Source organism: Seriola aureovittata, chromosome 7 (assembly GCF_021018895.1).
Source record: "Seriola aureovittata isolate HTS-2021-v1 ecotype China chromosome 7, ASM2101889v1, whole genome shotgun sequence".
Lineage (NCBI taxonomy): Eukaryota > Metazoa > Chordata > Actinopteri > Carangiformes > Carangidae > Seriola > Seriola aureovittata.
The window spans coordinates 10,281,382-10,420,753 of record NC_079370.1 but is presented as its reverse complement, the minus strand read 5'-3'; the positions used below and the strand labels follow the sequence as shown (position 1 = coordinate 10,420,753).

Below are 139,372 nucleotides of genomic sequence, written 5' to 3'. Positions count from 1 at the left end.
GTTATAATAGGGAGTGAATGCACTGAATGAAAGAGTGTTCACACGCATAATCAAGACATTTTGGTGATACACTTATCCACTTTCATGCTAATAGTTACATGGGAAGATTGATACCACTATTATGTCTGTACAGTAAATGTGACTTTACAGCTAGGTCATCACCTTAGCTTAGCATAACAACTGTAAACAGAGGGAAACAGCTAGCCTGGCTCTCTCCAAAGCTAAAAAGAAAATCTGCCTATACCACAGGGATTTTGTCCTTTTTACAGTTTAGTTTTTTATGGATTTAACAAACAAAATATTATGTGTGTAAATGAACTTAAGAGATGCTGGTAGACAGATTACCTTTGGACTGAGCCACGATAAAATAAGCTAACCGTCTCTTGGCTCGAACTTCATACTTACCATACAGACAGGGGAGTGGTATCAGTCTTCTCATCTCAACTCTCTCTTCAAGAGAGCCAATAAGCATATTTAAGATGAACAATTTCTTGAAGGAGTCTCCCATTTTCTCCTTTTTTATCTTCTTCAACCACACTTTTTGTGTCTACGTTATTACCACTTCTAAATCTGAGCCCTATTCTTATTTCTCTCCTTTCATCCCTTTCAGAGAAATTCTTATGCAACATAAGAGTGTGGCATGCTTTCAATTTAATCTGGACGGGATGACGTCTGCGTGTCTGTCACAGACGGAGAAAGAGACAGAGGTGGAGTGAGGCAGAACTACGCAGCTGAACTTTAAATCCTCTTAGTGTCCTCAACTATCTATCTCTCATTCATCTGTCTACATCGACCTATCTATCTATTGATTTATTGCATCCATGTCTCTTTCATGTAGTAGTAAATTACCTCTATGGTACAGATTAATAAATTTTTGCATCTTTCTTAGTGCGAATTTTCTCTCTTCCCCCTGATTTCCTCCATCATCCCAGCACTTTCTATACCAACCCCTCTTGTCCTCCCTTCATCTATCCCCTCTGTGTGCTCTTCCCTGTCTACCCTCTCCATCCGTCGGCCCCCCTGCAAGGTCGTTCCCAAGGACAGCCTGCTCCCAGCATCCCCTGCCTGATTGGCTGATAGGTATTAAAGGGCCAGTTCTCCCACCGAGCACATGGCTCGACTAAAGCTCCGCTACGACACTGTCATCGTTCCCATCACTCTTGAGGCTGCTCACTGTACTTGCGATACACACATACAAACATTTACTGGCTCACATGTACATGCAGCAGCGAAACCAAAGACACACTCAGCTAACATAAGATGCTGACAAAATATCTGACATGCATTCACAGACTATCCTTTCCCTTAAATCAGGTTGGGGCTGCTTGCTTTACTCCAAATGAAAGATCACTTATCAGACAAAAGATGCTTGCTTGCAAATACGCAAACATACATATGCGATGGAAAAACACTTGACCCATGCTTACAGACAGTCAGCGCCGTTTGAACCAAGCAGATCTCCTCCCTTATGATAAGTGAGCGTGACATACAACAAGCTCAGCAGACCTGAAAAACACAAAGCAGCCAGCTTCAAAGCAGCTAGAGCAGATAGATAGTCAGCAAAATGGCCACCACTGTGAACAAATTTAGCCAAATGTGCTGCCTGGAACTAAAAGAGGATTACAGGGTGGTTGTTAAAACATAAGAGTAAAATTCTGAAATATTCCTGCACCCCTTAATAGGTTTTACAGAGTCCATCAGTCCCCATCTTAGGCGAAAAGCTTATCTGCTAATCTGCTGAATAATCATAGCACCCAAACGCCATTTTCCCTCATCCTAGTGACCTCCTTTATATCTGTCTATCCAACCTAATCCTGAGCACAGGTCTAATCAGCCATGATTACAAAAAACACATACCTTTAATAAAATAATCAAAGCATATTACTGTGAGACATAAGGTGTTGAAAAGGCAGAGAATGAACAAACATTTTAGAGTATTACATTTGTGCTACTTGGAACACAATGAACAACTAAATATTTTGCTAAATAACCTGGAGGAATTTGTCAAATGCTCTTTCTCCGACTGAGAGGCTTCAGTGAGGCCTTGTCATTTCTTTATTTTTGTCAGAATGAGTCATTTGAACTACTGTAAGAATAACCCACGATATCATAGAAAATAACTGCTTACAAGGTAGGAAGCTTCTGTTATATATAAACTTTATGTAATCCTGTAACCTCAACAGGTTGGTATCCATATTTCGAGAGACCATAATAAAACAACCACACAACCAGATTTAAAAAAAAAAAAAAAAAAACACAAGGGCGTAAGACAACCACAATCGACAATGAACGAGTAAAAGATGTTAAAAGAATCCTACTACTTAGTTCCGCCAAAATTAGTGCACACATATGGAATATCTATGGTTACGTAGGTATTGAATTGTGTAGTATAACTACAAGTTTGAAATGAGAGAGGAGCTATAATTGTAGAGCTTTACAGATAAATATCATAAGATGATTATTTCTTCATGTCAGTAAGGAAGTGCATCCAGGTTTGTGGCTGAGCAGTGATGAGCATGAATGAAATGTGTCAGGGTTTAGCTGCTGAAGTAATGATCAGGACAGAATATCTGTGTGATCAAGAGCAGACATCAAAGTTGACTGTGCAATAGTTTAATGGTTAAGAAAAAAACAGATGAGTGAACCTAGTTTGACTTTTAATTCAGTCAAACACTGAATATGAATCTTGACAGTTTGCTATCAAGTCAGTTTCCTAAATTTTTGAATGAGAACGAGTGATATGGGTACCATTTCAAGTTTTAATGATATCAGCATATTAGTGTTTATGAAGTCTTAATGGGAGTTTAAGTGTGCCTTTAAGTGCATACTAAGAATAAATACCAACTAAAAGGCAGTTACATGAAATGGAAAACAAGTGGATGGATGTTTGCTCTCTAATGGCCTTGCTGACTTTCATTAAATGTGCTTTAGTTTCACTCATAAGTCTTTCAGTTTTTCCTCTGTGTTTATAAAAAGATGTCATATTGAAACCACTGACTGGAGCACAAGACATTCGCATCTGATGATCTTTCGGGGGAAATGCATTAGTAAAACCCACCTTAGACAATGAATATTTCAACAATCGAATGCACTTAAATCAGAAAACATAGCACAGACCAACTGCATCTTCACATTAGAAGCATGGTGTTCCCAGTCCTTTGTTTGCTATTTGCAGAGATTACCGAAGCTGCATGTAAGTGGTATTCTGTAGCTAAGATGTAGGTGTAGTAAAAAAAAAAAAAAAAACATGGCGTTAAAGGTAGAGTGGAGCAGAGTTTTGCTGCAGTGGTTTTGGTGCTGAAAGGACAGCTACGAGAGGAGGAGGGGTCAGAGAGGACGGAGGAGAGAGAGGAAATGCTATATAACCAGATGGGATGAGAAAGGAGGTGACTGAAAATTAATTATAATAATGGCAGGTTGAAGTCATGTGTACGTTTCACATGAGCTGGTGAAAGATTTAATATACTGTTTGTGAACAGTATGTACATCTATCTGTGCATTTAGGTGTATGAGTCCTAAGGAAGTTCTGTATGTATCAAGAGCACTATTTGCATTTTGTGAGACTTAAGAATGAAATCATGTTTTTCATGTCACAGCAGGAAAAGCACAGGTTTAACTAATACCATGGTCAATGGCTGCATTATGTGCCCCAGGTCCAGAGCCTGTGAGTTATAGATGCTGGCATGTATTACTGGGCCATTGTAAATGGAATTACTGTGTAAGACCTGTCCTGGCCTTTCCTGTCATGACAAGTTCAAATGTCTGCTGAAAGAATTTGTCTGTTAAAATTCAGGGCGTTACCGGGATTTTAAAATACTGACGTCATGAGTTCAAGTCTTTTAATGTATCCCACAAAGACACCAAAAATCCATTCTGTAAGTGTATTTCCGTTAGATTTTATCCCCTGACATAAAGGTCTAATTGCCAAGCCAGTTTCCAAGCCATCGCTACACTGCCAAAAATAAAATTCTGTGGGAGACACAGAGTCCTCAGAGGCCCTGTATACCCATGCTATACCCACACAGGTGATTTACATTATTTTGGTTGATTTGATGTCCTCTCTCAGCACTGTGTGTGGGCGTGTACAGACTGTATTTGATTGAAATCTCCCCTCTCTCTCTCTGTTTTCTTATTTTTTGTTGGACTGAAGCAAGTCAAATTTGAACAGACTCCAAAATACTGGAATCGTAAAAGCATATAAAATACTCACCATGTGTTTATTTCTAATTGCAGATTAACTCCCTTAGGTTTATACAACCCACAAATTCCCAGAAGAAACACACTTCAGACAAAACCGCAGTCTCCTCAGTGGTTAGCTACAGCCCTGTTGGAATTTTGCTACATTGGAATAACCACAAATAGGAGGAAAAAAAAGCACACTGCAATACAGTATCATACTGTCTATACTACAGTATATTGTATCATACTGTAGTGTAGTCAAAGAAAAAGGGAATATGTATGTTATCATGAAATAATCAGTAGTTTCATAACTGAGTGTAATGGTAATGTTGAAACCAAATAAAAATGAAAGAGGAGGCAGATGTTGAACGAGCTCTGTACACATTCATGTGTTGTTCCTCTTGTTTTTCCTCAGGCTGTGACATGTTCCTGACACGTTTGACATAGTTGTCTGCCTTTTCTCCAAGCAAACACTGATAGAACAAATCAATATAAGTCTCCTTTTCTCTTTCTCTGTTTCTAGCCAGTCATGTGCCTGTGTTTTCACTTACACGTGCACACACGAGTGGATTTTGAATCCACACAAACCTACAGTCCATTAAATTGGCACATTCCTGTTTTCTCCTCTGCCTTTTCTGCATTCTTTATCAGATTTCTGATTACAGACTCTGGCCTACCCCACCTCTCCTTTCTTCTCCTTTGTCCTTTACCACACTTCTGCCATTTCATGATAACTGAATCTTCATTGATAGTCCTGTGTCACTCTTTCCAGACTAAATCCGAGAGGAATTTTCCACCACCCACCTGCCTCTTTCCTCCTTCATCTCTCTTACTCATTTCTTGTCCTCTTCTTCCCCTCCGTCCCTCCCTCGTCCTCCCAACTCTAACCTATGTGTCTTTCCATGATCCATCCCCTGTGATCTCAGCCCTCTTTTTGTTCCTGTCGCTCTCTTTCCCTCTTTCCTCTCCTCTCCAGTCCTGTCTGTCTGTCTCTGCCTCTTTTGCTCCCTTCTCCCTGTTCTGGACACTGTGAGTGGAACACAGATTATGTCATTTATAAAACCGGATTAGCTCGGATCACCTTCACACACGCACATACACATGCGCACAACTACAAACGACTACCCACACGAAGCCTTATTTTAACTGTCCAAAAATAGACAACATGACCAAAAGTATGTGAACACCCTTTTTTTACACACTTTCGGGACTGTTTTTCATAGTTTAAATGTTAAGAGAAATTTAACTCAGTGTCCCTGTGCTCATAAAGAAATGTTTTCTTTGGAGTTTGTTGGAATAATTTGACTTGCCTGCAAAGAGCCGTGACTCTAAACTCATCCGACAACTTTGAGAGGACCTAAAATGTCGACTGCAAGCCTGGCCTTGTCGCTCATCATCAGCGCCCACAACCTCACAAGAGGTTTTGAGGCTGAATGGGAACAAATCCCTGCAGCCAGGTTCTAAAACCTTCCCAGAGGACTGTTATATCAGCATATTAATGACCATGGGTTTGGAATTAGATATCCAGCAATCACATATAAATGAAATGTTTTGGTTGCCACATACTTTCGGCCATGATGTCTACGTATACATGGATACACTAACACATACCGCACTCATACACGTGCTATTTTAGTCTGACTCACACATATTTTCCTAAATCCTACACAGATGACCTATGACACTAAAACCTCATGACATACGATATTCATCTGCAGCTCTGACTCACACAGAGCATCTCAACGTCTTTTCAAAATCTCTCTCTTGGCTGAGTCCCGTGTGTTCGGCTTCTCTCCAAGACACACAAATCAGCTTCATGTAAATTAGCAGAACACAGCACTGTCTTCATGAGCAGCAACCACAGAGACAGAATCAGTTAGAATGAACAGTAAGAATAACAACGTTCTCTCTGTGTCATCTCTCTCTCCGTCTCTTGTCTTTCTCCCTCCTGTTCTTTCCTCCCTGCATCCCCCTCACCCATCCCTCAATTTCTGACTCAGCAGAACAAGTCAGAGACAAGGTCATCTGACTGCTGTTGCTGTGGAGACGGAGAATTCGGGGATTTTTCCCTCCCCCCCTCCTTTCTTGTGCTGCAAGGCATGGAGTTGTGGGGTGGTGGGGGGCAGGAAGGAGCGAGAGAACATGAAGGTATGACAGAGGTTAAGAAAGGATAGCCTACTAGTGGCAGCCATTTTGGTTGAAATGAGATTGAATAGAGCTTTATTAACAGCAGCACAGTGACAAAGTCACCCTCATGGACAGCACGGTGGGCTTCAGGATCAAATGCTTTTAGTGCTTACTGTCCATTGCCTACATTGTATACATGTCTCAACATGTCTGATGTGCAGAAATCTTTTTAAGAGATTCAGTGGGATTTATGATTATATCGCAGGCTTAAGACTGACTAAACCAAGACCCTTTATGGTCTCAAAGGCTACAGACTTTCATTAGTGTTTCTGATTTTTAGTGTATAGCTTTAATCCCAACATCTACCCCGATATTTTGGGGATTTTGGATTATTTTGTATTATTAGAACCTTGAAAGAGAAAAGAAAAAGGTTTAATTATCTTCTTGTCCTGCTTAAGTTTGTACTGCATGACACAGCCAAAATATAGGAAGCCACTTTTTTTGCTTCAGCTTTTTGCTATGCTTTTAAAACAAGATGTTCATTATTCTTTTAGAAAATGGCCTCAAAGACTAAAAGACAAAAGTCTGATCTCTCAATACATATACTGTATTACATGTGTATGCATATTCATGTCTGTGTTAGCAGTAATATTTCTTCATAGTGCTAGCCTGCCACAGACAAATGAGTGTTTAGTAAAAGATTAACAACCAATATTCATTTGAATTCCCTTGCAGTAGCTTGCCAATATACAAATGGTGCAAACAGTTTTTTGAAACCAGACCCCGGTCAAACAGTAATATAAGTGTCAACATTTAACATCCTGCGAGTGCTGTATGAGTGGGATTTGCAACAGAATGTGTACTTGAAGCTTTACCCTGTCCATCTGGTGATTCAAGAAGGTTACAGAAACTACAAAATTACTACAAACAAAATAATTACTCACTGCAAAATGAAATTCTTGCCATTAGTTAGTCATCTGCTCTATTTCAGATAGTGTCAATAATAAAACCAACTGCACCATATCAGCATGTTTGAAGAGTGTTGTAGTTGACTATCCTCTAACCCTGAGCTGACCCTATTCTGATGCTCTGGGGCTTTATGGTGCTGTGTGGTCATCGTCTGGGCCCACAGCGAGGAAGGCAGTGAGGCATGGCCACAATCTGCTGCAGGGACAGCACGCATGACTCTCAGCTTTCCCTTGCAAAATAGGCAGGGCTTTATATGCATGCATTTGTGCGTGAGTGCGTGCGTGTGTGTGTGTGTGTGTGTGTGTGTGTGTTTGCAAGTTAGTGACTCCGTGTGTGTAGTCTAGCTGCTGCATCGTCTCTTCAGTGAAAAGTACAGAGGAAAAACGTGACCAAAGGCCTGCAATGGCATCTCACTGCTGCATATGGGCCAGCTTCCTCTTGCTCTCTCATGTCCTCTGTCTATTACTCTTTCAGGCTCTCTGTCTTTGAATCTCATTGGCGCTGTTTCTGAAACATAGTCTGTCCACCTATCCCTTTTCTTCCATGTCCTCATATTTTGTTCTCTGTAACTACACTGTTCTTGCCCTTGGCATGCCTCCCTTCCTGTCTCTTCTCTGTCATTTTTGTGCCACTCTCTTTCTGTCTGTCCAGGGTTTAAAGGATGCAGCCTGATCTGTTCAACTACTTAATTCCCCTCTTAGTATGGATAGTAACAGCTGTCAACAGCAGATTACATTCCTTTTTACAACTGTCCACATAAATGTCAGGCAAAGTTACAGCTCCAGAGACTGTTGAGCGTTAACTGAGAAAATATGGTGCTGTAACAAGCCAGGTTTGATTCCTTATTTTACTTCCACTTGGGTACACCCAATTTCACCTTTGTTGCGGAGTGCAAGTCTCTCCACCTCAGCTAAATTCGCTGACCCTGCATTGTCAAAACTGTGCACCTGCTCATATAGGCAGTCAGGTTGCAGGCTGTTTTCTGCAGCTGGTGCCCCTGATGTGCAATGACACTGTGATGACTGAAATGTGAAAGGATAGGATCACATATGAGTCTGGCTTCACCATACTCCTTTTCTATCTGCATTTTTCTCTCACATAGACACACACTATTTTCACCACACCCACACACACTCACACACTATGACTTTATTGCTGTCACCTCTGTCTGCTGCACCCAGGCCCGCTTGTGAAGTGACATATTGAGGTGCACAACATGCTCATGACAGGACCAACACGACTGATGAGACATCCAGGTGTGCTTATAACATGCGATAATGCACACAAATCCACTAGTTTATGTTACATTAATACATTACATAATGAACAAACACAATCACGACAACTAGAATCTAACCTTGTGCGTCCATTTATACAAAATTTCAGCCTAGAGACTCGCGACGTTGCTGGCTGCAAGCCTCGGAAATCTGCAGTAATGCAGGAGGGGCAGAAATGGCTTTCTATTGGCTCGCTTCAAGAGTGAGCTTAAACCGATTGGCCAGCGATCCCATCAGCGATGAGACGCTCCGAATTATGATTGGCCGTCTGTCTGAGGGGTAGGCGGGTATAGTTGGCCCCTCGGTTCAGTCATTTGCTCGAGGCGGCGCTTCTTCCACTGGCGGAGTGGTGCAGCAAGAGGAACGGAGTACTGCGGCAGCAGGCAGAGCCGCGGATGGACACCAAGTGCTGAAAAGGTAGCAGTGCGGCACGTTAGTTTCGCCGGTCTTTCACCGCAAGTATCAGAGAGCAAAGGAAGGAAGCGCATCCCCGCGTGATGCTCCGCTTGAGACCGCAACATTTCATTTGAAAGACGTCTCACGGAGGAGAACGACTGTAGCCTAACCTTTTTGAAGGTTTGAGAGACCATTTATTTAATCCCAAGAACACTATTTTGTCAGACACATAGACATCTTCCCTGACGTCTTTTTCCTGCTCATTTTTCATTTAGGCTAAGCAACCCCGAAAAAACTGAGCATATCCTCTTTTGTTTTCAAAGGCAAGGCATTTTGATATCTAATTCAACGTGAGGGGCTGACACCTCTCAAGCTGTGCATCACCTGAGAGGAGAAGAGTGACTGCGCCAACATGGGGGTAAGACTGACGATTCCAACTTTTTTTTACTGCATTGTAGCCCACCTGAAATGGCCTGAGAAGTGAGAGGTAGCCTGATATCTCGCTCTTGACGCGGAAAGGCTTCAAAACGAGCCGTGATGTCATTTTTTTTCCTTTATGGAAATCTGGTTTCTCTGAGTGACATTGACTCTAATGCGGAACTGTGTTTTACCCTGCTCCCCTAGACTGCGACAAATTGATGTAGCCAGTAGCTTCTGTCTAATGCAGCCATAGACAGCAACGGCATTTAACAGCTCATCTGATTTGGCTTTAGCCTGGTTTCGACAGGAATAGAATATTATTGGCTAATGTCTTTTGCTCTGATTTGCTCGTTCAACTTAAATAGGTCCCGAGATGAAATATGAACGAAAGTCTCAAAAGTAGAGAAAGTCTGCTGTGGTTTAAAGGTTGTCAGTGTCTCTCTGATAGGCCTTATTTTGACTAGATAACCTTGCCAGCCGTGGTAGGCCTAATCGGTTTATTCCTACAGAGAGCTCTCGTGTGGGAGAGAGGGACAGAGGGGGGAGGGGGGGGGGGGGTACATTTTAGAAACCTATGCTGTTCACCCATCATTAACCTGTGGTTTAAAATATGAGTTTTTATTATATTTGAAGGTATTAAAGTACATAGTTGGGAATTATGACTTTCCCAGTGATTAATGAACACAGTGTACTGTGACCTCCTTCATGCCCTCGCTGCCCCCTGCTCCCCCCCCTCCTATCCTGTCCGGCTTTAAACCCCCGCTGGCACTGCCCCTCTCTCCGGTCTGGTGCAACACAGGAGCAGCATCTGGCGGAGTCCATCGCGTCCTTAAAGCGGACGCTACCAGCGGAGGAGTCTCATCCTCGGCACCCTCGATGACCCATGCGTCATAATGCGGTTACCGGGAGTAAGCGCCTCACCAGCTTATTTCCCCTTTAATTTGTGACATAACAGGCACTCGATAATCGCCAACAGTGAACACATTCATACACACTACAGATTAAAGAAACGATGCGTTCAGTGCACCAGCAGCACGACGATGTGCTTGTTAGAGTTAAGTTTGACTTTAGAGAGTGCCGAACCGTTAAACCATTAAAAGCATCTGATCTGTCCCCAGTTATCTAGATCAACTTATTAGCTGTGCAAATGAATCAGTGGAGGATGCTGGAATAACACAGCGCCACTGTAAAATGCCAAGGTGATGATGCGACTGCCGGTTTGGGCTATTGCGCAATTTTTTATTCGATCACCATCTTGCGAAAGGAGTCGCAATTTTTAATCTCTCCCTCGGTCTGTCTGCTTAACGATGCGGTGGCATGACGCTGCAGAGAGGACCATGCGGTGCAGAGAGACAGCGGCCGCCCTCTAAGCAACGCAAACCGGTGTCAACGCAGTGACACGAGCTGATGTTGCCACTGCAGCATCTGACATCTCTCAAGATGTAGGTTTCGAGGGTGAAGAGAGCCTCTACTCCTTGTCAGGGTATTCATTAAGATGTGAAAGCCAACACAGGAACATTAGTGGGCACTGCGTCAAAAGGGATGGGATGGCAAAAAAAAGTGCTTACACATGTCGGCGCTGCAGCTGTGTGGAAATTTTGGTTAAACAGTATGAGGTTGAGATTCTGAAGCAAAGTGGTGTCATTTCGGAAGATGCCACGGCTGCCCAGACATGACATTATAAAAAAAGAATATGAGCATCCCTGGCGACCTGTCAAAGGGTGTTTCCTTGCTTTTCACTCTGTGCGCTCTGAGGTGACCCTGAAGGGGAAAAGGGGGATGGATAAAAGGATGGAGAGGTGGATGGATGAGTGTACGGGGTATCATGTTATCATGCGTCGCCGGTCGACTACACTACCGAAAATTTCTTTCTTTCTCCCTCCAGCCACCCCCTCCCCCTCCCCCTCCCCCTGTGTCTGTCTGTCTTCCGCAAATTTCGCACTGGCGCACTGTGCGATGGCACTGCCAGCTGTCCTTTCCCAAGGCCGCAGTGGGCACCGCTTGCGACGTGCCTTCTGCGTCAAACCGGGGGCGGGGCCTCTGGTGTGGAAATTCCCTGTAAAGAGCTCTGATAGGTGGCCAGGAGGAGCCACGCAGAAAGTACCGGGTTATAGAGACAGCAGTGATGCTATAGAGCAAAGCTGCATCGTCAGGGATATTAGAGAGACAACAGGGCACAGAGACGAATGGAGCATCTCTAAAGAAATAGACTACACCCCTTCACCTTCTCTTGTTCTGCTCTCTGCATTGATGCAGCTCTACGTAGTAGTGGCTGATGCTGATGAGACTGTAGGATGCTGGTGCTGATGAGACTATGTGATGAAGGGCTGCACACCAGGCATGGACTGCTGGTTTTCACCTTCAGACACGTGACACTGATGGGGGGAAGGGTGCCACTGCTGAGAGAGCAAGAGGGACAGAGAGAGAGAGAGGAAGGGCAGATAAGTACTGACTGGTCTGCAGGTGTAGAGAGAGAGAGAGAGAGAGGGATTTAAAGTGAGGGAGGAGGCATGTGGAGGGGGAGGGCAGCCTGGCTGTATATCCTGTTACAGGATAATGACCTGAGGCTCATATTACCATGGCTCCTGTTTCCTCTTGCTGCGCTTTGTGGGATTGGTTATCAGGACGACAGGAGACAGATGGAATAGGGAGAGGCGGGAAGGGGTTGGGTGGATGATCTTCACAGGACATTGACTGAAGGGTGAACGTAGTGGTGGTGGAGAGGTTGGCGAGGTGTAGTGTAGGTGGGCTAATACACCAGGAGAGATGGGGGATTAAAGAAAGATGAAGGTGCCGTAGCAGCACTGAGTTTTTGTCAGAAGGTCATGGCGAGGGGTGTGGTTATGCTGATCTGAATGCAGCAAGACTGAGGAGAAGCTCCTGTCAGTGTTGAGTTCCCTCTAAGACTTTGATTAGACTTACTAATTACCTCATATCCTGATATAAAGGTTTCTAGAACAGCGTGTGCTTTCATATTGGCACTAGTGAGGCGTGTGCAGTGAAAGAGAAGAAGAAGGTGCTTGTGGAAGGTAGTTCAGGAGTTGGATGTGTGTGGCCTCTGCAGAGGCCCAGCCCTCAGTTTGGTGCAGAGTGCTGCACATCCCTCCCCACTGCACCTGCTGCCTGCTGCTGATAGGCTGCACTGTACCACAACTGATCTGTCCCACACGTTGCAGGAACCAATAGAAAAGCGTGTCCACACAGTGTCTGATCATCCGCATGGTGTTTTTGACTGCACAGCCAGCTGGGATGTTGTGGCCCTGTGGCCTAGGGGTCAATTAAGGTCAATATGGTGACTGTTTGAAATGCTCCTCTATTGTCTCCTTCAAACCTCTTGAGGGTCTTTGATCAATAGATATCCCCATTGTAATGAGGACAATGTCCTTAGTGAGAGTATTGCTGAAGGGCAGAGTCCAGACTTCTCTAGTGCCTCAGCAAAAAAGCTGCAGTCTCCTCACTAGTGTGAGACTAACAGGAGAAGGCCAGAGCTGTGAGCTCAGAAGCAGCTTGTGTAATGCTAATAAAATGTAAAGGTCAGTGCTGTCTCCTTCATACATTACTTTAAAACAAGATTACAGTAGGGACTGTGACTGATAAGGCTAACAGTTTTCCAACAATAACGGGCTGATGGGCTCCCATAATGAGAACGATTCAGAAGGGTTAGGTTGCCTGACTACAACAACATGACTAATTCAGGGTGTTGTCCTGGAGATGTGTGTATGTTTGTGAAGCGTGTGTGACTGTAAATGTGTGCGTGTGTGTTCCTGCATGAATACACCAAAGCACAAAGTGTAACTCTGGGCAGCCACAATGGGCAAAGGCTGGTTAAAATCAAAAGCCTTGCGGCATTAAATTTTTAAAAAATTTTTTTACCATGTAATTCTTCAAGTAGTTTTATAATTAACAGTAATTATATTCCTGATGAGTGGATGGTGAATGATTTCCCAGCTCCACTGGACACAACAGATCCTGGTTTGAAATCACAAATGTGATATGTTAATGGGTTTTTGGGTCGCTGGTTTTTGGGTGCAGCAATCAGCAGCTGTGTATATGGATGTGCATGCACGCGCATCTGCACATCCCTGCGTGACCAGCTGCTTGCTGAAGAGTCCTAAGGTGCCCTTTCTCTACCATGGCGAGATGCCATGTTAGCTACGAACGCCAACGAACCAAGATTTACAATGCTAAACTAGACCAGGCTACATTCACACACACCCCAAGACACACAAACCGCAGTATAAGTATATCATTTAGACCTCCGGGGGTGGGTGGGGGGGTGGGGGGGGTTGGGGTGGGGCAGCGCATTGTGTAGAACCAAAGTTACACAGTTACACAATTATCTCTGTGGGATGAACAGATGATGATGATGACAGACAGATGGGCAGAAGGGAACAGAATGGGGGGGGCGGGGTTTAAAACTGCAATTGGGGTTTTCAGTTTGGGTTGTGTTTGGTTTTGTTTCTTGCTTTTGTTTATTTTTAGTTTTTGGAGAGAGCACAGCTCAGATGATTTGAGATTTAATCTATTTGTGTTTATGTGGTTTAGAGATTAAGATTTTCTTAGTGCTATTAAGAAGCCACAATCTTTTTATTGTACATTTACCTATTCACAGATACCATTCCATCAGATCAACTCGTTTCATGTGTCAGTACATGTCCCCTTCAACTGTTCTCTTCACTGTCTGTTTCTTCCCAAAACTTTTTTAGCTGTCTTTCTTCTTCATGTCTTATACCTTGAATCTCCTCCTTTTGATGTCTTCTCACTTGAATATAAAGATAAGACGCCTTCACATTACTCTCAAGGATAATATAGATAAGTGAAACAAATATCTTGACAGTCTCTTTTACAAGGCGTTCAAATCATTACCATCTGTTAAAAATAATCATCTAATCATTCCCCTGCCCAGTACTTTAAGAAGCCCAAATTATAGGGAACCAGAACCTAATGATAAACGTGACGATCAAATTTATGTATTTGCTTTTACTGAAAGAGAACGGCACAGAAAGTAGAGTGATATAGAGACAAAGAGAGAGACGAGCAGAGTTGGCTAATCCAGTAGAGTAATCAGACTAGCTAATCCCAACAGCCATGTCTCTTGGTCCCTAGCCTGAGCCCCCTACTGTGGCCCAGAGCCCTGCCACCCAGCAGATGGCCCAATGACCTTGCAAGGTCACACACACACACACACACACACACACACACACACACACACACACACACCACACACCACACACCACACACCACACACATTGCTGCATCTCTACAGATGCAAGTACAGATTTCAAAATACAGTTTTACAAATATTAATTTAAAAAAAATGTTCACGAAGGGCATGTTGCCCCACTTAAAAGGAAATATACTTCTAACCAACCTGCTACCTGGCACCAATTTGGCCATCTTTTCCCCTAAATGAGCAGGCCTGAGACGGATGACCTTCAGCCCCAATATTAAGAGGTACTATGTTACCTTTAAATACGATTCAGAAGAAGCAGGATGCAGCAAGATACATCTACGTTCTCTCTAGTTTAGCACATCTGGCCTTGCTTTGAATGCTTTTGTATTTTGCACGCAAAATAAATCCCATGTGCCTAGAGCACAATTGAAACCTGTTTAAAATGAAAAACACAGAATGAGGCCATGACGTAGATCTCACATGGTCGGTGGAGAGAAGCTCAGTCTGCTCTGTATAAAGAGGAAATGGAGACTCATATGTTGGTTTGACAAATGTGTCTGTTGCAGTACGATAAAATAAGAACAGAATGTGAAGCATAATCGTGTTTCTTCCACCTACAAACCACTTCCTCATATGGCCTCACATATAAAGAGGAACAAAATGGCACAGCAACGCCATTCTCGCCTCTTCCCATCATTATGCGTGCCATTAAAGGAGAAGGAAAATACTGCTACATCCCAGTCAAACACACCCCCCAACCCGTTGTCCTTAACATGCTTGACATGGTACTTCTGAGGTGCCACTCCTAAATTTAACATGTCACTCAGTGGGTACATGATGTGCACAATACAACAGGGTAATTTCACTCAATTTCATTCTGCTAAATGCAATTTCTGACAAAATAAATTACATCTTTGTAATTTTACGATTGATAAGAAGTCCAAATTTGCTTTTACCAAGCCCACTGCTTGTTCAAGTCAGAATATCTGCAACTCTACATTTTTTAAAAAAGATTTAGCTCTTTCCTTCTCCGAGCTCTTTGATTATAAGTTCTGAGCTGTGTTTTATTTTTATGCCTTATTGTGTGATTTCACAATCACTAGGTCTCTCCCTCTCATTCACTCTACATCTCCCTTGCTCTCTCTGCCGCAATGCGTGTAGACGCTGCTCATACGGACTGTAGCCAACACAATGACTCACCTCTGCTCACGCAGACACATGCACACAAAAACACACACCGATTTCTTGAGTCACTTGCCTGTCTGTGTTATACAGCAGTGAATACAGTGTCCAGTTACAGATGCATCAATTATTAGTTGTCACAGATCACATCAGGGGATCCTAAGAGTACTAGGCCACTGCTGGTCACCATGGTTACTTGCCCTCCAAGCACACTCCCTCATCAAAGTTATTCACATGACGACAAAATGCAGGACTTAGTTTGGTCTGCCAGAGCAGGCCCACAGAATAGTTTATGATCAGATCAAACACACAACCAGACACATGAAGCGCTGGCCTAATTGAATTATTGATATTTTAATCACATTTTAATAAGCCACTATGTAACTGGACATGAGTGATTTCACTATGTAATCCATAGAGGAGCGTGTGATTTTTCCATTTCCTGATAATGTCAGAGATGTGTCTGTACGTCAGTCTGTTCATCTGTGTGCTTGTGGGAGAGCGAGCATCTGTAATTCCAGCCACAGGTCTCTGTTTCCTTCCTCAGGACTGAGGGGGCTCATTACATTACCCAGAGCTGTGTGAGACAGCTGGACAGCGACACAGACACACACAGGCGGCACACTTCAATGTCGTCTGCATATGAAAAGACACTTGGATTGTATATGCACAAAATGTAGACACGATCTTTCTCTGCTGAATAATTAGATAATCAAGATGAGACAACAGACTCAGGCTTAAACACACATGAACACAGGTGAGAGGATGAACTGCAGTGACAACAGACATGTATGTAGTTTAAAGGCCTTCTTGTTTTGTGACTAAGGCAAAATGTTAGCACCAGAAGTGCAATGAGAAAATATGCTAACACTTTACTTTAAGTCCCCCTATTTAGCATTATAAGCAGTATATAAATGTTTAATTAAGGCTTTATACCACACAATAATATAGGTATTTGCAGGCATAAGGATATTTGTAGGTATTTATTAAGGAATAGTATTTTTCAACAATTATAACTTCTCCTATTTAGCCATAATTGATATTATTACAGATGTGTTTTACCATGTTGTCATTCATTATCTATTTACATACCAGACTCTACTCAAGGCTGACTACAGCAGCATTTATATCTCATTACCACTACATTATAATGTGATATAAACCATCTATTGAATGTTAACATACTGCTAATGAATGCTAAATAAGGGGGCTTAGAGTAAAGTGTAATCAGGTAGCCGGGTATGCACAGAGGAAGGGAAGGAGCGGCTTGGTAGGCTGTTTTGTCTATCATTAATGATTGAGTGGCAAGCACACACGTACAAACACGCAGAGCCAAAACAGGTATTCACGTAAAACATACTCAACACGCTGTAAATGCACACAAAAGATAAATCAGCAACCTCTCTTTTCTCTGCGAGTCATACTGATAACATTCATATCCGCAAATGCACATACACTTAAGGACACTCACGGACACCTGGAGTGAGAGTGTAATCTTTTAGCATATGAGAACACATACTGAAAGTGACACACACCCACCATAAGTAAGGTTGTGCAATCTATTAGAGTGGGGGTGACTGTGGGTCAAACACTGACACGGAGCCAGCAGACAAAGACTGGTGGTCAATATCTAATTAGAAGCATGAGAGAAGGGTTACAACCTCTCTCTCTCCCTTTCTCCCTCTCTCTCTCTCTCTCTCTCTCTCTCACGCTCTCTGTTTCTCTCTCTCTCTCTCATTCACTCTCAGTCCCATTTTCCACCTCCCTTTCTCACTCTTTACCTGTCTCTGCTTCTCACCTCCCACTGACGTCTCCCTTTCCATGTGCCCAGTCACGTCTGTCATCCACCCCCTTCACATCCGTCTCTCTGTGTCTTTACTTTTCACCACATATCGTTTTGTTTGTATCTCCTGTCCACCTCCCTACCAACCACTTCTATTGTCTCGGCATTTGTGTATGTGTGTGTGTGCATGTGACAGAGAGAGATAGATCTGTGTGTGTTTATATTTCTATTAGCAATTTAAGCGTGCATACACTCAGAAGAGCAGGTGCGCTTTTGAGCTGACAATGGTCCCTAATTCAGTCTGTGGAAAAAATTAACCAGTAGCCACAATCTATTAATCCATACTAACACACCTGCCAGTCTGTCATCTTGAGACTATGGCACCAAATTGACACTTGAATACAATGTAAATCAGTAACTTCCATGTCATTCAACATCTTTGATCTTATATATAGATATAGAGCCAGCATTCATTCACTTAATCGCCAATGAATAATATATACATATAATACATGTATTTTCCAACACACCCCCACACATGCACACATTAAGACCCCCCCCCACACACACACACACACACACACACACACACACACACACACACATATCCAGGGTGTGTCTCAGAGGGGATGAGCAGCAGTACTTTTCCACTGCATCAGTTTCGGCTCTGTGCATCCCTACCTCACCAGGCCTGCCTGGTCTTGCTGCAGCAAGAGATTTGATCGGCTGTTCTTTTGTTGCAGAACTCTCTATGTTTGCATGTATGTGTGTGTGTGTTTGCATTTGAAGTCATGTCAAACAGCTCCCTCCCACTGACATACTACTCTCTGCCTGACATACTTGAACGAATGGTTTCATTGTTTGCTTTGAATTCATAAGTGGCTGTTGAGTAGCCCGTGCTCAGTGGTTAAGTGTGTGAGAGTTGTCTTCCTCATGTGGCTTCAAGAAACATTTTTTTATGATGACAAACCAGACAACAAACCAGAAAGACTGTTTTTTTTTTTATCAATGTACAATCTGGAATGTATGGATGTGATTTCACAAGAGCGGTTTGATTACAGCTCAAGTGGGAAAGGCAGTGGCAAGTCACATTTAGTCCCACTGCAGGTGTGTGTGTTTTGGTGTGGTATGGGTGTGTGTTTGTCAATCAGCATGAGTGGAGACCTTTTGCAAATATACTAGTTTAAGGTTAGAATTTGAACAATGGACCCACTTAGAAACATACTTTTAAGCACTATATTTAAGGCCAACTCTTTGTCGTCCATATCTGCGTTATAATCTCAGATGACAGCAGAACAATCAAGTTACTTGAACATTTTGCACTCCTGAAAATGTCGCTACAGTATCGTACCACCAGGGGGTGTTTGCCTTATTTCACTGAATTTTAGGACACAGTCCAAGTCAAGTTAGATTTTATTTATATCACAAATCACAAATTTGCCTCAAGGGGCTCAACAATCTGTACAACATTACAATACCATCTGTCCTTAAACAAGGTGAAACTCTGGGAAAAACTGGAGACGAGAAAAAATGAAAGAAACCTCAGGAAGAGCAGCAGAGGAGGAATCCCTCATCCAGGACGGACTGACATGCAATAAATATCTTATGTACAGAATGGAGCAACAAAGTAGATTTACAGTGTCAACATTCAGGATGACAGCATTATAGATTGGAAACATTAATGAAGACTGTAATCTGGGAGCAACATCCAGGTGCTGCCAACAGACAGGACCTGAGCAACACAACCTCCTCTCCACCATGAAGACCTGGATAAGTACATTATTCACACATCCAGAAGAAGAAAACAGACAAACAGAGGGAGAGAGCGAGACAAGGAGTCAGATAGTCTGATGTTAGCAGGGAGGTTGTTACAGACTCAAGGGGCATGGTAGGAAAAGACTCTACAGTCTGCTGACATCTTCCTAACTCTGGGGAAAGACCTTGCATTCGAAGAGCACGGGAGGGAATATAAGGTTGAAGGAGATCAGACAGTGTATGAAGAGGCCTGTCATTTAGGATTTTGTAAGTCGTCAAAAGCACCTTAGAAGCACCTTAAAGTCTCAGGAGCCAGTAAAGGGAAGCTAAATATTCTACATGTAGTTAAAATTCTAGCTGCAGCATTCTGAACCACTTGAAGATTTTTAAGCAGGGGCAGGGCTGAAAACAACACATTACAGCAATAGACAGAAAAGATTCAATTTTAACTACGTTACATGGTGAAAAATGGTCTTTGTGATGTTTCTAGGGTAGGATCAGATGCAACGCCACGGTTCTTGGCTGTCTTACTTTGATAAATCACACAGTTGTCAAGGGTTACTGTTACTTGGTCAAACTTGTGTCTATGTTGGGATGGGCCAGTGACAAGCAACTCAGTTTTTGCTCTGCAGAAGCAGGAAAAATATTCTGACATCCAGCTTCATAGCAGTCAATAAGGCCTCTAATTTAATCATTTTAGAGGTATCATTAGCTTTTACAGGAAGATTCAGCTGAGTATCATCAGCGTATCAGTGGACATAAATTCTATGACTGTGTATAATTTGGCCAAGAGGTGAAATAAAGAGAGAATAAGAATAAAGAAAGAAAAGCAGCGGACCAAGAACAGAGCTTTGGGGTACTCCATATTTCCCAAAACCCACTACTCTGATCTTCTGACACACATAACTTAATCTTATATTAAGATAATTGTTGTCATGGATGATCAGTTGATATGTATTGATGTTTATGTCTGATCCAAGGTAAATTTATGTGACTTCATTATCAGCTGGACTCTGCTACTCTGTTATCTGTCATGCTGCACACCCCTGCCTGGATTCATCAGTGTATATTTGGCTACATTGATCCGCCACCAAGGGCAGTTCCTTGATGACTCAGTCGTGTCAATGAAAGGCCAGTCCATGGGGACCCACTCACACCTCCTGGGAGGGATTCTTGCCTCTCTATGTCACCTCTGACCTTTGATGAGGGACATTTGTATTGATGTGGCCCAGCGGTCAGGCTGCTCTCCTTCCGGACGACACGCTAGTTTTACAGTTACAGTGCTAGAAGGACTAGAACGTGCAGCCCTGGAGAAATTGTGGTTATTAAAAGGCCACTCACATCTAGTTTAACAACATAAGTCAATTTATGAGGGTTATAGTAAATGGTGTACCAGGAACAACAGGCAGGCGGAAGAGGACGAGGACATTTGATGTGACTGTGTGTGCATTCATGTGTGTATGTGGGACTTAATGTTTTTGTAATCTTGGCATCAAAGTGTCTCTGATCTATCTGATCTAATAGCATAGAACATACTAGAATCTAATCAAAAAGCCTTTGATGAGGCTATAAACATAGTTTGTCTGCTCTCTCTCTCTCTCTCTCTCTCTCCCATGTCTTTAATACTCACTGCCAGATAAAAAAAAAAAGAAGAAAGGCAGCAGGAAGCATTTAGTTAAAACCTACAGGTTAAACCATTTGCACTTGGTTATGTTTTGATGTGTCCATCAGGCTGTTGTGGACATCAGAGCAAGATTTATTTGATCAGATGGATATGGCAGAGCAGACTGCAGGGGCAGTTGTTAATGTGTGTTGATAGTGCACTCGAGCAAACAGACCTACCAGGGTAATGCATTTCCCTTTCATGTCACAATGATTCTTATGATACTAGGTTTTTATGTTAATGCTTTTCATCTAATATCTTCCTTATAAACTCAGAATAATTGACATTATTACCAACTGAGAAATGCAGGTGACTTCTCAAGGCCATTTCACAGGGATACGATGCTATTTACTGACAGAGAGAAATCTCAAGGGCAATTCAATAAAGCCCACTGGCTTTATTTCTGTTGCAGTCAGTGACTGATAAATACTGTTTGAAAGCCAGGCAAGACAGCTCTCTGAATAAAGAGGGTATGTAATGCACTTTTGGAGACAAAGTATAGTTTTTAGTTAATACAATGTTCATGTACAAGCCCAGAGAACGGCTAAGATTATATACAAAGGCGCACAGGCCACTATCTCCTTAATCTAGTCCGAAGGCATGTATAAAACATGTGTGTGTGTCTGTAGTATGGGCGGTCAGACAGTTACCGCGTTGCCACCACACAGGACAAAGATGACCGATCCCCCAAGAAGAAGAAGGCGGGGACCAAGGACATGGATGACCTGAAGAAGGAAGTGCCCATTGTAAGTAAAACCTTTAATCTCTGAATCCTTGTGGAACTGTCTGTTGTTATAAAGTCAGTCAAAAGATGATTCATTTCCTCATTATTTAAAAAATATTTTTATACCATCCATGCATATTAGGATATATTAGGCGTGAGAAAATGATTTTCAACTTTGAAGAACATCTTCTTGCAGGTTGTAGTAAATGAAAGTGAACTGATGCCAATTTTTGTTGGAGAGAAGGAAAATCTCATACAGGCCAAATTAATGTATTTTTGCTGGTAAGAGGGTTGACTTGTTGTCAGGAGGTCATCACTTTGATCTTACACCTCAGCGCAAGAAACTGACACCAGGGTCGCCATACCTGGCTGCCCTAACACTCTTATCTCTCAGGTGAACTGCATGCATGGAGTACATATCTAATTACCTTGTATGCCATTAAATTACTGATATCCTAAAAATGCAACAAAGCTCAAAACAATTTTAATCTGGAAACTTTCTACTATTTTTTCCTGCATGCAAAAAATGGTAAATAAACATATTGAACCATGCAGAGTACTGATTGTCCCTGTATATTTCTTTTCAGACGGAACATAAGATGTCTGTAGAGGAAGTATGCAGGAAATTCCAGACTGACATTGTCCAGGTGAGTTTATGATTTCAGATTCGGTCAGCATGTACTGTCTATGTATCGATCTGTCTTTGGTGTGAGTCTGTTTTTCCGGTTGTCCACTAGATGGCATGAGAGTACCGTCATTGATTTATTATAGTTTTTGACAATCACAAGCCAACAGTCAACTAGACTCAAAAGTCATAATAAAGATATGTGAGAATGTTAACCAACTGCAGACCCACTGCCTTTCTCTGCTAACTCTACATCTCCCCTCCTCTCTGTTCCCTCCAGGGACTGACCAATGCCAAGGCAGCAGAGTTTCTGATCAGGGATGGTCCCAATGCTCTCACCCCTCCTCCCACCACTCCGGAATGGGTCAAGTTCTGTCGCCAGCTGTTTGGTGGATTCTCCGTCCTGCTGTGGCTCGGTGCCATCCTCTGCTTCCTGGCCTACGCCATCCAGGCAGCCACTGAGGACGATCCCGCAGGAGACAATGTGAGCACCACATGTGCACATACACACAAACAGTCACAAAGATTTTGCACACACATATTCACATCTGGCCCATCCACACCTCATTAACACATAAGCCACACTCCGAAATATCGACATAAATAACACCTTCGACTGTCACACAAATTGTACCCAGTGCCTCCACCACACACATGACACTCACATATGTTCAACTCTCTCTCTCTCTCTCTCTCTCTCTCTCTCTCTCTCTCTCTATCTCTCTCCAGTTGTACCTAGGTATTGTGCTCACAGCTGTCGTCATCATTACTGGTTGTTTCTCATACTTCCAAGAGGCCAAGAGCTCTAAAATCATGGAGTCCTTCAAGAACATGGTGCCTCAGGTAAATATGCCTTTGCTCTAAAGGACTGAATGAAACCAACTTATGTCTGAAAATCTAATTTGAATTCTCTCTTATCAAATCTGGACTCAGACTTTTCAGCCATGAAAGTGAATATACGTAGGACACCGGAAACTATAGATTCTTAATACCCAGTTAATATGTCTTTGACACTGGGTAGCATAAATACTTGCCTCTATTCATGTCTTCACAATGTGGCAATTTTGCTTTACAGCCAAGAGTTAGTCACAGAGTAATGTTTGCTGGCTGCTGTCCTAAAAGAGTGAGCAGTTTTGCCTTTACAGGTTTTCTTTTAGAGATTTTGCCTTTATAGGGATAATTGGTAGACAAAGACAAGCCTGTGGTAAAATACTGTCCATCAAGAACCTCCAGTTTTGACATTTATAATTGTATTGTTTTTCACTTCTTAAATGATTGAAAAACACATTGTCAGCGACCTCCTGTTACACACTTAAATGAAGGGCAAATACTGTATATTGCAAAAGGATGTGGTACCGCTGGTGGTTGCCACTCTCAGCCTGCAAATAGTTTATACAATGCATACAGTATGTTTTGATTGCGAGTGCATTAGATTTGATGAAACCTTTACTTACAGGATGTACAGTCAAACATGAACAGGAAGGAATAAAAAAAGTCCTCTGCTACTGCCATAGATTATGTTGATCCAAATATTGTTCTGTGTGTGTGTGTGTGTGTGTATGTGTGCATATTTTCTAACCATCACTGATATCTCCCTGCAGCAAGCATTGGTCATCCGTGAGGGTGAGAAGGTACAGATAAATGCCGAAGAAGTGGTGGCCGGAGATCTTATTGAAGTGAAGGGAGGAGACAGGATCCCTGCTGACATCAGGGTGGTTTCTGCTCACGGCTGCAAGGTACACACACAGATACACATACAGATACACATACACATACACATACACATACAAACACATATACACACACATTCAAATTCTTGATTCTTGTTGTATACAACATGTTTTTATTTTTTCTGTTTCTTAATAGGTGGATAACTCCTCCCTGACAGGCGAGTCAGAACCTCAGAGCAGGTCACCTGACTGTACCCATGACAACCCCTTGGAGACCCGTAACATTGCTTTCTTCTCCACCAACTGTGTGGAAGGTATTGTTACCATGGCAATAACATTACATTCTCTGGATTTAAACCCACCAAACTGAGCTGATTAATAAACTCAACACTTATACTTTGCCGTTTGTTAAAATATAATGGTGGCTTTACCTCAATTAAATGTGGTTACAAGACACAGATACTGTGGCTATAAATGATATTTTACAACATTATATTTCTGTTCTTTTCCTTAACCAGGCACAGCTCGTGGCCTTGTTATCTGCACTGGAGACCGCACAGTCATGGGTCGCATTGCTACTCTGACCTCTGGCCTGGAGACCGGCAAAACCCCCATTGCTAAGGAGATCGAGCACTTCATCCACATCATCACAGGTGTGGCTGTCTTCTTGGGTGTCACCTTTTTCGTCCTGGCCCTCATCCTGGGTTACAGCTGGCTGGAGGCTGTCATCTTCCTCATCGGCATCATTGTGGCAAACGTGCCTGAAGGGCTGCTGGCTACAGTCACTGTAAGTGGGCCAGTTATTAGCTATTAGCTCACTTTCTTAAGCATCAAGAAACAGGGAAATTCTCCCTTATAGCTTCATAGTTGCTACATCCAAATAATATATTCAGTCAACCTTAACGTGTTTTAACATCATGAATGTATTCGCCTGCAGGTGTGTCTGACCCTGACTGCCAAACGTATGGCTAAGAAGAACTGCCTGGTGAAGAACTTGGAAGCTGTGGAAACCCTGGGCTCCACCTCCACCATCTGCTCTGACAAGACAGGCACTCTGACCCAGAACAGGATGACTGTGGCCCACATGTGGTTTGACAACCAGATCCACGAGGCCGACACCACTGAGGACCAGTCTGGTCAGTGAGGAGAGGGCAAACACACACCACTGGTGTCTGAAATATGTGTCTACTGTAAAAGGAGTAAACAGTTACTAAAGCAGTGATTAATGCCCATTTTTCTGTTCCTCATCCAGGTGCCTCATTTGACAAGAGTTCAGTGACATGGCTGTCTCTGGCTCGTGTTGCTGCTCTGTGTAACCGCGCTCAGTTCAAAGCAGGACAAGACTCAGTGGCCATCCTGAAGCGTGATGTTGCTGGCGATGCCTCCGAGTCAGCCCTGCTGAAGTGTATCGAGCTGTCCTGTGGCTCAGTCAGGTTGATGAGGGACAAGAACAAGAAGGTGGCTGAGATCCCCTTTAACTCCACCAACAAATACCAGGTAAATAATGGCTAAATATAGCTGTGCACGCACAAATAATAAGAACAACATTGTAAATAGCAATGCACATTATACAAATATATGGCAGGGTTTTATCTTAACTTTCACTTCTGTTCTCCTCCTTTAGCTCTCAGTGCATGAGACAGAGGATCCAAATGACAACCGCTACCTGCTGGTGATGAAGGGAGCCCCTGAGAGGATCCTGGACCGTTGCTCCACCATCCTGCTGCAGGGCAAGGAGCAGCCTATGGATGAGGAGTTGAAGGAAGCTTTCCAGAATGCCTACATGGAATTGGGAGGACTGGGAGAGAGAGTACTTGGTAAGGAATATCTACAACTTTTTTTCAACTAACAATCAGTTGAATGATCGAAACAAATCAATTTCTAAATGTAATTTACTGAGCATTAGATATTGTAGAGGTGATGTTGGGATAGGGAGAGAAGCTCTACTAAAGCACACATTTCTGTTGCTCCCAGGTTTCTGCCACTTGATGCTTCCAGAGGACCAGTACCCTAAGGGGTTTGCCTTTGACACAGATGATGTCAACTTCCAGACAGACAACCTTTGCTTTGTTGGCCTCATGTCCATGATTGACCCTCCCCGTGCTGCTGTGCCCGATGCTGTTGGCAAATGCCGATCTGCTGGTATCAAGGTGAACCTCACATATGATCTCTTTTTTCCTTACAGTGCTTCATAAAACAGGCTCTGTTGTAGAATGTCATTGAAATCACATGAAGAAATGTCATCTTTATTGCTCGTGTTGTTGCAGGTTATTATGGTCACTGGAGATCATCCCATCACAGCCAAGGCCATTGCCAAGGGAGTGGGCATCATCTCAGAAGGCAATGAGACAGTGGAGGACATTGCAGCTCGTCTCAACATACCTGTCAGCCAGGTCAACCCCAGGTAAAGATTCTTAACAGAAAAACACACATGGTCATATAGATAATGTTAAATTATGAGGCTAACATGAACGTTTCAATGTGTGTGTTCAGGGATGCCAAGGCCTGTGTGATCCATGGTACAGACCTAAAAGATCTATCTCAGGATCAGATGGACGATATCCTGAGGAATCACACAGAGATCGTGTTTGCCAGGACCTCCCCACAGCAGAAGCTCATCATTGTAGAAGGTTGCCAGAGACAGGTAAGAAGAGCTTTTATTTTAAATTAGAAATTATGTTCTAGACAATAAAATAAAATAAAAATTGTACCTTATAGGCTTTGTTTTTTGGAAGTGACATTGGCTCCAAAATATCATTACACTTTCACAACAGCAGATGGTGCTAGTTGTCTGTTGAATGAAGCTTCCCTGACTGACACATAAAATGTTTTCCTCACTGTGAGATGGTTAGATTGATTCTGATATACCGAAAGGCTTTGGTTTTTATTAGTTTACATAAAAGACTTTATATTAAAATATTAACATTCATATTAGAATTTGCATACATTTTGTTGTCAGTTAAATATCACAGTTTCATTTAAGAGAGATAGGATTATTTATTCAACTTATGATTACCAAATAAAATATTTTCTTATATAAAAACTACAATTGGTTTTCCAAAAAAAAAAAAAAAAAATCAAAAAACAGGTGCTGAAAAAGTACAGGTTATTTTGCAGTTTTGTAAATTTAAATTCATGCCAATATAGTGTATTTGTGAATCACTGTGTCATATAATTTATTTATTTTGACTAATTTATTTATTATTCCTTGTGTTTGTAAGAATGAAAAGAGGATTAATATGTGGCTCTTGCATAGATTGTTACAATAAAGATTGTTACAAAATAAGGGATAAATACATCTAACAATATAACTTTATTTATGCTATGTAACCTTCTGATTTTCACCTTACCTTTTCTCATCTCTCACAGGGTGCCATTGTGGCTGTGACAGGTGATGGTGTGAATGACTCTCCTGCACTGAAAAAGGCCGACATTGGTGTTGCCATGGGAATCTCAGGCTCTGATGTGTCCAAACAGGCTGCAGACATGATCTTGTTGGATGACAACTTTGCATCTATTGTCACAGGAGTGGAAGAAGGTGAGACATGCAAGAGACAGAACTGGAAGATTGAAAGTGTTTAAATCAATAAAGAGTTTTTAATGAGAGAATATGAAAAAAATATGTAGAAATAGGAGGATGGAAAATTAGAAATCAAGTAAAATGGAAGTGTTGATGATTATGTTTCTCTGCAGATTAAATAAAACAAAATTTCTGATACAAACTCAGAGCTAGATCACTGACTGTATTGCATGATGTAACTTGTTTTGCTTCTCTCTCTTTAGGCCGCCTGATCTTTGATAACCTTAAAAAGTCCATCGCCTACACACTGACCAGCAACATCCCAGAAATCACACCCTTCCTGCTGTTCATCATTGTCAATATTCCCCTGCCACTGGGAACCATCACCATCCTGTGTATTGACCTGGGAACTGACATGGTGAGAGCTGATCAAACACCCAATGCTTGATATGACACATATAGCTTCATGCCCACACACAGACACCCTTGGATCCAGCTCCTTCGATATGACATATGTCATACCGTACTTAAAGTTCACATTTCTTCCTCTCCACTCAGGTGCCAGCCATCTCCCTGGCTTATGAAGCAGCTGAGAGCGACATCATGAAGCGTCAGCCCAGGAACCCATTCAGGGACAAGCTGGTGAATGAGAGGCTTATCAGCATTGCCTATGGACAAATTGGTAGGTGAATTAAAGATAGGTCAGTTGATCTAGGCTGTGAATTGTCTTTGATATGGATTGAAGTTTGATCTTGGTTGCCTGAAAGTAATTTTGTCTTCAAATCAACTTTATCCCCCTTGATTGTTCACAAACAACAACAGCCGGATTATCTTGCATCTGTCTGCAGTGTTTTTGGGGTCACTAGATTAAGGAAGTCAGCAATCCTAAAAATCTGTTACTTCATCTCTCTGTGTGTATGTTTTTTTTTTTCAGGTATGATTCAGGCTCTGGGAGGCTTCTTCGCCTACTTTGTGATCTTGGCTGAAAATGGTTTCCTACCCGCCCAACTAGTAGGCATCAGGCTCAACTGGGATGACCGCTCTGTCAACGACCTGGAAGACAGCTATGGACAGCAGTGGGTGAGTGTGTAGTGTCTGTGTGTGTTTAGGCGAACCTGTGTGTATGTGTGTGTATGTGTGTGTGTGTGTGTGTGTGTGTGTGTGTGTGTTTCCGGGTTTTGTTACGTTATCTTACTGTTTTTCTGTCCTTCTCTGCCCTTTAGACATATGAGCAGAGGAAGATTGTGGAATTCACATGCCACACAGCCTTCTTTGTCAGTATTGTGGTAGTGCAGTGGGCTGATGTCATCGTCTGCAAGACCAGACGTAACTCTGTGTTCCAGCAGGGCATGAGGTGAGTCCAACAACTATACTGTGACACCACTCTACTGAAACATATTCTGTCATTGCTAAATTTATGTTTTTGCCAGGAAACATTAGCATTGTATGATCTAAACTGGGTTGACAAGTATCTTAATTTCTGCATTATCATTTCTGCTCTTTAATAATGTCGTGTTTCTCTACCCAGGAACAAAATCTTGATCTTTGGCCTGTTTGAAGAAACAGCTCTGGCTGCCTTCCTGTCCTATTGCCCAGGCATGGATGTGGCACTCAGGATGTATCCTCTAAAGTGAGCACCATTACCATATATATCACGTGGATGCATATGCAGTACCTCTGATATTAACCCATATAGCATTTTCTGTTTATTATTTTTAATCATTCTTCTTCTCTTGTCTTACCCACAGGCCTACTTGGTGGTTTTGTGCATTCCCCTATAGTTTCCTCATCTTTGTTTATGATGAAGTCCGAAAACTTCTCCTCCGTCGGAACCCTGGAGGTGAGTGTTGCATCTTTCAACAAGTGCTTAACCAACGTTTCTTTAGAGGAGCAGTTTAACAACAACATCCTGTGGTTTTATGGGGTGGTTTATGTGCTAGACTTTGCCTTCGGTAGGTGCAGAAACATCCGGTTGTCTCTGCTTGTTGTATCGCAAACCCTGTAAAAGCAATAAATAAATGAGATATAATGTGTAAATTACTGAGCTTACTGGTGCTGGTAGGTGGATTTTGACATCTTCTAACAGAGTCAGGCTAGCTCTTTCCCTCTGGTTCTAGTCTTTGTGCTAAGCTAAGCTAACTGACTGCTCACAGTAGCTTCCCATTTACCATACCAAAGTGTTGAACTAGTCCTTTAGCTAATACTAATAAAATGTAAATTGTGATAAAAATATGATTTGAAAACATTGTTGAATTAACTGTAACTGTTTCTTTCTCTCATTTGCACTCCAGGTTGGGTGGAAAGGGAGACATACTATTGATCGATGGAGCATCTTTGCTCAAACCCCCTTCATCTTCCACTTATTGCTCCCTCCTGTCACTCCATCCCTGGCAAGACACACCTCCAGACGCCCCGCCCCCTTAAAGACAAAAACCGCTTTGAAGCAATTTTCATCACAACTGCCCCAAAGATTAAAAACAGCAAAAGCACCTTTACAACTTTCTACATTGACCCGCCCCCCTTTCTCCCCATCTCCTATGATACTCTTTGCATGTGTTCTCTCACTGCTGTGTACATAAACCAATATATCTACCAAACGGCAGCTGCATATTGTGTATGTAGATTTGAATGAGCTAAGGATACAAAGGGAGTGTCTATGCTCTGCAAAAAGGGCCATCCAGCTCCTTCCCCTCCCTCTTCTTTCCCTGCTCTCCCACCCTCGTCTTTCTCTGTACCTTCGTTCCTCTCTCTTTTCCCTCCTCGCCAACCCTTTGCTTGTCCTCCAATCACACACAGATAAAAAGATCACACAGTGAGATCCCACCGCCGACACCACTTCGACTGCCACCTCTCGCCTCCGTCTCCTGTCTGTGGAGGACCAGCGGAGTGGTCATCTCCCTGTTGTTCTCACTGCGTCCATTTTCCTTCTCTTCCGTTCTCAACGGCCACAGTGTTGTTGTTTTTTAATATGTGGGGTAGGGGGGTTTCGATGGTTTTACTTGTCTTTTTTTATTTCTAAAACGGGAGGGGGGATATGTGAGAGCTGCTTTTCCTCATGTAGGCCTAACAAAGCACACCCCATGGCGTCCCGTCCCTCCTCTCTCCCCCCTCTGTCTCTCACACCCCTCCCCTCCCTCCCTCCTGCCCCGTTTGTCTCTGTTTGTGTGCACTGTGTGAACCATTGTCCTTGTTAATAACTATTACAGTACACCGCCCCAAGTTGATAAATACAAATCAATCTTTCTGTGTGCTCTAGGAAATCTATATAATTCTATACTGAATTTAAATGAAACAATAAAAAAACACATGTTGAAAAACAGCTCAAGAGAGACATTCAAAAGGAAGAACATTAACAATATTGGTGAGAAAGGAAAAAGTGAGAGATTTGTGTCTCGTTTTGTTTTTTGTTTGGTTTCAGTTATTTTTGCTGGTTTTTCAGGAGGCTATTCTGAAACTGTAACAGCAGAGCAGGGTTTTGTGTTTTTACCAAAAGACACAGGACACCAACCAAGGCTTTCAGGTTCCTGTCACTGCAGGTGTGTCGGTATGATGTGGTGCAGTGTGCTGTGCTGTGGTGAGTGGTGATGATGAGTCCATGTGCCTGGGGTCTATTACCGGATCAGATCCAGGTCTGGTTCACTCCAGGTCCTGCTATATAGGTCGGTCCAGCCCGGGTCTGTGTGCATGTATGTGTTGGAGACCAGTGAAGGGCCAGCGGTCTCAGGCTGGGTCTATCTCAGATGGCTGAAAGGGTTGAAATTCAAGAAAAAAAAAAAAATTCACAACTAGTAGAACATGTGTGTCAAATAAATGAAACCAACACCAATAAAACATCTAGAACATTTAATACAACTTAGACCCGTCTGTGTGTCTCTCTGTCTCTGTTTCTGACTTTTGAATCTTTACTCTCATTTTATTCCTTCCTCATATTATCTGTCTTTCTTACCCTTACTTGAACATAGTTTAAAATGTGCATTACTAATCTAGATTGCATATTGTGGGTGTACACAATATAGTAAATCTAATGCAATCTATTGCCATAGCCCTGCAGGAAAACCTCCTTTTTGAATCTTGTAATATTCAATTTTTGCAAGAAAATATTTAACTCTATGCTAATTTTTCTTAATGCTACTGTCATATTTGATCTGACTACATATATGAATACACTTCACATAAATGAACAGCCTCAAGAAGTAATATTTGCTGACACCCTGTGTATCAGCCTCACTGTTGCCCCAATACATATATTCAAATATGAAATTATTTCTTCATTTATTTAATCAATTAATTATGAAATGAAGAAGTGATGCAGCTGTTGTGACACCAGTATTAGCACAGCAGGAATGATAAAAATAGAAACATGAGGATGGGATGCCACCTAGTGTTATGAGTTAATATGCACTTCAACCTGCAAACTGCATAATGTTAAACTGCCATAGGAGGAAGAATTGGCAGCAGTCCAGGGTAATGCACCAAACCACTGTATAAATGTGTTAGCCTTGTCTGACATCGACAGAGATGAGCTTCACTGTCAGCAGAAGTCTTACAAAGGGAATGATGTTCTACTCTTTCCCAAAACTATAAAAACAGAAATAGCACATGAATTATGTGTCCAAGAAGGAATGGGAAATTCTGTTATTAATAAAAGTTATTTCCAAAAGGTTACATTCCTGCAAACGAAGCAAGGTACTATATCTTTTATCTTTGGGGAGCAGACTGTAATTGTGCTTCCTCTCTGTGCCACAGGACTCATCTATTTTAAATGAACCTCTTATTGCCCAACTAGTACACAAATCAAATAAATTATACACAATATACAGCTCTATAATATGATATAAGTATTGGGTATTGTGAGAGGTCACTTTGCTGCATCCAGTGTAAATTTAGGACAGATCCCCTTGAGTGAGAAACACAAAAACTTTCTGGCACTGCTCACCCACTGTCCAATGACAAATGCAGTGTCTCCTGCTCATACATACACACACTAAGACACATGCACACCCACTTTCTGTCACTCTCACTGACAAACACACTCACACACTCACCCTCTCTCTAATTTCCCCCGTGTCCCTCTGCAGTGAGCTCACTGCAGTGCGACTCTCCTCTCTCCCTCCTCGCCACCCTCCGTATAATAGAATATCGATCGCTCGCCTTTGCCGCAGTGTGTAAGCGAGTGTGTGTGTCTGACTGGGGCCCTCCAAGGTCATCGCCATGGCAACCTGAGCATGGGGTGCTCTTGCTGTGCTGTCACAGAGCACAGGTCAGAGGGGTCACGTGAAAAGGGGGACAAGAGGGGGACCGCAGGGGGGATAAGAGGGGGTCGGTGAGCGCTGCAGTGTTTGGTGTACTACAGACGGAGGAGCCAGGAGGGTTGGAACTGTCCTATTCCACTGTGTATTCAGACCAGACCAGAATAATGAAGAAATGTACAAACTAAGTGCCGAGGGGCCACTGAGTTCACTGCGACTCGTGCCTTGCATCCACAAATATGAGTCAATTGTAGTTTTGCATGAATGGAAAAAAAAAAAAACTACCTGAATTAATAAATGGCAAAATAACAAAGAAACCAATAAGAAGCCATCTTACATCAGGGGTTTATTGCACTCCCGAGATATCATTAAATACAAAACCACACAAATTACATTAAAATGTAAACAAAGGAATAATTATTTTCAAAAAAGAAATATTTCAGGTTTACAGGATGACCTTCAGATCTGAATACTGCCAGCAGAGCTGATAAATGTGCATACTGTCAGCAAAGTACCATATTATCCCCAATAAAAAACACCATTACTAAGCACTGACCTTTTAAGATGTCTTCTCATCAATTTATCTATGTTAGTAAGTAGCCTATTAGAAATACCAGTTTTGTTTGTGCACTCTCAAACAAAAGCATTGTTTTATTTGTGCGTGGTCATAATAAGAGGTTTATTTTTAAAGCTTTAAATGGCAATTGTTCTTTGGAAAATTCATTGTTTTGTAGCAGTTTAGAAGTGAGAACATTGCATGTATATATAATCTTTACATAAAGAAAAAGACAGAAGCTGTTTCCCAGATGTTGCAGGGAGAAAAAGGCTATTTGACACAAACCAGAGGCATCCACAGTTTAAAATTCATAGAGAAAGGCATACAATGTGTATGATAATGTGCTTAAATACTAAATTACAAATGAATTATTTGTGCATATGGCAAGTTATGTGTGCGAATGAATTTGAGAAAAGCTATACAGTTTGTAACAGCAACTATTTCAGAGGAAAGACGAGGTGCATTCTTGATACACTGGCAAAATTAAAATACAGGGAACACAGGATGCACGTAGCATGTAGCTAAGGAATCACAGATCTAAGAGTAGTTTTTTCCTCAATCCCTCTGGGCTAATGCAATTACAGGGTCAAAGTGAAGCCCGATCGTCAACCAGCACCTGTTGGGAGTTCAGCCTGCTTTTCACACCGGCTCCATCAAGAGCTCTTCCATGTCTGATCCCTCCATCTCACGGAACGCAGCATGAGAGCCAATCACAAACAGTGTCGCTCCTGACAGGAGACGAGACAAATGGAAAAGGGGGAATGTGAAGGGAAAGAACAATGAGGAGGAAGGTTTTTCTTTTAACATTTTTACACAGAGATTTTCACTCAATCCAACAGTACAATATCATTTAAAACATTAATAATATCACAGAAACACAGGGGCTACAGTGCCCTGACCAGCTTTGCAACAAATGTTCCTGCATGACTAGCATAAATAATGAATGACAACTAATGTTGTTTGGCTTACCTAGAACCCAAAAGACTGCAGCTCCAGCTCCAGCCAACCAGAACACAGGCAGAGAGACAGCTCCAGCAAGGCTCATCTGGTGAGGGACAGCCAGCTCCTTGCCTGGTTGACAAGGAAATTGCAGATTTGACGATACATGCCACTAACTGTAAGTAGTTATTTGATACCTCATTTAAATCTGGTTAAGTTGACTGGTAAAATAATATTAAAATCTCAATGATATTTTATTTTTATAGACTAGACTAAGTCCATTATTATGAGTGAAGTGTATGCACTCTATTCCTGAAGAAACAAACTGTTTCAGCATTTCTTTACCTGTCAAAGCAACATACAAACAAATCATGTTCTGTTCATATAGTAAAACAAGTGCAACTTTCACTTGTTTTACTATATGATTAGAAAATGAATTGTTATTGCAACAAAATGAAGCACCTTTTTGTAAAAAAAAATAATACGGTTTTAAATATTTGAACTAATATGGGTGGGCTTGGTTTCTCTTGGCCAACACACACAAACACAAAGATGGATATTTCAAATATGATTCAAATATTCCTGGTGATTCCACAATAAGTAGCAGGAACACTTATATGTGACAGCTTCACTCACCGAGGACAACCAGTTTGGACTCCAGGGATTTGAGGTGGATAATGTAGAAGGCGCCAGCGAACACAGCCAAGGCAATCAGCAGCATGGGAGAGCTGATACTGAGGAGAAGAAACATTGACAGTCTTATCAATCAGGTGCTAATTTAAGCAGCATTTTTACAATTTGTTAAGTCTTAGATTAAACCTTAAAGCTTAAATCATATTATTTTTCATTTTTCTGTCTCCTTTTTTAATATATGCAGTGGCCGAAACAGATCTGTGAAAACCTGAACTGTTTTTAGAAAGTTCCTATATGCACATAGGGCACAGGCTGTGTTAGTAAGAGCTGATCAGCAGTAGGTGAAAATATTCCCAGAGACAAAACAAGACAATACAAACTTGTTTTTGGCCTTACATGCAGTAGAGGATGAGACCCAGGAAGATGAAGGTGTAGTTGCTGTTGTAAGTTTCCACGTTTTTCACCACCCTCTGACACAACTCTCCGAAATTGCGAGGTTTTGAAAACTTGCGTTGGTCCACGAAGCTAGCCCATGGTCGAATGGACACTCGACGCCTGTCAATCCACTCTTTAGCCATACTGACTGAGAAGCCTTTAGGGAGCCAGAGCCTGTGAAATAAGACATTAAGGAGTGAATACATGAGGAAGTATTACGTTTCTCATAAAGCAACATTCCAAACAGACCTACAGAGATTAGTTGCTCTGTTAGCTGTAGATTGGAGGTATCTATAAAGGCCCTTAGATATCTGGTGGGAGGTGGATGATTTAATACAACTTGTCTGCATTGTAGACCAATAAACAATAGTATCAGATCGTTCAGTTTATTTCAATCACGTAGAAGGGAGAAAATTTGAGCAACACAGAATCACAACCCTCTTGATAACAGCATTACCATTACTACTATATGATTGATTCCCACAAAAACATAAAAAGATATGAGCCCTTACTTTGCCATGATTCCAACGCCACCTGTGCCAGTTGGATGAGCATCATCAGCACTGAACAGATCTCCAGCCTTGCTGTCCATGTCTACAAGACAGTTCTCCCCCTTTGGAGCTCCAGATGACATCTACAGACTGTCTGCTGCAAGGCAACAGCAAGTGAACAAACAGAAAAATGAGTACATCATTTTCGTTAGCTATTCATTTTTTCCTCTACAGGATTAGGTCAGCCTGTAGCAGAAATGAGAAGTAGCAATGTTTGTACTCAGTAAAATCAGATATTGTAAAGTATAATTCTGTTATTGTACCAAGACTCAGGTGTCATACAGGCGCTGGATCTAATAAATAATTCATCAATTACAATTCAGATGAATAATCGACCAATCATATTAAATACAAAATACCAGTTAAGGTTATACCTTGAAAAAGGTGAAGAGTTGCCTGATTTTTTAATTTAATGTAATTTTAAATTGTTTTTGGGGGGTTTTTTTGTAATAATTTTCTAAAAAGACTAAATCAGCAATTAAAAAAATCCCTATTGTATCTTGTAAATCTTGATAGCTATTAGTTAATACTTTAGATATTTCGGAATAGACTAACTCCTCCAACAATTAGTTAAAATTAATAGAGTAATCAATTGTGACAAGTGCCAAAACATTTCACATAAAAATAAACAAATAAATAAACTAAGCTAAATCAATAAGCAAGTAAGTAGCTGGTAACTTTTTTGTTCGTAACAACACTTAGATGCCCACACACTTGATATTTGTGTCACTCACATAACACTGAAGCGTCACAGTTGATCTAGCTGCTTAGCTGCAGTGCAGTATTTCAGGAGTGGAAAAATTTGGTCAACAAAAGACAGGGCTTGGTCACTGCCACATCACTAAACAAGTAGGATATTTAAGAGACTGTTGCCAACATACGACTACAGTCTTCATTTTTAAAAAATAACTTAGATAAAGTTTCTAATTTCTCTACATATGTGCCGTTATATATGAAAAATATTAATGCTTAGTAAAGACAACTTTGCTGGTTGTTCGAAAGATTGTCATAGCTAGCTTCAGCATTAACGTTGACGTCCACTACAGATCCCAGCAGAGAGATCGTTTTTCATCACCATACCGCACACAGCGGTGGATGCTTGAAGATAACACAAAGAAGACAAGACCCGTCTGAACGGTCAAATCCCAAGTCGTTTAATCAAATATACTCACGGTAGAAGTTTGGTGGGAATGCCTACCGTCTTCTGTTGCTGTTCTGGTTCACGGATGTGATGTGGATGTCACTTAACTTCCTGCTGTCTAGGCACAGAACACCGCCACCTACTGACCACATAGAGAACTGCCATCTTCTGCTGTGGTGTTTGAAGTTTGATCTTAAAGGTTCAGTTCGGCTACTAATAGCTTGCTTTCACTCTGTCATTAAAATAGTGAGTAGTAACTAAGTGCATCTACTCAAGTACTGTACTTAAGTGCAAAACTGATGTACTTGTAATTTACTTGGGCATTTTTTTTGCCACTTTTACTCCACTGCAATTCAGAGGAAAATATTGTACTTGCCTTGTACCGCAGTATATTTATGTAGCTGCTTTAGTTACTTTACAAATTAAAAACTGCACAAAAACATATGAGCATCTGATACCTATTGCACCACTATAAAAAGTTAATTAGCACAAATAGGATAATGAAATTAGGCAATACCCACAAAACTGGCATTTTTCATTATACAACGTGAACCACTGCAGAAGAATTATACTTCATGCACAGACCAGCAACAAACTAGGACCTGATCCTTTAATATTCTCTTTACTTTTTGAAGACATGTTTCTTTTCACAGTTCCTAGTGGTACTGAGCGATAGGGAGGGCAGCGATATGTTATGGGGAAAACGCTGCATGTTTTGTTTTTTTTTTGTTTATTTTTTTTGCGACACAGCTGAGACAATAGTATTAAAACAACTGACTTGTGATCAGTTGTGTTTTCTTCAGTTGTGCCGCCACAGTGGAGAAAATCTGACTGTAGATCAGTGACATTAAAACGTGATGTGACGTCATCGTGATGGCGGAGGGTTTTGATTGGTTCGTTCTTCTGAGTTATTGTGCTACTGCCAGTACTGTAAAGCGCTGTGGGAGTTTCCAGATAACCCAACGCTAATAACTAGAAAGGTGAGTTGTCAGTCGCTTTGCATTTTTAAATATCGCTTTCAGAATACAGTAAACTCTTTTTTAATACCCGTTTCTTTTTGCGTTAACATCGATATATAACCCAGGGCCCGTCTGTATCAAGGCCCGTGTTAAGCTAACGTAAGATAACAACGTTGTTTGCAAGCAAGTAATTTCCCGTTAATGTCCGTTATTGTTGATGCAGTACACATTTCTGTCCATAGTGAACGGTATATTTGTTATATTTAGTCATTATACACCAAGCTTGATAAGTTCAGCTTGTTCATTTAGCTATATAGCTGTTTGAAGTGCCATTTTTTTCCTGATGTTTGTGATGTTTTTTTTTCCTCAGAGAAACGTGACTGGTTACGTAACGTGGCAAGGGGGTAATTTGCTCCACCGGTTGCTGCTGGGCGTATAAGGAACTACTACGACTCTCCTCGGCTTCCAGTTGCTTTAGTAGATATTATTTGAAAAACGACGACAACATAGCACATTCACAGCTGACATTTTGCATTACATGTTTCAACTCAGCGTCGAGCAGACTGCGACAGTAGGTAGGTAGGTAGGACTGCCGAGTTTGCAGAAACAGGCCTTTCAACATTGTAAACGACAACACGGGCGTAACGCTTCAGTGTTATGATTACATTAACATTAGCTTGGGGTTATAGCACAGACGACGTTTGTTTTGGATAGCTAGTTTTCAAGGAATGTAGCTTAGCTTGGTTTTTGTCAGTCCCTCGTTGAGACGTCTGCTTTTCAGTCTTTTCCAGGAACATACCTCTAAAACAACTATACAGAATACAATTCAATTACATTTTCTTTCTCACAATATTCAGTAAATATACAGCATAGAGGAAATACGGGCATATACAACATGGCAGAAAATGGAGGTCAAACCTAATTTAGATAATGATGCAGACTTTACATGAAAAAGCAAGTATAATTTAATTTGCTGGCTTGCGCTGCTGAACAGCATTTTATTTTAGGTGGTGTTTGTAAGCCTCATAAGGCTGAGCTACAGAACACCAGAAGCATGTCCTGTTATTTCCAGACTTTGCAGTGGAGAGTTGCATCTTTACATGTCTATTAATGTAATGTCTGTGTGTGTTTTTATTTATTTATTTTATTCTGAACAGTCTTGATACAGCTGGGAAGGTGGAGAGAGGCCATAGGCAGACGCTGATTATGGCTGCCGTCCATCACCAAGGGTACCCTCTCAGGGACTCACTATGCTGGGATGAAACGGAGTGTCTAAACTACTATGGGATGCTGTCTCTCCATGAGGTCTTTGAAATAGTTGGTTCTCAGCTGACAGAGACTGACATTGAGGTGCTGTCATTCCTTCTGAATGAAACCTGTTCTGCACAACACCCTCTTGACCCAGAAGGCTGGACAGTTGAGCACCATGAGGGTGATCCAGATGACTCAGGTGTGTCCCCGAGTCCTGAGTTGCTAAAGGCATGGAGGCGTCTAAAGCCTCAAGCCTCCCAGCATCCCTTAGTGGCCTCATATGAGCCCAAGAGTGGCCTTGAGCTGTTGCTAGAGCTAGAAAGGCGAGGATACCTCAGTGATGGCAACCTGGAGCCACTCCTGCAACTACTAAGAGTCCTCACCCGTCATGATCTGCTGCCTTTAGTGTCCCACAAGAAAAGGAGGACAGGTGAGGATGAATCACAGGAGTGATTGACTGCAGTGGCTTCTGCCTCTCCACATAATGGCCTTCAAGAATATGTCAGTCATAACTGCATTCCTGTCCTATTAGCCCTAGCCTAATGATTGCTAATCTATGTTTTTCTGCTTTTCAGTTTCTCCAGAGAGAACTGGATGGAGGTATGGGACCAAGAACAGGGAGTTGGTGTGCGTCTCTGGAATGCGACACAGCTGTAGACAGACAGAAATACCTTTCCCTTCTTTCACACAGCAGTTGAGAACTGGTAAGTGCACTGTAGTATAGCATTTAGCTGACTGGAGAGCTCAGATGTAGTTTTTAACTGTGTGTATATGTTTGTGTTTTTAAATGTGTCTTTAAAGTTCTCCGTTGAGCTTTGTCAAAGGAAAATTTCTCTAACTTTGTGGCAGACATTACATTTTCTTGAATCTACAATGTTTCCACACACCTTTTTGTCAGTCAAGGAGGCAGACTGTCCAAAAATAAGTGTTTATCATTGCTTACAGTGTAACACTTTTACACTACACTTAACACCAGTGCCTACTTTTTCGTGAAGAGGCACTGGTTTCGTCTCCATTCTTCTGTTGTACTAGGCATGTATATGTGCATCATTAAATAATTGAAAGTGGTTTTCCCCGGGTCAGAATTACATTGCACTCAGTTGAAGCATTAAGAGTAGTTTTGCTGCCTGTGGTGAACCTTCCATGGGTAAAACAAAGGATGTTTTGCTCAGATATGGGCAGAAACAGATAAACATGGAGCAATTAACAAAATGGGATGAAAGGAACAGAAATCAAAAAGGACAACACCAATCCCAAAGGTACCCCATCCATGCTGATACCTTATTATCCTAATTCTACAAACTAATTCCATACCTGTTCTGTCAGGAATTTACCCTCCTATGCCTGAGCCAACCGCTAGAAGGAGGAGGAAGAAGAGAGGAAATGGCTGGAGCCGTAGGCCCAAGAAAACAAGCAGACAGGACCAGCCACTGCATCCACCACCACCACCACCGCATAAAGTGTCCTGTGGTGAGTGCCGTTCCTGCATTCTTAACCTGTCCCTGCTGTAGTTTTTCTCTTGCTTTCAGTACTGCCGTCATCCCCCCATTTTCTCTTCCACATCACCTCTCCTCCTTTGTTTTTATTAACCATATAAGTTTCAGTATCTCATTCAGTCTGTTAACTGCAGCATCAACACATTTCCTGTTTTACCTTCTTAATTCTGATGTTGTCTATGCTGAACCTCAGCTTGATTTAAGCAGTCAGCATGCCAAGTCTGAGTTTTTTTATTTTTTTCTTTATTTTAATTTTTCAAACAATCTGCCCATAATATCTTAAGGCTTAAACTTGTGCACTCAGTCAGTGTTAAATTCCTTTTGAACTTTTTGTGTTACAAAGAAAAGATTCAACCATGTTTATTCACTCTCTTTTGTGGAGAAAGAAAAATGTAAAGAACAGAGAGAAAGTTTGACACATTACTAACATTTCAGAAGAACTGGAGCAATTACTATGATCCAGTTATTCCTAAATAGCAGCTGGACTGTAGTACAGTTGACTGACATGTTCTTTTTTTATTGTCATGCTCTGACATTGTCATGCTCTTAACACTAACATCAACATCAGGGAAATTTGTCACCCTATCTGTTTTTCCATTCAGTCCTTCTTTGCACTTTTCCCCCCTCATTTAACCTTTTCTCTAACCCATTGGACTATATTCAGCTGCTGCTGTTGATAAGAGCGCAGACTGGTAGGTTGTCTCCTGTCCCTTTGTCTACTCTATACTGAATGAAATTGTTCAGTCACCACTAGAAGTCACAAGAGTCAACTCTCAAACCTTGCATATCTTCTTGAAAAAGGATTTTGAGCAGTTGTTCAAAGCGATCTAACTTCTCTGGAAAGCTGCACTATATAATCCGTTAACAATGTCCCGCTCGATGTTTCAACTATTGCCTGCCTTTTTAATCAGTCTATGCTAGTTTCTCTCAGCACAGTACGATTCAGATAACACATCAGTCACTCTTTGTGTGAAGTTTGCTTAGTCATTCATGTAGACTTTCTCAAACATGTCTTTTGAACGTCCATCTTTGCCTGTTGCCGAAATACTAATTCCACAAGGGCCTGATGATTCTAAATTGATTTTAAAACAATAAAAAATAAATAAGTAAATATGACAATGAAGACAGCCCCTCTTAGTTATTCAGGATGAGTGATGTGCCTGTGACTATAAACATGTTGCTGTCTTGACTCCACATTTGATTCCACCAGGTTGACTCAGGATTGTGACTCAGATCGAGTAACCTAAGACACAATGGATCATGGAGACAGAGGGGGAGACTGAGGAACAAAACAAAACAGTCTTGTCACTCCACTCTGTCCATACATACTGCAGTGTATGTGATCAACTCAGTCATGCGCTCTCTCACAAGTCTGGGCGGATGCCTAAGGTAAAAGAGGCTCTCCCCCTTGTTACAACAGGGGTTGGTGCTGCCACTTTGCTCTGTATTCGATGCTTGTGTATCATAGCGTAGCTGCTCCCTACCCTGTCCCCCTCAGAAAACATAATGTGCTCTAAAAGTAAAATCATCCTGTAATGTTATTTAGTGTTGTGAACTGTGGATCAGAAAACATTCTGTTTGGGATTCCTTATTTATCTATTTCTGACATGGGTTGTTGGTGTCAGTGTTTCACAGAACTGACAAGAGTCCTCAGTAGCAAGCCTCAAATATTTCCAAGAAGTCTTTAGCAGATTTTAGATTTTAATCTTGGAAATTTGATTTCACTAAAACCGTACTGATGGGGATATATGTGGTGAAAGTCCATTTTAAATTCCCTGATATTCACTGCGGATAATAATCCTGGTGAAGTTGACACATTTTCACAAATATGGCCAATGCATGTGTTTATTTTGTTAGACAACGACATGACTATAAAGTAATTTGATGAAAGCCCAGCAGTCATTGTAAGCCTTGGTCAACTAGATGACATGCTAGACCATAACATGTTAGTGGCTGTGCAAGCGTACAACAATAGGAATGTAAATGATAATTACATGTTTTGTATTGTGTTGCATACTACACTGAAAATAGCTTAAATATGTCTGATGTTAGAGAAAATTCTCTGCATAACATTGCTGAAGAGAATGAGAACCAGTCTTTACCAGGTTTAGGGACTGAGCAAGTGCTACAGTACATGCTCCACTGTAAAGTTTGAATTGAAATTTTAATGTTGCATTCAGCATGCATGAAGCATTTTCCATTGGTGAAGTTGTAGAGAAAGTCAACACAAGTTTTTGCTGTGCTCAGTTGCAACAGTAATACAAGAGTTGGAACTTTATTCAGAACTGGCCCCTAAACCATTTACAATAACAGAAAAGCTCAAATATGATGGCATCAAATGGTTTCATATAGTTTTAGGCTATCTGTGGTTAAGGTTTGAATAAGCTTTATAGTTAGGGTTTTGTGAAGATATAGTAAAGAGCAGCAGCGTTCACAGCTCCGAATCTTGGACAATGTATCCAGTGCACAGTCGTAGCAATCTGACCTGACAAACAAAATACCGGCACTCAAAGATGGATAATCTTCTTGTTTATTGTGGCCCACAATTATTATCCATCTTTGAGTGCTGGTATTTTGTTTGTCAGTTTAGGGTTTAGTGAAGGACACTGAAGAGCTTAACTTGCAGCAGTAAAGCCCAGTTTATACCTGCAAAGACAAAACAGAAATATGCTGGACATGTTTGTGAAAGTGCCAGTTATCACCGCATGTGGGAAAACATAAAAGTGGTTGTTAACATCTGCCTTAAGATTTAATCAACTCAAATCATAATGTTGAACTAAAATGTCATGTAAGCCACCTCTGGAGTTTCAAGTTATAAAAAATGGTAATTTGGGACACACATTCATACATTGATAAGGACTGGACCCTATATTCCATTTTGGAGAATCTAAAATGGCTGCCAACAAGCAGCTGTTTAAAAAAAAAAAAAAAAAAAAAAAAAGGCCTATGTAACCTTTACTCAAGCAGTTCTGAGGAAAATAACCCAACATTGCTCTGCTGAAGGAAGCTCCTGCTGTATCTTATCTCTGTGCCCCATGTGAGTCCTGGGTGTGCGTTTGTCAAGAGGGAGCAGAGATAGATAGGGCGGTTCAGTCCAATGCTGACCCCTAGCATTCAAACAGACTTCAAATGCTCTTCCTTGTCATGATCCAGCTCATTTTCAGTGAAGTGTCTCAATTACATTCTGACAATGACAATTGCTGTTACAAATACCCATAAGGTGTTTGTTCCTTCAGCTCAGCAGTAGTTTTGTGCTATCTAAATGGGTTGCTTGTGAAGGCCCTTACTTGGTTTAATGGACATTGTTGATTAATGTTATGGTCGGGGCTTTAATAATTGGTTGGTGAGGGTAAGGGGATTGGTCAATGTAAGAGTAGTCCCAAGCATCCCACTTAGACACAACCATGTTTTATTGTAGAGCCACAATAAAGGCATTTCTGAGCTGATTAACTTGTCAGTATCAACTATTGCCCTGACTCGAACCTCATTACAACTAAGAGAAGTGAGTGCTGTGCCATGCCTGCTTGATGTTGAAAAAACAACCCAGTCGACAGATATCCAACCCACTTGTGCTTGTCTCTTTCTCTCTTTCTCTCCTTTCTCTGTGTTCGCAGTTCTAAACAGACCAACCTGTGTGTCAGGAAAACAGTGTCCTTACACACAATGAGAGGGAGAGAACGAACACTAAATGCTCAAACTACGCAAAATGGTACAGAGGGTGATTATTGTCTATGGGGAAAAGAGAGAGTTCTGTCTGCCTGTCTCTCAATACTCCCCTAACTCTCCACTCTCTCGGTCAGTCGTTCAGCAGAAAAACGGATCGATAAAGAGTTGAAGTTCTCCGTGCCAAGTGACTCCTCGTAAATGGGTACTTAAACTTTTTTTTTTTTTTTTTTTTTTGGGGTGGGGGGGGGGGGGTGGTGAGATGGAGGAAGCCAAACGGGCTTGGTGTTTAAAGTGAGAAAATGAAAGCTGTGCTTCCTAATGTCCTGTCTAAGTGGATGTCTCTGTGTCTGATGAAGCGTGAAGTGCTCTGTAACCCTAACAAAATGACTATCACTGTGTTCCTGTGGTTTTAAATGGCCTTCTCCTCAGTACCACTATCTCTACCTCCATCCTGCTAAGTATGAAATGGGAAGGTAGAAATGGAGGCCATCCATAAATACAGTAATTGCATGAAGGGCAGGTGTTTATCATAGCCACAGCCCTCACACAGTGTAATGATCCAAAAGGTCGAACTGTTAACTGCGCTTTAACTTCATATTTCACTGAGTCCCTACTGAATATTTCAAAGGGTGTAAAAGTAAGGTCCTCTCCACTATTCTATCCCCCTTTTAAGATGGATGCCCTATTTGACATTCTGCTAAAACACATCTTGTCACTGATGATTTGTCAATGTGCTTGTAAGGACCAGATATGTGCAATGATGAAATGCTTTCAATCCCCCCTCCTAGTAATCTTTATGTTTTATTCTATCACAACATTGAATCACAGTGGATGCATTTTTGACACAGATTTACAGATAAGAATTTAGTCTGAGTGAAAACAAACCTGTACAAATTTCTAGGTTATTGTGCTGAAACAAATCTGAGCCACAGTTCTCCTGCAGTCTACAGCAGGTTTTCCTCAAGGATTTCTCTGTATTTTGCTGCATTCAATTGAGCCTCTACCTTCTCAAGCAATACAGGTCCTGCTGCAGAGATGCATCCCACAGCATGATACTGCCACCACTGCACTTCATAGTGGGGATAGTGTATTTCTCGGGCTGAGCAGCGATTGGCTTATGCCGAACAAAGAGGACAAAATCCTCAGTTTTGGCTTTGTTTGGCCGTTAAACTTCATTCCTCTTTGATTCAGAGATGGCTGATGGCTTGTCATTGTTTTTCCTATACTGACTTTCTCTGCACCTGCATGATGGTTGCGTGTACAGTGTCTCTTGGTGGCCTTTCTTTTTAGTTGTTGCATCAGCACTCAATATTTAAATATGGCCTCCTCTAGACAGACACGCACTTTTTCAAGATTATGCACTGAGGGGTATTGTTGCACTGTAAGTTTTTTTTGTACACTTCCCCTGACCAGTACTTTTGAGGAACTGATCAGTATTAATTGGCAATTTGTTTGCGATGTTCCTTTTTTTCTTCATAAGTTTCACCAGATGTTGGCAGTCCACTATTAATATATGCTGTAAAACAATAAAACATGAAAAAAGGAGGGGGGGTGCATACTTGGTATAGGCACTCCAAGTCCTCTAAGCACAATTATAATCTGTGGTATAACACGGTTTTCCTTAACATAATGTATCAATCTTGTATCTGTATGTATTGTCAATGGACTGACCTGAACAATCATTATCATTATTACAGACAAATATCAATTATTTAAGCCATTGTAATAGAACCAGGGTTTAATAATTTGTCAAATCACTATCACATGTCTCATAAACTCCTGTAAAATGTCAGTGTTTCATGTTCTTGTACCATAATGCCTTTTAATGAACAAAAACATTTTTGCCATCATTTCTTTTGTATGGGCTAACTGAAATATAAATTGAATGATCTCCTTCTGCAAGTGGGTTTTCAGTAGGATCTTATTTCCAACCCTGCATATTCAATCATGCATAACATTTGTTAAACCTTATTGATTAAGCGTCCCCTTTGATCCAATCCTCTGTTTTCATAGTAATCTAATTACAGCCATATGAAGCATGAATGCAAAAGCCAGTGTTTGGTTATTGCTCTCCTACAAATGTTAAGAGATGCAGAATCAATGCCTTAATTCAACATTTGCATTTCTAATGTTGGCATTTTCCAAACTTCATCCCCCTTGAGTCTGGCGCCATTCCCCATAGCCCCAGACAAAATATGAATGGAGAAGGCGTAGACCCAGCTCATGAGTTGAAGCATGTACCATTTATCTGTGGAATCATAGCTACTGTATAGATAACCAGGTACATACCTTCATAAGTGTTCAAGTCAGGTCCTTGGTGTGCTCTTGTAATAAGGTCCTTCTGTTCCATAACTGAAAATCTGGTCATTGTCTTCCCATCAGAACTATAAGTATGAGCTTTACACACATACGTCTGGGTCCGAGAGATATGAAGATATATTCTGACACATATTTTATTTTTTCCTTATTAGGAATTCATTTATTTGTCCCTTTTTAAAAAGTTTGATGGAGAGCAGCGAAGAGGTTTTGTGTGTGCTGGGTTTTACATACTGGGGGATGCAATTATGGCTTTAAAACTGCTTGGAAAAAAAGGTTTCTGCGTAGCTTTGCAATGAGACGTTTCTAGACAAATGGATGTCATTGGCAGTGAATACTGTTTACCTCTAAACTAAAGGGGTTTGAGTGGGAGAGATGGATTTTTGTTGCAGCAAAAGTCGTCAGCAGCTGGTTTCCACTCGAAGTTCTGGAATAATGACATGGGGACGGGCTCAGCGGTGCTCTTGCTCAGCACAGTATGTATCCTCTGATCTTTCTCGCTGTGCTGTTGCATGACCGCCAATCCTGTTACTGAGGAACTACGGGAGCTATCTGTTGTCAGCATTAAACATGTTGATCAGAATGAATGTGGTGTGTTTAAACACTTGAACAAAAAGCCACTCCAGAGCTTGACACTGTTAAGTTCCTTTCATTTCGCCCACCATGATATTTGTTGAAGGTTTCCAAGTTCATTTAGATGGATTCATTACATGAACTCTATGGCCTTAATATATGTTGAAAATGCCCAAAAATATGGGTGAAAATTCTCATCCATCAGTTTCTTCTGATCACTGGCAGCCATCTAGTTTACAGCTGACATTAATACTTAAAACTGTGGAAAACCAAAACTAATTCTGAAGGACTAGAAGCAGTATTTAGCACAAAAATGCACACAGTTGTCATAGCTGGGTTTGTATAGCTCCGGTGCCCTACACTATTAAGTTTGCTCTGCCCTGCTGCACCATTTTATTTGCTCTTTTAACAGGCTTTTATCAAAAGAAATATACTGAAGTATTTCACCACACAATTTCCTCTCCAGCCACGAATCAGCCTATTTGGTCACAATCTCCTTTTTGGAACTCTGCTCTTGAATCCTATTTTTAAATCGTGCCCAATGTAATGCAATGTAGATAATGTAAATGAGCTGCCATTTAACGATTTTGTCTTGTTCCTGTGTCTCTACCCTTTGTTTTGACTTCCTGACCTCCTCCCTTTCTGTTTGTGGGCCTATCCAATTTGACTTCCACTGTTCACTTCTTTTCACTTTTTCTGTAACCTATCCTCCCTTTCCTCACCCTTCTACTGTCTTTTTTTCCTTCTGTCCTCCCTCCTTTACTCACTGTATGTTTGCCTTGCCCTCATTATTCACTTTCGCCCCTCTACTCTTCTACCATTTTTTCACCCCTCACTTTCCTCCCACCACACCCTCACCCCTTTTTCCACCACTGCTTCCTCCCTCTTCCATTATCAGATATCCGCCTGCGTGTCCGGGCTGAATACCTGGAGCATGAGTCGGCACTCCGCGACGGTGTCTCCTCGGATAAGCAGCAGCCGCTGGAGCGGCAGTTTGAGTTGTTCAGCCAAGCCAGCTTGCTGCTGCGTGCCAGAGACCTTGGTTCCATCGTCTGCGACATCAAGTTCACAGAACTGGACAACCTTGAGGCCTTCTGGGGTGACTACCTAAGCGGAGCTCTGCTGGAGGCCCTGAAGGGAGTTTTCATCACAGACTCCCTGAGGATGGCAGCGGGCACAGAGGGAGTCCGCCTGCTGATCAGTGTGGACCAGGATGACTATGAGGATGGCCGAAGGCTGCTGAGAGCCAGGAGAGCCAGTAATGGTGGGCGCACAGAGACTCAGTGGGCTGTGTAGGCTGATAAGACTTTCGTGTATATTATATTGACTATGAAGAATGGAATTGTAAGGAATTCTATTGAAAGTTAAGGATACTGGCAAATTTTGAAACATTTTTAAGGCCTCTTTTTGTAATTGCAATCCATGTAATAATCACTAGATGGCAGCACTTACCATTGGTTGTTTTTGTTCATAACAGGGCCTTCATTTTCAATAGTCATTTTGTTTTTAGTTGAACCATTGTCATTATTTGAAAAAGAAATGTGAATAATAATGGATCAATGTGCTTTTCCTTTGGATTCATGCGCAGGTGCTACTTTATAGGACACCAGGATGAAACAGGATACGTCAAGATTTTTCCTTTTTAGTCTCACTGAGAACAGGAGCAAGCAAGGCTGTGCCACAAGATCAAGTGGTAAGCCCTTCCTAACATAAAAAATGTTAATTATAAACAATTATAAATAAGACACCTGGGCTGCCACAAATTACACAAAATACTATGTAGTGGTGACACACTGACATGCTCCTAGTTAGGGTTTGGGACCAAACACAGGCTTATTGAGCCACAATAATACCAAACTCTTGTGCATTTTGTCAATATTTACACATAGACAGTGGGCATCCAATCCCAACATGGCTCTTGAAATATTTCAAATACAAACTGACCACTATACTCAACAAATCATTCTTTAAAGACATTTTTGACATGAGGCATAATATGAATTTTCACTGGCACTGACGCTAGCCTAATCAAAACTAATTTAAAGAACAAAGTTACCTCGCAGGAAAAGTTTCTGTTCTTTGAAAAATGTGTGAGAAATTTGAGCAAGTGGACTGCTCTCAGTATAAACTGACCTTTGGTCTAACTTTGGAGATCCTAGTCCACATATATATACCTAGATAACAAACACTAGGATTCTCAGCCTTGTGTACCACGATAACCCAACTTGTGATTGCCGTGGTCAGTGGATACAGCAGTTGCCAGTAGATGACAGCAGTGATTAGGGCTAGGCCTCAGCAGACCATGGAGGATTCATCATCACAAGCTTGTCAACAGCTACTCGGATAATGCAATGGTGGCTTGTGTCCGGGCTTCCAGCGAGGCCCCAGCAAGTGCTTCTCTCAGCAAGTAAAGCACAGGACAGTGCGTCGGTCAATAGAAGTGATGTTGGGGAGATCAAAATCAAAAGTGCACATCCCAGCTCCACTCAGCCCTGCTATGTTGGCCCAGTAGAGTGGCTCATGGACAGCTGTCTACTCACCCTGCTGGAACTAATGCCTGGACTTCACTCATAGAAGACGATCAATAAGGCCCCTCACTCTAAGTCCCTTCATACAGGCACGACTTAAGCAGACAGATTTGCTACTGTCTGAAGTGCAAGGCCCTGCCGGCTGGGCAGAAGGAGGGACAAGGGACAATATCCATGTTTAATCTTGTGTTTTTGGTAAACAAATTTATTAACATATGTTTGTATTGTTTATAAGAGGAAAAAAAAAAACATTATTCACGAGAATATTTGTTAGGAAAATTTGCTTTTGGTATAGCAGTTCTTTTTGTGGAAATCTTTGTATATTAGAAATAATTTCTGGTGAATAATAAAAGTTTGATGGTCTAAAGCCATTTGTGCACATTGACTTTTTTTTTATAACAACCTTTATTGTATTAATAACGGAAATTTCCACAATGTTGCTGAAAATGTAATGCAACAGGAGGACATTGTAGAAATACACAGGGGTTCATTTTATTCAAATGCATTATTCAAATTTCCCCCAAACATCTAAGATTAATTTATCATCAAAGTTGTCCATATTCAATTCCAAACATTTTATAGACAAGCTGTTGTTAACCTAAAGTACTTGTTAAAACACTTGTGACAGCCAGACAACTTAATATGTCTATAGTTTAATATGTTATAGTTTTAAAAATGTTAATTTGTGACATACACAGCATAAAAAAATGTATTATCAGCAGTACAGTGTACATGCAAGTGTTTTTCACCTGTTTTCTTGTAGGAAGTTCTGAAAATGAGCCGTTTCCAAATCTAACCAAAATCTCTTAAACCTAGCACCTTGTCATATTCTGAAATCCCTCTGTCTTACTTGAGTGTCTTTGTATCACACTTTGTTATAGTATTTGTTCTTTTTGAGCAGTTTTCTGAATTGTCATTTTTCCCTCCAGCCTCCCTACCTGTATTAGTGGGAACGCGCCCTCTCCCTGCCCCCAAACGGTCTGAAGAGGTCCATCGAATGCAGGTCACCGTGGATCAGATCCTTAATTATTTCTCCTTGCTCTAAGCTGTCAGCATGATGAAACTCCAGAATGGTGTGTGCTTCGAACATCTTATCAAACTACCTATCCTTGTGCTATTTCTTTCTTCCTTGTACTATTCACTTGCTTGAAGATGTGATTACAGTGAACATAATGACACGGCACTTTTGGTTTTCATGTTGAATTGTGTGACGTAAAAACCATTGCCAGAAAATTTGCCTGTATTCAATTTCAAAAGTTAAACATTTACACTTAAAATTTTTGCAAACAATATGCAAAATACTTTTTGTTAATATGTCCAAATGAGTCAGGCGTAAAGCACAAGCATCATGAAAATGTTATTTCAAGTTAATTTCCTATAGATGGTACGTAACATTTTTAATCATAAATCTCAGAAATGTCATATTTTAGACAATGAAGTGCCATTTTCATCCACAAAGCAGCAGAATGACACAGCTTAAACTCAAACATGGTTCTGGTCCTCAGGACTGATGTTAGGAAGGAGGCTTTCCTCCCCAAAATTAGTGCTATATAATACCTACAAACACTTCTTAGTCTAGAAACTACAAGCTTGATTTTTATTTTCAAATACTTTCATATCCTTGCTTCACATTACATCAGTGACCTCCTATAGAGTTGAGATTATGTGCTTCTCTTTCACCTTTTAAAAGAAACCTTTTAAAAATATATATATATTTATATATTTTATATATTAAATATACTTCTCATTTATTTAGCTCTGTAGTACAAAGATTATGGCAAAGTCCTCAGAATATATTTGTAAGGAGCATTTTATTCCTTGTTTTGAGGATGCTAAATCAATACTTAAATTAGGAATAGTGATGAGGAACAGAAAGAGGAACAGAGATGAGTCAGTTTGCCAATACATAGTTTATTTCATTGTAATATTAAGAAATGTTGATTTGTTCAACACAAGTGTTGAGTCTCTATGATAGTAAGTGAGGTCTTTGCCTTATCACTGGGCCTCCTTAGACATAATTAAGGCCTCTGATGTAGACCAACACAGTCCTCAAGCACATGAATAAATAATGTAAATGTCGGCTAAAGGGCACTTCGAAGAGCCACCTCATTTCACTCGGAAATAGTAAGCACTCTCTACTGGCACTGTGATGGGTTTTAGGCAAGCTGTGGTTCAAGGTTAGGTCATGCAGTATGTAGTAACATGTAATCCGGAGATGTTATAAGTACCTCTAACAAAAATCCATCAAGAGATGGATAGCACGTTATAGATAATGAACTTTTTTTTAAATTCAATCTTCCCTCTGCCTAGATTAGGTGTAACTTGCATTTAGCCTTTTCACTTCTCTACCTCTCACGCCTCTTTTGCCTCCTGCGTCCAGGTGGTCAGAAACACTTCTATAGTCAAGCCTGACTTGTTGTTTTTGACTGTTTGTAATTTAAATTATATTTATTTAATCCATTATGCACACAAACTGTAGTCATCGATGCTGTGCAAGAAAGCTAATTGTAATTTTGATTGGCATTTTAGGGCACATTGTTGTTGAATTATTTCTGCTGCCAGATCTCTCTCATCTTATTTATTTTAAATGTTTAGTATTATATTGTTTCCTTATCACTTGCTGATGTTAAAACACCACCATTATAAGATAAGTTAAGAGTGCTCTGACCACAGCCAGCCTTTAAAAATGTGGGCGAATGTATAAATGAAATTTTATCATTGACTTGCCATCATGGAGAACAGTAAGCGGGATCAACCCTAAGGGAAAAACGTGATAGGGCCGTTTCTGCCCTATTCAGAGTATGCCTTGTTTGATGGCCAGCTCAACTGCCCCAGGCCTGCCTTGGGGAAAACTGAGATTTGTGAAAGCCCAGTTCTCACCACACCCAGCCTTAAAGCAAGACCAGTGATGTGATGCCCACAGGGAGACCCAGGCACTCTTTCTGAGAAGTCTGCAAAACTATAGAGGTCCAACTCAAAGGATGCTGCCATGTTCCTCCTCTGAACAATGACTCCCTCTTGGATGACCCTGCCACTATGAGAGATTTGTTTGTCAAAGAAATTGGGGCGCATATCTGGAGCACTCAGGAACATTATGCTCACAAATATCCAAGGACAAACACAGGCAGAGCACCATCAACAAATCCCACCCTTCTTTCCGTCAGACTCTCGTGTCCCAGAGGAATCAGATCTCTGAAGGTCTTCACTGAGGTGTTTCCATCAGGAAAAAAAAAACTCTCCAACAACCGGACTGCTATGTCCTGGACCCACTTCTGCAACTACTGACATTTCTCCAACCGACATATTTCGTCTTGCTGTGAAACTTGCTGTCCTTGAACCTTCTCTGACCTTCAAAACATGAATCTTCCAAAAAAGATCTGTACAGAAGCCAGCATGTTTTCCACTAATTCTATGCCTGGATGCTTAGGGGAATAATGTGACCCAGTTCGACATTTTGAGAACTATGCTGATTCACTTTCTTGCTGAGAGTTGAGAAGATTGATACCACCGTCATGGCTATCCAGCAGCCAGTTAGCTTCGCCTACTAGCATCTCTGTGTGCTCTTTGTGCAGGACTATTTTGGCACAGTGACTTTCTTAATTTCAGAGCTTTAGAGGTGCTGAATTTTATTGCCTCCAGCCATGCCTAGCCGTTTACCTTGGTTTCAAGTCTTTATGATAAGCTAAGCTAAGCTAACTGGCCGCTCACTCCAACGTCATATTTCAGCAGAGACAAGAGTGATACCAATCTTGATCTAACTTTCTCCAAGAAAATTGTTCAATTGTTTTGAGTCCGAGGACAGGATTTGAGTCAGTTGTGGAGCACCCCAGGGTCCTACTGAGCCTCCGGAGCCCACACCCCATCACCACCAACACAATCACATCTCCTCTCCAAGCAGCAGCTTTCAGCCAATAGGCTCCTTTGATGCCTCACTGATCTACATCCAGGTCAAGGTTTCCACAGACGGGGTCAAAGACCCCGTTGCTATGGTAACAGTGCTGGAGCAGGCCAGTGGCAGTCCTGTGATGTAGTATGCTGGGGACCAAAAGGCCATGGCGAGAGGGAAACTGATGGAACCAATATTGAAAAAAATAAAACCACATTGTTTTTTTTAATGAATCAATCAGTTTCAACATGTGTTTTCACTTAATGTTTCCTGCAGCAGGGAATAACTGCTAAAGTAAAATTTTTTTTTTCTTTTTTTTTTCTTTTTTACAACGTAGCACACTGTGAACATTTGGTGCAGTGAATGTTCTGTTTATTGCCTAAAGCACTTCATAAAGACATCAGAGGTGGTTTTGTGTTCCATGGTGCAAATTGTATTGTGGTGAAAAAGCTAATGTAATGCTGGATTGTGTGGCCGGACACTGGTCATCATCCTCCTGTAGACTTTATTCCACTGTCCGCAGGTGTTCTTTGCACCTGCTTGATTGGATGGAGACTCAAGTCATCTTGTGGTAGCTCAGGCCTAAATCAGTCTCCTATCAAAACGTGTCATCTAAAGCTGATAGACACTATACCCTTCTGCTGGCCCACTGGGGCTGCCATTATTGTATGTATACCCTGCAGCATATGGTACATCCCTCTGATGGGGGAAATTCTACGGCTTTTATTGAGGATAGAAAATTAGATTAGGTGATCTTCTGGGTTCCTTGGCTTTGCTTGATTTTCCTCTGCACAGTCTGTAGTACAGCTAGTAGGCAGTTGCAACAGATTTCAAACAAGATTTTTAAAAGACAACATATGAGCACATTTTTCCAAATACATACATTTGAGAAGGAATTTGTCAGGTTATTATAATTGCTTAAATTATAAATATTAAGCCAGAAAAAAAGATTTGTTTCATTTACATATTTCCTTATGTGGTTATTCAAGACATAAAAAGCTAATTTTCCTTTGCACTAAATGTGGTGTAATTTGCTTAATAGTGTTAAATCTGACTCCTTGTATTTGGTAAATCAAATACAACACGCAAGCCAGGTTCATCAGTCAGTGTGTCAGCTCGAGTGTGAGCAGAATCAACTGCAGGTTTCTCTGCTCATGCTGAGCAGGAAGGATTGTGTTCTCTGTGACCTGCAGGTGGCAGCATACAGATGAATCACCAATTTGAGGAGGCCTCATATTCAAAACAGAGCAGCTCCTGCTGAATATCCACTGTGTCATGTCAGAAGCATCTGTCATGTCATAAAGTTACAGGGCTTGGAGAAAAAGCTCTTAGAGCACAGACTGATTTAAAATGTGAACTTGAAGAACTTTATGGTTTGTTTATACTTAACGGCATTATTATGCAGGCCACTCAGCCCCTGTGTCACAGTGGGCCCTTAAATCAGCTCCATAAACATCCCACTGGCAAACTGGCATCTTTAAGAGAGCATAACATGAGGTTTGTGCAGTGATAATTAATCCTCGAAATGCTTTTGATCGCTAATTACCTCAGATGTGTCACGATCCCCTCCTTGCGCTCTTGTCAAACGAGCGTCTTGCCTTTCCTCACTCCTTCCCTCTCTCACGCACGCGCCTCTTTCTCCTCCTCAGCAGCACCAGCACCACAGCCACCGGGTCGCCATGGAAACCACCGAGAGACATACTTCGAGGGTGAGAGATGGAGCGAGAAAGAGGGACAAGGAGGGACAGAGAGAGAGCGAGAGAAAAGGGGGACATGAAAGGTTAGGGTGTAACCATATGCCCCCCAAACATCCCCCGTCACCTCTAACCGTCCCCCACCCCTCAGTTTAATGCTGAGCCCCCAACCCAGATCAACCCCCCCCAACACACACACACACACACACACACACACACACACACACACACACACACACTGCCCCCCCTTACATGCACCTCTGCCTCCCCCGTACCCTCTCCCCCCATCTTTTAGCTCTCCATCCCTCTCTTGTCCAGACAGGCTGCTCGCATGGCGGGGAGGATGGAGACGTTCACCGATGGAAGCACTGGTAAATTTTCACATCCACAAAAAGAAAAACAAAACAACAAGAAAATGATTGTAGGGGGTGGGTTAGGGTGTGTGTGTGGGGGGGCGGCTCAGATATGCATCCTGTAGACTTCACTCCTTTTCCTCCATGTGTCTTTTCACCTTTCCTCTCCTCAGCTGTACTATACACTCCCCTTTCCCCTTCTCAAATCACAATCTTTCTGTTCTGTGTCAGTTCAAAAAAAGGCGAAATATTTGAGTCCACTTGCTGAGGAGCCGGACTTTCCTCGTGGAAGTGTCCTGGGGAAAGACGGTGTAGAGCGGGGAGAGGGGTAGAGAGATATCGGTCCTAATGATTTTTTTGTGCGGGGCTGGGCTTTTTTTTTTTTATTGATTAGAAAGAAATTAATTCACGGGGGCAACCCTCGTGTTCTGACTCTCACTCCCTCTCTCCTACCGTCTCCCTGCCTCTCTCTCTCTCTCTCTCTCCTGTCCTCCCTTGCTCCTTTGCTCCGTGGACGAATAGCGTTGTGTCTTCTTGCCTGCTCTGCATGTTGTATTATCGCGGGAATATTTGATTCGGAATATGCTCTTGTGTTATGCATAATACGGAAGTGTCGCTGCAGCCCTGCACCTGTACTAATGCTTTCTCTCTTCATCTGCAAATGTCATACACGTTATTGTCCTCATATACACGACGTGAGCGAATGTGTGGTTGTTGTCATTGTTGCTGAATGCAGTGCTTTTATTCGTGCGCGTAATGCCGCCGCTCACGTTTGAATTCATGCACATCTGGCAGCATGTGGAGCTTTGGATGATGTTGGAACAGAGACAGCTACATAAGGTTTACACTATTTACATTCTATTGTTCCGCTGACTCCTCCTCAGTCGTTATCCTCTTTGTTGTTTGATTCCTAATTGTGAAACGGCCATGGCTGATTTGAGAGCTTTTTACGCACAGGTGGGTGCGCAGGCCGGTGCCTTAATAGGCAACCTGTGTCTTAATTTGTGCATAATGTTGCCTGTAAGACAGCGGTTTACGGCCAGATTCACCCGCGCTGGGAGGTTTTTAATCAATGTGGTCGATATTTGCTCGTCGGTATCCAGATGCCCGCAGATAGCACAATAACACCTCAGCTCGGTGAGTGCTGATCTTCCGCAGAAGGGAAATCGATGGACAGACTGAGTTAATTATGAGAAAATCAATTAAAAGGAGGGGATCTATGGGCTTTATAAGGCCGAGCAGAGGGCTCGCACCGGCAGAGTAGAGGAGCGGAGCGGAGCAGAGCGGACAGTGGACCTCCCAGCCGAGGTTTGCCTCTCCGCCTGGCCGCTGCGCTGCCTGCTCGGTGCCCGATGTGCCAAACTACTCCGGTTCAGCCTTAAACAGACTAAACGTGTCCCATCATGTGCCACCAAAATCTCACTTAATCATCTGTTGCTTATTATTATGTCTGACATTGGAATTTGTTCACCGTTTGCGCACAGTCTTGTGCTGATAGACACTCACCTCAGTAGCTGCACTGGTCCCGGATTTTCACTGCTGTGATTTGGTTCAAATTTGGCTTCCAAACACATTTCAGTCCATTTCTGTCTGACCTTTACTCTCCAGTAAAATGATACACATTACAAGGTCATATTTAGACTCTGTAGTTCCTCATTGGACCTTAACACGTGTTCAAAACAAAATGTGTTGATGAGGGACATTCTGTTTTTGTTTTTTTTTCTGACAACAGTCACAAGTGTCCCAGCATTGCACCTCTGATTTTAGGAGGTAAGCTAAATACATAACGTAGAGGTAGATTAATGCTGAGGATTTTAGGGAGGGGTTACTGCATAGCACAACGTCAGCATCTCTAAGTTTGTAGCCTCATTTGAAACTGCAACCTGTGTGTCTGGCAGTTATGCAGATTAGTTCACATGAGTTCTACCCTCATGTGAAAAACAAAGGCAGACAGTGTCATCATATTAAGTAACAGTGAAACGTGGGAAGTGTGAACCACATATGACTCAAACCCCATGAGACCCGAACACACGGTTTGGTCAGCAAACAGTTCTCCTTAAACCTGCAGCTCTAAAACAGACAATTTTTGTTTTTTATTTACTCCCCCCCCCCCCCCCCCCCCCCCCCCCACGTTTGGATAATTTATTTCCCGCAGTTTGCAGTTATTGCACGGCTCTTATTTTGCAAAGGTTGTCTCATTAAAAGTCTCGAGTTTGTGGCATATTCACAGCTGCTGCACTGAGAAACACATTGAGTTACTTTCCACTATATTCATGCGTAGGCCCTGAATTAAATAGAAATAATAATAATAGTGATAATAATAATAGTAATAATACATGCATGTTTTGTGTCTTACGAGTCTAAACGTTTTTTTTAACGTGTGCATAAATGTTCTCACTTCGCGCCTCGTGTCTTACAATAATTCGATTCATTTTCATGACAGTCGTCAGAAGTTGGTCTTTTGAGTTGTTGCCTCTTTATCTTATCTTATATTCTATCTGCCATCATCTTATAACATCAGTATAATTCTCATTTCAATATGCCAAAGTGTGTGTGTGTGTGTGTGTGTGTGTGTGTGTGTGTGTGTGTGTGTGTGTGTGTGTGTGTGTGTGTGTGTTTTAAGATATTCCAAATCATCTGCGTAATTTGACATTAAATATCTTTTATCTATTTGCGATTTGCACTTGCACTAAAATTGGCCTATTACCTGAAATAAAATAGGTTAATTTAAATGACATGAAATGAAAAGCGAGCTGAATTTGAGTTGTGCTGCAGCTGTGATGATGATGATCTGTCCACACTGTTGCTTTGCATATAAAATCTCCGCATCGCCGCGATACTGGCTGTTTGATGGCAGCATCCATCGCTGGACTCAAAGTTATTGATCACACTGAAGGTGGTTTACCTCATGTCACGGTTTAAATCGACAGTCTACAGGTGTTCCTGTTCAGGATTTGTCAGAGAATATGTAAAGATAAATACAGATTTATTTTTTTGCATATCAATATTTTAAGACCACGATCCCGAGTTTGTTTCACGGACGTTTTCAATATTGCTGCTTATCCTACATCTTGTTATTCTAAAATGTGTAGTTATGGATGTCGTATGCATATTATTTAAATAAAAAAACGTTATCTATTATTTATTTTTGCTGAATTTCAATTGGTATTTGGGTAAACAGAGTATAATCTACAGCCTGCAGTTTGGGGGTGATCAAAATTTCGATTTTAATTTCGAAGTTATTTAAAATTCTTTGCAAGAAAGTTGAAGAATATTTTGAGACAACGGGCCCTTATTTCATCTGCATCTTGGTGTGTGTCGGTGGTTTTTGGTGGTCTAAAAATCACAAATTGCCAAGCTGTTATTTACAGGAATACTTCATGCTTAAATGCTTAAAATTTCAACTTAATGCAAATATAGAACATAACTGGGAGAGCAGGTGGAAACTCGTACGTTCGTCTGCATATTAGAAAATATTAGACATTAGACCGTGTTTACAATAAAGCCTCGGCTGTTTAGGTGTGTGCAAAACATTTTAAGGGAAAAATGTGAAGAAGTAAAAAAAAATGGGAAGTGCACATTTAGCCGCTTATACATGGATCCCAAGTAAAGACGATAATTGCTTAATACTTGCAGGTATTATACTTGCAAGTTTTTATAATAATCAAATCAAATGCACCAAATCTTGAAAGTCTAGTAATCAAGTGACTACACCTGCACATTTTCGCAAAAAACATAAAACTGCAGGTTGATATTTAGTTATCTTTATAAAATCCCCCTAATTCCGCGTGGCTTTTTGAAAGCAGTGTGTTCCAGTGGCAATATTATTAATATTTTATAGATTATCCAAATAGGATTGAGGCGACTGCAACAATGAGAAGTCAGCAGATGAAGTGGGAGTTTTTTTTTTTTTTGCAGAACTGGCACCCTGACCCCCTGTCCTGCACCTTATCAACTTGAAACAGACCACACAACCGATACATTCAATTTTATGGTTTATATTTAAGTCTATGCAGCCGGTCTGAAAGCTCTTTCCATAAACGGTTTATTGGCTCAGTTTTGGCGTTATGAAGCCCGATCGTTCATGTTGCCTTTGATGTTGGTTTTTCTATACATTTTTTGTTACTGGCCACTTCCACTCTGTATCAAGCACCACAGGCCATACAAAATTAATCCATTTTCTGCACACGACTCCCCTCCCAAATGGTGTGGCAGCTCTCTGCGGCCCGGTGCACAATGCCGTAATGACCAGCAGGTCAAAGGTCGCTTGGCCAGTACCTCAATTAAGCCGGAAAGATTGCAGTTGCACGATGTGTCGTTTTTGCGATAAGAAGGGGCCAGCAGTGACCGCTATACACGGAATATATTAATACAGGCTTTGCCTCAATAGAAAACTTTTACCTGCAAATGACCCACCACAGTGTAGGCTACATATGGTGTCAGTAATGTCCGTAAGAGCTGTCCGTTTACTGAACATTATTTTGAAACAAAAGTAGTGAAAATACATTTTAAATATACAACATTTGTCCATAGTTCTAGTGTTTGTTGTGAACTAAATCAAGTTATATTTTAATTTAATTTCTTAGATATATTTCACATACACATTTTAAAGGCCCATTGCTATAGAGAAAATATGAAGAATAAGCATAAAGTCAGGTAAATTGTTACTATGGTCCTCTTTGAATAAAGTCAGTAAATATTTCCATGAACACCACTTTGTTGTAGAGGAAAGCTAGGGGTCGTAAACCTTAATTTAGGCAGTGCTGCTTTTTTAGTTTGGAGTCAATGTGTGTATTCAGGCTTCTTGTCTGTCTGTGTCATGGCCGAGTGTGTTTTCCCCATCTAATAATGTATCTATTGTGGTTATTGAATATAATCAATGGGCAATTCATGATCATCGCAGCATCGATTAGCTGATAAATGGTGGTTGGATTAATCATCCGCAAAGATCCTGTCGTCGAAGGTGTTGTCTCTCTCAACCGGACCACTCGGGCAGTGCAGCAGCCGGTCAGACCGAGGCTTCGCCAGCACAGACAGGACTTCAATAAGTGACAAAAGAGAAGTGATAAATTGATCAAAAATGACCACAATGAAACAGGCCTCTTGTGAGGCCACACATGTCCATTATGTGAGTGTGTCTGCGGGTTTTGTGGTTGGAATACATCAAGGGCTCGGTGTCAAAGTTCAGCTTCATCCCAGACTGATGACCCTGCAGACGGACTGACCTTTGGGGGTCTAACAGCTGGGGGAGGAGGCAGCATACTGGACTGGCCAGGGAGAGGAGAGAAGATGGGGAAAGAGGGAAAGATGGAACTAGAGGAGGTAAAATTTAAGACCGAAAGGAGGAAGGAAAGAGTGAAGGGGAATCTAAAGAGGAACTCAGTAGTAGGAGAGACACCACAGTGGATCTTGGATACATCCTTGTGGTTTTTGTCTATCTGTTCTGCTCCGGTCTCCCCTGGCTCTGGTTTGAAGCAGTGAATTAACACCTGACCCCAGCTTATGACCCTACCCCCTTCCTCCTGCTACCCCCTCCAGATTAGCAAATATGTGCTATCTAGCCTGGACACACACTCATACACACACACACACACACACACCCACACACACACACACACACTCTTGCGTGGCAACACAGAATCACAATCACACATGTACACACACAGCTACTTAATGTACAGAGAGTAAAAAAAGAACAATGCAACCTCGTGTACAATGTCCACACAACCTTTGCACATCCCATCGTCTGTCCACCATCCAATTCCCCAGAGTGAAGCCTCAGTGTGTCACTGCTTGTCACCATAACGGTCAGTCCGTAATGACTACCTCCCCCACACAATGACCAGGGAGGCAGACTCTTCCCCCACACACTGACCCTCATCCATTTTACCTGCAGGACATAGCCCAGCGTCGGCCCCACCGCCGCAGCTTTGTACCCGGGATGTGCTCCCACCCTGGCACCCTGCCACACCCATGACCTAGCTTTTGTCCGTACCCGTTTACACCTCAATCTTTTACATTTCTTACCCCTTAAAATTGAATCATACTGTAGGCATGCAGAGAGCTGGGGACCAAATTACCGGATGTTTTTTCTCAAGTTAGTTTAATTTGAAGTATCAGAGGAGACCTGATGTTCAGAAAGTATTTGGAGTTTCACAAGGGGAAAAAAAACATCATTGTAACCTGAACCACAGCTGAACCACTGGTTCATACTGGTGTGGCTGCGAGAGGTGATGTGGAAGCTTATCTTTCATATAAATGCAAGCTATAGTCGATTTAACAATGTTATAAGTGTAAAACATTAAAAATAAAATTTACCAGGATGTACCGGCTACACTGAAAGAAATTCATCAGTACATGACAAAAAATAAATCAGCAGATGTATAAATAACATCTGGTTGTCTGAAATTCAGTTTACTAATGTACCGGTTCCCATGTGTCATTAAAAGATTTAATATCACAGCAACATCAATTCCAGATCTGCCTTCACTTATTCTGCAAATTAATTTCTCTACTTTTTATCTTTGCACATTTGCTGATAATGTTCACTTGCTTATAGAGTATAATTTCTTTCTTTACAATTAAGTCTAATCTTTAAATGGTCAAAAATGCATGTTGGAAACACAAGCTTCCAGACTCCTACGTGATGTTACAATTGGTTTATTTTAAGAAGCGCCCCCCAAAAAATCCAGATATTATTTTTACCAAATGTGAAACAGAGCTGAGGCCATATTTTTTTGACATTTCTAAAGGTGTAACTAGTAAGTGCTTGGTATTTTAGCTGGTTAAATTATTAAAATTATTGCATATAATACATTACATTTACAAATTATTACATTGATTTTCATGACTAGAACCAATCTTTTTGATCGACTAATCAGTTCATCAAGAAATGTTTCAGCACTATTGTAGTGGTAAAGGTTGACAGTGACAGTGTTGAAAACGTGCGTTACCCATTGAGCATCGCAGGAGCGCATCCCCTTCCCTCTCATCCCATCTCCCCCAGCCTCCTCCGGGCTATTGTGCCGGATTGATGGCCGCTCTGGCCGATAGGTGAGGGGGCTCTCGGCTGGGCTGGTCAGCAGAGTTTGCAGTGCCCACCCTCCACCTGTGAGTGTCAGCAGAGAGCAGCCGGTGTGTCTGGCTCGATTAGGTTTCCTACCTATCTTCCCACTGTGTCAGACAGAGGAGGAAGGCAGCAGAGAGGGGGAGAGCAGCGGGAAGTTGCCCAGAGGAGAGGGAGGACAACAGAGGAAGCAGGAAAAATACATCTTTTTATCCCTGCTCTCTCTGTCAAAAGCCCTGTGCAGTTTCTCTTTCTGTGTGTCTTCCTCTCCTGTTTTCTCCTCCTCTATCCCGCCTGCCTCTCACTTTGTCCTTCTCTTACCCGAACCCCTAATCCTCCTCCTTTTACCCCACACTCATTCCTTAATCCTAAATCTCTTCTTCCCTCTCTACCAGCCCTTTTTCAATTGTTCTCCCTGTACCTCTCTGTTACCCACCTCCTCCCTCTTCTCCGTTCTGTCTATCGCATCTGAACATGCCACCTCTCAGCATAACCCTTTTACACACTCCAGATGACTGCAGCACACCTTATTTTCTCTCCTTCATCTCTTCAACCCTTTTTTTCTCAGTCTTTCCCCCTGTTGTTTTCTTTGTTATCATCCACACATCCTGTTTTTGCCCACCACACCTCTGCCCAGCATGTCTGTTCATTATGGTGCTTCCTGACCACTCTAGTGCCTGATTTAAATGTCACCGTCACAATTAATGTCAAAATTAATTAACTGGAGCTTTTGGGAAAATAATTCTTCTATGTAGGAACAATCACCATGCAGTTGTCACAGTGCACTCGCCTGTGATTTCTTTTTTTCTTCTGTCCCGAGCAAGCTCAAGCTCACACCAATTTTAGTCACTGCAGCCATTTTGTTGGATGTGATCAATTTTGTGTGATTTGGCCTCAGTGATTTGCAGCCCGTCAGGTTCGCTGTTGTTTGAGGGTTCAGCGCCGTTGCCGTGTATGGTTCAACGTTTTCAGCCATTCCTCCTTTTGGCTGTGGATTTTGGAGCATAATCCTGGACTGATTTTCAATTATAAAACAAAATGAACTTTTTTTCCCCCCTTCGCAAGATGATAATTGAAGCTAAATTGATGCTACAACCACACAGAAAACCTACTTTCACTTCCACGGTTCCACTTTTTTTTGTTGTTGTTGTTGTTGTTGTTGTTGTGAGAGCAGGCTGTAATTTCACCCCCGAGTTTAACCACACAATGTTTCACAAATTGTGTTTCCGTGCCACCTCAGCACTGCTCATTTTATTCAGATAACAAGAGAGCCTCTGTCATGTCCTACAAAATAGGATATGTTTTCTTAATCTGTCAATGGCTCTGGCCCTGAAAGACATTTTGGCTGAGCAATGAAAGGCTCAAAAAACATCAATATGGCTGAGCAGGATAAGAAGAAAGAGCCATATTCCAAGTCTGTATCGCATTCCCTCCATATCCTCCTATTTGTATGGTGCAGATATTGGGTCTCAAGCGAGAAATCAGGATTGCGTTCTCTCAGAATGGCAGCGTCCGCCTGTTGAAGTGGAATAGGAATGTTATACGGAACCAATGCATCCGGACTTGCCTGGACAACTCAACAATACCCCATCCACACTTTCTCTTCCTCCCTCTCTATTCCTCTAAGTCTCTCTCTCCCTCTCTCTCACTCTCTCAATAAGTTTCTCACTCCAACTCCATCATAACCACACCAGTGTGGAGGAAGAGGTGTGGATTAGGCCTAAATGTAGAATCATGTCGGCCCAGCCATGACTGCCTGCCTCTCATGCCGGGTCCACCATGGAAATAAAGTCTACGAAGGGAAAGGAAAGAAAAGCGAAAAACAAAAAAAAAAAAACTAAATTCACTCCACTTCATACGCCTCTCACTTCCATTCTCTTTGTGTGTTTAACGTGTGAAAAAGGATTGCTGAAAGGATGTCAAGAAGCAAGAAGAAAGAGATAGAAAAAGACAGACAGTTATCCTTGCTTTGCCTCGCCTGTCACACTACAATGTGCATGGCTGATAACTAATTCAAAAAACATGCATGGGCTGGGTTTAGCTTTTCAAATAACTTGTATGTCTGAATGCGATTTGAAGGGTGTTTTTTTTTATGCAGCTGCCTATGGCTGATCAATGCTGTTCCTCTTGTCATGCCGTGAGACTATCACATTGGTATACAGTAATTCAGCACTCGTCGTAGGTAGCATTTTGCATTGTCTATGGATAAGGTTTGGTTTGCAGAGTATGATGTATATGGATGGGGGTTTGTCTGTAACTGTCAGTGCAGAGAAGAGAACAGTCTCAGCACTGCAGACAGTGATTTCACCGATGTACAGTCGCTTGCTTTTGCCTCCTGCCTTTTTTTTTTCCCCCTCACTCATCCTATTTTCAGCCTTTCATTTTTTTACACAGGGGGAAAATGAGGAAGAACAAAACCAACATATGAAAACTAAAACATGACAGAGAGGGGAGGGGGGGGGGGGAGGGGAGGAGGAACAGAGGAAGGAGAGGCAATCTCAGAAAACAAGAGGGCTTTCAAAAGTAAGGGATGAAAGCTAGTCAGGCTGTTATTTTTGAAAAATGATCCTTGTGTAGTGCTCCTCTTAAGAGCCAGGTACATATTATTTTATCTTCCTGAGGAGCGAGGTGTTTTGGTGCAAAAAAAAAAAAAAAAAACTCACCAATGGTTTCTTTTAAGCAATTTATTGCCTTTCATGTGATTTTTGACAGGCGTATTTTAAATCACTTAACAGCTTCTCTGTGAAATGTCTCTAATCAATTGTGTGCATTATATTAAGGGATAACTCGAGAAATCCTGTAATTTCAGCATCTGCTATTTATTATCGCACTATTTTGACAACCAGTTGTCTAGAAATCAGCTCTTTTATACGTCCAGTATATGTATCAGTCTGAACCAGCGGAGTGCCACCATGTTACAAGCAAACACACTCTCTCCCTGTGTAACACATACTCCCTCTTTTCTTAATGGAGGCTGGTGCTGGCTGGCCAGTGGCTGAAACCTGAATTAGAGTGAGGCTGGTGTCCTCACAGTCATTTTGAGTCCCCCCCCATTTTGACCCTTAAAGCCAGGAATCCCACAGAAAAGATGAGGCACGTGATGTGATGTGATGTGATTTGATGTCGAACTGGAGGAAAGAGAGGATGAAAAATTCTAAATGGCTCCCGGCTGCAACAGAATCAGAGGACATTGTCGAAGTCATCGGTCAGTCTAATTGTTAAATACCTTGACGCTGCGGCTCACGGGGATGAGCTTCTTAATTACACCACCAGGGAAAGACGTGTTTAGATGAGGCACAAAGGAGGCCGTACAGTTTATATTTCTACTTTTACATGAGATGTTATAAGATTTACAGTCAATGCTGTTTAAACACAACTTACCCTTCAAAGAGCTTCTCTCTCTCTGTGTGTGTGTGTGTGTGTGTGTGTGTGTGTGTGTGTGTGTGTGTGTGTGTGTGTGTGTGTGTGTGTGTGTGTGTGTGTGTGTGTGTGTGTGTGTGTGTGTGCGCGCGCCCCAGATCTCAAGGAATTTTCCTCATCATTACAGCAGATGTTTGTATTGGAATGTGCCTCTGTGTGTGTGTGTGTGTTCAACACGTGTCTCCTGTATCAATAGGTTAATAGCTGAGATGTCAGTTTCAGTGACTGGCTGATTAGTTGTGTGTTCACTAATCCACACTGGGGCGGGGAACTATTGGCTTTCCCATTGATTTTAGCGTGGTGAGCAGGCAGAAGATAGAGAGAGGGGAGATCTATTGATTGACCCCAAATTAGCCCCACCACCACCACCACCACCCACCAACCCATTCTGCTGTTCCCGCACTCAGCCGCAGCTTCCTCATTGGGTGTCTGGGCTGACAAACATTCGGTATGACTGGACCCTTCAACGGGGAGCAGAAAGTCTCCTTTTTGATGTCACTGATTTGGAAGTGTTGGTTGTACGGCTGTCAGTTGATTGGCGAGGATGAGTGGTATACTGTACTGTGTTCGACCGCAGGGAGCAGCTGGTTTTAGACGCCTTTGATGAACCAAATTGCGCCACTTCCAGAGGGAGGGTATTACATTTTTTGTGTTTCTGATCACAAACCGTAACCTTATTTGTAACTCTCAGCTCTGTTACATGTCACTTTTTTAATCATCCTGGAACGAACCCTAGAATATTCACACAAAAGAAATGGATGAGAAATCTGTCCGTGTCCCGCCCTCTAAATCCTTCAACTTTTCCTCTTCTCCTCTGTTGTCCTTCATGGCTGTCACACCTCTGCATCATATTCTACCTTTTTACTGTTCTTTATCTCCATTCCTGTCCCTAGCTCCCTGCCTTTCTCCGCCCCTCCCTCACATCCCTCTTTCCTTGGGTCTAAGCTTTGAGCTTTTTCTCCTGAGCCTTTCCTTCCCATATATCACTCCATCTCATCCTTTTCTGTCTGCCTCTGATATTCCTCTTTAGGCCTCCGTCACTCTCTCCCCTCTCTCCCCTGTGTCTATGTAAGCAAGAGAGAGGAGGTTGTTAAACATTTTTCTTCCCTCTTAATTGTTTTGACTGGGCCGATTGGCATCCCGATTAGGCCCATTGATTTCCTGGCGCTAAGTGCATTGATTTTTAAATTTCTTATTGATCCCTGCTCTAAATCTCCTGCACACTCACTCACACAGTCTCACCGTTCGCAGGGGCAGAGATGGAGAAAAGGATTGAGAGGAGAAGAAGAGAGGAAGAGGGAAAAGGAGAAAGATTGGTGTTAGGTAAATACACTGACCGGTGACAGTGTAGTGAATTAACAGAGTGAGAGTAGAAGACCAGGAAGAAGAAGAAGGAGGAGGAGGTGAGGGTGGGGGGGTGGGGGGGGCAGAGTTATGAGCTGTAAAGGGAGCTTGACTGAAAAAGCTTCCCAACACAGCGCAGGCAGAGAAGAAACAAAACAGCAAACAACACTGACTTCACATTCAGACTATTTTTAAAGCATTACACCAAATATAAAATGTATCGCAGTGATTTAAGCCTCTTAATCTTTAACGCGTCGGGACGTATCCGGGGCCAAAAAGCTGTAAAATGTAAAGAGAATCAATAGTTTTGTAATTATAACAAGCATTAGGAGAGACTGGCAGCGAGTTGATGGCCTGCTAGCCACCCAGATGGAACATGTTCATCTGTGAAGAATGAGTCACTTTATGGGTGTACAGAGGTTTATGAGGGATAGACAGATATTGGAAATGTCAGAGATGGAATGGAGTGTTTTGTCTTTGCCTTGCTATTTCACATGGTCTGCAGAGCCTACTGGAGATGTGTGTGTGTTATTTCTGGCTTATGACTGTGTTAGGCTTTAGAGGCCCTCTGGACTCCGAATCTTACATGCCCACTGGTGTTTCTCTGAAGGTGGTGGACCTAATTGGCTGTATCCGAGTCTGTGTGTGCATGCGTGCATGTCTCCGTGCGCGCCCGAATATGTGTGTGCATGCGAGGTATGTAACTATATGTGGACTAAACTATGTCTTCTTAAGTGTTTGCACAGGAACATGTATGTTTTTACATGTGCGTGTGTTTGAGCTTTCCTGAGCTTCATTGTTGAGGCTGAAATTCAGACATTCAGTTGATAGCATTTTCTTTTTATAACCTCTCTACTTGACCAAATTGCGCTAACCTTTTCTCAAGTCATTTGCTGCCTTTCTGTCTCAGTGTGCAGTTGAGTGCCCTGCGCAGCTCACAATATATGGAACATATGTAGCATTAATGTGTTGCAACTACAATTTACTCTCTGTAGATCCACTTAAGATAAGTGCTTTCAAATGGCAAGCAAGGAAAAGCAACTATTGTCAGCAACATAGAGAGAAAACCTTCAATATCACTATCGTCATCAGAGATGATGTAATGCTGCGCTGCAGTGACATTAAATGCATGATGTTTTTAAGAGTGCTCTTTAATAGCTGCATTATTGTGGTGATGGTAGCGCTGGCAATGGCAGTGATGATGATGATGACACTGGCAGAAGGGACTGTTTTGCTTAAGCTTTCGGTGTTTACATTCTTTTAACTGACAGTTTCCACTGAAAGAAAATGTAAAATAACATATTATTTCATAGCAACGTGTGTGTTGGCTAGACAATGAGAGATAAAGTGTTTAAAATGCATACGCTGGGCTGAGCTGCTGTTTGCTTTGAAGTGATGGGGCCTGTGTTTGCTCTGGTGATAGGGATGGCCTTACAGCATGCACCCATGCACACACACATGCACACACTACATAGTTTTTAAAAACGCTTGAATAAATGAGGAGAATGTGTTTTTACTCGTGTGAGATTACACATACGCAAACACACACATACGCATGCAGTCGTCCACAGACAATGAGGCTCAAACGGCCTGATGGTCACTATCAGTGACCGCTTTTTAAATGAAAAGTAGGAACCTGCGGACTCAGCACACACACACACACACACACACACACACACACACACACACACACACACACACACAGCCACATCAGACACACGGCCATGTCTCTCAGCTCATGCACATATACACACATGATCAAGAGACACACACACACGCACGCACGCACAACAACACGACATTCGATGCTCTCACCCACACACTGACCTTGGGCTCCAAGGCACCTCTCACACACTCACAGAGACAGACACACTTTGTCCAATACACACTCAAAACATAACCTTGACCTGTCGTACTCCCAGCCCGCAGTCTCATACATACTTCATCCGTTCACTCAGGGATGTGTCACACACACACACACACTTCGATACACTTTTGAGCACATATTGATCATATAAATACAAATTCATATTTCGAGAGTTTTGTCTAAAAGTGACAGATTTGAAAAGAGAACACTGACACTTGTAAAATATATGATGACATAAATTTGAGAAAAACATAGGCTGTGACTTTAGTTATACAGATTAAGAATATCATGGTCATTGTGCATTTCAGCAGATCTGGATGCTTTATGTTTTAAGAGCACTTCATAATGAATAGTGAACAGGTCTGCAAGAAATTATAATTTTCATTATAGATTAATATGTCCATTATTTTCTCGATTAATCAGAATTTCTGAAAATTCTTCTTATAACATTTTTTTTGTCGGACCAACTGTCCAAAATATTCCGTTTACAATATAAAAAAAAACAATGGAGCCAGAGAGTTTCGGCATATTTTCTTACAAAATTACTCAAAACAATCGATCACCTATCAAAATTACTGTGGATTAATTTTCAGTACATTGACTAATCGGTCAATCAACCAATGGCTGCAGCTTTTGTCTCGCAAAATGGAAGCGTGCCTCCCTGTATTCATCCAAATGTGTCTATGAAATTAGAGCAGATAGGAGCCTACTCAGTGATGAATTTCACTGTCAAAGACAAATTCGAAATAAATCTCTCGCCATGGACTTCCAGCGTGTGTCGCACTCTGATAATTTCCACAATATCCTCTGCAACCCCCAGGGGCAGATTTTTTTTCCTGTTATTTCTCTCTCCATCCTCTCCTGTTTGTTTCTATCCCTGTAAAATGCTGGTTGCTTTGCTGAAATACTGCAGTGCTTTATCTGCCCTCTTTTTCCTCCCTTCAGTCCCCTTCTCACTCTTTTTCCTCCCCTCTCTGTCTTTCTCTCCCCTGGCTGGGTTGGGTGTACAGCCCCCCCCCCCCACGTCCCCCCCTTTTAGTTGTTGTTGTTGTTAAAGATGGTGTGTGTGTGTGCGTGTTTGTGCGTGTGTGTGAGGGGTAGGGGGGTGGGGGGGGTAAGGGCGGGTGGATGGGTGAGGTGGAGAGGGGAGGGGGTGGTAGCAGAAGCAGCCGGGACCCAATGACGTGGGTGCGACATGTAACCGTGGCGCAGGAGAGGAAATCAATACATGAAAGGATGAGGAGCACTGGGGTGGATTACCGTCTGGGGCCCTGGCTACTGGAGGGATGGAGGGGGTGTAGATGAGGCCTGGGGGGGTTGGAGAGTGTGTGTATGTGTGTATATGGAGGAGGGGAGTGGAGGGCGAGAGGCCAGATTGTCCAGTCCCCTCTCTCCTGCATCCCCTCCCCTGACCAAGCGCTGTTTGAATCTTGACCCCTCCCATCAACCCTCCCTTGGCTTCTAAACACTGCTCAGTGCCGGTAGGCTGCCATAGGTGAACCTTCGGCTGTACACACACACACACACACACCCCCACAGGTGCAGTGGACTCTGTAATGTTCAGTGAATACATAGACGGTTACGGCCACTGTGTGCTAACTCTGCTGATAACCCTACACTATCTGTATGGAGAATAATCGCCTGATATTACCTGTGTAAATTAAAGAGCCCCAGAGAGACTGTGTGTATGTGTGTCTTCTCGTGTGTGTGTGTGTGTGTGTGTGTGTGTGTGTGTGTGTGTGTGTGTGTGTGTGTGTATGCGTTTATGTGTCTGTGTGGTGAGTTTGCCAGCATGCGAGTCTTCAGCAGGGTGCGTCCGCACTGCCACAAACCCAGATAATAAATATCTATAATAAATATCATTATTATTGGGCCAATCTCCCCCAGTAACAGAGCCTCAGTGAAAGATGGCACGAGGGACTGAGCTGGATATTGGCAATATATCAGCATTGATTATTGAGAGGGCTGACAGAGAGAGGGAGGCAAAGTTAATAAAAACTAATAAAAAAGACAAGGAATACAGAAAGAACAAGGGCTTTAGCTGGATCAGCTGCTTGTTCGTGAAAGAAAAGAGAGAAGGGAAGGTGGAGGGAGGAAGGGAGTGAAAGGATGGAGATAGTGGTGTACAGTCATGGTGTGTGTGTGTGTGTGTGTGTGTGTGTGTGTGTGTGTGTGTGTGTGTGTGTGTGTGTGAGTGTGTGTGTGTGTGTGTGTGTGTGTGTGTGTGTGTGTGTGTGTGTGTGTGTGTGTGTGTGTGTGTGTGTGTGTGTGTGTGTGAGTGAGAGAGTATATTTAGGTTTTATCACTCTTGGTGTACATGTGGGACTTTTTTTGTGTGACTGTGAATTGGCATTGACATCTACATACACACAGACACACACAGACACACACAGCTCACTTTTTTCTTTTTCCTGCATGTGTGTCTTCTTGGATTGATTGAATCTTGGTTGAATCTGAACTCTGCGGTTGGGATCCAAAGCCTGCACAACCTTGCGCCTTCCCACACATTGGCACTAACCAAGATGCACTAACAATACTTACCCACTCACCCACACACACACACACACACACACACACACACTGACAAATACACCAACAAACAAACCTCATAAAAGCCCATGCATCATATCCATATTATCTTGACAAATCTATACATCATGTCAGAGCATGGCTTTATGCGAATATTGCATTTTGCTGTGTGTTATTGGTGTGTGTGTACAGAGAGGATATGAGAAGAGTGCGTTGGTGCTTTGTGCTGCTGGGTTGAGACGGGACAGGGCGACAGTGAGAGAGCGTTGTCCATTCTAATAGGGCCTTGTTAGGCCGCTGACAGAGCCAGTAACGCCACTGTTGGCTGCTATTGATTCCCGACCGACGCCGTTATTTATGAGTGAGAATTTAATTCAACCAGCTCGTTTGTCAACATGACATCACCATTTAACTACGACCATGACATGGATGTGAACACCCGCGGAAGAGCTGGGTCACACACACACACACACACACACACACACGCACACACAGAAAACAAACAATTTCCTCCCACACATGCTGTCTGCTAGGTGGTTAGAACTCCTGGTTTGCATTTGCTTTTTCTGCGTCTGTTACAATCAAAATGACTTTATTCAATATTCAAACACTATGTTTTCAACCGGTCAAATCAATCATTCAAAATGAATAACAGGCAATTACCAAGAGTGCAATAAACTATATGACTAATGCATGGCCCATGTTATGACTTATGTATAGCCTAAGGATACTTCTAGCTGTTTCTGATTGGATAAATATTTCATGCCACATCCTGACCCATAGCACATGACATGGAAAACATGTTGTGGTGAGGAATTGAACAAATTGCCTCCTATGAATATATTTGTTTGTACCTATAGGAGAGGGAAGCGATGTGACCGAACCATCATCTGTAAATGAAGTCCTTTTTAACAAGTGAAATAACACAAACACACACACACACACACAAAAAAAAAATATATATATATATTTATGTATATATGTACTTTTCATATGTAAATTCAAAGCAGGCTCACATAACTTTTTTTTATTAGTCTTAATTTAAACCATTAAATGAATATTGTGTCTTTTCTTGGGAATTGTATTCTAATTGTATCTGACTGACTGTCTTGAATTGAAAAGTTGACAGTGTAAAAGAAAGTTGTAAATCATTGTTCCCATGTGCCAACTAGTCAAAGGTAAGAAAAGAAAGGTTGCATCATTACTTCACTTTTTTTTATTGAGGAGTTAGATTTCATATTAATATCCGGTGAAAGAAGAGAATGGTAAAAACTTCTATATATTAACAAATGGAAAACTGATTTTTTTATTTTTAAATTCATAAATGGCATATTGCATACCTGAACAAAAGTTTCTAAATTTTGCTAAAGATAATTGTGACCTGCTTGTATTTTGTTGTGGAAAGAGCAGCAATAATTTTTAAAAGTGCAGCATAGACACAATGTAGAAAGATAAATAAAAAATATATAAAAAATAAATATAAAAAATACAATGTTCTGTATCCTCAGTTACAGCCCTTTTTATGTCATTAGTTTCAAAAAACCAAACGTTGTGACAGTACTGGTGTAGAAACAAAATACAGATTTAGAAAGATGACTCCCATAGAAATGGATTTTTTAAATTTCTGCAATGATTAAAAGTTTATACTGTACATCTAATATACAGTAATTATTCTTAATCCCTGACCTTTGCTGCTACTATCCCGTATCCAATATTACATCCATTACAGTATTTCTCCATCTGAAAAAATAGAGGCAAAAAAAGAGAGAGAGACAATTTTGGAAGAGCATTTTTCAATACAGCAGGGGGAAGATACAGCCCAGAAAACAATGGAACTAGCTATGTATCTCTGTATAGATTGGGAGGCTTGATAGGGAGGGAGGTTGACAATCAGGACCGTATGGGCCCCCGATGAGAGCGGTCCAGCAGGGGTTATTGGCTGGAGCAGCCCCCCAAGGGAGATCTCTCTCTCTCTCTCCCTCTCTCTCTCTCTTCGGACCCTTGGGTCTCTCTTGGTCCTTGGGGACTGAAACTGTGGAGACTGACTCGCTACAGGGGCCCTATAGGCACCAAGCAAGAAGCGCACTGAGGGGGGCAGACCCCTGAATTTAGGTGGTCAGTCGCAGACAGACGGATTCACAGATGGACAGAAGGACAGGAACAAAGATAAAGGAGATAGTTGTCATCGCCTGGCATCATAGCCTTTTTATTCAGTGTGTTGGAGTGTGTGTATTTGACTTGTCAAATAGTGCAAACCATTGAGGAACATGATGAGGGAAAATATCTTTAATTGGGTGAAAATCAAAATTCAGCACATGCCCACATATGTGCAAGAGAGACACTGAACAAGAAAGTTTCTTTTTGCCTTAAAAGTTTTTTTTTTTTAGTTCTAACACCTGCTGTAGATTAATGAGATCCAAGCATCATCTGAGTGTTTGTGAATACATCTGAAATTCGTGTGCAGGTTTGTTTTCACACGTGTGAACACCTAGTTGATGGTTTTCTCTTATGTTGTCTTTGCGGTCGTGTCAGATAGAGGAAAAAGAAGAGTTTTTGCCAGAAGAGTGTGTGGAGGATGAAGGGGTGGATGCTTTAGGTGTTAGCATCCCTCCTCCTCCTCCTCCTCACCTCCCCATCCTCCGCTACCCCTCCAACACCATCTTATTTTCCCCTCCTTCAATCTCACACACCCTCCCTCCATCCCTCTCTTCCACAGACGCGCACAACCACACTACATTCTACAAGAAATAATTGCTTTTGTCTGGAAGGAGTGTAGGGAGGAGGGAAAGGGGGCGCGCATGGCTCCCTCTGTGCAGAGAAGGGGGTCTTTGAAGGACAACTAGTCACTTCTCCTCTCCCTTTCCTCCTCCTTTCTCCTCTCTCCTCTTCTTGCCTCACCTTCCTCCCCCTCCTTCTCCCCTCATTGCTCCCCCACCTTACTCCTTTTGTATCAGTTTTCTCCTCTCGTTTTCTTCTTCCTTTCTTCCTCTCTACTCTCTCTCTCTCTCTCTTTCTCTCTCTCTTCCTTCTCTCTTCTGTTCTTCTCTTCTCTCTCCTCCTCTTGCTCCCTCCTCTCCCTCATTGGACCTGCAGATGTCATCTGTCATACGTGAAGCGGAGGGAGAAGGACAATAAAACCTGGTTGTCTACTACAAGGGATGACACATTTTTCATAATTAAGAATATGCCAGTTTAGTGACCAGCACACATTTCATGACAGTGTGGTTGTCTGTTGATGATTGAGAGAATGACAAGTCTGGTGATGATAGGAAAATAATTTACTTTATGTGCAATTTCCATTAAAACAGGCCTAATCAGCCGCAGCATTAAGTGAGCAGGTATAAACAGTCCTGCGGGATGGGGCTTTTAGGCCCTTCAAGGAGCAAGAGCTCGCTCATTCCCATTGATTTGCCCGTATTGACTGCGATGTTTAGGGTATAGATTTTTCTATTTAAAAATCTATATCGACAATAATCTGGTGTGTAAGCGGCCGGCGTTGACTGATGCTGGCCTGTAATTGACAGCCTGTAACATGTCGTTCCCAGGCAGGGAGAGGGCAGGAGGCGAAGAGAGGCATGCTGGGGAGGCCGGCATGCGTGGCCGGGACGGAGAGAACACGATCAGGGAGCAGAGGGGAGGAGAGGGGGGTGAGGAGGGTGGTGATCACCTCATCCCCTGACAACTAGGTTCTCTTATGTAGTTTCATTTGTAGAGCGTGTGCATTTTTATACACTTACTTACTCACTCACTCACAATGCAAGCATAACAGCTGGTCATGCATGTTGTGCATTTATATCACTTTGTTTACACGGGCTGAAAATTCAGCAACATGCATTTTCAGCTTGTGAAGCAGCTTCACATTTCTCATGCTTGGAACAGCAGTGGTCGCTCTTGTCTTCCTGTATCTGAATAACCTAATGATGCACCCCCGTCCGCTCAGGAGGGCTTATTAAACGTAGCAGTGAGGAGATAACTTAATTGTGTGCATGCTGGGTATCCTGATAGGTATTAGCGTTAAGCACCTATAGGTTTCCATGGATTCTCTTATCGGATCCACATCCCTTCCCAAGCAGGCCGGCAGTAATGCACTGATCACCATTGGCATCATTATAGCCGGTATTATTAAGAGAGGGGGGGGAAAAAAATCCAGAAATCAATACAGGATACCTTTTGCAGCGGTAGTGAAAACGAGGGAGATGGGGGGTGGGTGGGGGGTAGTGGTGGTGGTGGTGGTGGTGGTGGTGGGGAGGAAGGAGGGGATGGAGGGAGGGAGGTGCGGGGGTGGGGTGGTGATGTGTGAGTAGTAGCGGGTCCCTCTCTCGCCTCAATGTTGCGGCCAGCCTAGTGGCAGATCGCTACAATCCTGGAGGGAGCCGGGTCGAATGAGCTATTGGGGTTCCCAAATAATAACGGGGACAAACAGACAGACAAAAAAGACACACAGACGGATGGACGGAGATAGGCAAGTGTTCCGACAAAACGCGACACCATAACCGGATTCTATACGCCTTCTTGTTTCCGTTGTTTTGTGTTTCAGTGTTTCTTTTTTTTATTATTTATTTATTCGGCTGTATTTATTTATTTATTTATTTATTTATCGATTGATTGCGTTTTAATTACTGCCTTGTGACAGAGAGGGAGGGAGGAGGAGCGTAAGGGCCAAGCGCGCGCGTTGTTTTGTGTGTGTGTGTGTGTGTGTGTGTCTGTGTCTGTGTGTCTATGTGTGTGTGTTTGTGCGCGTCCGCATGTGAGTGCGTGTGTATGTGTGTGCGCAGCCTTTTCCCCACTTGTTAATTTATTTATTGATGATCGCCTTTAGTGAATTAGTTTTCAGTGTGCTCGCGACGCGATCCGCTGCTTTGCGCGAGCGGATGAATGTCTTTATATGTAGCCTTCATGCAAAGGAGAGAGGAGAGGGAGCGCGTGCAGCTAGAGACCAAATACAATAGATCAAACCAAATATTACAGAAATCCAAATAAGACTTTATAACTCCGCTGGCCTTTTACACTGTCTTGTCTGTTTCTATGTATCATCATTTATTGTGGTGTTTTAAATTGCAAAGCGAAAACCAAAGCTAAAAAGCCGGGCCGGTGATGCTACAGGAGTAAGGCTAGCGACTGTTCTCATGCCTTTTCACACCTATAGGAAACATTACTGGTGAGGAGTGAGAGGAGAAAATAAGCTCCCGGGCCTCTATGTTTACTCAAGGAGAACGCTTTAGCAGTGCAAAGGTAACAGAGAGACGCAGGTGCATTAACGACAGGCAGGTGACACACAACCTTTTATTCTAAAGCTACTACAATAGGCCTGTAATTGTAACACAACTTTTTCCTGTAGCCTGTAGAAGTGAGGTCTGATCTCCTCTCTATCCGCCTGTGTGTTAGTCTGGACTGTATAGGCTAACTGCTGCACTCAAGGGACCATCCTACATCTATGTTCTATGCACATTTACACCAAAACTAATGCCGGCCACCAGTCGACGTCCACAAATGTAAATAAAAGTGCGCAGCTGGGCTACATGTGTACACACCTAACGGCGAATGTTGTGAGCTCTCCATACCAAATATTCCCCCAAAGCTGTCTACCAGAGAAACGGACGAAGACACAGAAGCTTGAGAAGAGGACAGAGCTTATTACAGTACTTCTGTCACATTATTTGCATCAAAACAAGAAGCCGGAGGAAGATCATGTTTGTTCCCTTGCCGGTGCCGTTCGTGTTTCAGAGAACTGCCCCTGACCTCAACGCCTGGCGTCTCAAGTCCCCTCTGGCTCTCCGCTCCAACTCCGGTAAGACATTTTTTTCTCTCTCTCTTCTCCCTGCTACACCTCCTCCATGTCGGCCAGCCATGCAGACCCGCCCCGCCTTGCTCGGTGCCGATGCACTTGCAGCGGGGAGAGCTGTCGGCGCACACACCCACTTACACACGCACACACACTCCTCCGGCTCCTTCTGAAGGCTTAAACAGTCCTTTACATTTGCCCGGCGGTTGTTTAAATAAAAGAAGCTTTTCCGAGAGCTGCCGGAGTGTCCAGACTGATTGAAAATTAACGGCATAAAATATCCATCTTTGCTGTCCGTTCTGTGGAACGATGCGCCACTGTTCCACCCATGTGTTTGTTCGTTTCCACGCCGCCTATGTGTTCCTTTCTTCGAGTATGTTTCTCTCCTCTCTCCGTCCCCATCCTTCCCCTCTCCTCCACTGCCTGCGCCTGAGCCTCAGCCTCCGTCTCTCCCCAACTAGACTCTCGGCAGGCAGGGAATATTCATGCCAACTTATCGATCCTGCGGAGATCGATTCCTGGGCCGGTGGAAGCAGGGAGAGAGGGAGCTAGAAGGAGAGAGTAGGTGCACGAAGGAGAAGGAACGAACGAGAGGAGAGAGAGAGAGAAAACACCGTTATTCTGTCTTTTTATTTCACACTGTTCTGCCATCGTGCTTTATTCATATAGATAATTTGTTTGTGACTTGGCTTTGAGCTTGTCGAACATCTCTGGTGACTGCTTGCTCTGACTCACGTGCTGGTCAGGGGACAGGACTTGCATCTTTGTAAACACTCACTGGAAATACACTTCCAGTGACTACATCTCTCTGTCCCGTTGCTGCTTGGCTGCTGCACGGTTGAAAGCGGAGGGATTGTGGAGTCACGGACGGGAGGGGGGGTTGGGGTGTGCTGGCTGGGACTTGGGCGCCGTCTGCGTTTCATCTGCGCTGAAGCGGAATAAAAGGACGCATGGTGGGAGCAGCGAGGCCGGCTTCAGTGTGTCACTGATTGTCGTTGTGAGAGAGTTCCAGCTCAGTCCAGCTTCGACTGTTTCTCAGACATGCAACAGCTGCTCCCCCCCCCCCCCCCCCCCCCGAAATCTTTTGGAGAGGGAGGGATGCGCTGGCTCGAATGTGTTTTCTGTCCTGCATGTGTACACTGAAGGACTGCAGAGTATAGGGAAGTCATGGGAAATACTACATGAAGTCATTGGTTCTTTATCCCCGACGTATTCAGTAGTAAAGTTATTCATTGATGCATATGTATACCATAACTTGCGTGTCAGTGCGTAATGGTGCGTAAATGTGGCTGCTGTGCACCTTAGTCGGTGGATGGGCTCTTAAAGGGCCAGGCACCCCCCCACCCCCCTCCGGTGCACGGCTGCCCTCTCATTTCCAGATCAGTTCAAGCCCATTTGATTTCAGAGCTGCCATGCCTCACCCTTACTCCAAATACTCAGTCAACAGTGCACAGCATGTGACAGTGAAGGGATAGGTGATAGAGCGGGAGAAAAAAAGAGAGAGTAGAGGGATGAGAGGGACCTGTTACCCACCATATCTCTAGAGATATACACACAGAAGAGAGGGGAGAGGGGTTGGAGAGGAGGGGGACGATACTAAAGAAGCGGGGAGGAGGAGTTTTCGCGCTCCGCACGTTGAAAAATGGCGAATGTCAGAATGAGATAAAAAAAAAAAATGTGGAAAGAGAGAGCGGGAGAGAGAGAGAGAGAGAGAAGCGGGTGAAAGTAAGAGTAGATGACAGAGTGAAAAACGAGGTGGGAGAGGAAAACCTAGTTTGAGCTTGAGAGGTGAGAGTAAACCACGGATGAGCCATTATGTTGCAGTGTCCCGGGCCTGGGCCAGCATCTGAATAAGCAGGCAAACTGATGGGATGTGTTCACAGGCTGCTGGATTCCTTAGATGGTGGGATAACAGTGATTCACAATGCTATGCTGATTTTATTCCATTTTGATAACACAGTACAATGTGCTGTCCTTTTCAAACTTAGAGGGCTGAAACACACATTTCCACATGAATTGTGCGCTGGGGAAACAACAAGGGACAGCATCACATTAAAGTTTTCACACAGAAATATTCAGATAGAGTCGACACACCACACAGATGCCTTCAGTTGTTGTCTTGTACAGGCGATGTGCCCTTGAGCTCTAATCTGACTTCCGCACCTCCACTGGTAGCTCACACAGGACATTTTAATACACACACACACACACACACACACACACACACACACACACATACACACACACAGGCTTTGGAGGGGGAGAGTTGTAGGGCTCTTGACTCAAGCTCTCAGTTAACTTGTCTCTTTGACTGGTGGCAGCTCCTTGACTCCTCTGGGTTCGAGCTCTGTGCGGGGTCAGAGGTCACAGCAGGAGTGTTTGACTCAGCCCCACCTGACCCTTCTCTGCCCCCTGTGTTTTCATTCTCTTTCATGTTACAACAGGCCTCAAGCACTCATGCACAACCCCTGTGGGGGCTCACACACACATCCTCATAAAACAGACGGACCATCATATAGCATAAAACAAGCATGTTAGGCTGTTTTCCACCTGGATAGCAGGCTTGTCTAACTGATCCAGGTTTTGTTCTATTTTTAATGGCATTGTGTCTGTGAACATACAGGTCAGGGCTACTGCTATGTGAACTATGCGTGTGTGTGTGTGTGTGTGTGTGTGTGTGTGTGTGTGTGTGTGTACATATACGTGCAGTAAAGTGGTTTGTGAAGCCATCAGCATTAACTGGTGTATGAAAGTTTAATGGGACATAGAGGAGAAACCGCAGGTTTCCCACACAGCGCAGGGCTTGATATGATATGATATGATGGGACATCAAGGAGACTGGAGACTGCTTTTTTCTATCTCTCTCTTTCTCTCTCTGTCTCTCCCTCTCACACACACTTACACACACACCTAGATTCAGTTCATCTCAGCTATGCACCTTCAGTCACACACCATTAACCACCTTCTCCTACCATATACTATCTCCCTTTCACGTACACACTTCCTTATACTCACACATACCTCAGATTTTAGACTTTCATAATCTTTCTGTATTTCAGACAGAGGAACATCCGATAATACAGTTATTGATATTTGTGTTCCTCATCACATTTCCTGATCATGAAGGGTCAATCTGATGTTTATATTTCACGCACTGTATCCCAAGAAAATGCTCAGTCTTAGTCCATTAAACACCATGTCTAGAGTTCTGTGCCTGTACTTCCTGGCTACTTTCAAGACATTTCTAAATGTGTCCAGGCTCCTGGCACACGTCTTTGATTGCCACATGATGTGAGGCCATGCATGTGCTTACCCATTTGCTCTGTGTGTGAGAAAGCGGGAGAAGGAGTGCGTATGTGCGTGCACAAGCATGAGCACACGTGCAAACTAGTGTGTGTAGGTATAGATCGGTTTGTGGAGGGGAGCGTGCAAGTCGCAGTGTTAACATGATTGCAAATGACAAAATGTCAACCTGGGTTTGTTAGCAACATAATGGGGAATCAATAGACACGAGAAAGATGTCAATACTACATGCTTTATTGCATTAAGCTACCTCTCTCCTTCTCTGTGGCCCTCTCTCTCTCCTCTTCTTTTCCCTTTCCCTCCCACTCCCTCCTGCTCTCTGTCACAATACAATTCTCTCTCCCTCCTCTCCCCTCCTCTCCTCCCCTCTCCATGTGGTAGTAGAATTAGATTGCAGTATATGAGCCAGCCACAGGGTTCTGAATGCAGCAGCCTGATGGCAGAATGCTTCAGGAGCTAATGGGCTATCGGTTCGTCTATTTACGTATATTAGACTCTCGTAGATGCCCCCGACACACTTTGACAATGCGATGAGGCCCAAAGCAGCCGCATGAGTGACGTCTGATGTTTAATGGATGCGTTCATGCAATGAGACTGACAACATATCAAAACCTGTTCAAAAGAAAATGATTAAAACTCATCATAGAATATATTAAAATCATTTTGCAACAGAAAAGGCCTATTTATGACAATATATCTTAATTTATGAGCATGTAATAACACTTGCTTTTATAATTACGTGCTTCAGGTGACAATATTCTCTTAAAATTGATATATAGCACTTGGGGATTAAGCCTGTTACATGGTTTTGGATTAAACCAACCAAATCCCGTCTCTAAGTGTGTGATGATAACGCGTGTTATTTGTGTTGCTGCAGGGTTTGAAAATTCCTTTTAATCCTATTAACTGTTTACCTTTTTATGGATTTGCACAGGTGTGCATATGCGGCAGTAGTTTGTATTTATATATAGTATGTGGATGTGTGTGTGTGCACTGATGTGTGTGTTGGCTGAGACTAATGTAGTATTAATGCTGATGAGGTCCCACAGCTCATTAGCAGCAGTGAGTGGTATTGAGTTTCTTCCAGGGAACAGTACAGACGAGGACTCACACCCACCCACCCACACACACACACACACACACACACACAGACACACACACACACACACACACACACACACACAGACATATATATAAAGCACATCCTCATCAACCATTAGCGTATTTAATAACCATAACCGCACACTTATACACACACTCACACACATGCTTTCTCACCAAACAATGACCTTTTCACAAACACTTTTAAATATGCTTACGCCAAAAAAAGACACTTTGGCACACACCAGGAAAACAGTAAGAAAATTATGCAAACATATTCATCTATAGGCCATCCATTATTCTTGGACGTGTTCTCTGCACGCTATGTCATTGGACCGGCACATGCACATTCACAGAATCACACTCAGAGGAATAATTTTGTGCAGTTGGTCGCTGTGTCCAGTGAAATACAGCCCAGCATTAGTTGTAATCAGAGGCTGGGTGAACAGGCCACTTAATCAGACCTATCACCTGGAGAACACACACAAAGAGGGAAAGATGGAGTGTGTGTGTGTGTGTGTGTGTGTGTGTGTGTGTGTGTCTGTGTGTGTGTGGGCAGTTAATCAACATATCAGGAGGAATAAACATATACAAACCACCTGACTCCATCCTGGCTATTGATTTATACCTCTCTCTGTGTGTTTCACGTTGCCTCTCCCTCTCTCTCCTTCAATAACATGATGATGATGTACATACAGATAACTCAAGCGTTCTTGACCTCTACACAGGGGAGCTCTGAGTGTGTGTGTGTGTGTGTGTGTGTGTGTGTGTGTGTGTGTGTGTGTGTGTGTGTGTGTGTGTGTGTGTGTGTGTGTGTGTGTGTGTGTGTTGTGTGTGTGTGTGTGTGTGTGTGTGTGTGTGTGTGTGTGTGTGTGTATATGGTGGCCAGTAGTGGCAGGGCTGTTATCAGGGTTGACTTCGCCACATGCTGCCAATCACCCACATCAGACTAGGCAGTCAAAACAAGCCTTTGAACTCCTGCTGACCATATTGAAGAATTGATTAGCTGATTTTAGAGTGTTTTTTTTTTTTCAGCCAGATCCATTCAAACATCAGTGCAAAGGCTCAGGAGCAGGCTCCCTGCATTCCCCTGGTCAGACGGACCAAAGCTTCAGGCATTTCTTCGTAGCAAAACGTGCAAGATCTAGATAGTGTATTAGCTGAGATGACTGTGGTCTCATAAACAGACCAACAATGTGTTTTTGCCAGCAGCTGTCTTTTTTGTTGTTGATTGCCGCAGGCTGTCACCTCTGCCACCCCGCTCATGTGCCAGTACATTTAGATAATAAAAAAGACCAATAAAATCCAGGGGTTTGATTGGGTGTCTCCCCTTAGCCCAGCAGAGCAGATGACTAAATCAGGGGTCCTTCTCTCCATTTCATTTAGCTGATAAGATTTATGGTAATGAAGGGGTCCTATTAACCTTTAGGGTTCCACTGCTGTCCTTCAGAGTGAGGGTGGATGAGAGTGCTTACTGATCGGGTTTTGAGGCGGAGGAAGCGAACATGTCTGCTATAAACAATGTCACATCATCGCAAATGCACCCACTGGAGTGCGCCCCCCCCTCCCACACACACACACACACATATATATATATATATACAGACACACACAAAGCAAAGACTCTCCAATAGCAGCTCAGCTCTTTGAGAGAGTTGAATGCATGTTTAATCTCCCACCTCCCTTTCTCTTCTCAGCGTTTTCCCTTTTCTTTATCCCCTCTATCCTTCCTGCTCTCCATCCTTCTCTCTGCAGGAGCACTCTGTTCTGAAATTAATCTGTTGTACTCCACCACCTCTTCTCCCTCTCATTCCCTGGTGCAATCTCTCTTACTCTGCCTTTCTTTTATAAGTGCATAGTCTCACTCTTTTTCTCAGTGCTTGTGAAAGCAACTGCCAGGATATTAAAAATACTCTGGAGTTAACAAGGATGATTTTACACTTTAAAAAAATTGATATTCAAATACATTTTGTTTCCTGTCAAATTAGCATTTTTGAACAAAGGCATTAGAGGCTGACACACCTCCAATGTGTTGCTAATTACTCCACCTGGGCTCCCTTTCTACCTCCATGTATCCACACCAACTATATTCAGTGGTCGTCTATAAATATTAGGGGGGGAAAAGAAAATGGGGATGGGGGGGTGACAGAGAGAGGAGTAAACCCCTCCTTTTTCTGTACAAGGACTGCACCCCTCTGTCCCTTTGTCTGCTTGTAAAGGGGACGAGGGAGGAGGCACAGAGCGGGGGGCGCCGAAGGAGTGACTAAGTGACCTCTCTCTCCCCTTTCTTTTGACGCTCCCATGTTCTGTCCATTTTGTTGTGCACGTCCCTCTCCCTCCCTCTTCTTTCATCCTCTTTCGTTCCCCCTTTTTTCAGCCTGGTTAAGTCGCCATGGCTATTGGCCTCATATGTCCTGTTCCCTCTCTCTCTCCCTCTTCCCCTCTCAGTCCTCTCTCTCCTCGCATCTTCGGCAGCAGCAGCCTGGTTGCCAAAGTGTCTGTAGGACACATTAAGGCCCATAAAAGCCTAGTCTGCGGTCGCACTCTCAACCACCAGTCAGAGGTAGTGTACAAAAGTGACTTTAAATGAGTCTGTGATTACCCTGGAACATGGAGAGATACTGAAGTGGCCAAGAGAGTGTGAGACAAGGCCGGGGCATCAGGAAGAGGTAAAGAAAGAGAGGCTCTTAGATGTTTCTTGAGTCTCTTAAGGAAAATTGAACAGAAACGAATATTTGTTTCTCCCACAGCTAAGAGCTAAAAAGATTACCTGAGTGGAACGTCGAAAGCATCGAAAAGTTGTAACCCAAATTTCCTGCCGTCCACCCCCCTTCATCACAACCTGCTTGCCCCTCCCCTCCCCGTCACCCCTCCGCCTAATTGGCCACATGCTGCCTTGAGTGACAAGTGTAATCATCAGTCAAATTATGATCGGGGGAGAAGGTGGAGGCCAGGGGAGGTGGAGGAGGAAGAGAGGAACAGCAGAAGGTGGTGGTGGTGGTTGAAGGGCGACGGGTGGGGGGGTTTAAAGGAAGTGCTTTGATCAGAGATAGAGAGGGGGTGAGCAGGCAAACAGAAAGAGCTACATGGAAACCTGCTGTCCACACACCTGCTGCTTCATAGATGGGCAACATTAGCGCCATCAGACCACAGTGTGCTATTAAACATCACAAGCTTTCCAACAGCCCTCTGTAACCACCGTTAATGGGCAAAAGGTGCATCGATTGTCGTTACAAAGTAAATAGTTTTGAACATGAACTTGTACCTTTTCCTCTGCTTTTCATGTGAACATGAACAGCAACCAACCCCCCCACCCACTGCTGTAATTACAATCGCAACACAGAGTACAACAATGAAATCACAGGGTGTGGTAGCAGCACGGTCTTTGATTCTCATTTGGACACACCAGGCCAGGTCCGTGTTATATATGGATATACTTTGTTAGCGAGAGCAGATGTTAGCTATCCAGCCAGCTAACAAGGTTTACAGTAATTAGGAGTGCTGATGAAGCGCTTTGATTCTCCGGCTGTGGCGGCCCTCTCATTAGCGGCTAGCTAGCTAGCGCTGCAGCAGGCGCTCCAGTCACATCCTATTAGGCGGCTCAATGTACACTCTGAATTAGGAGCTGGAGATTAAGTGGAGATGAAAACTGTCTGCGTACACACAGGGATACACGCACACACGCGCGTGCGCTCACACACACACACTCACACACTCACTCACACAGACACACGTGTGCACATTCATACACACACAAATTCAGACTATTTTAAAAAAGACCAGCATACACTCGCTGTTATAATGAGGTTGGTAGTTAGTAAGTTAGTAAGACATTTCCGCCTTTGGTGCCAGTCAAACATTTTTAAAGACATTAAACATGAAGCATCCCTCATAGGTATGAATGTGCCAAGAATGGTAGTGATCTAAATTTAGTTGAAAAAAGCAGTTTTAATAAGATAGGCTTGTGTGAGAGTGCTTATCAGAGAAAATGACAAATGCCACAAAGAGAAGGGGAACAAAGTTTTAAGACATAAGACAAGTTTCTTCATGTCTGTATGGATGAATTTCCCAGTGTCTAATCCAGAAGGTGAAATACCTCCCTGTGTTTCCTACAAATTATAGAAAACAAAAAGACAACCTTGAAAATACCCCCCCCCGTTCTACTCCTCGCTATTCGTCAATACTCTACATGCTCCTCTCCTCTCCGCTCTCTCTCTCTCGTCGTCTTTTGTGTGATGGAGTGATTATTGAGGACGTGGCTCCTGTGTTTAACGCTGGTTGATGAAGTCTGCCTTTGTCTGTCTGCGCTAACCTGTCGCAACCGGGACACCGCTTATAGCAAAATCAATACACAGAGCAGAAGAGAGAGAAAGAGAGAGAGAGAGGCTGGGCAACGGAGGTAGAGAAATGAAAGGAAGGGGGGGTTGTTTGAAGGTATATAAATGCAACCAGAGTAAGGATAGAGCAGGAAGTCACTGGAAAGAAAAAGGAAGTTAGTGAGATGGAAGAAAATTTAAATACTTGACTGTGTAGCTGCTGTAAGGGGGTGGCAGTGTACGGCTTCTGTCACTCATAGTGCCTGTGTGTGTGTGTGTGTGTGTGTGTGTGTGTGTGTGTGTGTGTGTGTGTGTGTGTTTATGTGTGTGTATATCAGGTCTTTTGACCGTGCGTAGCCTTGACCACGCACAGGCAAGTTGTATCACTTGTGGTGTGTGTGTGCGCATGTGATTGTTTAAGTGCGTGTACAGGAGCAGAATGGGACAGCGCCTATCTATGTGTGACAATCAGTGTGTGTGTGTGTGTGTGTGTGTGTGTGTGTGTGTGTGTGTGTGTGTGTGTGTGTCTGTGTGTGTGCGTGCGTCGTTCGCTTCCACTCCCCAGAGTCGAAGCCTGTGTGAAGAGGAGAGGGGAGCAACAGAGGGATGAGGAGTAGGACGGAGGAGGAGAGAAGGATAGAATGGGGAGAAGGAGAGGTGTAGGTAGGGGGTGAGTTCGGGGGGGTGGGGGGCAGTTGTGTGAGAGAGGCACAGCTGGGAAATGAGAAATGCAACCCCCCTCCCCGTACCACCAACTTACACTCACACATACGGCATACACACACATACACACATGATCCCCATCTCTTTATCCTCCCCTCAGGAAGGAAGGGGTGGAGGTGGAAGTGGTGGTGGTGGTGGTGGAGGGGGGTGAAGGGAAGGGAGAGGTAGGGGGGGGGATAGGAAGAGATGGAGAAGGGGACAGATAGGGGCATTAAAATTCATGGCCTTTTTTTTTATTTTCCCTGCTGAAAATCAATAGTGTTTACTATGAATGAGTGGAACAGTGGACAACAGTGGTGCCTGGGGGACAGAGAGACAGGGAGGAGGAGGAGGAGGAGGAGGAAGAAAAGAGAGAGAGGGAGGGAGAGGTAAAGAGGAGGAGGAGGGGTGACTTTATTGCAATAGGCAGAAGCACCAGAGGCCAAGGTTAAAGACCAGCAGAGGCAGAGAGAGACAGAAGTAAATCCAGTTGTCTTCTAAAACAGACATACTACCCTGTAAATGCATATTTACTACGGGCTATCGTAGTAATGTAATGCAATGTAAATCATAATCGGCCCAGCTGTAATGTTCCCCGCAGTAATATCTACTGTTCAACTGTCTTTACTTTTCTGACTTTCCATTCTTCATTCCTCGTTTCAGCTGACTCTACCTATCAAAAACTGTGTGTGTGTGTGTGCGCACGCTCGCGTGGGTGTGTGCGTGCACGCGTGGGTGTGCATGTGTGTGTGTGTGTGTGTTGTGTGTGTGTGTGTGTGTGTGTGTGTGTGTGTGTGTGTGTGTGTGTGCGTGTGTTAATTGGCAGCCCACAAACACCACCGACATGGTCTCTGACAAACAAACAGCCGACCCATACACATGCACGCACAAGCTGTCACACACAAACACAAACACACACAAACTCCAGACCAGTTCACACTGAGTTGTTCAGCTACCCTGACCCTGTTTCCTGCTACTGAAAGCCTAGAAGTTCAGGATGGCTTGCCAGTGTTTTGATTAAGCACTGCCTGTATGTCTCACACTGCTTGATCAAAGAAGAAAAACACTGTGTTGTTATCCGTGTTTTATTTTTTTTTTTTACTGCATGTGGCTCCTACATGTTTTACAGTAATCAAAACTTTTAGTTATGTTGTTTTCTTCCAGCAAAAATTCTGTCAGTAAATAGAAAATAGACCATTTAAGGGGGCCAAACGCTACTTCTAAGTTACAGAAAAGTTTTTTTGTTGTTTTTTTTTCTTGTGACAAAAGTTTCTTTTTTCCCCCTTGCTGTATTTTTTTCTTTTCTGCATGTATGATATCAGATTCTCACTATGGAGTCTGTGTCTTGTTTGTTTTGTGTTCAGCTGTGGCGGACTACATATGTGCTTGTGCATATGTGCCAGCATGTAGGTATGCATGGCTATCTTGTGCATACGTGCCCATGTCATTGTGCACACACTGGTGTGTCCGTGCATTGTCGTGCATTTGGAAGTGTGTATGTGAGAGTGAGATGTGCAGGGGGTGATATATATTCAGGCAGCTCATGCATTATGGAGAGTGCAGGTGAGAGCGTCTAAATGTGAACTGCTGGTATGTGGAGGGTTCAGGGCCAATCTCACCAAAGCCTTTTGTATTAGCATAGTATCTCCATTTCAAATCGGCCTGTCAAAAGCCAGCAGCATGTTTTATTCAGCAACAGATATTGATCACATATTATGCATACATACCAAATCTATATTGCATACCAAATCTGAGCCTTTGATCTGTATATCATACTGCTTTGCAAATATGCTGCATGCAGACTGTAGGTGTTTGTTATGTGCATAAACTCTGCAACACTTTGGTGATGCAAAATATATTTATATTTTTGTTTTTGCAGTTATTTGTTGTGGTGATGGTATGCAGTTATTTTGATCAGGCGTTGAAGTTGGGAGCTGAGAATGACTTGTTTACCGGTCAAAAGGAGAAGAGAGTGGCCGTCAAAGTGCATCCATTCAGCTGCTGTGCGTGTGTGAGTGTGGACATTGCACTGTCTGCCGGGATGAGGAGAGTTTGCCGAGGTCAGAGTGGCACGGCGGTTCTTTCCTGTGGGCGTGGGTATATGTGTCCGTAACTCCAACACCTCAAAAGACCAAAGTGGGTGTTGTGTGCTAACTTCAATTTGTCCAAACTACTTACCAAGCTTCTAGCTTCTTTGTGGAAATGACCTCCAATCACCCATATACATTAACAGCCAACATTTCACCATACCAGACTTCTCTTTGTCCATCAACATGTTTTTCCATCAATATTTCTTCATGTTTTAAACCGGAGACCAGAGGCCATCTCTGCCTCTCTATCATGTGCCGGTTTTTACCATCAGGCTGCATCGGCGCTGCACTAAATCTCCCTTCTCTAAATGACTGGAGTGGATGAGAGGTCACAGTATATGGGGGAGGAGGACAATGCAGGCTTTAGCTGTGATGGAGCTTGCTTTTTCACCCTTTATGAGCAGAGGTGGCCCATTTGCTGAATGGGATATGAGAGAAAGTAAATGCTGGTTTGTTAGGGAATGAACATTTTTCCCCACCACATGACTTTTTACTGAGGTTGAATTCAGTGTTTCATTAGCTGCCTGTCTTCTACCTCTTGAATTTTTTTTCTTCTCCACCCCCTTCTCTTTCTCTCTCTCTCCCTCTCTTTCTCTCTCTCGCGTTCCCTCTCTCTCTCTCTGTCTCTCTCAGTACTCTGTTCCCTTAGCGACCGTTTCCAAGGTGCCCATTCCCAAGGGCTGGAGGAGGGGTCCAGTGATGTCATGCATGCATAACTTTACACCTGTAATTCATGTCCTGCCCTCCTTTCCTCTGTCTTTCTCAAAATTTTCTTTCTTTTCTGTCCTTCCATTTTTTTTCCCTATACTTGTCTTTTCTTGCATCTATTTCCCGCCACCCTCCTCTCTTTTCGTTCCTTTCTCTGTGGCCTTATTACACACCTGAAACAGATTTTCCAGCCTCCTCTCTCCAGAATAAAATTCACTTTTGATTTTGGAATCACTTTGGTTGGTTCCGGATTTTGATTTTAACTTGTAGTAATGTCTGTATTTTATTTCAACACTATGAAACAGTGACGCTTCTCTTTTCAGTAGCTGTTAAGAGACAGACAGTTGAGCAGCCCTCTGTCCACAGTGTACATGACTCTCTACATCTGCTCCATGTTTAAAAGGTCATTTGTCAAACCTGACATTTTCTGCCCTTACCAAAGGTTTCCACAATATCCAGCCCGGCTCCCCCATTCAGAGTTTATGTTTTTTCATCTATTTGTTTGCTTTTGTATAAACCTGTTCTGACAATACGTTCCTCTTCGGTGTCAAAATACATCAAGAGAGTAGGAGGCTGAATTCTATCATCTTGTAATGTTCAATAAACTAAGGAATGACAGATGCGGTCCCCTGTGTTGGTGTGTGTGTGTTTGTATGTATGTGTGTGTGTGTGTGTGTGTGTGTGTGTTTGTGTGTGTGTGTATATATAGTGTGGTGTGGGTCTGGGTTGCCTGGGAAATAGGGCCAAGGATTTCAAGAAATGTAAGTTGCAACCATAAGTGTAGTGAGTGGGTACTTGCACACACACTCAGTGGGGTCTGATTAGGGATTAATGCGTGTGCACGTGGGTGTTTGTGTGTGTGTGCACCAGCAGGATGTTTTTACTCAACACAGGTTGTCACTCTCCTGTTTCCCCCGTGTGCCTTTTGTTCCAGCCCTATTCCACCATTTTGGTTTTTATCCCGGACAAAAAGAGGCCCCACAGCAAGGCCCCCTACCTGAACACCGCCTCCCTCCTGATATTTTTCAAAGCTCCCCCTCCAACACACTGACCTCAAATCCTTTCTGTCTTCACCGCTTTCTCTCTTAAATTCTAATTCAAAATTGCTAAAGCATTTGTCCAAGGTTTACGATGCAAAAAATTGAATTGATAGCGCACTATATACACTATATAACTACATTATTAAACTATGTAATTAAAGAGCAACAAAGAAATCATTAAAAATGTATAAAAGAATACATATGAGACTGAGATGAATATAGAATAAAAGAGCGATTGCATGTGTTGTTTTACTAATCTCTCAGACTATGGCGTCATATTTTTCTGCTTCTTTTACTACTAAATTTGACACTTGTTTTATTTTGGTATTTTTTTATTTTGGTGTCGTGATTTGGGCGTAGAGGCCACAGTGGCTCCTGTTGCACCAAAAAGACTTCTTTAAATTCACAACTAGATACACATACAAACACAATACATTCATGCTGTTCATGCTTGCAGGGAACCAATAGGAACTCAGCCAATGCAGGCAGAGGAAGTGTCTAATGTGCATGCTCTGTGGACCCAAAAACACTGAAGTCAGAGGAAACATTTGGCACAACTTTTAATTGGAATAAAACATGGTATTCAGTTCTTTTAATGAATCCGTGCTCTTTACCTTTTGTTGTCGGCAGAGCTGACAATCCATTTTCTCCGGGTTGCCAGGTTTGTCTGCGTCCACCAGTGTCCGTGGTCGGGGTTGTGGTCGCTCAGTGTGTATTTAGTTAATGTCTTTTTCAGTCTCTCTCTCTCCCGCTCTCTTTCTCTCTCTCTCTCTCTCTCTCTCTCTGCTTAGCTATGTGCTGTGTTGATGGGAGGGCACTGGTGGGCTTGTTGAATGAACTCTGTGGTTGTGCTGACAAATCAATGATAAAGAGTAATGACATCAACAATGTAATGTATCTCCTTGTGCTTTCATTGACTCTTCCTGTCTCCCCCCAACTCCCCTCTTACCATTAATGCCACCTTGGGTCTTTGACTTTGCTTTGCACCATAAACGATGTTTGTCATTATATGTATCTTTTATCTCTGTCGTTTGTTTCTCTCTATTGGTCTGTCTATCCTCTAACTCTCTCTCTCTCTCTCTCCCTCTCTCTCTCCCTCACTCCCTCTCTCTCTATTGATCCAGTCATAGTTTTCTCAGTCTTCACAGTACTGGGCCGCTCTAATCAATACAGATAATTGTCTGCTCTCTCTCGATGCCAAACATAGTCTCCCCTTCTCCCCTCTCCCTCCCTCTCTCCCTTTTTATCAATGAACCCCGGTCTTCCCTCACCCCTCCTCACCCGCCCCGCCCTCCCAACCCCTCCAGACAGGGATTCCCCCTCCCCTAATGACGGGAGATAACCTGCTTTCTTTACCGATTTTCTCCCCCCCGCCCTCCCCCCTTACACACATCCCTGCCTCGCCCGCTGCCTCCCTTTCCTCCCTCGTTCATCGATTACCGTGAGAGTCGGGGCCCGGCCCGCCCGCCCTACAGATGTAAACACACACAACGCTCGTGTTTTGGTTTAGTTGCTGTTCGACCGCCCCTTATGTGAGGGCCTTTTGGTTAATCAGTGGATCCAGTGGTTTTACTGCAGCTTTCTGCGATGACTCGGACAAATGATCTTCAGGAGGGTGATGTTATATGTAGCCATCTTACCTTTGGCCTATCACTGCCAAAATATGGCCTTTCATCACTCTCCCTTGTGACATCAAGGCAGACATCCTTGATGAGTAGAAGGCCCCAATCCATATTCTACAAGTAAAATTGCATACATATTGCAAAGTTTTAAGTCATTAAACAAAGAAAAAGTCAAGTCAAGTTGTATTATTTATGTTGTCCAAAATCTATTCAACGTTCAACAGTCTCTATCCTTAGACACACTAAATTCAGGTAAGCAAAACCTCCACAAAAAAGAGAGGGACCGCAGGAAGAGCAACACAGGAGGAATCTCTTTTCCGTGTGTTGTATATTCCGAGTAAACAAAAGTAGTAGTATAAGAATTACAATATGGAGAACCAGAATGACGATATTAAGTAAATAATGTACCTTTGTAAATATAAAGTGTAATAAGCTAAAGAGTTTCAAGGAAAATGTAAAAGAGCTAAGACCAGAGCGAACAAGCGAGTATAGGACCCAGTGCAGCATTCATATTCTGTCTCTACATATGAAATCCTGTGTGTTTAATAATGCATCCACCCATCCAGCCAGCAAGGCAGGTTGTAGGCCTGCAGGTTATTGTACATTATATGTGTGTGTGTGTGTGTGTGTGTGTGTGTGTGTGGTGTGTGTGTGTGTGTGTGTGTGTGTGTGTGTGTGTGTGTGCGCGTGTGTGTGTGTGTGTGCGTGCGTGCGTGTGTAGGTGCTTACATATGTGTGTGCACACGCATGCCCGTGTGTGTGTATTCTTCTATGAATCAGACGTGTAGCATCCAGCGCTACTCTCTGATGTATACTCTATCACTGAACTCAATCTGGAGCTGCACATAAACCACACAAGCAATATCAGTGACAATATATATACAGTATATGTATCCAATGTTTACACAAATATCTCATATCCACTCACATCTGCTGCAACTGATAGCTGAAGCAATGGCGTGTTTCTCTTTGGTCCTTTCCACAAGAGGAGGAAGTGAGATGGAGTTAGAAAAGGCAGAAACAGTTTCAATCATGATGTAGGTCAAAATAAAATGATTTGCTGTAATGTGGGAAAACAGAAGATAGCATGAGCAAAGCATTTGTATTTGAATTGTAAGAGTGTATTGGAGTTTTATGAATATGTTTGTGCATCGGTGAGTTATCTGTATGATTGCGTGTGTGTGTGTGTGTGTGTGTGTGTGTGTGTGTGTGTGTGTGTGTGTGTGTGTGTGTGTGTGTGTGTGTGTGTGTGTGTGTGTTCGTGTTCGTGTGTGTTCGTGTTTGTTTATGAGCGGCCCAGCTTGTGCGCATGCATGTGTACTTCTGAGACAAACAGAGAGAGTCTGGAGGCAAGGCTCAGGTTTACACGTGTGTGATCAGACTAAGCAGGGCTTAAAAGGGCCAGCAGTGGGATGGGGAAGAGAAAAGATCGGTGGAGGGAGGGGTATATTGTCCTGAAGGAGGTTTAAAGGGGGAGGGCTGGGGTCGGACGGGAGACAGCAGGGATCCTCCTTGCCCCCTGGGAGTTGAACCTACAACCCCCTAACCTTCCTCTAGCCCTCTGGTCATGGACTTGAACCCTGTAACCCCCTGATGGACAATCTGTTCTTCTGCCCAGCCTCACTGCAGTGCTGTGCATGCCATTAACAGATAAATAGGCTGTCTGTGTGTGTTTGTGTGTGTGCGCGCACATGGACACTTCCATGTATGAGTCAAGTGTTCGGTCAGTTTGCTGTGGCTTTGACGCTGGGTCTTGCCCCCTTTTTATATAATGCTTGTCAAACAGAGGAGGTGAGAAAAGAAGTCTGAAGTGGTGGGTGATTTGTAATTTTAACTCCATGAATTTTGACTGCTTTGACATCTCGGCTTTGGGAGCCTGTGTGAGAGGTGATTTTTATTTTATTTTATTTTGCACGAATAGAATGGTTGGAGTTATATAAAGTGTGACCCACATGGGATCCATTCTGTCTCTCATGGATCCCAGCTCTCCTTGTGTCCCTCTAACAAGGACATGCATGCATGCTCGGACCCAGCTCATTCTTCACCTGTCAAAAAAATCATTCTCACCTCAGAAAAAAATGAAGATACTGTAGGGACGAGGACAGGAGTGGGGACAGTCAGTGAGAAAGGAGATGGAAAGATGAGGAGGAAATGAAGAGGATGGGGGCTGATTTATTCCTCGTGGCCATTTTTTTCCCCTTTATTTCTCTATTTCTTCCCTTGTTTGTGTTTGTGTGCTCTGCTTATCAGATCCCAGCTCCATTCAGGGCTTCAGTCAGGGGAAGAAGCCAGACGCCACCGTCTCTCTTTCATTCAATCTCTCTGTCTCTCTTTCTCTCTTGCTTTCCCGTGCTCTCCCTCTCCTAACCTTTGAGAATAAGAGCCTTGAATTTGAATTTCAGAGCGAGCTCGCAAGCAAGAGGAGGGTTTGGGGGGAGGAGGAGGAGGAGGACAAGAGGAGGGGGGTGGTGGTGGTTGTTGGAGCCACAGTCGTTGAGAAAGGGCCTGCTCAGCGCGTCCTCCGGCCTCCCCCCTTAGAGGGGCCCCGATCGATACAAACTCGGAGCAATAAAGCTTTCCCCCTGTCATCTCTGCAGAATACAAAGCAGAATAGAGAGAGGGAGAGAGAAAGAGAGGGAGAGAGAGAAAGAGAGAGAGAGAGAGAGAGGTGAAAAGCTGTTCCGCTAGCCAGACCAATTTCCTAACCCCCCCTCCTCGTTCGCTTCACCACCACCTCCCCAACACACCATCACCATCACCACCACCTCTATCACCCCTTTTCCTTACCTCCTTCTTTTTATCTATCGCTCTTTCACCTCTTTCCCCAAATGCACAATACATCCCCCTGACTGTATCACTGAGCAGCTATCTCTCCATAATAAATACAGCATGAATAAAGTATACAACAGATCCCCTCTTTCTCCAACTATCTGAGAGAGAAACGTTGAAATGGGGAGGAGGGATGGATGGAGGGAGGAAAAGTGGCAAAAATGGGGGTGTGAGGGGAGAAGATGTAAAGCAGCCAGGGAGCAGGAGGGATGGAAAACAGGAAGGAAAGATTGTTATAGATGGGGATAAAGTGTGTTGAGTGTGTGCATGGAGGGGGGAGAGTAGGGATAAGAGAATCCTGCACCCAAAGAAAGATGGATGTAGCGATACAGGTAGGAGGCGGAGGAATATTGATGAGGAGTATGGGGGGGTAGAGGAAGAGGCAAAATGTGTGGGGATGGGTAAGGGAGTGACTGAGAGAGAGAGAAAGAGAGGTGAGCAGGTCAAACAGAAATCGCTTGAATTGAGAGCCAATTACTGTAATTGTAATCTGGATTCAAAGCATAGAGACACAGCAGTGACAGGCTCATGCAGGCGTACACACACACACACACACACACACACACACACACACACACACACACACACACACAAACACATGCACGCACAAAACAGACAAAAGACAGTGTGTGTGTGCATCTCTACATCTCTACATGCTGTGTTGATTGTTCTGTGAAACTGCAGATGTACATGCATTTTGTGTGTGTGTGTGTGTCTGTGTCCATTCTTCTCCACTGAATGGCAGTGCAGGAGTCAGGCTGCCAATCAACTATTGTACTCTTGTCAATTTAATAATATTTCTGAGCACTGACCTCCACAGTGCTGCTCTCTGTGTGTGTGTGTGTGTGTGTGTGTGTGTGTGTGTGCGTGTGCGCGCGCGCGCATGTCTGTTTTTGTCTGTGAGCTTGAGTGTGTTCCTATATATTTCTCTCTGTCTCTCGCTCTTTCACCTCAGTCTAACCCCCACCCACCCCTCCCTCCCTCTGTATCTCCCTCCCCCGGTCCCTGTCTCTCATTCTCTCCTTTATTAGAAGAAGATAGTGCGAATCCTTCATCTCTCCTCCTCTAATTCTCTCCGTTATTGTCCCTCCGTTCAGCACGCCGTCTCTCTGCACTCCTTCACTTGTGTCCTCTTTTCTTTTTTCGCCATGATCTATATTGCTCGCTTTCTTTTTTCTTTTTTTCTTTTTTTTTTTTTTCAAACCTACGCCCTGGTCTCCTTCCTGTCCTTTCCTGTTATGCTTCAGCTTTCTCTCATTCTTTCTTTCACTTTATCACCTCACATCCCTTACCTTTCCCGCTCTCCTTTCTCCTCTGGACCTCATCTCTCCATCACCTTATCTCAACTTCCTCACTCTCACCCTCTGTCTGTCTCTTTTCCTTTCTACCCCGCCAATGCCCCTTTTTTCCAGGCCAGCTCTTCCTGTCTCATTTTCAACATCGTCCCTTTTTGCTTTTTCATCATCATAGGCTCATTTTGTCAAATCCACGTCCCCCTCTCATTCCTCACCCTCCCTCCTTCCATCCTTCCTTCCTTCCTCATCCCTCTCTCCCTCCCTCCACCCTGTCCGTTCCCTGGGGAGGTCAGTAATAATGGTAGTGATGGAGTGAGAGAGGGAGGTGCGATTATTGTCTTGTCGGGAGTCAGAGGAATCGATCGGCCCAGAAATATGAGGCGCGAGAAAGAGCCGCTGTGTCAGATACAATAACCACCCTCTCCCGGGGGCTTACACACATACATACACACACACACATTTAGACACACACACACACACACACACACACACACAACATACAGACACATACCCGTATTCGACACGAAGATACACATTTATTTGGTTCGACGCAAGTGCAGACACTGACACATACTCGCACTCGTACCATCTTTCTTTTTCATTAACGCAATGCACACACATCCCTCTTCTTCTGTGGTGAAGGAGAGTGGTGAGGCAGCCCAATCATCTACATGCTTTGATCTGAGATAAAGCATAGAAGTAGATCTGTTCTGATCATTCTTCATGCACAGATAAAGGGCAAGGCGAGGAAAATCACTCGCACACCTTTCACTCACGTAGCTATAAACAGACATAAACACACACATACATGCGCACGCCACACACACGCTCACACTGAGACCTTTCACTGCTGTTGCCTGGCAACGTGGCCGAGTGTCCAATCCGAGCTGAGAACAGTGGCCAGTGATGTCACAGCTGCTGCTGACCAGCAGGTCTGAGAGAGAAAGAGAGACAGAGGAGGAGAAGAGAAAGTTTGCATTGGAGAAAGAAAAGGAGGAAGGTCTCAAAAAAAAAAAAAAGAGAGACTGGGATGATGATGAGAGGGTTTGAAGGAAAAGAAGCACAGCAGGTGAAGAAGAGACCAAGGTGAAAGAGGGAACACATGGGCGGAAGGAGTGCAAAGACCATGGTTGCCAAAACTAAAGTACCCACTTCTTTGTATTATAATAGGGAGAATATGAGGACTAATTTAACACAGCAGCCTGCTTTGTCAGTGTACGTGAACAGTTTGGTCTAAAGCGTCCTCAGTGCTCCTTGAGCTGGCGATAAAGGCCACCGGTCCCTCCCAGTAGACCCTTCACTCTTGTGTGAAAGAGCCAAAGAAGAAGAAGAAGATGGGTGAGAAGAGCAAAGAAAAAGATATGGGCTTCAACCTTGGTAGCGCCGTGGGAGAGAGCGGTGTCTGTCTAGACAAGTCCAGCTCCCTATGGGCTGCCGAGATGATATAGAAAGGAGAGGAATGGTGTGAGAGAAGGATGGAGAGGCGGAGGGGCCAGAGGAAAAGGAGCGATTGAGAGGTATTAGGACAGGAGTGGAATAGGTGTTGTAAAGGTGTAGGCGGCGTGCATGTGTGTGTGAGATGGCGCAGGTCCCATGGTAGCCAACAGTGTGAGTGTGTTTTAGCCCCTGCTGCTTCTCATACAAAACCTCAACCTCTGTAGTCTCCACACTGCTAGACCTACTGTTTATAATCCTGCTACTCCTCATGGGGCTACACCTGCACACACACACACACACTGTCATGCACTAGACTGGATTTTAAATCTCTCACCTTGTAGAATAGAGTCTTGCTGTTGGACTGTGCATAGGCCTTGGTTGGTCCATCACTGAGCCGTGCTCTGTCCCCTCTATAAGAAGAGGAATATGATGGATTATATGAATTAGAGCCAGTGTGTGCTCTGGGCCTGAGGCTGCATTAGATATAGTAGGGCAGAGTTGCAGAGGGTTACTGAGCAGGTTTGGAGACCTCAGAATTGTCCCTGCAATGACCCGTTATACACACATTCTCTATCCTTCCATCTTTCTCTCCCCGTCCTCACCCCCAGCTAACATCCCTTCTCCACTCTTTTTATTCCTGTCTCTCTATCACTCACCTTCATTCCCATCACTCTCTCCCTTCCTTTTTTTCTTCACTATTCCTCTTTTTCTCTCTTAGTAACCCCCAATCCCCCCTCTCTGCCTCTCCCTCTCTCTGTGACAGTGGAGTGATTGATGGCGCTCTAGAGGCCTCCGCCTCCCCCCATCCTCCTCCCTGGGGTCCCACTATCAGATTGTGTATGTGTGTGTATATATATATATATATATATATATATGTATGTGTGTGTGTGTGTGTGTGTGTGTGTGTGCGCGCGTGTGTGTGCGTGCGTGTGCGTGTGTGTTTATTATCTTACGAACATAACTTCTAGCAGTGGCCAAAAAACACTCTTCATTAACATAGCTCATATTCCCTTATAGAAATAATAAAAAATAAATTCAATTATTTATTTTATTTTTTTCTGAGTTAATAATATCACAGTTCATTATGTAGTATATATTAATTTGTCAACTTCAACTCAAATTGTTTGCCGTCGGCCCAGTGTCATCTAAGTGGCAAGGCTGGAGTGTTGCTAGGTCTGGTCTCCATGGTAACCAAGGCTCAGACCTCCTTGGGGCAGGAAGGCCCCCCATGGCCATGAACTGTACAGTACACACACATAACCAGAGCCCACTTAGATTCACCAGCCCACTATTAGAGCTTCTCAAACAAATGTACACACAGTTACACACACACACACACACACACACACACACACACACACACACACACACACACACACACACACACACACACACACGTTGGTAGTGATGTGGGTAGATTGGGGTTTGAACAAAGGTCACGGCCAAAGCCAGGCTGCCCAGACGACCTCTGACCCAGAGACACGCCCCCTCTCCAACGTGCAGTCTGTCACTGTCCTTGGACAGGCCTGGCCAGTTGGTTCACTCCTACACACATCCACACACACACTCGCTCTCCACTGATTACTTACAAGTAGACAAACAAATCTGACCAATCATGTACTGATGAAGGCAGAAACATTATCGCATAAATAATCTGGCAAAACTGGCACAGACCTGTCTGAGCTATTTGTTTGATTGGCACCACAAATAATGGAAAAACTGAGCAAGCAAATTCAGCTACAGTAGTGTTTATTTTCATTTTCAAGTTATCTGTCAGTTATTTTCTCAGTTATGTAATTCATTGTTTGTCTTAAAAATGTCCAAAAATTGTGAAAAATGAGCATCAGAATTTCCAAAGTCCAAGATGGCATCCTCAGAGCTTATGTGGTCATCAGGTCACAACTCAAAGACAAATATTAGCTGATTAATTTCCTTTTGATTGATGCACAAATCAATCAACTAACTGTTTCAGCTTTAAATCCAGCCAATTTATTAAAAATCTTATGCTTTTGTGAGTTTGTCAGAAAGCTCTGTTTCAATCTCTCCAAAGTCTTTATACTGATATTGTCCTCATGGTAAATATATATTTACAATTCAGTACATTAGTGTTTGTGTGTATTTGAGGACAGATTTGAAAAAGATGTCTGTGTAATGGAGAGCACCTTGAGTGCACTGCCATATGCACTTCTTAGTGAGCGTCTATCCAGCAGTACATGGGGCTGTTGTAAATCACCACATAAAGTATTTATAAGGTTAAACTTGGGAACTCTGCTGCCGTTAGCTTTTGAATTAGTGAACTCAGACCAAGGGAGAAGGAAAGGGGAGGGAGGGGTGATCAGCCTCCTCTCCTCTTCTCTTAGAGGGATGGAGCCGGTCTGTTCATCAGAATTAGAGAATCAAGAGTGCCACCTTGTGGTGATCTCAGCCTACAGTCAGAGCAGCACATCGACACTTTCACATTTGAAAATCTAGGCAGTATTTCTGCTGAAACATGCTGTTCTGCTTCCTTGAGATCATTCACCGACCTTAATATTTTCACTTATTTAGGAGCATCTTAGTCTGTTAATCCTAGTGGGCGGCACTGTTAGTGGTTCATATCTAGGTTATCTGCTATATTCCACTTTCATGCCTCATCTATCCGTCACGTGTAGAGATTCATGGGATTCCTGTAGGTTTCTGTGGTGTATCTCTGTGTGCAACCCACAGTGTGGGATGGTCAGTGGTACAGTGAGCGTTGTGACAGAGTTTTTCCTTCCGCTCGGGGTAGACCAGAGCTGTGGCTGGCAAACTCAGCCGAGGATGTCTCACATCTTCTCTTGTTGGTGCCGACCTCCCTCAACAGACCACCTCACGCCCACTGATGTACTTGCTAGTAGCTACCCCATGAGCAGAGATATGACCGAGGAAGAGATGGTCATGACTCATGGTAGACAGAACAGGCAGCGTGTGCCTGTTAGAATAGCTTAGTGTTGAGGAAAAACTCTGATCAGCTGAGTTTTGGAAATGTTTTGAAGGTAGACTGGATCATAAATCACACAAATGTATCACACACTCTTCGGTCAGAATGTCAAGCCTGCTGTTTTTCTCTTGCGTCTCTGAGTGAGTGAGCGTGTGTGTGTGAGTGGCTGTTTCCAGCCGCGCCATCACTTTCCATCGGTACCCGTCATCCCCCTCTTTTTCACCTCGTCTATCTCTTCAATCTCCTCGCTCACTCACTCTCCCACTCTCTAACCTCTTGCGTGTCCCCCTTTCTCTTTTTTTTTTCTTTTGTATTGTATTTTTCTCTACTGTGTGTTGAGTTCCTACTTCTTTTGAGGCTTACTTCCTGTTGTGTTGCAGGATGTGGGAGGTGGGGCTTGGGGTGTCATGTGTGCAAGAGAAAGAGAGGGAGAGAGAGAGTGATTGTTTCACGCATATGATTTAATACACTCCTCCTTTTTTGGGTAGAGACAGTCAGAGAGAGGGAGAGTGAGAGTTTTTCTTTTACGTAGCGCACACACTCTCACACAGACACAGAAATGACCAAGACAGCAGCAATAGCATCAAAGGACTTCTCCACTATGTGGTTGCCAGGTGAGTGACTGTCTGTGCAGCCCTCTCTCTCTGCTGGCCTTCATTTACCAAGACCAATTAAGCTTTACGTGAGGGAGAGGGAACTCTGTGTGTGTCAGTGTGTGCGTGTGTGTGTGTGTGTGTATGTGTGTGTGTGTGTGTGTGTGTGTGTGTGTGAGAGAGAGTGTGTGTGTGAGAGAGAATGTGTGTGTGACAGAGAGAGAGAGAGAGAGAGAGGAAGAGAACTGTGTCTACGCTGTTGATTAATGCCACTGGGTCTAAGAAGCTCAGCTAATTAGAGAACATCAAAGAGCGAGAGGTGGTACGAAGAGAAAGATGGGGATGGATGGAGGGATGATGGATAGATGGACGCCTGTCGCAGCCAGAGGGAAAGGTCAGACACCCATAGCCCATAGCATGTCTCTGTGTGTGTGTGTGTGTGTGTGTGTGTGTGTTTATACTGAATACTGAATGCTAAAAAAGCTTGGGGGAATGCAGTGGAAGTTTTTTGAAATGTCTTCTGAAACGTACCAGTGAAGAAAAATCAGTGTTGCAGCTTGTGTGTCTCGCCAGTGTTTTTCTATATTGTGATTATTTTTCTGTCGTTAGAAAACACCTTTTCTTTTTATTGCCAAGTACCACGGTACTAATACATTTATGTTCAGTTTATAGATATTCAGCTGAAAAGGTTTCTTCCAGTGCAACTGGTGAAACTGGCGCAAACTTTCTGTGTTTGTGTGTGTGTTGGAGGTGTGGGTGTTGCTATGATTATTGCTTTGTCCATTTTTAAATTTGAATTTCACTGAATTCAAAGCACATTTTAAAGCAGTCATACAAAGATACTCTGTTTTTTTTTTGTTTTAAAAAAGGAAACTGTCATTCTCAGTATTTAAAAAATGATAAGAAGCAGGGTTAGCAGGGAAAGCAGAAGCCCTTCGTCCTTGTTTTGGTGGTCATCTCAGGCTGTGAGGAGTAGCAGACACAGTCTCAGCTGACCGACGACAAGTCCCAGAGAAAAGCACAGCACACTTAGCTGACTCACCAAATTATCAGAAATCAATTTTTAAATGTCAATTAGCTCATAATTCTCAGTCTTTGATGTCTTAAAATGGTTTCCAAAAAATGACATGTTTCTGTGACAGTTTGTTTATCAAGGAGTGATTCAGGGTTTAAAAATCAGCAAGTCATTTCTTAACTTGATGTGGTCACTGCTGTGACCTTCTGTAAGTTACTCTGACCAGGGTGAGACAATGCAATTCAAATAAAGTGCAATAGTTCAGAGACTTAAAGCAAAAAAAAAAAAAATTAAGTTAAATCCATTTATTTAAAAAACGAATTTTTCTTAGTAATAATTTGGCGTTTTTTAAAATTATATTTACATGCTGCTGTCTGAGGCCACGTTAAGGTGAATTGAACAGTTTGGCAGTTTTGCTAATTAGTGCAAAAATTAATAGAGAATAAATGAAGAATATTAAGAGTTTGCTTTGTCTACGGAGTGGCATTTGCACAATTTTAATTAATGGTCAAAATAGCCGTCGTGCCTGCGTGACGTACAACCTTATTCATCTGCTCAAAGTGCATCAATGCAACAAGTGGAAAATATATTTAACCACTAAAAATTAACATGTTTCTGCATATCGGTTCGAAAGGTATATGTCAGAAAGATTCTTATTGGCACAGGCCCATGTTTGAGAAATTAGTATTTTATCATATTATTTAGTTTCTGTTGATTGGTACACAGTCACATCTGTCTCTATTCCAGTAGCATTTGCTTTTATTCACTAGGTGTTTTATGAGCTCATATTTAACATTTTAAGTCCAGAGTGTCACAGACAAACCTGACAGACAACACAACAACATCATCCGTGGCATGGACTGTAACGAAATGCCACAACCTTGATGGTCATCCTGCTGCTGCTGTGACATCTCAAATTTTTCTTCAGCTTCTCACTTTATTGTTAGATTTTCTTTTTCAGTTCCAGGATTTCTTCTTAAATCCTGTCGTCATCTACTTATTCATTTATTTTATTTTCAAATTTTGACCTCCGCTCACTACTTTATCTTCACAGAGATGTGCAAAAGGCATTGAGCTGGATAGTCGACTCTCTCTCGGTTTTAAGTGGAAAATGTTTTTACAATCAAAATCGGCACCCCTCAGCACGGCTTGGTTTTTGAAATCCGTAGTTAGTTGGTGTGATGGCTCCAGTTCCCAGACACCCCCCTTGGTGCCACAGTTGCGTCCTGAATCAGGAAATGGGGTGAGGGGTGGTGGGGGGGTAGCGGGGTTCAGGTTGGTTGCATTGGAGTTTCATCTCAGCCAAAATACCCAGAGGAGAATAACAGAAACAGTCCAGACTGAGCACAGACACTGTTGTTCCTTGTTCCTTTCTGTTGCATCATTTATTCATGACACAGGATTATACAGCATTAAATTTGGTCTATTTAAGATACAGTGAGTAAGGTGTAGCACACTGCTCTCGCTGGGTAAAAGATAATCCCTGAGCTTTGCTTTAAGATTAGCATACGCTTTAACAGCTTAATGATGGATGAAAGAGACATAGTAATTAAACTTTGTACTTGTTATAAAAAGTTTCTGAACATGACTGTAAATGCAATTCGTACCCGATGTGAAAATACAAAACAAGGAGCCACTGTTAAGAGATGAAGCCTCTTATTCTCATGCTTATTCAATCATAACTTTACTGAAATTGTAAAAACATTTATAACATGTAGCTAACTCTGCTCTGTTTAGTAAGTAAAATTAGTAGTGTATCTGTGTGTGTGTGTGTGTGTGTGTGTGTGTGTGTGTGTGTGTGTGTGTGTGTGTGTGTGTGTGTGTGCGTGCGTGCGTGCGTGTGTGCGTGAAAGATAGAGTGAAAGAGAGCAAGGGAGAGTGAGAGAGAGAGCAAGCTAATATTAATAGCCTCACTGACAGTAAGTGTTGGGTTTAGCACTCTGCGTTCAACCCAGTACAAGGGGAAGTCAGGAGGGGAAGTGAGAAAAAGACACAGCAACTTGATATACTGTCCCACCACTGTATTACTGACCACATTATCCACCACGCTACTGTCTGTAGGCCATTTTGAAACATGAATCAAATCACACCTTCCCTACAAAAAAGGAGTACAGTACAAGAAAACTTCAGCTTTAGGAGCTCAACAATCTTCACTTCACCTGCTGATCACAAGATAGTCCAGTGTAAGAGAAGTGACATGTACAGTATATTATTAACTCTGTTGTGCATCGTGAGGTGTTACCTTTCAACAGGGTTTTAAATATGTGCATCTTGAGGGGAAGACATTGCATGTTGCTGCAGATTCAGTGGTTTTGGACATTGAGCAACATCGGACAGTTTTATGATTTTACTTATATCCAAAACAGGTTGTAAGTAATGCTGGAATATCCACAAATTGACCCCAATAATAGATTAACCAGATATTTGCATCCACACACCAATTTAGCTTTTTTGCAGAAGTCCATTTATTTGAGGGAAATCCTGTGGTCAGCATGCGTGTGTGTGTGTGTGTGTGTGTGCGTGTGCACCCTGACCCCAGGTTATAATCGTGTCGTGGCAGAGTATAGCTTTTCGAGATGATCGCCACTTCCCCCTTCTCCTAAAGACACTGCACGTACCAGAGTCAGCTGTTCTCACATCTGTTTCACTGAAACAAATGTGTTTCTGTGTCTCTCATCCGGGAGTGGCGCGTTTTATCTGTCGTATAGACTTTATTTAGACTTTGTATAGCACTGGGCTTTAAAACTGGCATCAGATCAGTGCTGGTCAGTGGAACAGGTTTGTAATCTTCTCCATGTACCACTGCTGCCCCCCAATGGTGAAAACCAGGTTATACCACTTTGTTATTGGCATTGCAGAAGGTCAAATAAGAGTAATTTTTGTATTTTGGGTGTTGTTTTGATAAAAGCACAGCAATATGGGGATAGCGAAATTACCATTTGAGGTCGTGTCAGCGCTCTCATCTTCAACATGAGAAACAACAGGATAAAGAGAGGACAAACAAAGGGGAGGGGGGTGAAAGAGGAGAGAGGAAAAGGAGGAGGGAGACTGAGAGTTTATTATGCAGGTGGCAGATATAATTAGTTGGTCGTTGGGCAGATTTGCATGTTTTCACAAAAGGGAAGTAGCTGTGTGTGTGTGTGTGTGTGTGTGTGTGTGTGTGTGTGTGTGTGTGTGTATGCACACATGCTTGTCAGGGAGAGAGAGAGAAAGAGAGAAAGAAGAGAGACAACAAAAAGTTGTCTTACAGTTTGTGGTTTCAGACGAATAAAAAGGCTTTTATAGTGAGACGATATTAGTGCATGATTAACAAAAACAAAACTACTATCACTACTACACACACAAGTATATAGACATGTGCACAACCCCCACACACACACACACACACCGCACATTCTCTCAAAACTCCACTCAAATTATTCACATTCCCATCTTTCCTACACCCTTTTCTGCCAAAAATGCTCCATTCTCTTTGATAAATAGAGTCAAAGACTTAAATTTTTTTGATTCCCTGCAGGGACTGTCCCAATCAACCAGGAAGTGATGTGGTCTTTGTAATGAATGACACACAACGTGAGACATTTTTAGTTGCAAAGCTCCCACGTAAACACATTGAGTTAAATTTAGAACAAGCAAACACCTTGGGTCAGCCTACTCTATGTTCAACCACTAATTGGAAAGAGTGAATGATTGTGGGCTGCACACAACCTGTGAATGATTCAGCTGCACTGTACAGTGTGTAGGCCTGCTCTGTGACCTGAAAACACTCAACCCTAACCTATCTAAGATCAACACCCAGGGCATCTTCTTTCCCCTCTCGTCATGCAGATTCTGATCGTCTGTTTCGTAAATGTCTATTATTCTGCTTCCGTCTGCTTTTTCTTGTCTAACTCAGAATTAAGACTCAGCCTGACTGACTGTTGTTTATCTGTGTGTCTTCCTGTTTCAGATATCAGGATGTCAAAGCCAGTCGAGGTCGAGAAAGTAGGGGCTGACTCACCACTGGAGGGCACAGGTAAGAATAAACAAATAAACAAATAAACACATCCACTTATGGGTACATGTATATTGAATATAAAAAGCTGACCGTGCGTGACACCATTTGTCGCATTTGTGCTCTAACACGCAATCGAGTTCTCACTTTTTCCTTTCCCTCCCACGCAGATTCTGAGCGGAATGGACCTGAATCAAATCACCAGGTACATCTGAGTCCTGTGATTATTACGTTTATCTCCCACCTCTTGCACCTACATAACTGATCCGCCAAAGAAGATAACAATAAGATGACGTCAGATGTCAATTATTTTGGAAGTCTAAAAGTTTAAATTATTTTTTACTCTATTTTTTATCTGTCATTTTATTATTAATTTTCTTATTTGTTTTTTTGCTAATGTTATTTTAGCTTTTTAAATGTATTTTATCGTATCTCATTGTCAGCTTTCTTGTTTGATTTTCCCTTTTTTCTTTTTATTTATAAGTATTTTGATCTGCAATAAGCAGTGTGAAAAGTGATATACAAATAAAGTTTGATTGATTGATAAAAGATTTCAGAACTGATAAACAGTCAAAGATGTGATTTAAAACAGAGAGAAGCAGCAGTTCCTCACATTTGAACAGCTGGAAATGGTGAAAAAAAAATCAATAAAACAATTAATCAAAATGATCAAAATTAATAAAAAAATATTTTCTGTTGATAAATCATCCATTTTCATTAGAAAATAAAATAGAATGCTTTTAAAGTTATTTTTGGTAATTTCTGATATGAAGTCATGTCTGTTTCTTCTCTTCTATGATTCAGTCAATGAAAGTCAATCCCTTTCCCCTGTCACCGACCCTGAGCAGCAGCAAGGTGAGTGTGTGTGTGTGTGTGTGTGTGTGTGTGTGTGTGTGTGTGTGTGTGTCCATTATACTGAACTGCCTGTGCATGTCTAGGCCTATGTTTGTGCATCTTTTGTATCTTAACATCACACAATAGGTTTCTTGACAGTATAGCTGCCTCAGCTTTGTATTCATTTCTTTGCACTGAATTGCTCTTTTGTCGCGCTCGACGTTGAGGTTCATAATGTGTCGACTCTCTACTCGGTCTCGAATGTAAACAGATTCACAAAGAGTAGAGAGTATGATGGCACTCTCCCTTCAGAGAGCACATTCAGAACTGAAATAAATCTATAATGCTACAACACACCAAACAGTGAAATCCTCCTCATTTGCATACCACAGGAGATATGTAAATCAGTGAGCTGGAGGAGTCCCCCCCTCTGCCAGTTCAAACATGCCTGATCCTGGGAAAAAGAGAGACTAGTAGACTCGTTTCCTGAGACACGTTTCTGATCAGCTTATGAGCGTTATTTGAAATTACACATAAACTTTAAATAATCAACACTGCCTATCATGACCTTAAATAGCCAGGTAAGTCAATGTACTTAACTTTGTATGTTTCTAATTGGCCCTTTTGACCAGTTGGTGTTTGATATGGTTTGTCTTTTTAGTGCAGATTTGCTTTTTACAATTGCATTACATTGGAAAGGAGCAGTATAACTACAATTTTGAGCAGTGCAGTAACGGGAATGTTTTGAGGGAAGAAAGGTGATTTAGGATTTATATTTTGGTTACATATTTGTTTAATTAAATTAATGTTCCTCTATGTTTGTCCCTGTGTTTCCTGTCCTCCTCACAGAATAAGATGGAGGAGTGCGGCGAGATGTCCCCAGCCCTTCCTCCCTCTCACGGCCCGACCCCATCACAGACGGCCCTACAACATACACAGCTCATGCTGACCGGCTCCCAACTAGCAGGGGTAAGACAAACTTATGTTACATGTGCAGAGACACACACGCACACACACACACTTTGCTTTGCTTTTACCTTGCTTGCTTCTCTTGTGCTTCTTTTTGAACACTTTGTTTCCTTCTTTGTCTCCTCCTGCCCATTTCCTTCTATATTTTCTCCTCTCCTCTCCTCTCCTCTCCTCTCCTCTCCTCTCCTCTACTCTCCCCTCCTCTCATCTCTTTCTCTTCGCCAGTTGACAGCTCTGTTGCCAGCACAGCAGCAGTTGTTGCTGCAGCAGGCTCAGGCGCAGCTCCTGGCTGCAGCTGTGCAGCAGTCCAATGCAGCCCACGCCGCTCATGCTGCCCATGCAGCCGCCCAAGCCAATCAGCAAGCTCAGGCAGCCGCAGCAGCAAATCAGCAAGCCCAGCAGCAGCAGCAGCAGCAGCAGGCGGGACAGACGGGTCAGCAGGCTCAGTCGCAGTCCCAGGGACAGGGACAGAGCACACAGGAACAAACAGCCCAAAGTGTCCCTGTCCCGCCTCCTCCACCCCAGCTTACCCTGTCCCAGCCAATCCAGCTGACCGCCCAGGTACTGACTGCCAATCAAAGCCACTTCCTGATGAGCGGGTTGATTGAGGAAACTGTATCAGGCCATGGAACAATTCTTCTTGCATGTGTGTCGGATATTTCCTGATTCACAGTTTCCACCTTGCATGAATACACATACTTTCCCTTTCTTGTCTTCATGTTATTCAATAACAAAGTTTTTCCTCTTACTTGTATGTTTTCTGAACGTCCAAATCTGCTCCTCTCCTCAGCTGGAGTCAGAACATAACATACTAACACGCTTTTGTGTTCCCTCAGACCTCTATCTTTCCTTATGAATTCATAAGAAATTATGAACACATACACTCTCTCTTGATTGGACAGGACATCCAGCAGTTGCTGCAGCTTCAACAGTTGGTGCTGGTGCCCGGCCATTCGCTCCCATCTCCTGCCCAGTTCCTCCTCCCACAGCCACAGCAGGCTCAGCAAGGTCGGGACACCTCTCCCATCAGATATGGATGTTAACATAAAATGTACTTTTTTTGTCATAACTACAGCTGATAATGCGCTTATTTTCCCATCAGGACTCCTATCGACACCAAATCTTATTCCGCTACCTCAGCAAAACCAAGGGAGCCTGCTGTCTGCTCCGAGTAGAATGGGACTCCAAGCACAGGTATGAGGAAACTCTCGAGCTTTAGCTTTAGTCAGTGGAAAAGGACAACCCAGTCCCTCTACCCATGATAAACAAACTTATTCCTCTCGCACTCTTTCTCTCTCGCTCTCACTTTCACTCCTCTGACGTCGTACCTGCTACAGCGAGATAAGAGTGTGGAGGTAAGCGGTGGTGGAGGCGTGACCACAATGCCCTCAGTGACCTCTCACCCCGAGGAACCCAGTGACCTGGAGGAGCTGGAACAGTTCGCCCGCACTTTCAAACAGAGACGCATCAAACTGGGCTTCACACAGGTACGGAGGGACACATGCAGGTCACACGTGTACTAAATGTTTCCTGTGTTTTGACTTGTCTACAACTTCCTTCTTCTATCTCCCCCATCAGGGAGACGTAGGCTTGGCCATGGGGAAGCTGTATGGCAACGACTTCAGCCAGACAACCATCTCCCGCTTTGAAGCCCTCAATTTGAGCTTTAAGAACATGTGCAAGCTGAAGCCACTGCTGGAGAAGTGGCTCAATGATGCAGGTGAGCTCTCATCAAAATAACAGCACTCGGCAGTTAGTCTCGTATATGTTTACAGAACCTACTTAAAGAGTATGGAAATTATAATTAGTCTGACATTCAGTCTGTTTTTATGTTTGTGTTTGTTTGTTTTTCTCCTTCAGAGACCATGTCCATAGACAGTACCCTGCCCAGCCCCAGCTCCCTGTCCTCTCCCTCTCTAGGCTTCGAGGGGGTTCCTGGTCGCCGCAGAAAGAAGAGAACCAGCATCGAGACGAATGTACGTGTGGCCCTGGAACGCGCATTCATGACGGTAATGGCGATAATTAACCTTATTATTTGATTTTTTGAATTCATTAGAAATGAGAAAAAGCTGATTAAACAGGATCCTTCACTCTCAAATTACCTCACAAGCTTTTCTTGGATTGATTGATTTTTGGCCCAAAAAAACAAAACTCATTTGTGACGGGGGTGAATTCATTTAATAACTGAACCTGCTTGATAGTGTTTTTATGGAGTCATTTATGATTTATGTCTTGGTGTTATTTTTAATGTTTTGAATCATGTGGCTGAAACATAGCGCTGATTAAATAAATCTAAGTTCCCGTCTCCCTCCCTCTCCTCCTGCAGAACCAGAAGCCTACCTCAGAAGAGATCCTGCTGATCGCCGAGCAGCTCAACATGGAGAAGGAGGTGATCCGGGTCTGGTTCTGCAACCGCCGGCAGAAAGAGAAGCGCATCAATCCCACCAGTGCCACCCCTCCCCTGCCCAGCCAGCCCCCCACTGCCCCACCAACGCACAAACCGCCCTGCTACAGCCCTCACATGGTAAATATCCAACCTTGACGTCCCTGATACACCTGTTACTTTAATGCATCACAGTCCTCAGGTCCCCTTCCTGTATTGAGTTCTAATGAATAAGTGGTTATTAACACGACCCTGTTATTCAGCTGTCTGTAATTTCAGAAACCTCAATGCGTCTCTCTGTCTCTCTGCCAGATGTCCAGCCAGATGTCCAGCCAGCTGTCGCAGGCCGTTACCAGTCTCAGCAGCACAACAGTGACCACCATGTCCTCCGTCTGCCCCCTGACTTCCAGCCTCACCTCCACCCACCCCTCTCTCAGCTCCGCACCCTCCCCGGTGACTCCTCCTCCCCGCAGCACGGCTAGCCCAGCCACTCCCAGCCACAGCACACTCAATCTTAACACAGGGTAAGATGTTGAGAACACGCCCCTCTCCGCAGTGAGTTACTTCACAGCAGGTGTGGTGAGGGCAGATTTGGTGTCAATTCACCCTAATTATGAAGAAAAAAGCTTACCTTGCCATTCTGGTGTTTACGGTTTTAGGCAGAGTTTCAACTTTCCCTCAAGTCCTATTTTTTCAATCTTTACACAAGAATTTCAGTCTCTGTTTGTGTGAACAAACGAGCACAACACTACGAATGCCTTCCAGGAGAGATGTCTGAAAACGTGTGCCGTTATGGCATGCCTGCTCTCTGAGGGGCACTCTGCTTTAGAGTATGGCCATTCAGAACAACTATAAACACACTAACCCTTCAGTGTAGCCGGATAACGTGTCAAACGAACTAGTTCTTTTCGAGCATAATGTGACGCTGAGATTTCTGCCTCCACTTCAATACAGCGGAGGTTAACTGAGTTTTGTTTGTGGTGTCGTTCGAAATGTTACATTTTAAAAAATTCAAGAGCAACACCTCTCCTGCTTTCTGCTGATGAAATAGTAGAGTGCTGCAGGGATGATGTATTTTTGTAGGCCAACCCGGAAATTAGCATCGCCCTGGTTCCCTCAACAGAAAACTTGTAGAAGCATAAAAAATGACAATGGGGTATTTATATTGTTGAATGTAATGTCTTGAGCTTGTGTTAACCACAAACCTTGTTTCAGGCATCTAACCAAAAACCCAAAGACTTCAGGATGAGGGAACCAGAGGTGCTAAAACTAATTTCCCGGGTAAAGGGCTCATTCCTGCAGCACCCTATAGCCCCTATTAAAACTGATTTATCCAAAGTAATTCGTTTCTGGGGGAAAATAACATGTTTCTGTTTCACTGTTGTGAGCACCACAGACTAAAGTCTAGTCTTCCTCAGTGTGTTATGGTTGGCTTCAAAAATCTCAGATTGGTGGAGAGATCGTTGCTGCAAAATCTGAACAAATTAAGCAAAACCTACAGTATCTGCTTTGGTTTGTTTTTTTGTAATTTTGGGGAACTGGCCCTTTAAGTATTAGGTCTATGTTTGCTTTTCATCAGAATTAGAATATTTTTGATTTAAAAATCATTCTTTCTTTGTCCTCGGTTGCCATCACAACTGAATAAATGTAGGCAAAACATTTAAACACACATTACAAACAGTTCCACTACACACAACCACATATTTCCATAAACAACCATGAATACTGCACTGCGCCATGCTCGGTTCACCTGCAGTTTGTAGTTAAATAGTTGATACTCTACACACACACACACACACACACACACACACACACACACACACACACACACTGATATCCCAGCAATGCCATTGGGTACCACTGCTTCCCCTGTGCAGCAGTGTATTCTAACACTGTGTGTGTTTGTGTGTGTGTGGTTCTTGTGTTCACAGCTTATGGCGTATGGGTAAAAAGAACGGTGACGTGTCTAACTACATCACCGATTTTGCTGCAAACTTGAGGTGAATACGACAGAGACACCTACATGCAGATATACAGCATTGAATCATTGCTATCCTGTATAATTAATGCACAGTTAATGAGATGTTTTGATGTTTTATAAGATTTTTCAACATGATCTGTTTCTTTCCGCATGTCTAACCTCTTTTTTAAATATTTTTTTTTTAGCATAGTTTACATCTGTACAGCTTTTTATATGTGCAGGGCTGAATTTGCCCTCTGTTTGTCTTTACTGCCAAACCTGCTTTTTTTTCTCACCTTTTCTCCTCTGCCTGTCTGTGTTCGTATATATGCTTGCACGTGTATGGTGCTGCGTGTGTGTATGTGTGTGCATGTGACACAACAGGAACACTGTGATGGGAGTTAACACAGGGATGAACCAAGCCCTCCTCGGTAACAATCCCCTGGCCACTATCCAAGGTGTGTGTGTGAGAGAGACATTGTAAAGCAAATGGGTTTATCAACACAATTGACAAACAGAATGTAATGCAGAGGTTCGAGGTGGAGGTGTTCTTTATTATTGCATCTCTGGAAAAATCTTCACAGGACACATAAAAACAAAAGAAAATCGTTTTTTAAGTTCTGGTCGCAGGTGATACATTTTCCTTCTCTCAATCACATACACAAACATATACACTCCTACACACACATAAATGCTCAAACTCAGCCGCATACTGTTCATGACACATCCCCCAACCCCCCCCCCATACACACATACACACACACACACACACACACACACACACACACACACCTCCCTACACTTGAGAACAGTACAAGAATAGCACATGAAAAAAAAATTGTTTACAATCCCGCAGAAGTGACCACCAAACAGTCCTGACCACCGTCAGCAGAGCTCATTTTTGATCATTCTTTGTGTTGATGAGGATGAGAAGGGGGGAGAGAGAGACGTTTTAAAAAGAGAAGTGGGATGGTGAGTAATACAGTTACGCATGACAGGTGCATCAAATCGCGCTGGTAGACTGCTGACTGGAGACACAGATGAATAGGCAGCTGCGGGTGTTTGCTCATCCACAGTGTGAAGCAGCCGAGGCAACAGAGTTGTGGACTTATTTCTCATATGTCGCCATCGACATCCATGAATCCATCCCATCAAGTGTCTGTGTGTGAGTGACGACGGTTACATTACTGTGTGGGCTGTGTTTTTGTGTGTGCGTCTGTGCTGTCTCACTCATCTTTAACCTTTCATCTCTTCATTTCATCATTAGCCAAATATGATGAGTGTTAAAAAGGAAAAGTCACCAAAAACATTTTACACACTTGTATACCGGCTTTGCTCTTCTTTGTGGTTCATTGAGCTGTTTTGGAGGATTTTTTTTCTTATTTTTATGTATATATCTACAACTACAAAGGATTTGAGATCATAAAACCATCAAACCATCAACAGTAAATGTCAGGTTTTGGTGTCAGACCTTCAGAATTCACCATTTCACACCACTTTGCTGTTCAGTAGTCATAAACCGAGAGATTGATCACTGAGGAGGCAGAAAAAAAACAGTTTCTTCACCAAAAGTAGCCACAAGACATTTTGCACTTCGAGTTGTAAACCAAAACTGTTTTATCGTTGCTATGCAATCACAAATGTGCTCACATGTACCATTTTCATAGTGAAAGAAGAAGCTCTCTATGAAACGTGTTTATAAAGGGGAAAAACAGCCACAGTTATCGACCTTGTTTCCATAACAACAGGCCATTTGTGTCCGCTTACTTTTACTGTGCTGTGTCTGATTCTACAAGATTAGCTTGCTACAGATATTAGACAATGTTCAATTATTACCACGGCCTTTTTGTCTCTATTGGCACAGTGTTGAAATGTGGTTGATGTCACTTTGTGCTTTCTTTGGAAAAGTTAAAAGTTTCTCAACAATGTCATTCAAGTGATTCCCCCCAGAAAAAACAATCAGGTGCATGCAGCACTTCTGACAGAATAACAAATCTTTTGACACCCCATGGCCACTCCCTGGGTTTTCCATCTAAAGTAAATGGTGACGGTAATTCTCCACCTACTTCTATTGAATACAACAGGTCTGGGCACTTTCTGTGGCTTGGCTCAGTGCTGTAGGAAATGATAAACATGAGTGGTGCACGATGAGGAAGGCTGACAGAAGGTTGATAGGCTGAAAAGATATTTACACACTTAACTCCTAAACAGACAAACACCTTGAATACGCTGAATATTATTTATTAATGACAGAAAAAGACAAACAATAACTTATGGAGAAAAAAAGGAGAGCAAGACTGTGCTTACATTTTCTTTGCATGAAGGGTTTGTAGGAAGAGGAGTAAGGAGGAGCTTAAAATAAAAATTACCTTGAGAAAGAGATGGAAGAAGAATACACATGGCCCAAAAGATAATAGCAAAAGCGAAATAGTTTGTTCTGGAATAGAGTGAAAGTGTCTGATGGTGGAATTTCCTTTAACTTTTTTTCTCTTCTCTCTCTCCCTCAGCCCTAGCAGCCAGTGGTGGCCAGCTGCCTCTTTCCAGTCTTGAGGGGGGCAGTAAGGTGATTCTGGGGGCCTCTGGGGGCCAGGGAGCAGGCCTCGCCTCCTCCCTCTTCCTCAACCACCCCGCCCTCCTCCACATGGCCCAGAACCCCGGCGCTGGACTGGTCAGTGCCGCCGTAGCCAAAGCCTCCCATCCCTCCCCCTTCCCCTCGGCCAGCAGCATCAGCCCCACCCCTTGCTCCCCCTCCCCTTGCTCCAGCCCCGCCTCTTCCTGCTCCTCCAGCGAAATGGCACACAGCCCGCCCTCTCTGGGTGGGGCCAAGATTGAGTGACCACGCCAAGGGCCAATCAGAGAGGAGGAGGAAGGGGGAAACGAGAACCTCGCCTTTCACACCAAAGCTATCTCTTTCTCTCTCTTGCGCTCTTCTTCCGTTATTTTTTTGCAATGGCTCTCTCTCTCTCTCTCTCTCCCAGTCTTTCGATGCCAAAAATACACAGAATGAAAGAGGAGAGAGGGAGGGAAAGAAGTGAAAGAGGGGAGAAGGGGGGAAAGGGGAAGATTGAAACCAAAAATCTTTATCTATCAAAACAGATGGAGAGGAGGCAACGTGGGACTTTTTTGTCAATAACGTGTGATATCGACATGGCACCTCTCCACTCTTTCTCTCTGAAGGAAAACAAACCAATGACTCTTTGACAAAGAGACGGAAGAGACAGCAGAGATGCATGTCGAAGTGCATAAACCAAAAATGACAAAAGATAACTTTACTATGTGACAAAGGAATGGCGGCAAGGACAAAAAAAAAATGGAGAGGAGGACTGTGGTTACGTTTTCTTTTTTTTCTTATTACTTTGAAAAGCTGCGGGTCTGAAGGAAGAGGAGTAGGGAGGATAAGTTTAAACCAAAAATTTACCTGAGGAGTAGGCGGAGGAGGAATACACAATGACAAAAAAAAAAAGAAAAAAAAAAAAAGTCAACCATACCAAAATCCCAAATACCAAAAATACGGAGAGAAAAGCTTTATTCAAAGGACGTGTAAATACTGAAGCTATCCAGGACCAGGACTCTACTGCTACTGCTACTGCTACTTACACATACACACAAACACATACACACATCAAGAGCCAATCCATCCTGCCATCTACTCATCCTGTCTGTGTCAGCTCATGTGTGTCTCATAGGTTTTCATGCTAGATATTTTGGATGATTTTGTAAAAGCCTGTTACTGAGGCAAAAGCTTGTGATTGCCAGTTCTGCTGTATCTTCATGCGTCTTATGCGTCATTAGTCTCTTTACCTACCTCTGGTTCTAAGAGCATAGAAAAGCTTTCCTCTCTCCTTTTTATTTCAAATTCGCCTGACAGAGTCTTGTTATTCAGTATCTATTTTTTACACTTTGTGAAGTACAGATGGGATTTTTTGTATTATTATTATTTATTAGTGTCATTTTACAATCCAGCTCCTATTTATTGTCACACACTTTTTTAGTTATACAGTATAGGATTTATATCATCATCATTGTCATCATCTTTATCTTCATCATACATATTTGTGTCATCAACGTGCATTTTGTCTTGAATGTGACTCTTCTGCAGGAACAGAGATGACGTAGGTGAAAAGATGTCGTCTCAGTCCTCACCAAGTGCCAGTAGATCAGAAATAGAGTTGGCACTCTGCAAGTTGATTTCAAGGTGTGAATGAATTTATTAAGACCTAAGCATGTGGCATTTTGTGCTCTTAATCAGACCACTCTTTTCCTCACTCTTAAAGATAACCCATTATCAGTGACTCCATGGCTAAATGAACATGCCCTGGAAACTTCACACACTGAAAATGACGTTTGTTAAGAGTGGCGACCATTTTGAAAGTATGAAATAGGGCTGTGATTGGAGATTTAAAGTAATAAACATTGAGACTGAAGGCTAAATAAGTCAATAAAGCCAAGTTTAGTCACAGCTGGCTCTCATTCCTGCCTCGTCAATCAGCATAGACGCCGCGACACCTGTCTGTCTAGACATGTTTACTGATATTTGTCTGTTTCCATCATCACTCCATCAGTCACATTTCACTGTCATTTTCCACCTCAGACTGCCATTAATTCTCAAATAGAAACCAAAGCATTCTCAAGGCCGGCCTCGTCTTTAAGAGCCTCAGCCCAGACATATGAACACAATAAAGACACCAAGGGGGTGGGATGCAGCGGGGGCTGAGAACAGGACATTACCACTGGAAGCCCCCCTGGTGTAATCCCCTCCACCTGGCCCGTCGCGAAACCCACGGGGGAAGCTTTATTTAGGGAACTGATCCTTTACTCCGAACCCCCAGAAAGAAGGGTACGCTGGGACAGGCGAGGGAGGGACACACTGTAGTGAGGGGGAGCAGGTGTCACACTTTTTGTAAGAGGAAACCAAAAATAAACCCAAACCAAAAAAGAAAAAACAAAAAAAACACACAACCCAAGGAATGACAGAAGCAAACCAAAAAGAACCCTAACCAAATGTGGCTGGAGGGAGGAGGGGAGGAGGACAAAGTGCAGGTGTTGAAAGAGATGAAGGCGTCGCATCGCTCTGCCTGTCTGTCTGTCTGTCTGTCTGTCTGTTAGCTTTAGGGCTGCAGCATTCGCCCCATTCTGAAACTGTGTAGCATGGATAGAGAGATAAATAAGACAGGCAGATAGACAGGCGAGCAGAAGAAGGACAGACAATTCCTCCCCTCCTCTGCCTCTCTCCAGCTCAGCTCTCTGGTCCTGGATGGAGCTAAACGCAAATGACCTCACTGAACTGAAATCTTCTAAAAATTTGTTTTTATTTTTCTGTTGGTTGGTTCTGATTGTTTTATCTCTGCTGTGTCTCTTGATGCCGTTTTATGTACTGTACTTTAGTGCTTATTACTCATTTGGGATAACGTACTCGCTTACTTACTACAAGAGCTCCTTATTTTTTTCGTAGTCGTGCTAGAGATTTTTATCAGGTGGTTGGAAAAAATACTGTGAAAATTTAGCTTCCAGATTTTTATTAGATAAAGAAACAGACTGTCTTGGCAGAAAAAAGACAAACACAAAAAGCCAAAAACAAAGAGTTGAATAGCAAACCTTGAAAATGCCAAACCAAATACTGAACTAAACCAAACACATGTAGAGAGGAACAGGAACTGCCTTCTCTGCATGAGAGCAAAGTAATGGGTTAGTGTCAGTTTGTCTGAGGTGAAAGCGTGTGTTTTTCTGTATATGTTAATGGGATGGGGAAAAAAGAAAAGAAAATGAATTGGTACTGCAGTGATGACACTTAAAGATGCAGAATGATACACACAGAAACAGCCTCGGTCAAGCTGACGGTTTGAAAGTTGGACGTAGACGTATCCAAAGAATATTTGGTTTGGTCCACACCAGAAAAACAGTTGACACGCGAGAATCGTTTCACGAACCAAACTTTAGATGTGGGGTTTGCACCTTAAAGGTGAAACCTTTTCTCCACATTGACTCTTAGACGGAATGTATCTGTTAGTGCTTCTATAGATTTTGTAGAAAAAAGATCTATGTTCTACTGCTTACTTATCGCTAATGTATTAAAAAGAAAAAACTTACAAAAAAGACTTTGAGAAAAAAAAAGATCCTAAAAAACATTGATGATAATAACTTGATTTTAGACCAAAAATTTTAACTATCTCTCTTTGGACTTTTTATTTCTCCTTATCAATGATGATTTAGACTTTTGATTGTACTATTTATTCAGGTAGGGTTGATTTATTCGCTTGTATTCTTTTTTGTCTTGCTATTTATTTGTTAATTTATTTCTAGAGGTGCTTTTTTTCATATTCTGGGACATATTTTGTGATGGATTTTGGATTTTTTTGCCCCCTGCTGAAGTTCTTTCTTACCTCTTAAACCAAATAATCCTACAAGAAATGCAACCTCGGGTTCTGTGGGGACTTAATAAGAGAATATGGCTGATTGGACGGTCGGCCATAAAGATATTCTCTTCCTCACTGAGACGACTCTCGTCTTAAAGGGGAGGGGAAGCTCACAGTAGTGAGAGGCAGCACTGTGTGGATGAACACCGTGAATTTGGTATTAGCTTTCCGGACACACACTTGCCTTTGTGTCTCCTGATAATGAGACAAAAAAAGGCAAGTGAAATGAAATTCTGTTTCAAAGCATAAATATGATTTATGTGTGAAAAAACTGCCTGAGTTACAGCATGAGGTGCTCTCTGAGGCACAGTGCTGCTTCTGTTCTCTATATTTTCTCCACAGGGAGAACACACTGAAAGCTTTACAGCTACACAACCAAAAACACAAAAGAAGAAGAAGATCAACTGGGGCAAAGACTGAAGTTTTTTACATGATAGAGAGGAAAGAAGGAGGCAAAAGAGAAAGAGGGTGATTTTGGATTCCCAGCCGTAAATTACCCTCTAACTTCTCAGTTTGTCTCTGTCTCTTTTTTTATGTTTCTGTATCTCTCACTTTTCTGTAAATTGTGTTTCAACTTTTTTCTTCATCCACTGTAGGGTGTAAAAGAGAGATAGTTCATCATATACCTCATATTCTTTGATGATAAACCAAATAGATGAATGCTTTAAAATGCGGGGTTCACGTGGGGATCAGGGTACCGGGATGGTACGTGTGGACGGTGTGTTTCGTGTGGCCGGGAGCAGACACAGTGAAGCCAGGTCAAAAGTCATTGTCCTAATGGAGGTAACCACAGAGGCTTAGGATCGATCTGGGAAGTAACAGATCATTGAATAGATTGCAGCTTTTTGCCATTGGGCCCAGAAGGTGCCATTTAAGGTCAAAGGCGGAACTGGTTCATGCTCCTGTGCACAAACACACACACACACACACACACACACACATACCTTGTCCCCCTGGAATACAACCCCCGCTGTCTGTGTTGAGCTTTGAACACAGCCCTCTCCTCATATCTGACCCTCGCTGCTTCTTCCCCGTCAAACATGGACAGTGGGCTTAAAGCTGCTCTTTGGCACAGATCTAGGATCAAACCTGGATCCATTTTTGGCTCAAAAAAAGCTTTTCGTTTTGTGTCTCAGAGCAACTTTATCACCAAGGTCGCCGAGCCCTCTCTCGCCTTTAGGTCTTTATTGCCTGATGAGGGGGCACATTGACCACTTGATGTCCGTGTGTATCAGGGAGTGCCGCAGGGCAAGTAACTGGGGAACGGCTGAGACCGAGGTTGCTAGGTGACGCATCCAGACACTTCTCACGACTCTGTGTTTGTTGAGAAAGTGGAAGTTGAAGGGAGAGGTGTGCATTTCATCAAACCGAGGAAACTGAAGTGGAGAGGCACTTTTCTTGGAGCCACTGGGTTTTGAGGGACTGGGTGTCAAGTGCAGGTCTCTTTGGTGGGGATACCCCCTTAGTGAATGATACCAAAGTCAATGCCCTGCCACGGGATGCAGCACGATGCACACGCTCCCTAAAATCCTGACGTCCACCTAAGTGCTCAGAAACTCCACTTTCCTCCATATAGATGATCTGCCAGCAAATTCATTAGCATCTCTTTCTCCACGCAATTACATTTTCTCTGTAGACAAGTATAAAAGTAGCTTTAAAGGAATAATTCATCTTTTTGGGAAATACCACTCTCATATCTGTATGGTAAATATGAAATTTGCCAGCACCCTGTTAGCTTAGCTTAGCATAAATACTGGAATCAGAGGGAAACAGCTAACCTGTCAACTTCAAACCGCTGTGGTTTTTGAACAGATTATACAAACAAGATGTAAAGTCACAGAGCTTAGAGGTGCCCTTTATCTTCAGAGACAACTGACTACACTGAGTCATCATGTCAGTAGCCTTTTACACTGGAGCTCCACTCACTGGTGACTAAAAGCACCACTGCCAGCTCAGCCTTGATACACAGCGTGTGACTGCCTGGTTAACCAAAAAAATAAAATTGTGTGATCACTCTGGTGCAAATAGGAGGCTGCTCAACTTATAAACAGCCTGTTTCTGTGCTGAACTGAAAGTAGTAGCTCTCAACAGACTGAACTTAGCACTGAACATTACAGCGTTATGAATGGGAATGAGTTTGCTTCCTGCTGTTCACACTGTAGTGCATTTGAACAGTGAGTGCTCGACTCAGAAGAAGGGAAAAAAAAAAAAAAACAAGTGAACAAACTGTATAGTCGGTGACTACACATATCCGAAGGGAGTGAAGTGATTTGAATCAGCAAAGTGATTCATAATTTCCAGCTCATTTAGACACAGCGAGGGCAGTTGTTTCCAGTCTTTATGCTAAGCTAAGGTAAGCAGCTCCTAGCTGTAGCTTCATTTTCACCATGCAGATACAAGAAAGTGAATAAGCATATGCTCTGATAATGTGGAACTATTCCTTTAAAATGCAAGAATCAGTGTTTGAGCTTGATTGGAATCAGAAGGAAAATCCTGATGAAAAGCAAATAACTCTGAACATGAAGCCATGAGAGATGTAACTGTTGTTGGAGTAGGAGAGACACGGCGAGCAAAGAAAACAACAAGCTGCTACTTCTTCCTTCACCCACTCTCATCCACACATACACACTCTTCCTCTCTCTCTCTCTCTCTCTCTCTCCTCTACAATACAGCTTTAGTCCAAAGGTTCTGCAGCAACACAGCAAAGCGAGTCAGATGTTAAAGAATAAAACCAAAGAGCTCTAACTTGACCTTCTCTTCAACACAAAGCCTCCACTGCATCCTTCACTTCTCTCTATTCCACCCCCATCAGTTCTCCTTTAACTCCTCTGTCACCTAGCGAGCCGGTCTTTGAAGCATTAACCTCAGCTATCCAAAGGGAAATAATAATAATAATGATAATAATGATGCTAATTAAGATGATGATGATGATAATGATGAAATGTATATTTTTAAGTATTTGTCATTGGAAAAATAATCTTAAGCTTCTCATAATTATGATGATCATGATGATGGCGACGACAACGACGACGACAACGATGATGATGATGATGATGATGATGATGATGATGATGATGATAATGAAATTTCTCTTGGTATCTTTGTAGCTGTTCTGATCCTTCTTAAGTTCTTGTCCTTTCTGCTCGTGCTGCCAGAGTACTGCTTAACTCCCATCAGGCCACCCCACCCCCCCACCCCTTTTCATTTTGTTTACCCCGATGTTTGGTCCTAACGTCTAACTGTCTGACCTTTACCCCTGGATGTTTGTCTATGTGTGTGTGTGTGTGTGTGTTGTGTGTGTGTGTGTGTGTGTGTGTGTGTGTGTGTGTGTGTGTGTGTGTGTGTGTGTGTGCGTGCTGGCAAACACTGACAAGGGGAAGTTTTAAATTTTCTCTGGAAGTGGTGTCTTCTTGTTAGCTGTTAAAGAGGGGAGGGCTTCAGGCAATTACATGTCCACCTGTGAGCAAGCGAGCGAGTGTGTGGTGTATGTGCGCGACTGGGTGGGGGTTGCTAGAAAATGGGAAGGGTGTGGTTCGCTGCAGCAATTTGCAAAAAAGACAAACAGTTCTTTGGACAGCAACAAGCCCCCAGACATGACCTGTACTTTCAACTGTAACGTACTGTTTGCCAACTTCCTAGTACATGTAGCTTTAATTCCCCCTGTCAAAACAGTCAGCTCGTTCCTTTATTGTGTGTGTGTGTGTGTGTGTGTGTGTGTGTGTGTGTGTGTGTGTGTGTGTGTGAGAGAGAGTGTGTTTGAGTGTCATCACTCATCCCTTTGTGTCTTCCATCCTGTGAGCAGTCCCCCCTCCCACCTTCCATCTTCTCTATCTGCACCCTTACCCTCCTGTCTCCCACCTTCTTCTCCCTTGTGGTAGCAAGTTAGCCTTTTAGTGTATTTATCTTGAAAACCAAAAAAAAAAAAAAAAAAAAAAAGAAAAATAACTCTGCTTGTTCATTGTACAGTGTTGTTCATTTTAAGTCATTTTTGTAACTGAAAGTGTTTCATTCATCCAAATAAAACAGGAGACAAAAACTGTACAGACGACCCCCCTCGCCCCCCCTGCTCCTCCCTGCCTCTTGTCTTGTTTCTTAGTCTTTTCTGTCAAGCTCTGCTGTGCACACACGTTTTCATGTTGAACCACAGGTTTCGCTTGGTTTGAAGAAATCTCATCTGCGAAACAGGAAATGTGCCTCAGCTTGTCGTGCTGGTCTTTAACCAGAGGAGGGCGCTGTTAGACTGAATATCTCTATTAACAGCGGCACCACTCTGCTGATACTCTTGTTGCTCTTTGACCCGCTCCCTTGGGTACGGAGGACCACACCTGTCATGGTAATAGTTTTGAAACATATCATTAAGATTACAGATTACAGATTAATCAATTAATCCATAAATAAATAGTGTAAATTTCACATGAATTGATATTTAAATGGAAATAAAAAGAAGAATTATAAAAGAATTTACAGATAAATATATTAAACTCTCGATAGGTCAAATTAAAAGGGATTTATCGAAAATACATAAATGTCAATAAATACATAATTCAGAACCAAACCAAAATAAATAATGGACTTTAAGAGGCTATTTGAAAATGCAATTTTAAAAGAGAAATAACTATATTTATAATATTATATTTTGTAATTATCTTTTGTCCATTTAGATATCAACTAATGCACTACTTAGTAATTTAGTCAATTTATAAATGGATTAATAATTCATTTGTAAAAGTTTTGTATTAATCCTTGCTTTTATCGAACAATTAATCAGAATCAGAAAAAAAGAAAGATGAAGTAAATAGGTGAAAAAGTAAAACCTCCTTAAAACAGTAGCCTAAATATGTTGCATGTTAAGATTGTTTTAAAAAAAAAATGTGTGCATCCTTTATCATTTTGACTGTCTTATTCACATAGTTTTGTAAAAGTAACAATACATTTGGGAGGGTTTAAAACTTGAGCTTGTGTCTAACACTGGGCAAAACAGTCATATTCTATGGCTGCAGTTCATAATATCTCCGCATCTTCTCTCCCTCTCCCTGAGTCAGGGGACATCTGTTAATTAACAAACAGCCTCACACACATTTGGCTTTCTCTCATTGTCCTTCCTTGTCCAGAAGTGTACTGTGTTTTGTCTCCTCGTCTGACTCTTGTTATCTTATTCTACATTCCTCTCCTCCTCCTCCTCCTCTTCCTCCTCCTCCTCCTCCTCTTCTCATGGCTCATCACTCTCCCTCTCTTGGTTACTGCCTCTCCTTCAGTCTGTCTCCCTCTCTCTTGCTCCCCCCTGCTGTGTGGCACAGTAGGTGGATGATTAGGTAGGATGCTGGAGTGTGTAAGTGTGACAGCTTTCAGACACCCACCTCCGAGTTGAGTCACGGACGGCGGTGGTGAGCATGTGATCCTATCACCAGGGTGACTCGGGTAGATCTCTGTTGCTGTGTTGTCACATTAATGTACAATATTTGTTCTTTTCCAAAATGCAGACATTTTGGAGATATCTGAGATTCATACTGAAATCTATAAAATCTGCTATAACTTCATTATATACTCAGTGATGAAATGTAATTAAGTACATTACTCAAGTATTGTACTTTGGTACGCTTTTCAAGTGCTCGTGATTGTACAAAAAGGAACTGTTTCCTGCAGACACAAAAAAGTGATGAGTGCCCATTTTCATACTCATCAAACCATTCAGTGACCCCCTCGTGCCCTATGGCGTGGGAATTGTCATCCTGTTTTCTCTGCTCATTTTTCAGGTTTTTCCTTTAATCTGTCACACATCTCTACATGTGTTATAAACCATTTATTAAATGTTAAATAGTGTAAAGAAAAAAGTAAAGGCTTGCTTTAATGGTTTACTCAAGGTCTTCTTAACAGGACTTTCAGCCATATAGTACATCTTCCATAACTGCATTTACTTCAGCCCCTTTTACACAGCTTGTTCCAGGCGAGAATAATTCGCCTTATTCCACCTTGCCGTTCTGTATAAAAGGTGCCAGTGTGCTATCTAAAATCACACCCTGGGGAAACAGTATGCCAACTTGTTTGGTTCAGTGTAAACAAGCAAAGCCGGCATAACAAGTGGTCTTCTTGGCAATACAGCAGGATGTCTATATAAATACATGTTAACTTATGTTGATGATTTCTTTTGAGTTAAATCTTACTCTTCAAATAGTTCTTGCTTCTTTTTTACTCTAAAATTTGATAATCACAAGTACTTTTTTCAGATAAAATGTTTTTGTTATGTAACAGCAATGAGTCAAAATGTCATGGTATCTCAGGATAGTTATTATAGGAGGAAGCAAGTTTTTTTCTGAGGCAATGAGGAGAATTATAACTTTCTGCGTGCCACTGTCTCGAGCACTAAATGTTTGACATCACAAAGTTACTCTCCGTGACTGTAAAAGCAGACGATGGCATGAAGCGGGTAACTGGAGAGCAACATATCTGGTTAGGTGAGGAGTCATCTAACACTGTAGTAATACTGGACTGCGTTTGGAAGAATCCCAGTAAAGGTGGAACTGGGTACGAATAAGGCCTCACTGTGTCAGTGGTACAAGGAGACAGAACGCCAGCTGTCAGCTTAACCAGGAACACTGCCAGTGTGTGTGTGTGTGTGTGTGTGTGTGTGTGTGTGTGTGTGTGTGTGTGTGTGTGGTGCCAGTGAGAGACAGTGCCAGCGGTGAAGTGCCGCTAGACAGATCTGGTTTCCCTGCCTGAGCAGCGGTGTGTACGTTTTGTTGTGTAAGCTACTGTTGCTTCACCCGTCGACCTCCTGCCCTCTCCCAGAGCCACACAAGGAAAAGTTCTGGCTTATTTCACTCAAACTTTAGTGGATGTGTTAAAGTTCTTCAGTCAAAGTCATTATTCAAGTAGCTGAAACTTTGTGTCCATAAAAGCGCAAGTATATTTATTGCCATCTTAACAGGTGTTTCAGTAGGGCTGCAGCTAATTATGTATAACTTGTGATTATTTGTATCTTTAAAATATCATATAATTTTTTTAAATGACATAGTTGACACAGATAATAGTGAGAAATGACTATTACAACTTTCCAGACCTGAATGTGATGTCTTTAAAGTCTGAATTTGTTTGACAATGTCAAACAATTACATAAAACAGAGAAAAGTAGTAAATTCTCACATTTGAGAAGCTGAAAGGAACCAGTATTATTTGATATTTTTGCTAAATGATAAATCATGATTAAATGATCTAGTTTTCAGTGTGTCTTAGATTAATTTACACTTTCATAAGAAATGTTGAGTAAGGACAACTTGTTTACAACTCTGGTGTTTGAAAATAAATACATTATCATGAAAAATAAAGTAAGATGCAATCTTCATGAAATAAAAGTTAACTCAGAGAGAGTAATAGATTTAAAGAGTAGCTTAATGGCCCCTGAATGTGACTTTAATCCCACACCTTGCTGCAGTGATGTGATGTGCATGTGCACTCCAGGACTCTATAGCATCAGGGTCGGGTGTTAACAGAGGTTAAACAGGCTTGAAACCTTCAAACAGAGAAGGCCGTGAAACACACTGCTTTTCAGCCCGCTGTTATGTCACTCTTTAGAAATCTTTGTCCTCAAAATAAAAACTAAAACTAAAAAACAGAAAAAAGAAAAAAGAACGCACTTGAGCACAGGGAGTTTTTTGTGCCTTATGCTTTGCCTCTGCAGTTTACTGTAAAAAGAAGCACAAAATAAACTTAGAGAGTTTTAGAGACAAGGACAGCGTCATTGTTTTTAGTTCTCTGATGAAGTTTTGTTTTTCTTACCTTTGCAAGAACCATTGATGATCATTGTTTCTCCTTCCCCACATCATAGCAATTGAAAACTCTTAATACTTCTACAGAAAAGTCTTTAAAAAAAAACAAATGAGTCATTTTTCTTTGAATTCATCTAACAGCTTCCTTTGAATAGATTGACCTCGTCTTGCCAGTAGCATTGTTACACAGTCACTTCGAAGTGTGTGTTTGTGTGTGTGGTTAAATACATGAAGCAGGATTTGCTTTCTAAAGCTTAAGGTCTGGTTATGTCTCATTTTATTCTGTATGTTCTGTTTTTTTGTTGTTTTTTTTTCTGGTTTCCTTGACTTCCTGTCATCTATTCAATTTCAGAGAAGTGTTTACAATTTAGTGCTTCAGGGTAAATCTAGAACAATGGTGTAATCAGCCTCGCATAAATACTCGGCAGTGAGACTGTAGATATGTTTCAAAGCCTCTGTTCTCATATATTTCCTGTCATCCCCTCTTTCTTCAGTGTGTTAATAAAACGCCAAAAGCCTAAATGAAGGCAGGATGCCAACACTCCACGGAAATTAACATCAGAGCGCTTCGGGAGAGATAAGGATGTGACAGTCATTTAGTACAAGTGCCTCCTCCATTTCTTCATCACAACAGTTTTATGGGAACTGAACGTCACTCAGAAACACACATACACACACACCAACACATACCAACACTGGGCACAGCAGGGAAGCCATCCGCCCCCCTGAATGACACATCTCCCAGAGCTCCCACTGCCCAGAGAAACCCTCCATAACACTCACACCTTCTCTCTCTCTGCAGTTTCCATCAAACTCACAGAGGAAGACTTTAACTTTCTTCACTGGTTTTAAACACCTTGACAACAATCTGGTTGATCTGAAAGCAAACCTGTTGGGAAAGACAACAAGATGCAAAGAGCCTCTCGAAAAAAGTTGTGTCCTTGAGTTAAAATGTTTTGATTTGGTCAAATTACTCCAAGGTCAAGTATGAACTTCCACACTCAACAATGAAACAGTCTTTTATTGTTGAGTATTTGTGAGTATTTGTATACCAGAGTATTACTGTGACAGTCACCAAGGAAGAAATGTTCAAATTTTCTATTAGATGAAGTTCACATGAACAAAACATCCTGGGAACGTGCCTGAACATTAATTCAATTAATTGTGTTTTGTTATGTATCCAGAATGCCCAGCTGCAAGTACAACACCAGCTGCAGGACATTTTAGGCATAAGTTACCAATGACGTTCTTGTTTCCACCTGTTTGGTGTTAACTGACAGGACACTAAAAACTTTAAAGCTATTGTGATCCTGAGAGTATGAAAACAACACTAAGTATTGTAAGTATAGAGAAATTCGCAATCGTAGGATACACTAAAGAATTTATTCCTATTAACTTTGGATATTTATCGAGCTTTTTTAGGTAGAAGAGAGATCTAAAAAAAAAAAGAGCTGTTCATCAGACAGCGGTTATGAACTGAAGCAGAAAGTGAGATTCTTCCTTCTTTACTCTCATAAGCACAACAGTGCCTAGAGCTAAATGCTAAACATCAGCATGCTAACATACTCATAATGAATGATGATAACATGCAGATGTTTAGCTGGTATAATCTTTATCATGTTCCCAAACTTGGTTTATCCAACATTTGCTAACACAAAGTACAGCTAGAGTGGAAGGGAATGTCAGTTTTTTAGGTATTTAGTCACAAACCAAAGTATTCAACATTGTCAAACCTACAGGAAAACTGTCATTTAAAGCCTGCCCTTTCTTGCTTTCATCATCAATTAGTACCAAAGTTATATACAATCATAAATAGGCCTACCAATATAAACAAGACACACGTGGTGGTGTGCAGACTACTATATTATTCTAAACGCTTTCACAGTAATATGAATGAATTGTGGTTTATTTGGCAGCTTTTCCTGCTGTGACTGATTTTACTAATTGCATTAGTTCTGTACAGAGATAAAAGTGCAAACTCCCCCAGCCCCTTCCCCATCTGCCACCACCTCTGAGAGTGAGACAGGACAAACAAGAAATGGCGCCTGCTCCGACATGGTAACATGAAGTCATTGACGTGATGTGCAAATGAGTGATGACCGTGCAAATGCTACTTTTGCAAGCCCCCGTCGTCCGTATCTAACTCCGCCATTGGGTGAGGACAGGTGAAGATAATAATAATGATAATCATTAAAAGACATTTTTCGTCCTCCATATCAGAAACTCAGATGTCAAGTGAAAAAAGAAGCAGCCAAAATACTTGTCCAGCTAGCTTAGCTTAGCTAGCTGTTGAACTCTAGCAGCTCTTGAACTTTATTCACGTTCTCTCAAGTCAAAATATTTACAGTAGTATTTTGTTTATTTAAATTCATGCTGTTTTTAATAGACTCTCACATGGAATGAAGCAATGCGAGACTATGAGACTCCAAATCTTTTCCAACTTTATGCATTAGTTTATTGATGGAAGTAAATGACCCACACAGAAAAACTATATATATATATATATATATATATGCATACCAATATAAACAAGACACACAGACATGGTTGTGTGCAGACTAGTTTATTATTCTTAACAATTTCACAGTATTATTTTGTTATGAATTTTGTTTTATTTGGTAGTTTTTCCTGGTTTGACTAATTTTACTAATTGCATTAATTAGAAATAGGAGTCCCGCCCCCTCCCCATCTACCACCACCTCTGAGAGTGAGAGAGGAGACCTTCTCAGCAGAAGCTGCACAAACGAAAGGGGCCCTCTCCGATCCACATGGTTACATGATGTCATTGGCAAGATGCAAATGTAGAGATGCCACCCTGGGCAGCTGCCCATGTTTTCCGCCCATGTCACTCACATCTAAATCCACCATCGGGTGAGCCAAAACATGACTACAACTATGACTATGACTACTCAAATATGAGGCAAAACATTTTGAATAATCTAGGGAAGTCTAAAGACCCAAGTGACTTTGACAAATCATTGTGGCCAGACCACTTGCGGGGTGCTCCTGGTCAATAGCGGCGAGAAGGAGGGACAAACCTTGAACCTGCTATCGCAAAGGCAACATCCTGACTGAGCTGAACCCACTTTCTGTGGCACAAGCTGCAGAAAATTTTGATGATGGTTAAAGTGGTCATGCTGGTCACAATGTTATGGCTCATAAGTTTTCAGGACAGCTACATCTATTAAGACTGCAAGTTCATTCTTGACCTTGGAACCATGAAAAATCAAGCTTTTCCAGGGTTTTAAACCGCACAACACTGTCTTCTCCAGCAAATAGAGTAATCAATCAGTATCTTCATAAAATGTAGCTTATTCTATTGTCCCCAGTCCCAAATGAGCTGTATTGCACTTACACTGTACACATAATATAGTAAATCCCTGTTGCAGGCAAAGCACGGATAATTAGTCGAGGACTTGCATGATGTAAAACATGAGGCGTCAAACCACCACAATACACAGTGGCACACACAGGTCAGAAAAAATGAATCAGTGCTACTGTTTAACAGCAGCTCCCACACTGTGAATGAGCCCACAGCGCGGCACCTCCACAAAGGGACCTACAGTATAGCAATGCAAAAACAATCACACACGCACATACAGGCAGGCACATATGAGGAGAAATCCGACAAAGCAAAGGATGATGGTGATTATGACACATAGCTATGCCACCCACAGTGGTGCCTGTGCGAGGGCAGAGCACATCAAACTGAGCAAGTGTAACACATGCTCTGTGTCAGTCCTCCTCCCCTGCACTGGCATGTAATGTATGACACATAGCTGAACCACCTACAGGCCTGCTGTCTCCGTGCCCAGCTGATGATGATGGGATGGGGGTACTGAGGGTACTGGGGCCAAGGAGATGGATTCTGTGGCATCGTCCTCAGGGTGAAAGAAGGGGTAGAGTAAGTGTTTACACCCAGCAGGTTGTGACTGCTCAGTATGTGTCCGTGAGAGGGTGTGAAGATTACTTGTTTTGGTTAAATTAAATGTTTTCAACCTTTAAAATATCCCCAAATATCACCTGGAGTAGAGGATGTGAATGCACTTGAAAATGTCATCCCTTATTCTACACCCAAAGCCCAATGTGAACTTGTGTTTAAAACAAGCCTTGGGATGTTGTGTGGCTACAGGGCCATCTGACCTGGGCTCAGGGCTATTCTCTGTATGTGATAAGCGTGTGGTATTGGGTGGGTGAGGGGTTTTAGTGGCTAGTGGCCAAGCACCTCTGGGTGATCCAATCTGAAGAGGGGGTGAGTGACCCTGACTTACCCCGGTGTGAGGATGACTAATTGAGGATGAGAAAGATGGGGCGAGAAGCTGGGGGCTGTTACTGGATCTGACCCAGACCTCTCCTGCACATACTGTACATGCCTCGCACACACACACACACACACACACACACACACACACAAGAAAGGGAGTGATCCAGAAACCTAATCTAATTCTGGACTTGCTGTGACACATATGGATGAGAGAGGGGAGGAGAGAGAGAGGAATATTTGTACTGTACAGGGATGAAAGGTGAGGAATTTTTCCTCACATATTTCATTGTAATGTTGTTATTATTACAATTTATCATTTAATTATCTCCACAAAATGGGGAAGGCTGTTGTGGTCACCTCCCTCCATCTGTGACTAACTGACTTTTGTCTAGCACCACCAATTTTAAAATAAAAGCCAATATCCTGACCAGTGAGCCATTCCTTCGCGATATTTACAGAATACAGTCAGACTCCCAACACTAGGTCATCCTTTCTACTTTCCTATAGCTCTACCATCAAGTCAAATGTTCAGGGCAAACATAGTTAACCAGGAGTCCTGATATTACAATTTATAATAATACCACAATTTATTTTAAAACCTGTTATTAAGGCTGCAACTGGTAAATATTTTTTTTATCATTGATTAATGTGTTTGTTATTTTTCAATTAACTGATTAACATGATGTCTCAAAGCCCATGGTAATATCCTCACACAGCTAATCCAAAAACTCAAGTTACAATGATAGGAAACAAAGACAACAACATTTGCATTCTTTTGGAGCAGTGTTTCTTTCAACCTGATGATTGTAGTCCAGTAGTCATTCTCCTTTCAACTCCTTTTAACTGATTTGGGCTCCACCAACTCCCCAGTGGCTTTTGAGCTGCTAAATGCTCCACTATGTTCACTAGTTAACTAGCTAACTAGCTCAAAGCTGCTGAAAGGCTCTGTAGAGCTGTGGGAAACTGTAGATATGGGTAATAATTAATAATCTAAATCCAATGATTATACCTGCTTCAAATATTAGGCCTATTGAAAGTATAGTCTGATTGTTTTCTGTTGCCATTCCTTCGTCCTGTCACTCCGAAATTGACTGTGAAAGCAACAGTTAACGGGGAGAAGGCAAAGCTCTGTCCTCTACTGAGTGCTTAATTGTCGCTCTTTCAATAAAGGCTGCCTCTCATTCATGCAAATGTAGCATAACTGAATTCAACTGACACAGAAAAGAGGAAGAATAGAGAAATGTACGGTGAGTGGAAGCAGGTGATAGTAAGACAAATATAGTGGTAAGACTGAGAAATTATTTAAATCGATGAGAAGGAAAGAAAACAGATAGGGACAGATGGGAGGAAGAGAACGTGCACTTTGGTCACTGAAAGGTAGAGAGGAGTAAAGAGAGGAAGAGGAAGCTCTGTGCTGTGCCAATAGGAAGAGTTTGTTCCTCAGTGAGATACAGGAGACAGTGTCAACACACACGCTGTGCTCAATATAGCTACTGTCACACGGCCAGGCATACCTCTCTCTCCTTTCCAGCCTGACACTTGCACCTTCCTTAGCACCGCTCCTGTCTCGCTCACGTCCCCCCCCCCCAACCACCCCTCATCCGTACAGGTTACATTCTTCCTTTCCCTCCCCTCAGTCGTCCTCCATGGCCCCGTCCATCAATGTCATGTCCCCGAAGCTAAATTAACTGATCTCCCTTCCTTTGCTCTTTCTCCCCATCTCTCTCCCCTCACTCTCTGTATATATTACAGGCTTGACACCCTGCCAGACACTGGTTTAATATAACACACATTCTCTGTGCCTTCCACTCGCTCTCACATTACCCTCTCTTTCCAACTCCCACCACCCCGCTTTCATATGGGCACTGTCCGCTTGCTTTTTCCATACTTTACCCACCGCAAAAAGAGTTTTTTTTTTTTTTTTTGTTGTTGTTCTTGAATAGCTCCTACATTGCCATGGTAATCCAACAGAAAGAGAATGTGGTTTTTCTGTCTAGGGCCTTGTGGATGAAAATAGTAAGTCACAATGGTTTCTTTAAGTGGCCCTGAATCTAAGAAATCCGTCAGTGGAAAGTTGGAGTTGTCATGAAGAAGTCAGAAGTTTTGTATGTGTACGACTGTTGTGTGTATAAACCTCATATGTCACTACCATCAACCCATTTCCCCACATTTGTCTTCCTCTTCCCCTGTCTCACTTGTCCTCCAACGTCACTGCCCCGTCCTCCCCCCACTGCCCCCCCCCCCCGTCCACCATCTCACCGCTCGCTGTGGTAATCCCATTACTCATGTGCGAATACCAGCTGGGGAAGAGAAGAAGTGAGGGAGGGAGGGAGGGAGAATGTGGACAGAGGATAACTGTGTGGAGGCCTCGGGTCTCAACTAGACGGTTGGACATCCTAGACGTTTATTCAAACTGTTTTCGAGCAAAGGAGGAGAAAATGTTGACTGACATTACAAATTGTTTCACTGTAATTTGAGAAGTGTTTTAAGACAGACCCCTAATGACCCTATGAGGGGTAAGGAGGGAGAAAAACAGACAGAGAGACAGAGGGAGGGATATCTGGCTGTGTCTCTTGACGGTTGGACTGGCAAGCTTGAAAATAAACAAGTTCTTTGATGACAAAGAACCCATTGACTCTCCTATTCCCTCTCTCTCTCCCACTCCTTATTCTCCACAGCTTTGCTCTCTTTTCCTCTCGCTCTGTACTTTTTTCACTCTTGCCATTTCTAAGGGGTGAGGTTGGAGTGTGAGTGTGGTGTGTGTGTGTGTGTGTGTGTGTGTGTGTGTGGGGTGGGGGAAGGCATTAACCGCCACCCTGCTGCACTTGTTGTTCCCCTCAGCTGCCGGCTTTTTCTTTCATCCGGTCTGCTCTCACTCTTCATGCCTTTCATTCTAGCGACCCATCTTCCCTTCGCCTTTCACTCCAACACTAGAAGTTAAACCTTTTTCTCCTCAGTCAAGGTTTTCCACGTGAAGAATTGAAGCTGTACACGGGTTTAGCTTTGCAGGCATCAAATACAATACTGTCTGAAGTTGATTATGTAAGATCATTCACTGGAAATCAAGTCAAACTTAACTGTAGCAGGTTGATAGAATGGGTGAATGAAAAAAAAAGTCTAGCTGGGAAGGAGAGAGGTAAGGAGAGATTGAGTGTGTGCGTGTGCATGTCTATGTGCGTGTGTTGGTGCATTTGTTCACGTCACCAGTGAAATGAATCATCACTTACCCTATGTACATATTACACCTCTGTTGGTTGTTTAACGCCCCGTCCAGGAATTATAATCCTGCCTGGCTTCCACTGATTGCTGAAATCAGCTTCTGCATGTACATGCATTGCATATGTGTCTCTGTCTCTGTGTGTGTCTGTGTGTGTTTGTGTGTCTGCACTGCCTGTGGTGGCACTGGTTAGTGGGCTACCACACCCATTGTCCATGGTAATTACACTGAGTCGAGCCATCTGTGTTACAGAGGCTCAGAGTAGAAGAAACCCATGTGTGTGTATTATTGCTGTCTGGATGACATGCTATACAGTTGCACCAATTTTTAAAAATCTGTACGGTTTTTGACCCTCTTGAGCTACTGTACAGTAACTTGTTAACAGTTGTGACAGTCGTGTTGTCCAGTCTGACACATCACTTCGCTCATGTAAGATGGAGTAGGGCGACAATGGGGGGTGGTAATGGTTTGAATCTACACAGGGAAGATATCTGGGGATGTTCACACCCACACCCACCCAACTGCGAGCATTCACATACACACAAACACTCCAGTGACAAAATCTCCGCTCTCCCTTTCATTCTCTCCGTCTTTCTCTCCGGAGCGTCTGTCTGTCACTCTGATTAGGAACGGACAGAGTCACATAAAGCACGGAGTGGATGAAAAAGGGCGGGATGGGAGATAGAGGGAGTTACGGATGATGTGGAACCAATAGGACAAGGCTCTTCTGTGATACTCTCCATTTGTCAAGCACATCATCAAGCTCACTTGCCAAGTAATGGCCAAATGCATGTGACAATTAAAAAAATAATAATATGTGAAAATGTTCTGCAGATGTCGGGATTCATGTTTCTCAACACTGCAAAAACTTTGCAATGTTGAGAAACAAGTTTTTGCAGTGTAGAGATCCATTATGTTTCTGTGTGCTCACAATGGACAGCTTAAACATTAAATGAAGAACTGTTGATGCAAAAGTCAAACTTGAAATGCTGTAAATCCTGATCATTCTGATTATGGCATTTCTTGCATTTTATGTCTTTATTAACAACTTCACAATGATGATGACAGATGTGGTGAGAGAAATGAAATACATGAGACAAAGGTCTCTGGCCTCTCTTGTTTGGGGGATGACAACAGTAGAAAGATGACTAACGAAGGCACCTGTATGCTATTTTAACATAAGTTCATCAGACCTTTATTTCAGTTTTTGAGGCATTTTGATGGTGTAAGCCACAGTGCTTGAAGATAATTAAATTTTGGCAATTACTGTTAGTAATGTCCCTCTTTCCCGAGGAGACATTTGACTGTCATGATAAGTTCTTAGTATTTAAAGAGTTAATTCTAACTTTATTAAAGACGAATGCACTGCAAAAGTCACCATCTGTTAAAAAATGCACTAAAAAAACGACATAAAACAGACAGTATGTTTCCATTAAGTGGAAGACAAATATACTGTATTTTGTTTACTGCATGTGCCTAACTATTCACAAGATGACAAGATCTTGACAATTTCCATTTAAATTGCAAAAAGTGTCTTTACTGGTAGTTTTCAATATTAGTGTATTTAAAATTAGAACAGGTATTTCAACAAGAAATCAAAAAAATCAGGATGTGTGAAAAATTTTGTCTCTCAGTGCAAATGAACTTGTAGCCTAAACTATTAAAGTGAAATATCAGCTATAAAAATAGACACTGTTGATTAATTTTGATTGATTCGATTAATGACTCCATCAACCTTGAGCTTGTAAATGAAATAATGACCTGAGGCGAGAAAGTGAGTGATGAGTGAGAGGCGAAGGAAAGAGATGCAGCCACAGAGAGGTGGCAGAGGATGGAGCGGGAGGAGGAACAAGAGGAGGTGTGAGAGTGAGGGAGGGTGGACGGACATATGGAGAGATGGGTGGTAAAAGACGACAGGATTGTAACGGACAGAGTAGGAGCAAAGTAAACAGGGAATGGGGGAGAGAAAACCGGAGAGGTGGATAAAAAGCAAGAGCAACGGAGGAGGAGGAGAAGAGGAGGAGGAGGAGGAGGAGGAGGAGGAAGACATGGGTGGGCGAGAGGGAGGGTGTTGAGTGAAGCACTATGTTTATCAGTGTTCAGAATGTACTGTGCTGTAGATTTGTCTGTAAATGTCATCTCCGGTGCTTGAGTTTCAATAGAGTACGCTCACACAAGTCACAAACAGAAACAGGTACACATGCGTGCGCACACACACACACACAAGCGCGCACACACACACACGCACACACACACACACACACACACACACACATTAAAACACAGAAATATCAAAGAGGAGAAGTCATTTGTCCAATCTGCACTTAATCGCTAAATCACTCTTATTTGACTATGAGGGTTTTTTTTCTCCTCCTCTCCTTCTGGAGCTTTTCCTCTTGTCCTCTCTTTGATTTCTTATCTCTCATCTATCCCTCTTTGTGAACAACCCAGGGGACGCTGAAGAGCTCTTCCCCTCAGCCAGAAATACAGACATTGGAAAATGGGGAAATGATAGATATGAGGTGGATGCACACCAAACCGGGTGACAACACTTCACAGCAACAAACAGAGAAACTGTCAGATTGCCCTATTGTCAGCCTCTGTGTGAGAAAAAGAAAACATGCAAGCCTTCGCATTGGTTTTCCTGCTAATAATAAGAAGACAGGACATGTGGCAGTTTCCTGAGGGTTCAGCATCCAGTTTAAGGGGTCTTTTTTCTTCTTTTCTTTTGGTCCAGTTTGTTATCAGGCAAAGCAGAGTGGGTTTCCTGAGCCTGTCAGATAATAGCCAGTGAAGGGAGCAGAAATCCTGTTCATAAATCACACCAGAGGGACACTGCCGCTGTCAGGAGACTTTGTTTACTTTGTTTTTACTACCGCTGTCTTATCCTGTGGACAAGGCAGGGCAGCGGTGTGTGTCACTGCTGTTACAACACAGTTACAAATGCACAAAAACACACATAAAGCTTCCATCCTCTCGCAGCAGGTGCCAGTGTACGAGAAGACAAAAAGGAGGAGATGCACTTCACCTCCCATGTATGACGCCTCACCCAGTCACATGCACATTGATAACACATGACAGCTTCATATCAGTGGCACATGAGGAAGCAGAAGGTCAGTGTGTTTGAGGTGACAGGAAACATGTCTGGGCATGAGACCGGTTCTCACAATCAAACAAGCCATACTGAACTCTCATATGACATGACTGGATGTCTCTGAGCTCTGAGGTACTTGAGATGCACATGTACAGTATATACTAATGCACACACTGGGTCATTGTCCATATGTGTGTTCGATTGTGAGTTTAAGGCCAGATACAGTTGGTTGACTTTGTCGTAAAAAAGAGGAAAAGGGAGTTAGTGCCTCATGTAAAAGTGGCAGCAGAACAGGATGCAGGTTCATATTCAAATGAACCACATGGTCTTTTTTTTTGTTTGTTTTCTGTGAAGAGGTTCTTAGTCTGCATTACTTTGATCTGAAGCCCACGTATTTCAGAAGAAATTCAAATAAGAGTAAAAATGGTTAGGTTAGGGGTAAGGCTGCTGTGGCTGCCAAAATTAAGAGCAGTGGCTAAGTTTGTGGCATTGCTATGAAATATACTTTTACTGTACTGACACACTTGACTATTTCCACTTTAGGGGGCATTGGAACTTTTATCAATTTACAACTACAGGTATAACTTTCTGAGGAATTTCTAAAGTATATGGTATAATTAATTACAAAATGATGACATCTTTCAGAAAAGTGGCTGGGGTAAGAAATGGAAGCTTCAGAAAGATTACACTATCAGAGTTTTTTCAGTACAATGTCCTTAAAACTAAAAGGAAAATGGGGAAAAAAATAAGAAACATGGAAAAGGCAAAGGGAAGATTCATTAAATAGGCATGGCTTATGTTTTGTGATATATCGCCACTTTACAGTGGTATGCAACAATCATTATTTCAAAAGTTTAACTATTCGATAGGGTTTGTTCCTACTTCACCGAAGGGCTGCATCTGCACTGGAGGTTTCAAGATTTCACATCACACTTGTCTAAGTTTCATGCTGAACCATGACTGTCATCCAAATGATGATGTCACAAAATCATGTTGGTACATACACACATTAAACTCAGATTTAAGGTGAACACAGAAGAGCTTTCCTTCTTCAGCAGATGAATGTGAAAACAGTCGTCTAGTGTCAAACTCTGCACTTACATCACATTGTTCTGCACGGTGAAGGTCCAAGTGAGGTAGCAACAAGCAAAACATGTGCCCACATGAACACTGAAACAGGTTTTGTTCATTGTAATCATTCCTCCTGTTCATGCTGGCCATTACAGAATCACTCACTATTGAAGTTCCATTTTAAGAGATGGGGGACAAAAACGTAGGCTATTCAAAACTCCTGACGCTCCATATTAACTTAAGATAAACTTTGGAATAATTTTTTGTCCCCCATCACTAACACTAAAAGATAAAGACACTTCTTCAGTGCCTCAACAGGAGGAATAATAACAGTGAGCAAAAACTGTTTTGTGCTCATATAGGGCGACTATTGTTTTACGACAGACTTGGAAAAACAGGGACCCTGTACTTTAAGAAAAACTTTAATTTTTAGTATGTTCTTCTGCGTATGCTTTCCATCACTACAGACAAATGTAGCACCGTGTGTTATACCCGATTTGATAAGATACGCACTAATACTTAGTTTGAATTTCCTGTTTTCTGTGTTAATCACTAAGTGACGCTTTCATATTCAATATCCCACTCTAATAAGTGTAATTATCCTGACATGAAAGGGCCTAATTAGAGCCATAACCCCAGATTGACGTAAACCGCTCACCGTCAGCCGAGCCGCTCTCGCGCCTCTCTCGAATCGTGGGACTCG

General features: G+C 42.6%; 4 protein-coding genes across 13 annotated transcripts; 3 read left to right on the top strand and 1 right to left on the bottom strand.

The window, feature by feature from the left end:
• The first annotated feature begins 8,904 nt into the window (after window positions 1-8,904).
• On the top strand, window positions 8,905-31,315 carry atp1a3b (ATPase Na+/K+ transporting subunit alpha 3b). 2 transcript variants are annotated; one of them, XM_056380187.1, is made up of 23 exons: window positions 8,905-9,128; window positions 9,272-9,366; window positions 21,593-21,670; window positions 22,236-22,295; window positions 22,554-22,757; window positions 23,003-23,116; window positions 23,875-24,009; window positions 24,140-24,257; window positions 24,462-24,730; window positions 24,881-25,079; window positions 25,196-25,440; window positions 25,568-25,760; window positions 25,918-26,093; window positions 26,211-26,347; window positions 26,437-26,587; window positions 27,313-27,481; window positions 27,727-27,881; window positions 28,022-28,145; window positions 28,398-28,543; window positions 28,687-28,817; window positions 28,992-29,093; window positions 29,212-29,303; window positions 29,755-31,315. In XM_056380187.1, exons 2-23 carry the CDS (start codon window positions 9,361-9,363, stop codon window positions 29,781-29,783), a joined length of 3,033 nt encoding a protein of 1,010 aa, XP_056236162.1. In that variant the 5' UTR covers window positions 8,905-9,128; window positions 9,272-9,360; the 3' UTR covers window positions 29,784-31,315. The 2 variants fall into 2 exon arrangements, with proteins under 2 accessions (XP_056236162.1, XP_056236160.1); XM_056380185.1 differs by having other exon boundaries at window positions 21,554-21,670.
• A 1,725-nt stretch (window positions 31,316-33,040) lies between these two features.
• rabac1 (Rab acceptor 1 (prenylated)) lies at window positions 33,041-37,148 on the bottom strand. Of its 2 annotated transcripts, none has more exons than XM_056380354.1 (6): window positions 36,999-37,148; window positions 35,788-35,923; window positions 35,237-35,449; window positions 34,844-34,941; window positions 34,238-34,339; window positions 33,041-33,996 (listed from the first exon to the last, which is right to left on the bottom strand). In XM_056380354.1, the coding sequence occupies exons 2-6, from the start codon at window positions 35,907-35,909 to the stop codon at window positions 33,908-33,910; spliced, it is 624 nt and encodes a 207-aa protein (XP_056236329.1). In that variant the 5' UTR covers window positions 35,910-35,923; window positions 36,999-37,148; the 3' UTR covers window positions 33,041-33,907. The 2 variants fall into 2 exon arrangements, with proteins under 2 accessions (XP_056236329.1, XP_056236330.1); XM_056380355.1 differs by having other exon boundaries at window positions 35,788-35,920; window positions 36,999-37,069.
• Window positions 37,149-37,818: 670 nt separating this feature from the next.
• dedd1 (death effector domain-containing 1) lies at window positions 37,819-50,123 on the top strand. 3 transcript variants are annotated; one of them, XM_056380308.1, is made up of 7 exons: window positions 37,819-37,947; window positions 38,297-38,505; window positions 39,084-39,607; window positions 39,753-39,881; window positions 40,504-40,647; window positions 48,127-48,492; window positions 48,817-50,123. In XM_056380308.1, exons 2-7 carry the CDS (start codon window positions 38,465-38,467, stop codon window positions 48,828-48,830), a joined length of 1,218 nt encoding a protein of 405 aa, XP_056236283.1. In that variant the 5' UTR covers window positions 37,819-37,947; window positions 38,297-38,464; the 3' UTR covers window positions 48,831-50,123. The 3 variants fall into 3 exon arrangements, with proteins under 3 accessions (XP_056236283.1, XP_056236284.1, XP_056236282.1); XM_056380309.1 differs by having other exon boundaries at window positions 37,820-37,947; window positions 38,297-38,501; window positions 48,127-50,123; XM_056380307.1 differs by having other exon boundaries at window positions 37,820-37,947; window positions 48,127-50,123.
• A 26,108-nt stretch (window positions 50,124-76,231) lies between these two features.
• pou2f2a (POU class 2 homeobox 2a) lies at window positions 76,232-123,308 on the top strand. 6 transcript variants are annotated; one of them, XM_056380216.1, is made up of 16 exons: window positions 76,232-77,703; window positions 106,657-106,722; window positions 106,872-106,906; window positions 107,506-107,556; window positions 108,385-108,504; window positions 108,730-109,065; window positions 109,407-109,512; window positions 109,607-109,698; window positions 109,842-109,991; window positions 110,083-110,224; window positions 110,365-110,513; window positions 110,831-111,028; window positions 111,200-111,411; window positions 112,819-112,887; window positions 113,232-113,305; window positions 115,355-123,308. In XM_056380216.1, the coding sequence occupies exons 1-16, from the start codon at window positions 77,604-77,606 to the stop codon at window positions 115,681-115,683; spliced, it is 2,229 nt and encodes a 742-aa protein (XP_056236191.1). In that variant the 5' UTR covers window positions 76,232-77,603; the 3' UTR covers window positions 115,684-123,308. The 6 variants fall into 6 exon arrangements, with proteins under 6 accessions (XP_056236191.1, XP_056236194.1, XP_056236195.1 ...); XM_056380218.1 differs by lacking the exon at window positions 76,232-77,703 and adding an exon at window positions 101,601-101,713; XM_056380217.1 differs by lacking the exon at window positions 76,232-77,703 and adding an exon at window positions 101,826-102,086.
• The last annotated feature ends 16,064 nt before the right edge of the window (window positions 123,309-139,372 follow it).

What these genes read in the sequence shown, in the direction of transcription:
- pou2f2a (XM_056380216.1), top strand. Translation starts at nt 77,604, where the DNA reads ATGTTTGTTCCCTTGCCGGTGCCGTTCGTGTTTCAGAGAACTGCCCCT. An exon ending in GACCTGAATCAAATCACCAG is followed by an intron (nt 106,907 to 107,505) that starts GTACATCTGAGT and finishes TCTATGATTCAG; the next exon opens with TCAATGAAAGTCAATCCCTT. An exon ending in GAAGTGGCTCAATGATGCAG is followed by an intron (nt 110,225 to 110,364) that starts GTGAGCTCTCAT and finishes TTTCTCCTTCAG; the next exon opens with AGACCATGTCCATAGACAGT.
- dedd1 (XM_056380307.1), top strand. Translation starts at nt 38,465, where the DNA reads ATGTTTCAACTCAGCGTCGAGCAGACTGCGACAGTAGGTAG. An exon ending in CCACAAGAAAAGGAGGACAG is followed by an intron (nt 39,608 to 39,752) that starts GTGAGGATGAAT and finishes TCTGCTTTTCAG; the next exon opens with TTTCTCCAGAGAGAACTGGA. An exon ending in CACACAGCAGTTGAGAACTG is followed by an intron (nt 39,882 to 40,503) that starts GTAAGTGCACTG and finishes CTGTTCTGTCAG; the next exon opens with GAATTTACCCTCCTATGCCT.
- rabac1 (XM_056380354.1), bottom strand. Translation starts at nt 35,909, where the DNA reads ATGTCATCTGGAGCTCCAAAGGGGGAGAACTGTCTTGTAGACATGGAC. An exon ending in GGCGTTGGAATCATGGCAAA is followed by an intron (nt 35,450 to 35,787) that starts GTAAGGGCTCAT and finishes CTTATTTCACAG; the next exon opens with GCTCTGGCTCCCTAAAGGCT. An exon ending in GTCCAAACTGGTTGTCCTCG is followed by an intron (nt 34,340 to 34,843) that starts GTGAGTGAAGCT and finishes CTTGTCAACCAG; the next exon opens with GCAAGGAGCTGGCTGTCCCT.
- atp1a3b (XM_056380185.1), top strand. An exon ending in ACTGGGAGAGAGAGTACTTG is followed by an intron (nt 25,761 to 25,917) that starts GTAAGGAATATC and finishes TGTTGCTCCCAG; the next exon opens with GTTTCTGCCACTTGATGCTT. An exon ending in ACAGCTATGGACAGCAGTGG is followed by an intron (nt 28,544 to 28,686) that starts GTGAGTGTGTAG and finishes TCTGCCCTTTAG; the next exon opens with ACATATGAGCAGAGGAAGAT.